Source organism: Kryptolebias marmoratus, linkage group LG1 (genome assembly GCF_001649575.2).
Source record: "Kryptolebias marmoratus isolate JLee-2015 linkage group LG1, ASM164957v2, whole genome shotgun sequence".
Classification (NCBI taxonomy): Eukaryota; Metazoa; Chordata; class Actinopteri; order Cyprinodontiformes; family Rivulidae; genus Kryptolebias; species Kryptolebias marmoratus.
In genome coordinates this window covers 13,960,796-14,072,981 of record NC_051430.1, presented here as the reverse complement: position 1 = coordinate 14,072,981, position 112,186 = coordinate 13,960,796, and the positions used below count along the sequence as shown (strand labels likewise).

At 41.4% G+C, this 112,186-nt stretch overlaps 6 protein-coding genes and 1 long non-coding RNA gene across 10 annotated transcripts in view; 2 read left to right on the top strand and 5 right to left on the bottom strand.

Annotated features, from left to right (window-relative positions):
• arid5a (AT rich interactive domain 5A (MRF1-like)) overlaps nucleotides 1–918 on the bottom strand; it is an 8,809-nt gene extending 7,891 nt beyond the window's left edge. For both annotated transcript variants that reach the window (XM_037976243.1, XM_017417163.3), the window contains exon 1: nucleotides 794–918. Coding sequence is in view for 1 of the 2 variants with exons in the window: in XM_017417163.3 (XP_017272652.2) it covers nucleotides 794–914 (121 nt within the window). In the remaining variant the exon portion in view is untranslated. The remainder of the gene's footprint in view (nucleotides 1–793) is intronic.
• A 3,565-nt stretch (nucleotides 919–4,483) lies between these two features.
• dbnlb (drebrin-like b) lies at nucleotides 4,484–14,127 on the bottom strand. Of its 2 annotated transcripts, XM_017417362.3 has the most exons (15): nucleotides 13,935–14,127; nucleotides 12,319–12,374; nucleotides 11,979–12,091; nucleotides 11,810–11,884; nucleotides 10,956–11,105; nucleotides 10,434–10,511; nucleotides 9,373–9,524; nucleotides 9,244–9,298; nucleotides 8,935–9,006; nucleotides 8,579–8,702; nucleotides 8,230–8,358; nucleotides 6,953–7,027; nucleotides 6,709–6,767; nucleotides 6,548–6,635; nucleotides 4,484–5,652 (listed from the first exon to the last, which is right to left on the bottom strand). In XM_017417362.3, the coding sequence occupies exons 1-15, from the start codon at nucleotides 14,015–14,017 to the stop codon at nucleotides 5,516–5,518; spliced, it is 1,446 nt and encodes a 481-aa protein (XP_017272851.1). In that variant the 5' UTR covers nucleotides 14,018–14,127; the 3' UTR covers nucleotides 4,484–5,515. The 2 variants fall into 2 exon arrangements, with proteins under 2 accessions (XP_017272851.1, XP_017272853.1); XM_017417364.3 differs by lacking the exon at nucleotides 8,230–8,358 and having other exon boundaries at nucleotides 13,935–14,120.
• Nucleotides 14,128–14,831: 704 nt separating this feature from the next.
• Nucleotides 14,832–23,385, bottom strand: ube2d4 (ubiquitin-conjugating enzyme E2D 4 (putative)). Its single transcript, XM_017417328.2, has 7 exons — nucleotides 23,090–23,385; nucleotides 20,950–21,013; nucleotides 20,721–20,752; nucleotides 20,560–20,637; nucleotides 20,313–20,418; nucleotides 17,419–17,512; nucleotides 14,832–17,247 (listed from the first exon to the last, which is right to left on the bottom strand). The coding sequence occupies exons 1-7, from the start codon at nucleotides 23,111–23,113 to the stop codon at nucleotides 17,202–17,204; spliced, it is 444 nt and encodes a 147-aa protein (XP_017272817.1). The 5' UTR covers nucleotides 23,114–23,385; the 3' UTR covers nucleotides 14,832–17,201.
• Nucleotides 23,386–42,236: 18,851 nt separating this feature from the next.
• tcf7l1b (transcription factor 7 like 1b) lies at nucleotides 42,237–79,429 on the top strand. Of its 2 annotated transcripts, none has more exons than XM_017417225.3 (12): nucleotides 42,237–43,198; nucleotides 43,321–43,393; nucleotides 43,523–43,650; nucleotides 64,872–64,955; nucleotides 71,818–71,953; nucleotides 73,774–73,876; nucleotides 74,316–74,399; nucleotides 77,065–77,208; nucleotides 77,329–77,491; nucleotides 77,570–77,677; nucleotides 77,866–77,917; nucleotides 78,497–79,429. In XM_017417225.3, the coding sequence occupies exons 1-12, from the start codon at nucleotides 43,013–43,015 to the stop codon at nucleotides 78,979–78,981; spliced, it is 1,746 nt and encodes a 581-aa protein (XP_017272714.1). In that variant the 5' UTR covers nucleotides 42,237–43,012; the 3' UTR covers nucleotides 78,982–79,429. The 2 variants fall into 2 exon arrangements, with proteins under 2 accessions (XP_017272714.1, XP_017272715.1); XM_017417226.3 differs by having other exon boundaries at nucleotides 42,239–43,198; nucleotides 77,332–77,491.
• Nucleotides 72,610–83,400, bottom strand: LOC119617036. Its single transcript, XR_005233190.1, has 2 exons — nucleotides 82,619–83,400; nucleotides 72,610–72,957 (listed from the first exon to the last, which is right to left on the bottom strand). It is a non-coding gene; the product is annotated as an uncharacterized LOC119617036 (long non-coding RNA).
• Nucleotides 83,401–83,491: 91 nt separating this feature from the next.
• tgoln2 (trans-golgi network protein 2) lies at nucleotides 83,492–87,543 on the top strand. Its single transcript, XM_017417189.3, has 4 exons — nucleotides 83,492–83,661; nucleotides 85,630–86,171; nucleotides 86,482–86,565; nucleotides 86,654–87,543. Exons 1-4 carry the CDS (start codon nucleotides 83,607–83,609, stop codon nucleotides 86,657–86,659), a joined length of 687 nt encoding a protein of 228 aa, XP_017272678.1. The 5' UTR covers nucleotides 83,492–83,606; the 3' UTR covers nucleotides 86,660–87,543.
• A 783-nt stretch (nucleotides 87,544–88,326) lies between these two features.
• Nucleotides 88,327–89,427, bottom strand: zgc:153044 (uncharacterized protein LOC751678 homolog). Its single transcript, XM_037975773.1, has one exon. It carries the CDS (start codon nucleotides 89,291–89,293, stop codon nucleotides 88,745–88,747), a length of 549 nt encoding a protein of 182 aa, XP_037831701.1. The 5' UTR covers nucleotides 89,294–89,427; the 3' UTR covers nucleotides 88,327–88,744.
• Between the last annotated feature and the right edge of the window lie 22,759 nt (nucleotides 89,428–112,186).

Sequence of the window (112,186 nt, the reverse complement as noted above, 5' to 3'; positions counted from 1 at the left end):
GTTCCTGTCACCCCCACCCCAAAAAAAAATAAAAATTTACACTCGGACGCAGCTCAGCCCTGGTCTGGAGGACTCGTCTCCTGGCCTCTCTCTCTCTCTCTCTCTCTCAGCTCAATATTGAGGAGCATTTGCATTTTAGGGGAAACCGAAACCCCGAAGGTCGAAAATCACAAGCCTGGGAATGAGATGTAATTCTGAGAATGACATGTCACCCTTCAACTGTCAGCTCAAACACCCTACAGCCAGCCCTCCTCCACACACACTCATACATATTTCTTGTGTCTGTCTCTGTGTGTGTGTGTGTGTGCAAAACCAATATGCTTCTCTTTTGAGATCACTTATTTCCTGTGCTGTGGCTTCAAACCTTTAATTCTGCTTTCAGTAGCCTCTGACTTCTCCTTTTCTGAGTGATGAAGAAATATTTGTGATAACTCCATTTCACAACCCTACAATCAAAAGATGAATTTGCAACGGGCTCACAGGCAGACTTGTAAGACGCGTTCAAACGGTAACTTAATCAGCCGATTTGTGGAGCAAAGTTCACTTAGTTAATAAAAATAATAACCTCTGCTGCGATACAGGCTTGCTTGATTTAATAAGCTCTATAAAATTAAACTCCTAAACCCACACACACACATATATAAGCATATATAATCACAAAAAGGTATTTCATAAGTGCCAAATGTTGATAAGTTCCTTTTCACTGAATACAGAACTACTTGTTCGGTGTTTACCATGAAAGAAGCTGTACAATTCTCTGAGCCGGTAAGTGATGATAAAAAGGTTTTCTCACCCATTGCCAGGAGTTGTCCTCTTGTCTTTGGCTTCAGTGTGTTCTGTGACAACAATTCATGCAACACCCTCTTCAGCTTCACACCACGAAATAGGAAGATGTCTTCGCAGGACAGTTTCATTGGTTGACTGATGGCACGACTGCAAATGAGGCTGGGAAACTCAACGCTTTGGGTTTTTTTTTTCTCTAAACTCCATTCTGACAATATTTGTTCTCACTGTTTCATCTGTTGATACTCAGACAAAAGGCAGCAGCTGGGATGAGTTTTTCCATCTGGAAACTTTTTTTTGTTTTGTTTGGTTTTGTTTTTCGAGCTGTGGTATTTTTAAAGGGAAATTTGAATCGCTGTCTTCTGTTTACATTGTAATCATCACATGGAACTGTAAAGTTGTTGCAGATTTTTGTGTAACACGCCAATAGTCGTGTGAATACGGACGCTATTGTTTTCCTGCTTGTTTGATTTTTCCGCTCACTTTTTGCGATTTACCAATCAAATTACAAATTATTCAACTTGTGTGTGTGTGAATTCATTCGTATAAACTATCCAAACATTCAGCTCATTCAGCAGATGACCTTTGGTTCTTGAAACTTTTATACTTTTCAAAACATTTGCATTTATTTACAAATGTTTTCCCCGTTGAAATATATAAAAAAGCATTATTCTCTGAAATCTGCTTCAGGAAACTTGCTCTATTTTTGTATTTTTATGTTACTTTTTGCTTTTATCTATAGCTTATTACAAGTTATTGCTAGCTTTTTGCTACTCCTAGCTCACCTTTTACTATTTTTAGCTAGTATTTTAGTACTTTTAGGTAACTTTTTACTACTTTTAGCTAGCATTTTGCTAGTCTATTACTATGTTTAATGAATATTTTTGCTACTTTTGCCTTCTAACTAGCATTTAGCTGTTTTTGGCTTTTACCTAACATACTTTTTTGGCTTTTATCAGGCCTTTTAGTTCTTTTAGCCAGTTTTCTGCTCGTTTTAGCTTTTAGCTCGTGCTCCGCTTTGTTCAGCTCGAGTCAGTTTCAGATTTTCAGATCTGCAGCAGATCTCAGCAGTCCCTCAGCGCCCAGACTGGATTTTTTCACGTGAAAGGAAGTTTTCCTCGTTGAACGTATCGTCCAGTTCCATTTATAAACACAGGAGCGAAAGAAGAAGAATAGTTGCACTAATTAACAGAGACAAATTATAGCCTCATCATTTGTTTGTAAAACGCGGACTGTTCCTTTTTTCACCTACAACATGCAGGCTGGCCTCAAATTCAGCAAAATTGGCGATTTGGAGGAAGTGAAAGCAGCACTCAACCAATGTCCAAATAAAATGTCAGCGTAACATTTCCTGGATGTCTGCGAAACCATTTCTTTTTTTTTTTTTTTAATATATATATAAATACACGTGTATTCTTAAATTAAGGAAGCAAGACTGCAGCAGTTTCTGTCTCTGTGTGACTGAGTAAATATAACAAGGGGGAAAAAAAACCTCCCCCCTAAATAAAAAGAAGACATTGCAATGAAAACAAAAACAAATTTCTTCTATAAGTCTGATTCTAGATGAGTAACTGAGTGAACCGAAAAGTGCTGTGAGAGAATTCTTATCTTTGGAGTGATATAAAGGGTTTCAGCTTTTGAGTAAAATATGACCAATTTAAAAACAGTGTGAAGGAGCTGCAGAGAGGACAGAGCCGGTGGGTTTCGATCCAGCCCCGGGGTCAGCTGAGTGACCTCAGCAGGTAGCTGCGAGCCGTTCCAACATCTCAGGTTTTCAGGAAGGAGGAAGGCGCCACTTCTTTAAAAACTGCTCTCAGCTCGCGTCTGCCATGGAGATATTGGTTAAAAATAAAAAAAACTAAAAGCGTCAGTCGCCCTTCAGATGATTCAGGTTAAACTCGGTCACGGCCCGGGCTTTACTGAAAACCCTGAGTCAGAGGGAGTAGTCTGTTGAGCCTGAGCTCAGTTTTGAAGGCCTCAGACTAAAAGCTTGTTTTTTTTTTTGATAGTTTTTTGTTTCTCTCGGCTGAGAAGCCGCCTGTTATTTCCCTCCGTTTTCCTCCTCAGTCGCTGAGCAGCAACAGCTGACGCTGTCTGATCTCTCTGAAAGAGGGGATGCCCTGCTGCTCCATCTGCTGCGGAGAGACTCTGACATTTCAGAACGATTACCTTCTGAAATGTCAAAATAACCTAATATCTACAAACACCCCAATTTTTTTTAAAAAAAGGGATTTTTTTGATTTTTTTTTTTAAAGCAGACCAGAAACAACTTTTTTGGGGGTTATTTTGAAGAACATTTTGATTTAAGAGATATAACTAAGAGATAAGAGATAAAAAGTTTTTTTTTTTGCCTGTCTGTCTTTTAGCAAAATATCTCACGAAGCACTGGAGGGATTTGAGCGAAACAGTCAGAGTGCAATCGCTGGGTGAGCATCTACAACTGATTCACGTTTGGAGTCAGCTCACACTCAAGGTGGCTGCCACAGCCAACGGATTTCACAGATGTGGAGCCGAGGTTGTACGCAGTAGTAGCCGGGGGTCGTCCTCAATGCACACTTTGAGCGCCATCGCATCACGACGTGACGTCACTTCTCGATAAAAGATGAAAAACCTGGCATTAAAGTCGTTTATAGGCCTGTTTTTAGTTTAGCAAAGAAACACGGTGTTTTATTGACGCGTTCTCGTTCAGCGTAATTTACGAATCAGGAGCTAAAAAACAAGATAAACAGTAACTTGAAAATCCAACATCTCCGAGAACCCCCTTTACCTCTCCGTCTTAATTTCTTGTAATTGTGTCAAAATGTTTTTTTTTCTTCTTTTCTTTTTTCTGCAAAGCCCTTGTGAGAATTTCTCTCTCCTCTGCAGCCAATTTGGAGCGGATGAGTAAAAACAGGGCTTGTATGGGTGAGAAAATCCCCCACCATTCATCTGAGACTTTCACTGACACACACACACACACGCACACGCCAGGTTAGGGCTGAAACGCAGAACTGTCGAAATGAGAACGCGTGGAGAGAGAGAATATTGTGATTCCAACACAGAACGGTTTCTTTTTTTGAAATCTGAAGTGAGTCACCTTCTTGCTTCTTGAGAAAACTCTGCAGATGTGAAGCAGCACAAGATTCCAGTTGTGGCTGAGTTTGTCTGGCAGCAGCCTGCCGTTGTGCAGACATAAACCCAGCTACAAGAATTTAAAGAAGTGGGAGTTGATATTTTGTCTTTATAGTTTCTAGGCTGTGTGGGCGAGAGTCTGCAGCGCGATTAATTTCGTGCCAAGTTAATATTAATCAGTAGAAACCTGAGCGCTTAGACTGAAAGCAGGGCTGAACATTGAACAGAAAAGGCATTAAAGAAAGGTTTGGATTGGAGGTTTTGTTTTTCATTTTTTGTGCTGCCTTGCACTATTTCAAACATCCTGTGGTGCACATTCCTTCACCCCGACCAATTTAACTGAAAGGTGTAAAGCAGAGGGGTGAAATCTGATTTTTCTTTTTTTTTTTTGGTGAAAATGAAACCTATGCATTATGAGGTGAATTCCCCGACCGTTACCTCATTCCAGGAAACGGGCCGAAGAGCAAACTCTGACACGGTGTATACATCTGAGTTCCTGTTAACCTCTGAAAATCCCTCCAGCATTTTTTTCTGTCGCGAGCTCTCTCTCGCTGTTCTCGGCTTGAAAGAAAAGTCCGCAGGCGACGGCTGGCTGCTGATTTCTTTTATTTCGAAGACCTTCTGCGTTACAACAGGCTGCGGAAAGACAACGATGGATAATGCCGGTTTGAAAACATCAACGCCCTCTTCTCTCTGACCTCGAGGCGCTTGAAGACGAGAAGCTAGAAAAGGTCGTTCTCGATCGGAACGCCAGCGATCATCAGCAGGAGCGTCGTTCCGTTCCCGACCCGTCGTTATGGCACAGCAGCATCAGAGCGGCGGCCGCAGTCGAAAAGAGCCGAATTGAATCGGAACGGGAACGAATGCTGACTGTGTGCGTTCTTCTTTCTCAGCCTGTCCCTGAAAAGTTACATATGCTGAAATTTTGTGGTTCGAATGAGGAAGAAGTTGAAACGAAAACCTTCTATTTACTCACAGTTGTTCAAAAAAAAAAAAAAAGGGAACTTAACCATTTTGTGCACCGCTCTGCTGAATTTGACAAGCAAAGAACAAAAGCAGATGTCGTGTGCTGGTTTAAATATTCACGTCAAAACCACTGTCACATCAGCACACGGGAGACGAGCTCAGTCACAGAAAACAAACAAACAAAAACAAAAAAAACCAGGATAATTCAGTCTGCCGGTAAAAAAAAAGGCAAAAGATTAGGTTGGAGCTGGTACCATAATCTTTTTTTTTTTCTTCCTGAAATGAACAGGAGCAAATGCTACAAGGAACAACTAAAATATACCTGAAACAGAATCGAAGCCACTTTGTAAGGAATGTGAACTAGAAGTGCTGTTACTGCTCACAACTTCAATCAGAACTCATGTTGGACTGCATCACATTTACAGACGAGTGGGAGGGGGCGGGGAAGAATCGACATTTGAATGGGACTGGTCCCTCGAAATGAACAAGGGGATGAAGAGTTTCTGGCCCGCGGTTAAAACGCTTGTTGGTCCGTGATGAGGAGGCTCATTGGCTCCTTTTGTTTTTTCCAGCATGTGAAGACTGACAGAGGTCCTTTGGGTTCCACGCACCGTCATGATCTGGAGGGGGGAGGAGGGTGTAGGGGGGGAATGAGTTATATAAGCTCTACGTAATTGGCTGGGAACATCCCAAAATGGCCGTTCGGACCAAATCCTCGCCACCAGCCGTCGTCTATCATTTCGATTCCGGTGATGAGGTCATCGGGATCGAACGAGATCTCCGTGTCGTCGGCTGAAAGGGAAGAGAAAGCGTGAGAGGAGTTGGGTCTGACCATTAAACGCTGCACAATATGTGCAGGTTCTGGAGCAAAACGTGCTGCCATCCAGATTGCATTTTGATTTTTTTTTTAAATAAGCAAGACAAAAACAAAAGCGATTCTGCACACCACAGCAGCTCAGCTTGGTGTGCAGAGGAGTCTGGGTACTGTAAAACATTCTGCTCTCAAATCAACAAATATTAACATGTAATCTAAAGAGGAACTAATATACATATTCTCTTCTACTTTTTAAGAACCTAACTTCTTGAAAACAAGTCAGTGTCATCAAAAATCATTTTTCTAAATTCAGTATCCAAACCGATTTTGTAGTTTACACCAAGCACCATTAACGGTACCGGTGCTTTTACAGTGGCGTTAATTAGAGCTACGGTGTTTTATTTATATACGTTGCAGTCATCTGGATACCCCCACCCACCCGACCCTTTCTGTGCCTCTGCTACAGTAACAGTTAGACAAGGCAGACAATGTAAGGAAATGGGTGGAGCGCACCCACAGATAAATAAATCGGGACAGCTCACGTCACATTACCACAGCGCTCTGGCCAGTGACCTGCTCTGCATTTCACAGCATTTTGAGCCCATATTTCCTGCCACCTTCTGGCAAACAAGAATTATTGTTTCCTACAGCGAGACGCCTCAGACAGATAGTTATCACGAGTGAATTTGAAATAAAAGGAAGATACGCTGGGCTTTACAGACAGAGCTGAGGGGCTTTGAATGGACCCTTTTGTTTCGTTTAATGGGAGGCGTGTTGCTTTTAATACTTGACAGTTATTTGATGACTACTATAGTAGTTTTAAACCCCATAAATCTTAAAAGGCCACCCCACACGGTCACGGAGAAAACTCACCAGCCTCATAGTCATATAGTGCTCTGGCACAGATGCCTTTGTCTGAGCTTTCGTCCACGGTCGTTTCGTAAGAGTTAGTCTCCTCCACCTGTGAGAGAAATGTTGTTAACTTAACTTTCAGATTTGGTCATGTGCTCCGCAAAAAGAAGTAGAAAACCCACCACAGCGGGCTCTTCGTGAGCCGTCTCTTCAACGTACAAGTTGGCAGCTGGAGCCTCCTCTGTGAAATAAATAAAATAAGAAACACATGAGCACGAATGTGTGGTCGAAGCTGCCAGCAGGTGGCAGCAAAAGCAGCTTGAGGGGACAGAAGAATTCAAGGACAGACTCAAAACAGGATTTTTTTTTTTTTATATTAAACCGGATGGAATGAAGACTTAAGCTGATGTGTGAAATGAGCCCCACCTTTCCACGTCTCCTGGGGAGGCGCCTCCTGCTCCTCATACTCACACCTGGACTGCCCGTCACCCACATCAGGCTCTTATTACCCAAAACACAAGCACAGACACGCATGTAGACTGTGGAGCAGACACACAAGTCCACACAGGACCAACACCACCACCAGTCGGAGGCAAAAACCATGTTCTCCGTGTGTTAAAGATGAACAAAGAAGAAAGTTTTAAAAAAAGGAAACTTGATGGATGCGTGACTATTGTGGAAATGAAGCGTTATAGAATGACACAGATGCGCGACACTGACAAATGAAACACTGAGCTTTTTGTTAAATGTGAGTCTGACACCCAGAGCGCTGCGGAAACACCAGAACGAACAAACACTGAAGACTGTGTGTCAAAAACAGACGCCCCCGTTTTCTTCTCCAACCACTGACGAGCTAATGGCTAGTCCGAGCAAAACACCTTCAATCTAAAACATGTCATAGCAGTCCACATGAACGCTATCTCCCAAACCTTTACGCTGATGTCAGTTTCACATTTTCTGGTTATTTACGTCCAATTCTGTGGACATTTACAACCACAAAGAGCAGGAGCAGTCAGCTGTAGCACTTCTGGTGCAGCTTGGGACACCTTGGGTATGAATACCATAACATTTCTTTCAGAATAACCATGTAATGCAAAACTGCCAGCAGAGTAAAGGTTGCATGAACCGCTATCAAACTTTTGAGCCACTTTAACCTCAGCCCAGCTCAGACTAGCTGCTAGCTCTGGGTGTAACCTCTTTTTTTATCCAAACTGAGGTCATTCAAAGAGCTATCTACAACAGGTAAGCTATTAACAGCTTAACATTTCCACAGAACCCCACTATCCCTTTATCGTTATCAATATAAAGACATTTCTAACAATGTTTTCCCGAGTGTCAGCCTCATATACAGATATATAAACATGTACATGATGCTTCTATTACAACTAGTATAAAGGAAACACTCATTTCAGTCCTTTTTTGCATTTAAAAACATGCTTTGGAAACTATAAACCATATAGTTATGCGGTTTTTTAAATATATCAGTGATATATTTAAGTAATTAGTACAAAGTAGCGAGCTAGGATTAAAAAACCTTAGGTTTGAGTTGACACACAATCCTAATCTGTGAGGTCTGGTGTTTCATTGCAGCACCGCTCCTTCCTACTCCAGGGACCACTTTACAGTGTGAGTGTGTTCTTGGCTCAAGCTTTGGACACGTGTACGTGTGAGTGAGTGTGTGTGTGTGTGTGTTAAGCTCACACCTGTGGCGCGGGCAGGAGAGGCAGAGCCTGCCGACACAGGAGGAGGAGGAGAAGAAGCTTGTCGGCGAGGGGAGCTGGCTCGCTCAGATTCGTACGCTTGCTTAGACAGAAACGGGCTTTGAAGACGCCCTGAGCGGACAAACACATCGACCCCCCCGAAGCATGCGCGTGGATGAGAGAGAGACAACAGAGAGCGGACGGGGCGAGCAGAGGGACACAGGGTTACGACGACAGATTTAGATATGATTGTGAAAAGAACTAGACAGTCTGAAGGCCCTGAGAAAGGCTTGCAGCGATGCCAGACACAAACTGATCCAGGAAGAAGTCACTGTTTGTGCTGGGACGATACCTGGCTGAGGGCTGGCGGGGGCAGCGGAGGACACGCCCAAGTCGGCGGGTGTTACTCCCTGCTCCCTCTGTTTGAACATCTCCCTGGGGTTCACGGCACGCTGGGAAATGAGAGAGGCGGCCTCCTAAAAAGACAAAAACCACAGATACAAACACCTCTAAAGATCACGGCAACGATTAAAACCAGCACGGTGTGTCACTGAAAGAAAAGAAAATAATTAGTGTCATGAAAGACAGATTGGAAAATAAGTGATCCACTGAGTTTTGAGTAAAGAAATATTCACCCGAAGAGTCCTGGAGAAGAGAAAAGAAGCTGAATCAGGTGGAAGAGTTAAGTTTTAAGAAAGGTGAACTCACATTGACTTTTTCCACAGATTCCCCTCTCCTGCCTGCTTTCCTCTGGGCTGCCTGGTTCTCCTGCTCCGCCTCCTGATGGTGTTCATATTAAAAGGTTGGCACTGCTGACATTTGCTCATTTCCTGACTAAAATGCTTACAAGATGTTTGCACTATAGACAAACATTTTTTTCAAAACTCAACATCATTTGACAGAAGCAAACGCCACATCAGTCAGCATCTGTTCTTTGCGTCTCCGTCAGCTGGCTTCACAGCTGGAAGTCTTTCACTCAAAGCGCTATTGAGTAATGTTACAGAGACGTTCGCTCACCCAGCGCTGTTTTTCCTGGTCTTTACTTTCAGCTTCTAGCTTCTGCTGGTACTTCCTAAGAAACGCAGCAGAGGCCACATGAGTCTTTAAAAACAACAGTCTGTGCTTTCACCTTCAGCTGAAACCTACTTCTGCTGGTCGATTTGAGAAGCCCTCTCCTTGTCTCTTTTCTCTCTCAGTGCCGCCTCTTTGGCTTCTCGGTCTTTCCTCTCCCTCTCCAGATGCTGGCGCTCCTCATTGGCTTTGCGTCGCTCCTCCTGCCGCCGTTTCTCCTCTTCTTTCTGAAGGCCGAGCGGGACGGGAAGGTCAGAACGCTGCTTTGGTTTTACGCATCATTAACCCTCCCTAAGGCCTTCGACTCAAATGGCTTTAGCAGGGTTAAAAAGGTTGATGTCACATTTTATGAGGGGGAAAAATATATATATATATATATATCTGGGACCGATGTGAAAACGAGCTTATGATGTTCCAATCAAGAGCATTGTGTGCCCAGTCCAGATGCGAGTCATTTGAATGGATTAAATGTGTGCAGATACCCAGTCTCGCTCCAATGTGCACATTTTCTTTCAGCCATCAGTTGGAAATTACAACCCATGAGCACAATGAAGTTAATAAAACCTCAACAGGCCTGCAGTGCAGTGAGGAAAATGTTTGTTAGATTGTTTTTTTGAACGTCATTGTGCTAAAACTGCCACGTAACCATTTCAGTACTTTTAAATAGTGTCTCGTGTTTTTAAAAGATGAAGAAAATGTTACCGTCTAGAGCAAGTCAAACCTCGAATAATAAAAGTCCTAACACCACTGAAGCGCATTCAGTTTGCTAACTTTGAATCATAAAATATGCTTTAGTGGTGACAACACAAAAAAAATGAACAACTATTTATTGCTTTAAAAAAAAACAACCTTTGAGGAGCTGTATTTTGGTGCAGCGTGTGTAAAAGTGTCTGCAGTTGAGGTTCACTCAGCGGCAACGTTTCTAATTCATCAACACACGCTCTGATTTAAACTCCGGTTTATTCGTGTGTGTCAAAACTTTACGAAACTACCAGCTTGTGACATACTTCAGCAAGCTACAGCAGGTGTATTGGTTCAGTGGCGGATGAAATCTCACACTAATACACGATTTCAGACGGACGTTCTCAGGAATGTCTAACTGCACCCTGTGGGTGTCTGGAGTTCTGTCAGCGCACCTCTGCCTGTGCCCAGAAGTTGTCCTTATTGGTCTTCCTGATTTCTGACATAGCGTTGGTCTTCTGGTACACCGAGCCCTGCGAGAAGAGAAGACTACTGACTATGAGTGTGTCAGCATGAAGGCACAGAAAAACACAGTGGTATAGCCTAAGCTGAGCTACTTGAATCCTGCAATACTTTTATTATGAAAACCCTCTGATGGGTGGGTTCCCTCGCTTTTCATTACAAGTAATGGTGCAGTGTCTGAAGACTGATAAAGCTCAACTATGTCTTGTTTCATAAAACAAAGCTTCAGATTAAATAATGAGCAGAAAATTTACCAAATTCAGCTCATTATAAGGGCAGCCTTTTCACACATGTAAAAAAAAAAACCAACTTTTTGTTGGCTTTTTGCACACTCCAACTTTCTAAAAACAGAAAAAACATTTCCGCTGCATTTTCAGGAGATCTTTGAGGAGCCTAATTAGAAACACTCCCCACAGCTCTCATGTTGTCAAAGATAAGCAGAAGGCTGTGCATACCACGGGCCCCTGAGGACCACTGTCCTGGAAGCGGCTGGCGGTTTCCTTGTGGAAGCTGTAGTTCGCTCCCGACGCTTTGGCCACCTTCTCCATGATCGCGTCGGGCTCCACGTCTTCGTCTGCTCTGGCATTCACTGTGACGTGAGCCCCCTAAAACACAGAAAATAACACACACACAAAAAAAAAAGCCTTATACAGACAAACGCTAATTGCTGAAGACTTGACCCTACACTCATGTACAGAATCAACTGGTTATCCGGCTCTTAGTTAAGGTTTGAGTTAATGCAATTAAAAAGCTGAATGTGACCTTTCTGTGTTGTAAAGCACTTTGAATCGCCTTGTTGCTGAAAAGTGCTGTATAAATAAATTTCACTTCACTTCACTCGCCACAAATGAAACGAGAAATTATTCCCGGTCATGTAACTGGCTGCGTAACTCCAAACTCCATTCATCAGCTGCGTTTTACGTGAGCTGAAGTTGGAAATGTAAAGGCACCACCGTTTGCCAGCTGCCATACAAATCAGGATGGCGCAACCGCTTTTATTGGTTTGATTTTGGCGTGAGGGGATTAAGCGAACACAAACAAATGCAAGAGGAAATGTCTGACACAAACTTGGCAAATAAATAAATGCAGCCTCCATTTGATTCACAGTACTTGGTGATGGTTTTTACTGTATTCTCTGCAAAAAGTGCAGGTCCTAACAGAGTGTGTTCACTGAAGCCTTACAGGTAGCCAAGCTGCTTGCTTAGTTAAAATACCTTCATGCTGAATAACACAGAAAACCAAAATAAAAACATTTTTTCCCTCTAAGACTGTAAAGACTCATGGTTCTTTAAGCCCAGCTCATTGTTACCTTCAGGAAATTGGCTATGGAGCTGACGTGATTCGCACATATTCCCTTCCTGGCGTCTTTGACCCCTTCTCCCGTCTAAAACAGAAAAACAAAAAACAAAGACAGTCTGAAGCGCATGCCGCCGCAGAGGAGTTAATCAAACGGAGGATGGACGAGCGCAGCAGCTAACCCAGTTAATGAGGACATATTTGGGCAGCCCAGAGTTGGGATCCTGGACCCGGCAGAAAGCGTACATCACTTTTCCGCTGTTGAGCTCCTCGACCAGCTCCTCCAGTCCTCCATCTGAGACACAAACAGTGTGGAAAAGTTAAACGGCCGCTGTGGTTTGTTGTGCAACCGCGGGCATGCTTTCCAAGCGACGGGCTAAAAAAGCCGAGGCAAGCATTTCTTTTGTGCTGGTTTTTTGGCACTGCGCCTGCGTGCTGACGGTGTCCGATTCGCGCACACGTCTGATGAGATCGCGTCAGCGCCTTTGACTTAACGACAATAATATCCACTCGTGTATTCACCTCCTTTTTCAGCCAGGCGGATGTCATTGCTGTTCCCCTCGTAGGTGAACAAGGCCCTGAAAGAAAGAAAAAACAAAACACCAGATTAGAGTGGTTACAGGACAACACTAAAGACGCAACACTTCTCGCTCAACTAGTGATGTTTTGTAAACTTATTTCAAGTGTGTGTGACACTTCAGCCCTGATCACGGTGAATTTTAAAGGGGAAGTAAAATAGTGTAAATATTGCTGCAGTTTTAATCTGTAATCATCACGGGCTGCTTTGCTCTCGGTCTGATCAAATATTAAATGAACTTCGATTGCTTTTTAATGATTTTTTTATTTATTCAGCACCCAATTTTTAATGACTAGTAAGAGCCTATCTGAATCCAACTCGTCTTGTCTGCAGAATGACTTTTTACGTGACGTGGTATAAATGAAAGTCAGCTGATTCGAGCTCCAAGTCTGTGCTCGACTTCAAAATAAAGATGGACAAATAGGGAAGCTGTAGGATTTAGCGTCACATCAGATTTCGATAAACCTGCTCCGGCTCGGATCCAACAGAAAGCGTCCAGCTACGGTCAAATCTCACCCTGAGCTGTAAATCGTTTTTGTTTTTGTCTTTTTGCCTGAAAACGAAGATCAGCCCCGGGAGCAACAATCCTCACAGTCGTGACTGCAGGACAGGATGCGTGCAGCTTTGACAGCACACTTACTTCCTATTCGTACGCCGAGGACTAAGAACTAAGAGCTCGCTCACCCCGAGATTACCAGGGCAAGATCACTCCTTTACTGCCCTCCTTACTGTCCCCCTGTCAGCACACTTTGGATACAAACTACATCAAAAACAAGAAGATGTTTCTGAGCTAGTAAAAGCGGTCTGAAATGCCTGAAACTGGGTGAAGAGACATTTCCACAGACAGTGAAGACCGACCCAGGAGGACTGCCTAAGTATGGCTCCTTTGGTTTAATTAATTCAGGTCACAATTAAACACTGAAGCTTTCACTTACAGGGTTTGCACAGAATCTCTCTCTCTCTCTCTCTATATATATATATATATATATATATATATATATATATATATATATATATATATATATATATATATATATATATATAAACTCATGGTGACACTTCTGTAACAATGGCTAACCTAAAGAGGAAGTGTGTGAATTACACTGCAACATATTTAGTCATGTTTAACCTCTGCTCTCTTACCAGGAAGTGGTGTAGCTTTTTTTCTCATTCCGTTATATCTCTCAACAAAAGCTATAAATACACGTGAAGCACTTTTAGTTACTAACTTATCCCATTAAGAAGCTAATTAACAATCACGTTACCACCTACATTATTATGATTATGTTAGCATGTCCTCCATCGTTGCATGTTAAGGGAATGTTTTAGAAAAATAAAAATAAAAATAGACTCCCGTGACAACAAAAAGCTGTCTTAACCTGACGCTACTGCTCCCTCGAGAAGAAACCCTTCCGAAAATCCTTAATTTGGGGGCTACGGTTCAAGTTTAGACAACATGTAAGGTTAACTTGCAAAGCTGACTCAAAGCTAGCAAACACTAGCTTGACCAGCCCTCTCCCATAAAGCTAACGCTTGCTTCAAAAAAATGTCCGCCACTCACCAATTTGTGTTGGATTTTTCGTCTACTACTTCTTTATAGGCGGCTGTTAACGCAGGGCCGTTTTTACTGAGGTTCACAGCCATCGTTTCGTTGCACACACCTAACCAGCTAGCTCTCCGGACTGCGCCCTTCCTGCAGGAGGAGAGCCGCTGACGCTTTACTTTCAGCTGCGGGACGCTTGTGGCTACGTCTCAGCCGAGGCGTCCTGCATTTCGTTCGGCGTGACACTCCGGAAGCGCGGGTCTTGTGTACACACTTTAATAACTGGCGACTTTAATGTAAATCACACACTCTTATGTGCTAATAATTACTTAAAAAACGCCAGTTTGTCGCTTGAGAAAGCAGGCTGTGCTTTATATATTCGTACGCACCGAATATTCTAGTTGGCACCGCACAAACGTCTTGTACAAGTGTGTTTATCAAACGCACCCTGGAGTTAACAGGTATTCAGAGGCGCTCCAAAAAAACGGGCCCGCGGGCACAAACTTTTTAAAGAACCCCCTAGTTGTTAAAAGCAGCTACAACTCAGGTGTTCAGTTTATAGTTTTTGTAATTGCTGTAAATTTTATATCTGGGCCAGGTTATTAACTCCAGCTTGAATTTTAAAGCCTTTTAAATAGAGCGCTCCACAGATTCATTCAGCAATTATCACCCACTGACTAAAGGCCAAGATGTTGCTGTTTTTGCCCATATCTGTTAGCAAAATATCTCACAAACCACTGAATTTTAACAACACTCATAGAGCAATTGCTGCATTAACACCTACAGCTAACAGGCTTTTCATTATGTAGTACTTTTAGCGTATTCAGCAGATTAATGATTCGTTATTTCTAATTCAAAAGCAGCTGCTCTTAGTCCGGCTCGATTCTCCAGCCAGAAAATAAGGACAGACAGCAATAAACCAAGATGAGCTTTATTCTCATGTTATAACAAGGTCATTAGTTGTCTTGTTTAGGTTCACGGTGGCAGATGAAGCACGTTTACTCCACATGTTTTTAGGATGCATGAAGGCTGGTTCCTCCTTCCATCGAAGCCAAACGTGCCGATGCTGTTCAAGCAGGTTTCAGATGTTAACGAAGCGAGCGGCCCCATTTGGGGTCGCCGTCATGACAGCAAAGTTACACACTTTTATTACACATCCGCTATACAAAAAAAAAAAAGATGAGGGTTAAGGCTAGAAAATTTTTTTAGTCTGAGGTGTTAGGCGGATGAATTGCGATGAGATCCCTGATATCTGGAAAATGGCTGCGAGAAGGTTCCCCGGAGTGCAAGGCGTGCCAAGCTGCCGAAAAACAAAAACTCTACTGAGCGCACCGAACGAGGGACGGGGCTGGAAGGTGTGCAAAGATGTCCGATGAAGAAACGGCGACGGACGCAGGGTCCGGACTAGCTGTCTATCAACGCTAACGCTCAGCTGAGCACGGTTTCAGATGAATCAATTCAATAATGCCCCACTGTTAGAATTTTGTTCCCCTTGTAATATCCGATTCTTCCCTTTAAATTGGCAGCATCAGCACAGCGAGACAACTTCACAAAGCACAACTTCTCCTATCTACCTTTTCCTGTAGTCACAATGAAATATTAGTTATGACATTATGAAATATTACAATCATATTCATTTTGTTACACAAATAAGGGAGAGGGCGGGGGGAGCCTAAAACTAAAGTTTTCAACAAAATACAAGGTCACAAACGTATCACTCGGACAAGAGAAGGTTTTACTGTCAGTGTTAATGAATTCAAAATAAAATTAAAGTTTGCAGACCAACTAAGGAATATGAACATAAAAAAACAGTTTTAAACCACTTCTTTAAAGCAAATTCAACTGTCATGGCAAATCTTGTTCATGTTAAGCAACCACGTGCTCGCCACTTTTTTTTTTTTTTTTAAAAAGGATGGGGGGGGGGTTCTCGCAAAAACTCAAACTTTCTGGTTTCAGTGCGAGAGACACCTGAAGACAGAGAAGCCGTTTCACAACGAGGAAATGACAGCGCGGAGATGGTCGCCATGCCTTCTAAAAACGTCCTAAAATCCTGGAGCTCGGTGAGAAACGGTCACGAAGACGCTTGGGGGGAGGGGAGAGAAAACAAAACGCAACAGTACTTTTACACAGCATGTAAATGTTCTCAACGCAACTAATTGTTTTGTTTTGTTTTGTAGGTGGTTTCCCGATGAACAGAAATGCAAAACTATATTCGAAGAGCTGATGATGAATGGCCAGGTGGTTTCACAAACTGGTTGGGTTCCTGAGAAACTGCGCTGAGATGGCACACGGCTACGCTTTACTGCCAAAGAGCAGCTGTGTTTATAGCTACACAACACTAATAACTGACAGTAGGATTTTGTGCACTCTAAAAAACAACAACAACAAAAAAAACACGAGTGATTGATGGATATTAATAAGGTTTGGAAGGCGAACGACAGCGTTGTGTGAGGAAAGGGAAACGAACATTCAGCGAATGGAGTCTGAGCGTGAACAGCAGCTCTCCAGTGTCTTCCAAACTGTCATAATACTGCTTCGATTTCACTCACAGCGGACAACAGAGACCTATCTTCTTCTTCTTCTTTTTTTTTTCTTTCCTTTGAAGCATTTCACATTGTTTCGGGGTAGAGACAGTTAGTGCCAACAGATAACCCGCTGGTGATGGCGTTGTTGTTTTCAACAGGGAACATTCTGCCTCAATTGCACACGTACTAAAAAAAAAAAAATGTAACACAGAAAGGCCACTAAATACATGGAAGTACAGTAATAACAAAAACATCCAGTGGGCACAGCTCGTACCTCGGAAATGAAGGGAGAGCGAGTCTCCTAAACCGAACAGTTAGCATCTTTGTAACGCAAATATATCCTGACTCAATGAGAAGATGGGGAAAAAAATAAAATAAAGTGGATGAGTAGCAACGATGACAGTGGTAGCAGTAGCAGGGATGGTGGTTTACAGTCTCGGCGTGGCATCGGGGACTGTAAAGAAATTCCAGTATTCCGTATGGGAGTGCTTTAAGAAGTCCGTCGGGTTCTGCTCTGCAGATCCATAGACGTCATGAAGGGCAGCACATGGTAGCAGCTCAGCACACGGAAAGCCAAGTGGCACTGTACCTCAACGTATCACTTCCTTTTCAAAAACGTGGGTTGTTTTTATTTATTTTTTTATTATTTTTTTAAATATTTTTTTTGTTTGCTTTCTCCTCAGTCGCTCGTTTGCCTCAAGTTACAAATCCGTCGCGGCTCTTTTTGTTCTCGTTCGCATTTTTATCTCCCTGGGTGTTCTCACATTGCATACTTCTGAGTCCATTCTCTTGCTAACTTGTTGTACCTGAAAAAAAAAAAAAAAATACACGCAAAGTTCAGAAACGTTGCAAGCGGACCACTGCAAACTTAAAAAAAAAACACAAGAACATTTTCTCAGTCTGACGGCAACGTTAGCGCGGCAGCGAGCTCTGCTGAGCGACGTGGGAAATGCTCCTTATTTATGGTCTGCACTCACTTTTCTCTGTCAGCTTTGTACATGTGGGCGATCTCTGGGACCAGAGGGTCGTCGGGGTTTGGATCACAGAGAAGAGAGCAGATAGACAATAATACTGTGAAGAAATAAATCAGAAAGTTAAAGTTAGCAGGTGCGTAACAACAAATAAGAGACCATTTAAAACTTAAAATCTTACATACATATATATAAACAGTGAGATACCTAGAATAAAGTCTCTGAGTTTTAGACCAAGTTAAACTTTCGTATTCTATATTATGTGAACTAGCTCAGAAGGTTATTTTGTGTGTTAATCATTGTGATTAAATTGCAACAACTTTCTTCGATTTGACCCCTTTTATTCACATTATTTGAGTCTCTGTTTCCTAGCTGAAACAATCTTTTGAAAAACCTTAACAAGCTCATTAAATGAGTTTCTATTAACTGGTTTGAAGAGAACAAACTGGGCTGCAGTGTCACTAAAGCGTGGGGCTGGTTTGCGACTGTAATCTAACAGGAAACAAACCTTCAGGAAAAGGACGTGAGAACATTTTTAACCATTGCATATTAAAAATTAGGGAACATGAACTGAAACCTCACCAGCGACTAGTCAGGAATAGTAAAGTGCAGTGCAACAATGTATTAAAAACAGAAATTTTATTGTTGTCTCTTAAAATTAGCAGACATAAATTTGAATACAAATATATGATGATAAAAACAATATGATAGATAAAAACATTTCTTTCTGGTTAGCAGTAAATTTTCTCAGCTCACCTGGCTTTGGTAGTAAACTAAAATAATTTAAAACTCCAAAAATCTACATTAAACTATTTAAAAATGAACAGGTAATTGATTAGCTCTATTATAACTGATAAAAATGTGTCATATTTTATCCAGTTAACTACATATGAGACTTCAGACTGCATCTATCAGACATTTTAGTGATCAAATATTCCATTAATTAATCTATGGAGTAACTAGGTAATTAAATATACATGTATGTAAACGTTTAAGGGTTTTTAATGAACATGCATACACTGCCTACTGCAGTCAAATAAAATGTAGTTTTAATTTAGTCTTTGCATATTGCCACAGCGTGTTCTTCATGTCAAACTCCACCAACAATCCCACTACTTTATACTGACTGGGGTGTAAATTAAACTTAGATTATTATAAACACAATGTGTTGTAAAGCAGTGTTAGAAATCTATTTTTATATATTTAGATAAGATAAATTAAGCTACAGCCCCCCCATAAAGGTAGTGAGCATTTACTCAGTTCTCAGGCTAAAAACAGGGGACAAGCCGTGGTGGTACTCGGATGGTAGGAAACATCATGACTGTACCCCATGATCTGTCCCTAACCCATCGTTGCTGCACGCTTTTAATGGAAAAACTCGGCAGAACAATTTACAACATTTATATAGCTGCAGTTTTCCATTAACACAGAAGCCAAAGTATCGTTTAGTGGGGCCTGAAACACAATTTTAAAATTTGAGACCAAATTACTTTTCATATAGACTAAATTGTAACTTCTAAAAATGCAGATCTGCATCAAATAAACCGCAGAATTAGTCCTGTGAGGTTCAGCTGTTAGTATGAGCTTCTATTTGGACACCTAATTCAACTTCTCCTCCTGAATGACAGCCAGATATTAAGCCATCTTTCTTTAGACAGTATAAACGCACAGAAGAGCTGCTATAGCCAAGCGGAAAGTGAGGAGTTATAAAATGCTGTAGTTTTTTCAGCCCCTCTTAGGAGCAGTGAAGCTTGGAAATAAAACAGTGTCAAGCTGCGTTCCTGGGCAGACAGCTGCCACCAGTTTGAGGAGGTCACAACAGAAAATATTAAAGGAATCAGTTTGGATGCACATCAATATAAATAATCTGGAACAGAAAACATGTTACATGTAAAATGTGGTGCAGCATGCTGTGCAACAGCTGTAACTGTCCTTGTGAGAAATGGTGCCACTGATCAGGACGCAGTCAGGTGGGGAAAAAAGTAAATAAAACAAAATCAAAACATTTTGCATCAAGGTCTGCTTGTAATGAAGATATTGAGTTATTTAGGTGTCACATTTAACATTCACATAGATGCAAAACATGTATAATGTATTTGCTTCTCACATTTGACTTGTAAAAACAGGCTGTCCACAGCTACTGACACTTGTCTGGTTGTAATTTGTGCATACGGCTTTTTAGTGCAGATTTTTATGGTTATGCCATAAACATTAGCAAAAACACATCCACTTTGTTGGCTTTACAACATCAGGCTCCTCCCCAGGTCTGTTGAAACTTGGTAAAAAAAGACCTGAGAATATTATGACATACAGAACACGTGCAGTGATTTAACGCTTGAGAAATAACCTGACACACTGCAGAAAACGAAGGTACAGGAGATCGTAAAGGCCACGTTCAGATTTGAAACAATTTGTTTTTTTGTTGTTAAATTACAAATAAACTATGTTTTAGTCATTTATTTTATGTTTTATTCAACTACCGTATTTTCCACACTATAGGGCGCACTGGATTATAAAACGCACTGTCAATGAGTGGTCCATTTTCAAACTTTTGTCATATATAAAGGCACACCGGACTAAAAGGTGCATTAAATGAAACAAAACAGCCCCGTCTTTTTGGAGAATACTGCACCGATGTAAGCATCAAGTATAAACGCCTCCATTGTGCCGTGTGAGGAACCGTTTTCTATTTTACCAAAGTCGTACTAAAACATTATGACTTCTTACATATATAAGGTGATCCAGATTATAAGGCGCACTCTCGTTTTTTGAGAAAATTTAAGACTTTTAAGTGCACCTTACAGTCTAGAAAAAACAGTACACACAGCGGTGACAATCAGAATGAAAGTGTGATTACCATTAATCACTTTTAAAATAAAGATTTTCACTGGAAATCTTACCTTTTGACACTGTAAGTGCAGGCGACCACTGGGACCTCAGTATGTCCAGACAAATACTTCCATTGCTGTTGATATTTGGGTGGTAAATTTTTGTTGTGAATGCAACCTGTGTCAAAATGTACAATAAAGAAAATTACAAACAGCCCAGGATAACCAGTTAGAATCACTACAAAAAAAAAGTAACTAAGGCGTATGAACATGACAATTATACGTAAAAATAAGAGATGTGGAACAGACTCTTACTCACTTTTGGTGGTTTGAAAGGGTAATCTGTTGGGAAATGAATGGTGAGGAAAAACACTCCGCTCTGATATGGGCTGTCACTCTGTTGAAATAAGGACTAGTTACAGCAGATTCAAACTACCATGATGCAAACTTAAATCACAGTCAGGACAGCGTGTTACTTACCGGACCCATTATTGTTGCCTGCCAATGAAACACTGAAAGTTTACAAAAATTACCAAAAAAAAAAAAAAAAAGTGAAGAGAAAAAGAGAGATTAAAAGAGCTCTGATTTCAGGTGTAAATTTCAATTATAAAAGTATCAAGTTCAATTAATCTGATGCTGAAAGTATATTATAAGCAGGGGAAAGTAATTTTTAGTTTCTGGATACAGCAATTTATTTTAAACAACTTACAATCATCTCCGACTGGTCCAGCAGAGCACTGAGCAGGAGGGTCCCTCTGCAGGTCTGACAGCTCCTAAAGGCCAGACAGATGCACCGGTAATCACAAACACAGCTCTGCAAACCGGAATGACCAGTTTAATGGTCCTCTGTTCACTTTATGACAGGGTTACTTTTAGGCTAGTATCAATAGTGACATCTTTATACAGCAAAATGTAATATCAGGGATGTTGCGATCTCATTTAATGTTTTTTTTCTTTTTTTAAACGAGTAGAGTCGACTCCTGATCTCCTTGTTATATTCCACTGGTGTAACATGTGGTGTGATTTGCAGCAGGAAAGTGCAAACATGTCAGCTGCCTGAAAATGCGTGTAAAAGCCAGGAAACTTGTGATGTTTGCAATTCCACCATTTTGTGAGGCGGCTGTTAGAAAGCTGCCTTCAGTATCAGTACTACTACCAAATGATTAAACGCTGAAAGTTTAGACACTTGGCAGAAAACACGAGGGATTTAAAGACACAAAGTGGAAGTGCTGTATTCACGGTAATCTTTTCTGTCACGCTACATATCTGACTACTACACCCAAAACGGCACAAAAACAGTTTTACAATAAAGCTGGATTCACTGCAGACATTTGGAGCTCTGCTGTTTTCCCAGTGGCACAGCTTAGCTGCACACCGACTTGACTTATCGTTTAATTAAAAGCATAGCAGTTACATTGATATTACACAATAAAACATGTAAAGTGAGCAACCGAAGGGATGCTAAATCAAATCAACAAACGTGCATTTAAATCATTATGTGGATAACAGATGAATCAGAGTGTTTCTGTGGGGCTCCTCCAGAGTCACAAACAGGGAGGGAAACTTTATTACTTTGTGGTATTTATAGAGGGTACTTTGAACCTGCGCACTTTAGGGAATAGTAAGTATTGGGTTGAGACTTGGCATCAACTGGACTATTAACAAAACAACTTTGACTTGGACGTGCCTACTGCTAGGTTCTTTAAAGAATTTGCCTTTAAAACATGCGCTGAAAGCTTAGCGTTTGACTTTACATCCAATCCGAGGAACAAGAAGTGGGAAACAACTAGAAATCGGTGCAAGGAATACGATCATTTCATAAATTTTCTGCTTCAGAGTAAGACGCGCTACCTTAGACTGGTGTTAGAGGCGCTTTCAGAAGGGCTCGGCCTCAAATCTGAGCCACTATTTCTACAAACCTTTTTGATAGGGTACCTGGAGTCAGACGTGTGTTACAGTCATAACACCTGACTGTCATCAACAACAACAACAAAAAAATAGATGATAAAAGATTTAAGCTCAATAGCCCCTTTGTCAATGGCTCAGTTTAGCCTAAACGTAACCAGAAGGGGACAAAAACACATACAGAGAAATCAAAATTAAAGAAAAGTGGTTAAAGTTGTTATAAATTCAAATGTCCCAAGCTACGCGGAAACCACACATACACACAACAATGAGCACAAGCAGCAAAACAGTAGCTGCCTAAATAGAAATTAAGCCTGTTATTTAACATCTCATGTAAGGAAGCCCATTATATAAATACACACCACGGCCTGTTCCAGTGCCCCATTTGCCATTCCTTATATGGACACACCGACTCAAGGGTTCAATTTTGGCCACCATGAAGCAGCTGTCATTCAGCGACTAAACACACCACCAGCCGCAGGGTCGGAGATAAAATGAATTAAAAAAACAAGCAAGTGACAGGAAGGTAATTTCATCAAAACAACCCCGGTCACCCCCAACCAGTCAACCCAAGGACCGTTAGCAATAAAAGCTAGCCTAACCTCCGACAAAAAGTACTTTTACCTCGGTAAAAATAAAAAAACAGGACACTTTCAAAAGAAGTATCAACCACTTCAGGCAAAGAAAAGGGCGATATTCAACAACACAGGATTAGCTGACCGATTCCACTGCTGTAGGAAAGCACCAACAGGGCCACCGGTGGTCAGCTCGCCTTTGTTTGTCTTTGAATTATTTTAAAAGGGGAGCTAAAAAATAAGCACGAAGGGAAAGCTAATTCCACTTTAGGAAATGATACGCGTAGCATTACCTTTAAACAGTGTGCCACAGCGAGAAGCAAACACCGACTACTAAGTTTGTGTAACACTTAATAAAATCAGACTCACCTTCTGAATTCTTTTCAACGCCATTGCTTCAGTGGCTATGCTAGCTAGCCTGTCAGCTAACAGTTAGCACCTTAGACATACAATTTGGGTTCTGTGGCCGCGTACTTTTTAAATGTCACTCCGCGTACAGTTGCGAAATCACGTCCGACATAAAGCAGGTTTGGGCGTGTGGGCTCTCAGACAACAAATCCAATCGTGAGCTACAAGCTGATCTTTTCTTTTTTAGGCTGCTACAAAACAACCAAGCTATTTTGCTTTCTGTCTCTCTCTTCTCTCATTGCCTCGAACGAGCGAACAGGTAATCTCGCGAGATTTCACTCACGAGTCACGATGCGACAAATTCGACTTCCTGAAGTTGCATATCCATGGAAGTTCAGTGATTTGTTTCTGATTTTAAATGCTTATTTTACCCTTATAAAGAAATACAACGCATATCATTCTTTGTGGTAGTGAAAATAAATCATGCGGCTAATTTTCACTTGCAGTCCTTAATAAATCTATAGATTAAAAGTAAATAAAATAAGATGAAGCAGATACTTAGCGAGGACAGTTTTGATGTTCCTTCAAAAATAATGTAAAATGAGCCTTAAAGATTAAATATGTGTAACTAATCAGTGATAAACTAGTCCAACATTTACAGCCTTTGGCTGACAGCTCTAAATATTGTATATAGAAGCTTTTTTTCTTTCTTTTTGTATACACTTTCACAGCTTTCTTAAAAGTGTTTCTAATGTTTTGAGTTTGCAACACACTAATCAGTGTAATCACTGAATTCAAATACATCTTTTAGCACAACTGACTGTCAAAAATATTCTTATTTAACGTTTTTTAAATAGATTATCGCAGCGGTAACCACCTTTTCTACATAATTATTAAGGGTAATCTAGAGTTTTGACTAAATCTGGTCATTAACAACAAAATAACATGACGAGACTGCACAACATTTGATTTGATTTGATTAAAATTTATTGAATGCAGAGTTACAAATAAAGCTACAGCAATACAAGATCAACAAAAACATTACCTCATACCCTTTATTAAACTAACTGTAAATTATCCTACTTGTAACTTATGGTAAATTTTCCCAGGATAAAGTGTAACAGAGTAAAGCTTTGTACAAATAAACACATATGGTGTGTTTGTGCCATTTAAAATATACATAAAAACGAGAGGTAGAATGATTAAATGTTAAATAAGAGATTTTAATCAACTTCTTCTAAGGGTTGTTAAGTAAGCATTTATTTAGGTTAAGCAACTTTTGTTAAACGAACAATACATGATTAAAGTTTTTTAAACATGTTACAACCATATACATATATAAAAGCCATATTTTGATGTACATCTTGCATGTTTATTCCACTCAGTAACTATTAATTTTTATTTTCTTTCAACTTTCTACCTCATAATAGCAGAAATAATGATTGCCATTCTAATATCATAACTATCAACCCAAAGATAATCCTAATTATCCATTTTGCAAGTGGAGACAGTTTAGTACTTAAAAATCTCTATCAATTGACTTCAACACATTAGTGACGCCAGGCATCCACAAGATGTCGCTGTTGGAAAAGAGCAAAAGTCCACAAAAATTACATAAATTGATTGTTAGATTGTTAAGCAAAGCTCTAACTACAAAATATACTTTTTTAAAACTTTACCGCATGCATTTTTAAACCAAATATTGCATACTTAGACCCAGTTTGTTTAAGTAAAGTTGTCTTTAAATGTTTTTTTTTTGTTTCTTTTGTTTTCCAAGCACAGACACGCATGACAATAGATCAGTATACAATGAGTCAAACGCGTGTATTATTTACATGCACATAAAGAATAGAGGGGGGGAATAAAAGTCTTTGGAATTGTTCATTCAACACCCAATCACTGTAAAGGCATATTCATCTGAGTCAGCTGCATGCTCCGGTTTCTGCACGGCCTTGTCTCGCAAAGCCGCATGAGCTTCCCTTTATATGTCTTAAACAAGGGTGAAAAAAGACCTCTCATTATTTTAGTGAGTATCCATGAATGGCTCGTAGTGTTCATTCTTCTTAAATGGCTGATTCAGTGTCAGGTTGACAATCCTATCGTCAATGTGACACTGAGAGGGACCATTTTCCTTTGGAAAACTGAAGATTCCTTCAGATAATATCTTATTGTTTGCTCATCTCCGTGCTCTCAATGACCTGCCTGTCCTCAGGGCTTGCCAGTAATCAGATTCTGCTGGAGCGGCAGAGGTAGCAGTTTGCGTCTTGTGCAGCAGGGGCCTTGTTTTCTGAGTTTGTCGACTTGGAGAGGCCATTTATCAGCATGTGGTTTTCGGACACAGTCAAGCCCACGCTTTGTTGTCTTTAAGTCTCGGTTCACAGAGCCTCTCGCCGGGTCGTCCCACTGTAGTTCTCTCTTTAATCTCGGGCCACGTCTCTTTGCTTTCCACTGTGTAAATCCTACAGCTAAAGGAGGGATTTCACAGCTGATGATGTCCTGTAAAAGCAAATTTGTTTGTTTCTATACGGCAGATGATCACTGAGTATGGGGAATTTCCCATCCATACCCAGAAGAGGAGTTTTTAGTTACATGACTGGGTCTAAAGTTCTGGATGACTCAAGGTGTGAACATGACAGAAGTGGGACAATAATACGAGCGAGGGTGGGAGCTTAGCTGACCTGTACCCTGAAGTATTTAGCCGGTGGTGCTATTATTTCAAACTACAGACTCAGCAGACTCGTGTGATCTGCCTTTTTGGCCACAAGGAAGTTAAACTGCAAGCAGGGAACGCGCTGCGCTCGCTGTGGCAGTCCTGCCGAAGCGAGAGCCCTCCTTTTCCGCCACTTCTTCCCATGGTTGCCATGACAAAGCACATATGCTTACTGTCATTTTCAAAATGAACCTAAATGAGTCTCGTTACTGTCTAAATTATCCAATAAAAGCACAGCCAATTAATGCCGAGCACAGGCTGGGCTCCCAGTCCCCAGAGGTGTCCTACCTTCGGTCAGTCTGTTTAGTTTTCTGAGGGCTCTCTTGTGGAACAAAGATCCATTGTCCTGGCGTACTAAGAGATATTTGTTCACTTCTTGTGTCAGTGGTCTTGATTTGATTATACACACAGGCAATATGTGCAAGCAGTGCTCATGTTTGCAGTGAAGTCAGCACTCCGCTCAATCAAATAATTCTTGAGCCGAGCAACTGGAAAAAGGGTCATTATGTATGGAGCAATCAGATGTTCATGGCTCATTTCCTTAGCTGTGATTTGATTTTGCTTGTCAGTGTTAAGGTGGCCTTTGACCTGGAAAAGTCGCTGAATTCTTCTTAAGTCTTAATCTTTGCTTTTTTTTTAGGTATCTTTACAGAAAGAATCAATAATCAAAAGGGAATCTTAGAGGTTTTCAAGGCTGGTACTCGACTAGATGGGTTTTTTTTTTTTTTTTTGTTTTTGGTTGTTTGCTTGTTATATGGCTTGCAGGGTTCATATGACGCAGTCACGTAAACATTTATAGATTCGAGGATGTGCTTATTAAGTAACATTAACAAGCGTGTAGGTTTTATTTTACGGGATTTCTCATTAACAAGGAGGGGTCCTTACACATAAAAACACTCCTTCCATTTAGTTAATACCGCATTAGGTAGCGTCACCGCTCACTAAGTAATGTTTTCGTGCAACTTGAACGTGTTTAACAAGCAGCAAAAGTTGGGGTTAATATTTTGCATCATAATGAAGAAAGAAAATCTTTAAAAAAAGCATGTAATAAACAATGCAAAACATATTTATTCATAAGCAGAGAAGAGACCAGAATAACAGAAGTAGCAGACGTGTTTCTTGTTCTTTACGCAAAATTTCAGCAAATATATTTAGGGATTGATTATTACCCGCTGCTGAAAGGTGAAGGCGGATGATAATGTTTTTGCATGTGTTTGGACATGACAGCATTTGTGTGTTGCCAAAATATCTCCTGACCCACTGGACAAATTCTAAAGAAACTCTCAGAAAGTAAAGAATGGATGTTCGTCTACAACTAATTAACCTTTAGAGTTAACTTGATTCAAGATGGCTGCCACAGCAAACTGACCTTTTAAAAAAAAAATAGCTACATTTCGGTCAGTTTTAGAGATATCGACCTGAAGTTTGGTATGGTAGTAGCTGGGACCGATTCCCAACACATATTCTGAGCAGTGTTTAAAATTTTGTCACTGAATATTTCTGCCTGTTAGCAAAATATATCCTGAGCCACTGGATGGTTTAATGAAACTATCAGGAAGTAATCGCTGCAACTGGCTAACTTTTGGAGTTAGGGCTAGGGCTCTAATTCGTCAAGATGATTTAGGGATTCTTGTCTCTTTGTTCCTAAGTGGTTCTCATTATTTAAAGTCTCTTTGGTGAGCGTAAAAGAGATGAGCTCAGATCCTGTCCCTGCGCCCGTCCCGTCTGATCCGCCCTCGTCAGATGCGCATCATATGGAGCACAGACAAAACCACACATACAGTCATAAAGAGCCCATAATCCTTTGGGGCTGAGCACTTACAGAGCGATCCCCCCGGAGCCCTCTGTGTCTCTGTGTTGCACCATACTTCTGTCAGAGTGATTGACAGCTCTGGAAACACTTTTGCTGTGCTGCTTTTGCAATCTCCAGCGCATAGGTAATAACTAATGTGAAGTGTTGACTAATGCGTTTAGTGGCGACTCCCCCTAATCAAATGTTTTCCAGCTGTTTGAGCTCGGATGATAAATTCAGGTTATCCCAGTTTGCTGAGCTTCCTTGAGAGACAAAGGAGGGATTTCCTCTGAAACAGACAGGCAGTGGCAGCACCAACAAAATGGCCTTTTGAAACAGAAAGTTTGATAAAATATAAACTTTTTAAAAAAAAAATCTGCAGCTTGAACCGTCACAGAAAAGCAGGAGAACAGCTGGAACAACACAAGCATGTTTCAACAGGCAGTGTGCTGGGACAGAAAGAGTAGAGATTGTTGATGGAGTATCTTTAGTCATGATGTAGGTGAAAGGCATAAATCGTTTATGTAACTTCAATTTTGACAAAGTTGGGAAGTTGTGTAAAATGTAAATGTGATGATTTGCAAGTCTCCTAAACTCGTATTTTATTCACAATTGAAACCTGGTAAACATATCCATATTTAAACATAGAAATTGTACCATTAGGTAGGAAAAAATAAGGTAATTTTGAATTTTATGGCAGCAACAGGTCTCAAAGACGATGTGTCAGGTCCATGTTGACCACCGTGAAGCCTTGCCTCTTCTTTTACCATCAGTCTGTAAACATCTAGGACCTGAGGAGAGCGGCTGCTGGAGGTTTTGGAGGAATATTGTCCCATTCTTGTCTGATGGAGGATTTTTTTTGTATTTTTGGTTTAATGATGTGCCAAATGCTCTCTGCTGGAAAGAGGTCAGGACTGCCCAACTCTTTTGAGATGTGTCAGCGCCATTACCTTATTTTCTTCCTAATAATGTTCCAGTTTCCTAATTTAACCATTCCACATGCCCACTGTGTTCCATTGCGAATGAAGCGTGGGTTTGTGAGATTTTGTAAAATGTTGCATTGTGTTTTAATTTAGCTTTTACACAACGTCCCAGCTTTGTTGGAATTGCGGCCACACAGACACAGCAGTGCACACAGAAACTGCGAGACATTTGAGCGGATCTGCTGCGATGTGCTTCGGCCTTTTAAATCTGCCACCTGTCGCCCGGCGGGATTTTTCTTTTTTTTTTTTTGACCGTGCAGCGGAGGTGTGCAGTTCGCCTCTGTGACTGTGAGAAAGTAAGTGTCTGGGGCATGTGAGGTGGGGGTGGGTGGAGGGGTGGGCTGTCCATCCTGCTGCACAATAAACAGTTTGTTTCCCAGGAGCACCCCTCGTGTTCCTGTTGTTGGCTCCATCGCCGCTCACTGGGAAACGTCCTGGCCTCTATTGTCCGTGAGGTCAGAGGTCACAGGATGCTCCTAAAAGCCCAAAAAGGGGAGGTAAGGGGTTGGATAGCGAGGCTTGATAAAGAGTTATCCCCACACACACACACACACACACACACATGCATACTCCCATTAAAAACAAAGCTAAACAGAATAACCTCTTGTCACAGCGCCTTTCATATGAAATCTAAGTCATTATCAAGGGTTTTTGGGAAGTTAAATCAGAACAAAACTCCAGCTGATGATTCCCCCCTGAATATCCTGACTGCCTCTGGTTCTTATTCGTGTTTTCTGATGCTGTTAAATTCAACCTAAGCAGCAAAATTGTGAAAAAAGAAAAAAAAACTGTCAGGAAAAGGGCTGTTCTCTTTATTATGTTGTTTTTTTTAATCACATATGGAGCCAAAAAGCAGAAGGGACATGCAGAAGATTCCTTTTTTTTTTTTTTACTGTGATCTTTTCACATAACACCACAAAAAAATCCTGATAAATCATAAACAGCTTATGTTTGTTAACCAAACACACCCTGTTCCCTTTACTAGTAAAGCCAAGCTGTGTTTTGTGTTTCAGGCTTTCTGTGTGGGTCGAGCGGTGCTCGGCTCGCATTTCGTGTGCGACGTGTTCGCCAAAGGTTTTGAGGCGTAATTCGATTAGAAACTAAACTTGAGCGTTTTGAGGCCTGCAGTCCGCGCCTCAGTGTGCTGGGTAAAAAAAAGGGATGACTCTATTGAACTATCAAATGTAATGTCAACTGTGCAGGAGGCAGAAGTGAAACTCAGCTTCGCCATGTCGAGAAATGTCCCCGGCAGCAATTTATGATTCTGCTTCATGATATGAATCTATGACCTGAGTTTGCAAAGAGGAAATAAACCTAACAAGTTTTGTGTGTTTGTGTCAGCTCGCGAGCTTACATTTCCACATTATAAAACCGGCTTTTAAGAGCGTTTAAATGTCGTTTAAATTTTATTCACGTCGTGACGAAAACATCAAAATTGGGACAAGATTCCCGTTCAGTTCAATCCTGGTGTGGCTCTGCACAAGCCGAAAAGAGAGATGCAATTTAGCTGTTAAATGTGTTTAGAAATTAGATTTTCTATTTTGTTTTCAGTTCTGCCCAGTAAGCATTGTTGCCTAAAAGTAACACGAGTCGAAAAATATCAACCAGGTCTGAGAAAAATGGCCTCCAGCCGGACTTGGAACCCGGGAGAAGCTCATTTCTGACTTCAAATAGCTGAAATTACTCTCTGCCTGCTTGTCAGTCGAGCTGTCACGAAATCTCCTCACCTGACTCCTTAAATTCTTTCAGGTAAAGACACCTTTAGGGTAACATCCTTGAACAGGAGACGGATGTGCAGCTCTGTATTTTTCTCACGTCGTCCTGACTACCAAGAAAAATAAATATTATCCTATCACATTTGTATTTTTTTAAATCCCCCAATCTTTGTAAGGTAATTAGCCCCACCACTTTACATTTGGTCTCATTGAGAAGCCCTAAATGTCCTCTGTAGATCGCAAAAGGACCTCATTCTGTAGTGTGCAGTGGGTGGGAGATATTCAGGTTTACCCTCCTCCACAGAGGGTAAATTTGAGCTCCTGGTAGTCAGGAGGACATGAAAACCAAGGAACCAATTCCTGTTACGTATTGTACATCAACAAGTGATCAAAATGGCTGCCACAGGTAGTCAATGTTAGCCAACAGGAAGTTGACATGAAGACCTGTGGGCGACACGTATTCCTTCAAGGAACGTCGCAGCAAAAAGCGAGCAGCAGAGATACACCTAAGCGCTGGACTACTAATTGCAGCCTCCTTTGACGCGTTTGTGGCGTTTTTAAAATCTCCTCTGCCCAGCTATTGTTTGACTAAAGACTTCTGGAGTCTAATGTAAGACGAGAAAGCGATAAAGGTAACACGAGAAGCGCAGGGCCGCAGCACGTCTTTGTTTCCGACCACGGGCAATTCAGAAACTAATTCTCCGAGTTTAAGTTACATGTTATGAATCCTCCTGGAGGCCCGACCCTCACCTCGCCGTGCCCCGGCAGATCAGGTTAGGAGTTGGACCGTCGGGGCTGGGGGGAGAGGGAGGGATGTGACAGCTGGAAACAGTTTGAGGATCTTTCCACGGCACACGCTGCGGGGCTGCGCGGAAAGGCGTCCGCCGACTCGCCAGGCCGTAACGCCGGAGAGTCTCGCTGTGAGTTCTGCCACAGATAAAGGTGCATTTTGCCCCCTTTTTTTTTTTTTTTTTCCCTGACGTGCGACAGTCTATTTGGAAGTGCGCAGGTATCTCCCTCAAACGCGGGGCTCTCCCGGTTAATTGGCCTCCTCTGTGTTTCAAGCACTTTGACCTTCCAGGGATTCATTTCCTGACCTGTTGTGTTTCTAAGTATGCAACAGGGGCTCTGGCATAATTTGCACTCTCACTTCCCAATCCTTTTCAGATGGTTGGTGGGGGTGGGCTTTTTCCTTTTCTTTATGACCAAATAAATCTGACTGGTGCCAAAAAAAAAGGAGGGGGGGGATTAAAATTCCCCATTTGCTGTCTTGAGGAGCCCAGCTGCACTGCACTGTTTGTTTTCCACCGTGCAGCTGCACAGTCGAGCTCTGCAGCGAGGTGGGCCAAAGCATAACAGTAATGACTTATTTTTGTTGGCACACACCTTCCCGTTCACTCCATAACGACTGGCTTGAGAAACAAAAGGACAAGTTTTTGCGATTGAACCTGCTCTCTCTGTTTAGCTCTTGCAAGTGGTGGCTCCGTGACTGTACAGTAGCCGTTTTTAATCTGGACTCATTACTCCGGAATGGGCTTTTTTTTATCATCCAGTCCCAATCAGATTATTTCACACAAAGCAGATATTTTGAAAAAACAGCCACCGGTGAGCGGAGGCCCGTCCTCGCCGCAGAAACAGAGGTGTCGATGTGCTTTGAGATAACGGGGAAGAAATGTGGCGCAGCAGGTCAGACACGTCGGTGAGCAATATTATCTGGGCTGCTCGGGTGATTCTCGGTACACGCTGTCTTAACGTGAAGGAGCGTGACCACCCGAGGCAGCGTCCTCAGAGGTCACGCTTCCACACCTGCCGTCACCTTGCATCGATCCTAGACGAGGAAGGCAAGAGGCTGTCTTCAATTTCTCATAATTCCACACTTTGCTTCAGCGCAACGAGTGCAATATAAGTGATACTTACAGGACAGCTTGAATCCAGATCAGCACGAAAAAATGATCAGCCTTTTGGGTTTGTTTTCTTCAAGCAAGTGCGACCTTGTCTCCGTTTGCAGCTCCCGCACTCACAGGCCCCTGCTTTTCCAGCTGTAGATATTCAAGCATGACTCAATCACCGGAGGAGGCTTGCGCAGAGAAACTACGGGGCATACAAATGATGCTTTCCAGCCTCTGGCAGCATTTCCATCACGTTTTGTATTGCGCATGCTCAATCTGGGAGATAAAAAATAGATTAATCTAAACTAAAAAAAAGTGTAACGTTCGATATCAAGCTCAGAGGAAGTGCTGTAAATGACTCTCAGCAACGACCTCATCAAATTTTAGCGCAATATCTAAAACTGGCTGATTTATAGCCATTTCTTTGTCTGCCAAAGTGAATTGACTGTGGCCGCCATCTTGAATTGGGTTGACTCCAAACATTAATCAGTTGTGGAAGTACATCTAGTGATTATTATCTGAAAGTTTCGTTTAAATCCATCTGGTGGTTCTTGAGATATTTTGCAAACAGACAGACAATGTTGAGTCGTAGGAGTTAATGCCAAAATGTTAAACAAAGGTCCTGCACAGTCAGTTAGCATTCAGAACGTGTTGGGGATCAGTCCCAGCTACTACTACACCAAATTGTTTGGTCAGTATTTGTAAAATCGACCGAGTTATACTTAGAGGTGTGCCTTTTAAGGCCAATCGGCTTCTGGCACCTGTCTTGAACGGGCAAAGACATGATCGTCCTCCTCTGGGTTTCGTCGGCGGGCGATAATAATAGGCAGCCCATGAGAAACTCCAAAACCCCGGTGGAGTGGGAATCAGTTTGCCTCCTCCTGTGGATACTCAGAGACAAAACCCAGCAAGAACACTAAAAATATGCAAAGGACTTGTGGTGCAGTTTCCCAAGGCCAGAGAGAGGAAATAGACTGACAGTTTCTCCCTGACCCCTTCACTACCCCCGTGTAACCTCCTAACAACCCCTCAGGGGATCCTGTCTTTATGTGTAAAACAGACAGTCAGAAAGCATCCTGGAAGCTCCAGCGCCACAGCGAATAAGGGTGGGGGGATGGGAGGAAGTTTGATGACGGCTCAGTCGGCGGGTTAAGCTCAAGGCCGCGCAGACCGTGGCCGGGGCCCGTAGAGCCGAGGAAGACCAGATCGTTGTTCGGAAACTACAAGCAGCAGCAGCGAAGCCGTCGGCGTGAAAGCCACCTCTCTTCCTGAGTGTCTGCTGCAGACCGTGATGTTGATATACAGCGCAGGTGCAGCTGCCCCCACCCCTTCAACCAGCACACACACACATGCACACAAAGCTTGGATGTCACAAGACAGGGTTATTTGGACAAAGACAAATCTACCATTTTCTTTAATATCTCTGCAACAATCAGCGCGGGGCTGCTGAGCTAACACAGGGCCCACAGAGACGGAAACAAAGGCTGGATTCTTCTGGCCCGAAGATGGCGATGGGAAATGGCAGGGATGCCAGGGCTGATAAGTGACCGAAGGGGGCTCGAGTTACTTCCAGCTGTCCGCTGCCTTCGCATGCCTCTGCAGAAATGTATGGTTCACGCATAATGGAAACCATTTCATTTGCGTAATGCTCGTAAAAAATCTGGAGGACATATTAAATAAAGTCAACAGCCCCTGACACCCGGGAAGGGGTTTATATCACAAGAACTAATCTCCGGTCCTCCGAGGAGCCGTGCGACTCATCGTCAGCTGAGAAAACACACACACACACAGTTAAAAACTTGCAAAACGTTAACTGGATCGATAAAAGGACGAGTATTTCTTGGAGGGGAGTGCATATCACCTGGCGCCTTTCTTGACAGAGTTTTAAACTAAGATCATATAATGTTGAGAAATGGTGGAGTTATGGTGACTTTTTTCAGTCAAATCTTGAAAAAAAGGTTAAGATCAATTTCACACAACATTGTAAAATCTTGTGCAATCTGTTAGTGCTCAGATTATGTGTTGTGGATGATTCTGAGCTACTACCACGCCAAATTTAAGCTTAATATCTGTAAATTGCATCGAGTTTGAGTCATTTTTGTGTTGGTTGAAGTCACAGAGCTGTGGGGTACATCTTAACTTAGGTTGATGCTAAAAGTTAATCAGTTGTAGCTGTAGATCCAGTGAAGACTGTGGGAGAGTGTCATTAAAATCGGTCCAGTGTGTCATGAGATATTTCGCTAACAGACAGGCAGAGTTCCCAGTAACTAGTTAACGGAGAAGTTTTAAAAGCAGATATTGTGCAATATGCAGCGCTCAGACTACACATTAGGGATGAATCTCAGCTACTACCACACCAAATTTTAGTTTAATATCTCTAAATTTAATTGAGTTAGAGTCATTTTTGTGCTGGCTAAGGTCACTTAGCTGTGGCGACCATCTTACACGGGGTTGGCTCGAAAAGTTCATTTAGTAGACGTTGTTTCCTGAACGTTTCATCCAAGTCTGTCTGCCAGTTTTAGACAGTTGCCAAGCAAACAGCCACGAGCAAAAACATCGTTGCCCCTTTGCCTCTCAGCGGATCTCAGGGTACCTGGATGCAGCATCTGGAAAACGTCTGACTCAGGTCTTTGAGACAATTATGGTAGTTAGACTGTAACGGTGAACACAGTAAAACGCGTCCGCGAGGACTTGTTGGCATTGTTGGCTCTGATTGTTTTAGCCTTTTTTTTCCCCCCTCTCAATAATAAAACCCAGATTTCCATAAGAACACAGCATAATAAAAAATCTGTTTGTCTTCTAGTGTGTAAAATAATGAAGAATTAAAGTGAACATAAAACCAAGCTTGTAAAAGACTATTACTGTTTTTTTTTTTTTTTTTTTTTTTTAATACAGGCTGTATTTCTGTGCTATAAACTGAGTTACTCTTAAAAACAAAATAGAAAAAGAAAGAAAAAAAAAACAGCTAGCGCCACTCTGCATTAGCATCACCTCAATACCAGTGAGGGCCTCTTCCTGTCCATTTGGAAAATATAAGTACATTTTGAAGCTGCAGCACACTCCAAAAGGAGAGTGCTTTTGGCAGGCTTTGAAGTTCTCGGAAATAATGCTGCTTAAAAGCATCCTCCGCAACACAGAAAAACACGAACATGTATTTCAGAGAGGTGTGAGCGAGCACTTCTTAGCAGCCATGTAAATCCTCGCTGAAAGACTTGGTTTGATGTTGTTTTTTTTGTTTGTTCTGATCTTTTCTGACACTCTTTGTGTAAAAAAAAAAAAAAAATTGATTTGTCTTTATTAGGGCTCGTTATCATCACTCACTCATTCATTCATTTCTTAAAGGAGGCTCGTGTTGATTCGGGTTTGCCGCCAGTTTATTGCAATCATATAGAAAATTTCCACTCCCTTTCTACATCTTTATGGTGCACACACACTTCTTTTTTTGTTTTTTTTTGCCTGTAAAACAATAATATGCTTGAAAAAGATATGACAAATGCAACAAAAGGGCAAGGCAGGAATAAAACTTTGCATCAGAGTCTTTTATTTTCCTTTCCCTTGCACAGTTTAGTGTTTCAGCTACACCCTTTAGGCAGTAAAAACTGTCATCTAATCATATCCTCGCGCAGTCTTAAATGCCACATACGCCCATGCCAGCCTGGAAAGGGGACCTTTCTGCGGATTAAAACGGATATGAGGTTATTTTTGTGAGATCCATGATTGCGCGAGACACTCCCATCCAGACTTAGCGCGATGACTGAGGAGGTGAGCTAATATGTTGTGGTGTTGATCCAGGAGGCTTGTGTAAGTTCGGGCCTTTTTGGCTGAATCAACACAAAAATCCAACGTTTAGGTTCTATAAAGCTGCTGATTGTTCTGCAGCGGCTGGAAGGCAGTCGGCACACGTGAAGTGACTCTGTGTCGTGGGCAGTCGGGAAGAAAAACACACTTATGATGAGCCGAGGTGCATTTCTGACTCGGCTTCTGTCTGGTGCATGAGGATGATTTCAGCTGGAGAGTTCAGAGTGGCTGCTGAGTGATTGGATGGCTGAGGAAGCCAAAGCTGAAGGTGTTCAAGCTAAGAGAAGCAGCCAAAAGCTAAAAGGAGCAATGGACTAGCTACAAATGAAGAGCAGCAAAAATGATTGCTAGGAGATAGAAGTAGCGAAAGGCTAGCTAAAAGGAGCAGAAAGGTAGCTCACAGCTAAATGTTGCAGAACAATAGCTGAAAGCTAATGGAGCAAAGCTAAAAATAGCAAAGGCCTGGCTAAAAGGAGCAGAAAGGTAGCTCAAAGCTAAACAAAGCAGAACAATAGCTAAAAGCTAACAGAGCAAAGCTAAAAGTAGCAAAAGGCTGGCTAAAAGGAGCAGAAAGGTAGCTCTAAAGCTAAACATTGCAGAACAATAGCTAAAAGCTAATGGAGCAAAGCTAAAAGCAGCAAAAGAGTGGCTAAAATGATGCATATAGGTAGCTAAAATTTAAAGTAGCAGAAAAGCTAAAAATGGCCAAATTCTAGCTAAATGTAATAAAACAGCTAAACAGCTAAAGATGAAAGCATGAGAAGCAGCAGAAGAAGACAAAATTAGGCCAAGTATGGTGAAGCAGATTTCAAAGAGAAACAATGTTTTTAATGGAATTGAAGATATACGTTGAAAAGCAGAAAAGTTAAAAAAAAACGAAGCCCTGACAGCGCCCGTCTCCTGAATGAGCTGAACCTTTTCATAGGCGAACAGCTGAAACAGCCCGAATTAAGCAGAAGTAAAAATAGACAGAAAAATCACAAACGGAGAAACGATGGTGTGAAAAACAAATGTATGAAAGTAGGGATGTTTGTTTATTAAAAGGCAGCAGAACGGAAACATATGTAAATAGTTGTGTTCAGAGGCAGCAGAGCAGAAAGACGACTGAGATGACGGCGTGAGTCACTGACGGGTGAAGGGAGCAAAGAATTCGAAGACTTGATCTTCAACAGATTTATACATGAGATTCCACAGGAATGTGTGCTGGAAACCAGGAAAACACTCGAGCACAGCTTAGTGCTGCATCCGTAAATTAACGTTAAAACTTTTATTTGAAACTAAATAAATAAATAAACAGAAAATAGATGCTGAATTTGGTTGTTTCGATTATGTCTCCTGGTTGTTTTGTTGTCACGTTCGACATCTATTTTCATTTTCTCTCTCACATAGAAAGAGTTTCTTTTCTCTTATAACTTCCGTAAACATGGTCAGCTGTTTGCCACCGAGACCTGAGGCAGACATCTTCTTTTCCTGCCCAAAAAATACGAGTACAAACTGACCATGGCTGCAAAGGTGTGACCTGACGAAGGGACGAAGGGAGGAGTGGACCTTGAACCGGGCCGGGACCCAAGTGGATAGCGACTGTCCTAAAACAGCCTCAAGCTGAAAAATGTCAGTGTGGTTCGTGTGAGTGCTGTTTCACAAACCTTTAAAGTGCCTTTAATTTCAAATCCGGTGTTTAATCCGACAGAAATATTATGAAGTGGCCCATGGTGCGCCAGAAGTGCTACAGCTAGCTGCTGCTGCTGCTGTTTGTGTTTGCCAACACCCATAGAATTGTATGTAAATACCTGCCAAAGTATTTTAATGCCACATTAAAACAAACAAAACAAGTGCGGGGGGGGGACGGGGACGTACAAAACCCCTTTCTGATCAGGTTGATGATTAAACCTAAACTAAATTAAGGATAAGTTAAACCAAGATAAGCACTAAATCCCAGTTTAATCTCATCTCTCTTGGGCTTGTGACGCAGTCTCGTAGATCGGGCTTCCTGCTGCGTTTGGTTTCCTGTATCACGGAGTCAGACTTTTTCCATGTGTGGGACATTTATTTTTAGGTCTTATATTGTAGGAAATTATTGTTTTGACTTTTTTCATCCTCCACTTGCCTTTGGGTCGGGGATTTAAACGATGCGACCTTCAACGGTGTCGACCACCTCCTCTGAGCTCTAGCAGATAGACAAAACAAAAGAAATGAAAATAAATAAATAAAAATAAAAACGACTCTCTTCTGATTTGATCATTTCAAATCATTTTGTGTTTTTTAATCTGTGCTCCAAGCCTTTCCTGGGCTACGAAAAAAAAAAAATCCAACTTGTTGCTCGAAAGCCAGCAAATTGGGGTTTATGTGTATTCCTTTGTCTGTTAGCAAAATATCTCATGACATACTCCGACTGCAAACAGATCAGCTTCACAGAAAGGTTTGACGTGTCGCGCGGCAGGTGACACTCGCATACTTTCAAAGAACCCCCATAATTTAATAAAGTATAGCATAGCTTCCAAATTGCTTTGATCTTTTCTCCCCATCAGTGAATTCGAACCACTTCACCTTTTAGGGAGCGGCGGTTTCATTGTAATCCAGGTCTGAAGTGAGCAATTTATACACTCGACCCTTAGAATTCAAGAAAAGAAATTAAGAAGAAGAAGAAGAAAAAAAAATCAAATGAAGACGTTTTGAAGAGCCCTCTGCTCCAATGAAGGAACACGAGTTTGGTGCGCCTCGGAGACGATCGAGTGAAATCTAAATCTCCCGAGTCGAGCTGGAAGCCCCACATTAGCACACTGTGTGATCTGACATGTTCTCCACACGCTTCCTCTGGTATTATTAGAGAACTTGACAGGGTGGATTTGGCCTGGCAACACATGTTGGACACACTGCAGCAGATCATAGGGAAGACAGGGAGGGGGGGAGACTGCTTTAACAGTGAGGGGGGAGGGGGGGGGAACGATGGGAATTAGTGCTGAATTAGGCACCACTTTGATTGGAAGCTGATTGACCGATGGTTGGCAAAACATGAAAGGATGACCTTGAATTCTCCAATGCGCACATGGGTTGGCACACAGCCTCTTTCTCTCCCCATCTCTCCTGGACTCTGTCTTCTACTCTCTCCATCAAACACACACACACATGCGCCGAGCACCGCACAAACATACACTAGCAGGGACACATTTCGCATATACATGTGTGCTGGCACGCGCCACGTCTCCGTCTCTGCTTTTTCACACTTTCTTTAGTGAGAAAAAAAGAAGAAGAAGAAAAAAAAATCACTACTCAGTCACGTACGACATGCCAGAGTTGTGAGAGCAACTTCAAAGTGAGGCAGATGCAGGGACAGCACCCTCTGAATAAATTTTCTGGCCACCAGTCGATCTGCCCCCGGGCTAAGATTGTGGCTGTTCGCATCTCTCCTGACCCCTCATCAGCTCCCTGCTACAACCCATCTCGCTCCAACGGGGCAGCCGACGGGGGAGCAAACGATGCAAATGGAGATAAAGAACGTAGGGGAAATAAGTTTTGTCAAACTGTAGATTATCAGATCATGCAAAAAAAAATTAAAAAAGGTCAAAGTGCAGCCACTTAGAGGGGCTTTGGACTGAGAGTTTTACTTACAACCAGGCGTTTTTTTTTTTTTTTTTTTCTGTAGTTTCCTCCCAAACCAACAAGTGCTTGTAATGATAGGCAGCCTTGAAACTGTTGCTTTCTCACTTGAATAAAACATGACAGATAAACTGGATTATTTCTCACTGTACTGTTACAGAACAACAGTCTACTTACTGCATGCCAGTGGTGCTTTGTAACACACTGCTCCAACGTGTGTGTGTGAGGTGTCCTTATTCAGGAGATATTCCTGTCTAGCGGCTGCCTCTGCATGTCGTTCTTCTTATTTTTTATTTTTTTTCTGCGTTGACTTGTTTAAATATTTGATTTCTTTATTAATCTTTTATAAGGCCATGGCAGATGAGCACTGAATATTTGTAATCCCACCTGCCGGGACAAGAGGAGAGTAGATCAACTCTGACGTGTGATACATTTAAAAAAATACAATAAAATAAAATAAAAGTATCTGTTTTGCATTTATTTTCGGCGCAAAAAAAGACAGTATTGTGAATTAGTGTTGAGCCAAGCAGGTTGAATCATGAAGCTGGATGAGCAAATGTATTTGGTACATTCTCTGCATTCTGTGCCCCCCCTCTTTTAAACACACACACACACACACACACAAACAATGATGTGCTGCCCTGGGGCCAAATCTTCACCAGTGTGTGTACATGCAAGTGCAGCAATGTGTATTTCAGTGCATGAGATCCCCTCTATTACTGAAATTCATAGAAGATTCAGTATGCGGCTGCACTATATGTTGCTTTAAACTGAATACAAATACATACACACACACACAGACACACACACACGCACACACACAGAAACACCCAGAAGGAATCTGGGGATCTAATGAGGCCCATGGAGACACCGCTGAATTGTCAGTCAACCTTCAGCTCGCTGACACACAGTCAACAACATCAATGACTTCTTTTCTTAAACAAGAGCAGCCTGTCGGATGGCATCAGCGAAAAAGAAAAGTGTGAGGTCCACTGGCATTGGACTGACACAGTAGGTGAAGCTGGAATGAGGAAATGTTCTTAAAAAAAAAAACAATAAAACTGCTAACTTGCTTGTGTTGGAAAACTTTTCAGCTCTCCACGAGCCCACGAAATTTCATTTCTACAGTATGTCTTTTTTTTTTCTTTTCCCCTACTGGCATGATAAAGATTTATAAGCAAAGTTGCTCCACAAGAACAAAAGAAAAGAAAAACATAAAGATGTTGTAACTACTACCCCCCTCCTCCTCCTCCTCCTCCCCTGTCCTTCCAAGCAAGACCGCTTGCAAAACCAGGTCAACAATCCTGTTCCTCAAACCAACAATGGAGCAACGTGCTTTGGGCCTGCAGAGGGAGAGGGATAAGAGCAGCGTAAGGCGGGCATGTCCTGTCACAGAAAGGGCCTGGCTGCTCCCGTTGCCTCACCGCCGAGCCTTCGGTTGGGCCATAATGGGCCCTGCTTATCCCAGGTGTTAGCGTGCATTGTCCTCCCTCTCCCTCTCCAGACGTGCAATTTGAACAGCAGCAGCGTGTAATTTGGGAGTTTGTCACTAAAAACCTGTGTGGCGTGTCATCTTTACTGAGACGGAGGCCGTGTGGTCTGTGGCAGAAATATCAGCTGCTCACAGCTAGTGCTTAAGATTTATTCAAGCAAATGCGGACAGCAAATGATAATACATAACAATAACAATCAGAAAAGTGGAATACCGAGTGCTGATTGGCTGCTGAAATTTGCTGACGAAGCTGAAACTATATTGTTAAAGGCAGAACACTAGCTAAAAGGAACAAAACTCTAGCTAAAAGATGCAAATGCTAAAACCTAAAAGTAGCAAAAGATTAGCTAGAAGCTAAAAGTGACAAAATCATAGCTTAAGGCTAAAAGTAGCAGAATGGCAGCTTAATGCTAAAAGTATCAAAAGGCTAGCTAATTGCTAAAAGTGGCAGAATGGCAGCTTAATACCAAAAGTAGCAAAAGGCTAGCTTAAAGCTAAAGCAGCAGACTGGTAGCTAAATGCTACAAGTAACAAAAGACTAGCTAAAATTTAAAAACAGCAAAAGGCTGAAGTGGTGGAATCATAGCTAAAAGCAAAAGTATGAGACTGGTAGCTAAATGTTAAAAGTATAAGTAGCAAAAGGGTAGCTACATTCTAAAAGTAGCAAAAGTCTGACCTAAAGCAAGAAGTAGCAAAAGGCTAGCAAGAAGCTAAAAATGGCAGAATCATAGCTGCAAGCTAAAAGTGGCATTTAAGAAGACAAAAACTAAAAAAAAATTAGCAAAAAGCTGAAGCAGATTTCAAAAGAGAACAGTGTTTCTGAAGGAGTTGAGGAGATCTCATTGTTTTTTTTCTGTCGGTGTGTGTGTAAATATTTCACAATAAAGTTAAAAACCAGACAAATTCAAAACAGGAAAACAAATTATTAGCGTGCGCGCCAAATTAGCAAGAACACCGTAATAATTTGCAGCCATTGTTTGTTATTTTTGTATATTGTCTTGCTTGCCCCCCCTCCTGGCCCTGTCGGTGTGATTGTGCGGTCGGTGTGGGGGCTGCGCCTCGGTGGTTGGAGGGTTAAGAATAGCTGATCTGCATGGGGCTGAATGGAGTGTCGGTTTTCAGCGCAAACTCCTCCTCTGAGCCGCGGACAGCCTGCGCTTTTCCTTCCACTTCAACAACCAAGTAGTTTTTTTTTTCTTTCTTCTTCTTCTTTTTCCGGAGCGCACTCTCTCCAGCAGCAATGTGGAGGGAAGGAAGGAGCGGCTGAAAGATTTGTCGCATTTCTCTCTCGCTGTGCTTTTTTTTATTATTATAATTTTATTTTTATTAAACAGAACTTTGTGGATGAACACCAGAAACAGTTTGTTCTTACGGCAAGGAAAGTGAGTCAGAAGTAAAGAAACCTCCCCCTCGTTTTCTTTCTTTTTTTTTTGGCACTTAATCCATTTTGTCCTTTTTATGCATGGATATACGGAGATGAAACTGGAACTGTTGCTTTCTCTCGACTGGGCTGTATAAGTTTATGTTGTCTCCAGGTTCCATAGGAGGAGAGAAAGTCCCCCCCCCCACCTCTCCCACACACACACACACACACATACACACCGCCACCCCCCCCCAATCCACCCCTCCATTCCTCAGGAGCACAAGAGACATACAAGGAGGACCGCAAGTTGTCCACAAGCTGCAAAAGGAGACGAAACTTTGCCAAGTTGCTGCGCGTTCGGCCGCAGACGCCGAAGCGTCCGTTCGCTCCTCTCCACGCGGCGCCAGAGTTGAACTTCTAAACTGTGGATTATGGACACGGATGGAGCACGGAGCCGACTTCACAGGATGAACGGGGACTTGTGAAACTATTACTGCGATCAGAGCGGCGCGTTTTGGGCAAACACCGACGCAGAAAAGTAAACTCTTCGTGTTTTTGTTTGTTGTTGTTTTTTCCCCCCCTTCCACGTCCAACGGTGCGCAAAAATGCCGCAGCTGAACGGAGGCGGCGGGGACGATCTGGGGGCCAACGATGAGATGATTCCCTTCAAAGACGAAGGGGAGCAGGAGGAAAAGATCTCCGAAAACGTCTCCGCGGAGAGGGACCTGGACGACGTCAAGTCCTCCCTGGTGAACGAGTCGGAGAACAACAGCAGCTCGTCGGACTCGGAGGTAAAAAAAAAAAAAAAGTTCACGAATTGAGCCACTGTGTGACCAGCAGTGTTGAGAGTTATAATAGTTTCTTCTCCCCCCCCCCCTCCTGTTTGTGTCTGTGTGCATGTCCTCCCTTGCAGCAGGCAGAGAGGCGCCCCCAAACCAGACCCGACTCAGAAAGTTACGAAAAAACACGAGACTACTTCAGCGAAGGTGAACGTTTGTATAAATAAATAACATCCGCAGTATTTTTTTAAACACAAAGAGCTACTACGTGTGGGCTGTGTGCTTTGAGAAGTCCTGACCCCCCCCCCCAATCTGTCCCTCCCCCCTCTTCTGCAGCACTGAGAAGACAGCAAGATGGTGGCCTTTTTAAGAGTCCGCACTATCCAGGCTACCCGTTTCTGATGATCCCGGACCTCACCAACCCGTACATATCCAACGGCTCTCTGTCTCCCAGCGCAAGAACAGTGAGTGTTCCGGTGGATTCCGCTTTCCTTCCTGCTCTCCTTCTCTGCACACACACACACACACACACAGACTCACACACACACACAAGAAAACTTTTGGCCGTGCGTAAAAGTTCCTTGTGCACAGCCAGACCGCCATATTCCCTCCAAGTGGCCTCTCAAGGAGTCGTACTAACTACTTCTTTGTTCTTTTAGGAGGGGAGATAAATTTCTCCCTGCCACCCAGCCATGCACAAACTTTTGCATCTGACTTATCATTTCAGCTCAAATTTATTTATTTATTTGTTAAATATGTCATTACATAAAAACACCCAAACTGGACCTTTTATTTTATTATTTAGTGACCTCACCTTTTAACAGTGATATTATCACCATCATTCTTATATTTCAGCTCCGACAGGGTATTGTTCTTCAAGTATTTACTCGTAGTATATATATATATATATATATATATATATATATATATATATATATATATATATGTTTATATATATATATATATATGTTTATATGTTTATATGCAGCTAGATGAGTTTCCTTTTTGCGCCCGTTTTAGTCATTTTTGTTTTGGTGGGGCTTTCCTTCATTGTGCAGGCCGGTAACCACCATCTTACTGTGCTTTAGGCTCAAATGCAAGCTTTCTGCACGCCAGCACGAGAGGAGGAAAAAGGTTGTCTCCTGAGTTATATCCTGCAGTAACAACAATGCAAGTATCTTGCGTCAACACACATGCAAAGGCAGCTCGCTGCAGCTGCCTGTGACAAGACGCTGTCCAGAGGCTTTAAATGTCGAGATAAGGACCTGGCAGTCGAGTGTTGCTGATGTGCCGTTCGCGGCAGGTTTCTGCGTGCTGCTGCCGCACCAACCGTTATGGGAAAGTTTAAACTGCTTAAGGTATTTGCTGCACTTGTTAATATCGCAAGTTTCCCAGTATTAGCGCCGCTGTAAACATCACGTGTGTGACATGTAGTTGGGTAAACCCCCGAGAGCTCGTTGTACGTCAGTCAGAAAATCACACACACGTCTAACAATAGCTCTCGGTGACTACTGGCTCCGGACAGGGGTTGCAGGACTTTTGGGGACAAAATAAACTAGAACCGGTTTGAAATTTGGACTAAGCAAACTTCCTTGAAATAATCCCCCCACCCTGCATCACCCTCAAACCCTGTCACCTCCCCAAAAAACAACAAGGACTTTCCTTTAGGCCTGGCAGGCGTCTTGACTGAGGAGACACCCACCCCCCACCTTTCTGTCTCCTTTTTCACCGTTCCAGGCCCGCTCACATCGCCTCCCCATATCTTCCATTCAATTAGAAAGGCGTTAGTTGACCATTGTTATTCTGAGCAGCCCCGATGGCTTCATTGGAGGTCTCCTTTGGGGCTCATTAACTAAATGGCTGCGCTCCTTGTACTATGGTATGCTTGTAGTTTGTCTTGTGCTGTTGGTTTTGGAGTTTCGCGGTAGTAAATGTTTTTGTTGCACCTGCTTTATGGTATTTAAAGTTTTTTAGAACCGATGGAAGAAAAGAAATGTGACACATGTTCGAAGTCTTGCTTTGTTTTCTTATGAAAGCTTCTTACTTCCTTATGTTTTAGTGGAGTAAAAATAATTCAAAATTAATTGTTTTTCTTGCTTGAGGCAAATTAATGAATAATTAGAGGGGATTTCTTTTAGCTGAGGAGTCTAATCTTCCATATTTGAGAGGTGGGGGGTGAAAGGAATGAGGTCAATGGGACAGGGTGAGCTGACCGTGTCAATCATCACTGTGGCAGAAAACAAGCAGGCAGACAATAGCTGGCATACTTAGCAGCCGTCTTAAGGTCTCCATATTGCCCTGCCCTCATGGCTCAGTGTGAAAGCTGTGAGTGTGATTGATGAGAGGCTCAAGTTAGTACCTTTTTAGCCTCGCATTCTCGCCGTTGGGGCTGTTTGGACCTGTGGATCGTCGCCGATCTGGGGAATGATATTTACCAGCGGCCTGCGCGAGCACGCCTGGCTGGCAGCTCGCTTGAACCGATGAGCTCCACAGTTAAATTTATCCCGCGTCATCAATCTGCGAAACGTGCAGATTAGCTAGCGAGATAGGCGCAAGCAGCCCCGGCGCTTGGCAAACACCTCGCGATATTGCAGGGCTCAGAAAACCCTGCTGAGGCTGAGAGATTTGTTTTATGGGCTTCAAGTGGTATGTGGTTGTACTTGTGCCGCATGAGGCACGTTAAAAGTTACCTCTGTCGAGCACATCATGTGATTAATTCCAGAAAATTACACTTTTTTTTAAAATTTTAAGGTGGAGAGCTGCAGTTTTATAGCTTTGGGTAAACATTTTTGCAATTGCAGATGTGTGCCTGCTGTATTTTCCCCCCACATTTCCTGGATATGTGTGTTTAAATCTCACTTTTTATGGCGTTACCTGTAAAGACTTTAGTGCAGTTTCACAAGAGTGCGCTTTATAACAAACGCTAGATGTTGTTCTCGAGTCAAGGCGCAGTATTTCAGTCAACAATGTGCGACAAGATAAAGGGTTTAAGCCCTGAACTTTTTGAAAGAAAAAAAAAAAGGAAAACAAAAACGAATGTGGCAATCCCATCATGAGCAATGAGAGACAGGCCTACATGGGATCAGCGCAGTTCCCCCGAGGGCCAAGCATAACTGATTTAAAGCCTGCTCAGAGCTGACATTCCGCTGTAATCCACTGAGAGCTGAGGAGGAGGTTTTATGTTTGCAGAGATGTTCCACCAGACTTCTGCTTGTGTGAGGTTAAGGTTCCTGGGTGTTTTTTTTTTTTCTCTCCCCCCCCCGACTTACAAACTCGACTTAACAAATCCAGCTCATTGTTTGTCACTTTGCAGCTCTGCATTGTTCCCTCAGAGACAGCCTAGTGCCAGTTTTAACTGGTGAACGCACACACTCCGCTTGACGCCATCTCTTGTCACCTTCCTCAGTACTTTCAGATAACTATGCTTGTACATCATCCTCATCGTCACTAAAGAGTGAAATGCCTCTTGTGTGTGAGAGGTGGCAAGTAGGCGAGAGCGAGGCCCGCCGCTCAAACATATCTTCATCAAATAACGCGGTGGGACACTCCAAACTCCCGAGCATGATTGTTGAATAGCAGATTGTTTGAGATCAAGATAGAAAAGCTTGTATAGGTCTGAACTTGTCGGCGGCGATGTCTGCATGCCTCTCCGACTGTGTTTTTTTTCTCATTCTTTCTGCCGCTTTCGGTGCTTAAAAATGTGCAGACAAAGAAAAGTCAACATAGACATTGTCCGCTGGAATAAAAGGGCCTCTCCCTGCGAAAAGCAGAGCCTGTTTGTGTGGAGGTGTCTTTTCATCAGGTGGCTCACTTGGCATTTCACTCACCTTGCTGTGCACGTGCGTCTGTGTGTGTGTGTGTGCAAATGAGCAAACATGCAGCCATGCGTGCAGTGTACGTTTGTCTGTGCTAAGTCTGTAGGTGCCAGAGGTTGAGGAAAGGAGGAGGAGGGGGGGTGCGTTCAGGTGAGGCTATGTTGATATTTTGCAACAGAGGGAACAGTGTACGGCACTCACCTTCTGACAACCGTCAGTGTTGTATTCCTGAATCTTAGCGCGCAAATATTTTCTCAGCCAAGCGCTGTGTCAACAGAGCTTACATTTTTGACTAGGTTTCTAGTTTTTAAAGGAGTTTTTCTTCAAAGGCAAACACATCCACATCAGTCTGGTGGCACTGTTCAATTAGAAACAGATCCCCAGCAGCCGCAGAAGTGCTGAGAGCTCCTCGGGTTTGGGGTGATTACCCTCAACAATAATCTTTTGAACCTATGGAGAGCGTTGAACAGAAAAAGAAAGAGGTGATTACGGTATAAATAGTTCCATATTTTGACCACCGTTTGTCTTTCATGAGCGCAAGGGTAATCAAGATCAGATGTAATTAGTGCGACACAAACCGAAGCAGTTTTTAGCAGCACTTACAGCCTTTCATTTTGGCTTTTGCGCCAACACGCGTCTTTCCATTTGCATTTCCTTTTCATGCTCACTTCCTAACATTGCTGTGTGAAATGGTGTCAGTCCTGGTCTGCATCCTTCCCTCCTCGGTCTCTGTGGAAAGCCCGAGCTGGCGTCAATTCCTTCTGCTACGCCATAGCCTGCTAGTTCGCTACCTAAACCCACCCATTCGCCCGCTTGGCATTAGGAATTCTGTTTATAGCGCTCTCTGGCTTCTCGAGCTCAGGGCCCATCAGGAGCATCTCTGCCCCCTCGGAGGAAAGGATAACCAACATCTCCCCTCTCCAGCCGCAGACTCCCCATGTTCAGTGGCATCAATGAATCCCTTTGATGTGCCAAGATGAATATATCTGTGCAAATGTTTTTTTTTTTTTTCCCCTTCTTTAAATCAATTTATGTGTTTTTCTCATTTGCTATGTTTGGCCGTGGCTATACTGTGCAGCTTGGTGCATTGCTTTTCCTTGCGAACGCTGGAGCAAAACTTGTGTTTTGGGTTCAAAGGGTTGTTGGTTGAAGGTGAACATCTCTAACACGCCTGAATTCACTCCGAAGTTTCAAGCTTTGATACAGTTTGTGTTATTGACCTCATATCAGCAAGCCTAAGAACTAAAAAAAAACCTCTGTTGCAGAGGTAAATTTTTTAGGTTTTGCAGTAAGGTTAAAATCCGTAGCTGTTCAGAGAGGAAACTCTTGGTCATGTCTACACGTTTACTGACTGCTGTACAACAACTGCAGTATATATTGGATGGTAATCACTGCAGAGTTAGTCTACTCTGTTAGACTCAAAGATAGCTGAGGCTGAAATTTTAGAGTCCAAGGCTTTCGCTCTACAGCGGCGAATTGTCTGAAAAATAAAAGTTTTAGCTGGGAATTAAAGCGGTGGGAGATGGAGGGGAGAGGGTGAGGGGGGACGTGAGTCATGTATCTTGCATTTTGTGAATACCAGCTTAGTTGTGTCTGTTTTGTGGTATTAATCCGGGGTCCTGGTGCAAATGGGGAGGAAAGGGCCCCTGGGTTTGTAAGAAGCGCATTGTCGCACTCGCTCTGAAATGACCGCAAAACAATTTGTCCCGAAAGAACTTTCGCCAGGATTCAGTGAGTGACACGTTTAAAAGTGTAGATTCAGATCTGCTTTGGTTGTTGTGTCACAGCCGGGCTAAATAGTTCTTTAGATGTTCAGGTTTCACATTCGTAAAATGATGGGAAGTGGAAAAAACAGCCCAACAACTGTCAAAACTTCAACATATCTGAGTTAATTTAAAAGGAAACCAATTGACTCTCTCAATAAGACATGGTGATTTATCAATCTGCTGCTCAGTTTACATCTAAAAGACTGAACTTCAGTGCCACTTTCAAACACTGAGCTATCCTAACCTGGTGGAATATTTGTATATAACTTTTATGAAGGGGTGGGGCGACTGCAGACTGTGTTATTGGACTGTCCTGTGGACGTCTATGAGGCCCATTCATACCCATAACCCGTGCTGTTTAGCTCAACTGAAGACATGTTTTCCTTCTGTAATTGTACCCTTAAACTTTTAGCTTAGTTCTAATAAAATGTGATTGTGCAGCAGGAAGAAAACACACACACACACACACATCTTAACAGGGTTTCATCAGTCTGGTATTCCAGCCAGCTGTTTTCAGTTTAAGCACTGCAGGCAGCAGGAGAGGAAGAGAAAAGCACGCAGGAGGAGAGATTGTTGATGAGATGTGTTGGTGGGAGCATAAACTGGGGCAGATACGGGTGCTGCTATTCCTTTGCCTGTTATCCCAAGGTGGGCCCGCTTCCAGACCTTGAGGCACTCACTTATCAGAGGGATTTTGTCTCCCACAGAGCAACAGCTTCTCCTCCGTACAGACCACAATGCCTCGCCGCTCTCCCCCAGTAACAGGTCAATCAAGAAAAGTCAGGAGGATATCAGATCGTGCTCACGTAGCATCAGCTCTGCTAAGATTTACATCAGGCTCCTCTTCAGGTCACGCACAGGGCAAATGGTTCGTTAAAGGCCGCGTTGTACAGTCTGTGTGTAGTATCAGTGCGCTTGTAGTGGTCATACTAAATTAAGAAGTAGATGGATATCTTTCCTGGATGGGGTTAGCTGACAGTAAGCAGAGCAGCTGTTCTTCATGTTCAAGTTGTAAATCAGCTCTGTTGGTTTTCTCTGAGTTGGTTCAGCTTCTTTTGGAGTTTTTTTTTTATTTTTAAATAGTGCCACAAATTTGGACCATTCTAGACTGGGTTTGTGTCTTTTCTTCACCCGATTGAAATTTAAGTGGGCTAGTTTTAACTTAAAGGAATGGTTTGGGTCTTTTGGAAAAGGGGAAAGGTTATAAACAGTTATTGTTTTACTTGTTGTAAACTGCTCTGTGAGATTGGTTCTGACTCGCTGCCATCTTAAAGCAACTTTTTCGCAGCAAGCACATTTTTTAAAATAAACCTTTACATTTACTTAGACGTTCGTGGTTATTAGAAAGTGCAAAAAGTGTCACCAGCAGCAGCTAGTTTAGTGCTCTGACAGTGAATCTTATGCGACTGACAGTGATGTAAAAGTTTATAAAATACCATTCACACAAACTGCCATAAAGTATTTGAGACCGGAGCCGTTTAAGATGGTAGCTATCCACTTTTGGTCTTGGCCTTGCTGTTGTCAATCCAGTCAGAATCAAACTCCTTTTTTCCAAACTCAGGTCTCAAAAAGTTATCTCCTACGTTTCAGAAACTTTTCACAGAACCCCACTTCAAAAGATCTGAACTTTTTCTTTAAGCAGGTTTTTAGTTTCCAGAGAATGCCAATTTAAATCCTGCTCCCCTATAATGTTTGATGTTGCATTATTAGCATTTTTATGAATAATATATATATAGAGAGATATATTTTTACAATGTAAAACTACAAAACCCTATATGGCTACAGATGATGATGCAGCTGATGACACCCACCCGCCATCTGCAATATCTATTCTGTAGCTCTAGAAAAAACAAGCAGTGTGTGTGTAATAGCGCTTATGTTTGAGCGCATAAATCTTGAAGGCAGCCATGGGGAATTTTTTCATGTTTAAAACATTTAAATAAGTAGGACGCATGTTACTCTTTGGTTATTTTGATGTGGAAGATGGAAAAGTGTGAGCTGGAGAAGGATAATTTTAACATGCCTTGTCGTAAATGAATTGGATGATTTTAAAGTATCTTCTTGGCTTTTTTCATCCTGTTATACAAACATTTAGATTCCTTTATATTCTACAAATTAAGCAGTTTATTTGTGACCTCTCATGAAAAGAAATATAATTACTTCAGTTTAGTTTAATTTTTTTGTCAGACAGTTTATGTCCTTCTTGCTTTGATTTAATCGTTTGTTTAAAATCACCCATATTCATTCTTCCCAGGAGCTCTGGCAGCTTGTCTCAATGGTGATAAAAACTTCACCTTTCTGTGCCCCTTTGCTCTCCCCCTGCTGCTCTCATAAACCAATTGTACTTGTTTAAAAGTCACAATGTTCTGCAGAGCATCAAATCTGATTAAAGCCGTGCAAAGGCACAAGTCATCTAAAATGTGAAGACTCCTTATTTTGAGACAGACTTGTGGATCTTGTTAGAAAAAGTAGCAGCGGCAGCAGAAACCGACGACGGCTGAGCTCTTCACTTCGGTCGCGGGATGTTGCTCCCCATCCTGACCCTATCAGCTCAATTTGAAATTATGAGGTAATGGTCTTGATTAGTCATGAGTAATGGCTGTGATGGAGGGCCTTGTGCTCAGCAGACATAAGACAGTCTTCAGTGATACAGGGATTCCCCCCTGAGCCTGCCCTGAGATAATCAGCATGATTAGTTTTTTTTTTTGTTGTTGTACTGAGGTTTTATCATGTGATGTACTCAGGTTTGGCTTTCAGTGACACTTTTTGGGGGGAAATGTATATTAGCAGTAAGCCAGTCTTGTGTAGGATGTAGGAGCTCAACGCCTGCATGAGTTTAACTCTACATCCCTTTATATCTCGATACTTAAATTCAGTCGCATTACTTTCTTCACATGTAGAGCAGCTACATTAGAAAAGAAGATCTAATCAACCCTGTATGACGTGGAGTAGGCCAGGGAGGCCTTTTTGTTTGATTTGCGCATGGGTTGGAGGGACTGGCTATTGGAAATCCCTGAAGCAGGCTTTAGGGGCAGGTCTGATTCTTGTGTGAAATGGGAAGGCTCTATAGCTCTCGGCTGACTTGACTGGGGCTGTATGGGTGTGTTGGCAGGGGGAGCGCCGGTCATGAATAGGGTCTTTGACTACCTCAGACTTGCCCTGAAAGGCAGGACAAAGACCCTAGGGCAACGGCTTAGAGCCTCACAGCTGAGCTACAGAATGCTTGGCCCAGTCTTCCTCCCTCTTTGCCTGATTTAAATACTACAGTGGCTTTCAGCATTCTGGTGACGAAGGCTCGCATTCAACGCAGCACATTTTCCATCAACCACCAATTCTCTGTTTTTGTTTACAGTGTACTAATCCCAGAGTCCTTTATGTAATCCATTGTATTTAATCCATCGGAGGTGCTGGTGAATATGCACCAGCGACTCCCTTAAAGCCGTCCGAAAGGCAGACTCATGTTGCTCACATTAAGTGGAATTTATTTTGTTTCAGATGAGCTGTTGGCACATGTGTGCACCACTGCTAATCACAGCTCCGCTCAGAGTTGTTAATTATGGAGAACCTTTGCCTATCTTCGCGCAAGACTGAAATATTGGCAAGCGGCGAAGACGAAACTTGGTGCAAACCTCTAATTGCTTGATTATTTTTGACAGAGCTGTGTGACTCTTCAGCTTTCGAAATTTTTGCAGGGGGAAAATAAATAGCCATAAATCTTTTCCGCGGAGTTAATGGGGTTACTTGAGTCCTGTCCAGACACTCTCTCCCTGCAGAGTGTCTAGTTTCAGATGTCACTCAGAGCTTTGTTTGTATCCCCACCTCCTCCCGGGTGAAGGGTCGGAGGTCATGGTTCAGGGCCAGTTGGCTGAGTGGCCACAAAAGCCCAGGCTTCCCCTCAGCACATCCGATCCCTTCTTCCACACCAGCCTGCAGCCACAATGACGGGATCGCTTTGCAACATTTGTCTTTTCTTATTATAACCTCGAACTACCTCAGGTTTATGTCACGGGTGTAATTATGAGGGCAAAGTTTGTATTTTCACACTAATCTCATAAAACTGGTTTGCAAGTTTAATGAATTCCAAGTCAAGTAATTATTCCGTTCGACTGAAAACTACCTTTCATCCGTACTGTTTACACAATCTGACACCTCGACTTGCTGAAGTTACAGTTAAACCGTCTGAAATTGATGCTCTAAAATCACTTCTGAGCAAAATCATGTGCATTGCCTTCTCTATACCAGAAGAACTTAAAACTTCACCCCCCTCCAAATCCAAAATCTCAACTTTTCTCCATGCCCCACCACCTCCACCCAAACATGTCCTCCAGCCAGGTTTATTATGCCGTTTCACGCAGACCAAAATTGCAGCTGCATGGAGAACAATCTGGAGCACATTAGCTCAGGCGCTGTGATTTATAAATTGTTTCTCAGGCCATAAATCCCTGCTGTAATTGTGCACAAGCACCCCTCTCTTTCTCCAGTCGTGCCCCCCCTTCCCCCTCCTCCCTCCATGCTCTTTTTCTTTTTCTCTCTGAGCAGCATACAATCCTTGGGTTAACACTTAATTGTTTGCAGAAGTGTGCAGTTTGGATTGAGCAGAGGTTTGTTGCATTGTGGAGCAGAACCCGAGCATGCAAGAAAAACCCAACTTTCTTATTCAAGATAAACTCTCCTACTTTGTGAATGCGGTTTGATATTTTTTTTTTTCTCTCTCTCTCTCTTTCTGTTGCATGGTTGGAGCTAAATATTAAAACGGGAAGAGAGAGTAATATCTTTAGCTCCATGTTCCTGTGGTTCATGCTCTGCATTCCTGAATACTGTGTAATTTGAAGGGGCCTCTCCTAAACTCTGTCCCTGGGAATCTGATATTTACAGCAGCCCCCGATCGTAATCACCTCGCCACTCTCATTAGATTGTATTGAGAATGAAAGATAGCAGCAGCTGTATACATTCTTATGTTCACCATTCAGGTCTCAGTGGCCTGGTGAATGTCATTCAGAGATTTTACTTTTTTACTGCAACAGACTGCATGACTTAATGTTAGTTCTGTAAAAGCATACTTCATCTTTCAAAATGTGTAACAAAAACCTAATAGCCAATATAGCGAAACAAATGGTTTTTCTGAATTATTCTTAAATTTTTTTCAGCGGCCTGACTTGTGATTTCTCCTTCTGCTTTCCCTCCCAGTCTGAAGACCTGTGTTTTGACTGAAAGATTTATTCTTTAACAGCATTTCAGACACGTGAAAACAGGGGGAGCCCTACATAAAAATGTAAATTGAATTTATGGCCAAGCGCATCTCTGGGTCATGATTTAAGCACTCATCGCTGAGTGCAAGTGAGATGACAGCGAAGCCTCAGAACTACATGGAAGTGACTTTTTTTTGGAGGTTTCAGGTAGAAAAATGTGCTGGCAACCTTCCAGACCTCCCTGCAGTCTGCTGACAATACGCATAACTAATCCTGGGGAATGTCATGGTAATTTTATGCTGTGTCACACGTTGTGGAAGTCTAGAAGCGCCTTTAAAAATTATTCGCTAATTGGATTCACATGAGCATTTTATTTTGTTTATATTTCACAAAACATATTCCATTTTGTTTGGTTACCGTTTTCACATTTAGTCCAGTAATGAGTTTATTTTATCACCTGCCATGTGGGCGAATGTGTAATTGCCTGGGTTTATATGTGCATTTGTTTGTTTGTATGTCTGTTAGCTAAACCAGTGGACCAGTGGATGGATTTTATCGATAGTCTCAGGAAGTAATAACTGGATGTACATCTACAACTGATTAACTTTGGAGTCTACCTCATAGAAGATGGCTGCCGCAGCTAATAAAGCTTAGCAAACACAAAAATGGCTATAACTCAAGTCAGTTTTACAGATATTAAGCTAAAATTTGATGTGGTGGTAGCTGAGTGTGATCTGCAATGCATACTCCAAATGCAAACAGATAACACAAGATCTTTACCTAAACCTTTGGTACACAATGCAGCAGGTGATATGCATTCCTTCAAAGAATTCTAGTTTCATTTAACTAAAGTGTTTTCTTCCTAGCTGTTTTTTTCCCAAATGTTTCTGTTGGCAAAATATATTTGTTAGGCCTCATCTGTTTGACAGGGCCATTCGCTGAGCCTATCATACCTGTGGCATTTGGGTGTGTGTGTTTGTGTGTGTGTGTCAGAGCTGCAGGAGACAGAGAGTGGAGTGAGTGAGGTTAGCAGTGGGGTGATAGCGATGTCAGGTAGTAAAAACTGAGATGAGGCAGGGCCCAGAAGTCTGCGAGGCCTGGAGATTTGCGCCTTTGCACTCAGAGAGCAAACACAGGAGGCATCTGCAGGCAGCTGTATGTGTGTGTGTGTGTATGTGTGTGTGTGGTGGGGGGCTGCTGCTCAGGACAGGAGGGGGTTTGGGGTAGTAGAGCTGGGTGGTGGTGAAGAGAGAGACAGGGTGGAGGAGGAGGGGGTGGTTGGACTTGCAGAGTGAACACAATCAGCCCTCTGTTTTCATAAGACTTGTGGTATGTGAGAGCAGAAACAAATGTGTTTAATTTAGGCTCGTTTTTTTTTCTCCCTCTCTTGCCTTCTCCACTACACCCACTTATGCCCACCTCAGTTTTTCTGAAGTGACTTTTTCTCTTCAAGTTGCTTCATTACCTCTCCTGCCTCCAACATCCATGCTTAGAAAAGTTTTTTTTTTAAAAAAGTACCAAAAAAAGCTAAAAAAAGCAGAAAGAAACAGTCTCTTATTGTGCCCCATCAGAGAAAACACACCTTTTTAGCACTTAAATCTACACTTTGAGGGTGGAAGTAAATATTTATCTGAAAATTCTGGGTAAAAAAGAAGAAACAGTTGTTATTTTTATACTTTTCACTGTGCATTTGGAGTGATTACTGGTCCTTGCTGTGGTATTTGCCCCATTCGGCATCCTGGGGTTATTACTGCCTCCTAAATGCCTTGGCAGGAAAACGCTGCATTATCCCGGTAACTCCTGCTGCCTCCAGTCCGTTTGGTCACAAATGAAAAATTTGCGTCTCACTTGTGTGCCACTGGCGTAGACTTTGACACGCACATTTGATTTCTAAGTTGAGCTTTACGGTAAACATCCAGCCGAGCGCTGGTTCTGGAGTTAATTATATAAACGTTTACGGACGTGAGTTTCAATGAAACAAGGCTACTCCTCCAAAAAAAAAAAAAAAACTCCTGTTCCTGTTCCTGTCGGACTGGCTAAACAATGCAACAGGATGTGGAATAGGACGATATCTTTGACATTTTGAGGTCTAGCTCATCCTGACACCAGATCATGATGACTGGAGTAGTTTGTCACTATTAAAAGCAGATCTTCCCCCACCCCAGGTACAGAAACCACATTACTGACTTCATGTAATTGACTTGAATAGCTTCACACCCTCTTCTTTCTGTCTTTATGAGATGGCCTTACCAGATGCATAATTATTTTCTCCTGTGTCTAATTACACAGTGAGGTTTTATGTGACCTGCTGTTGTGCTCTGTTACGGATTTACTCACTTATTCCTAACTGTAACCCCGGCCTCCTTTAACCGCTTGATTGAAATTACCTGAGTGTCGACGAGACAGACTGAGAATAAACTGCGGCTTCATTTGAGCGCCGATGTTAACAAGCCAGATGCAATATCAATATCTCCGTGACCCCAAAGAAGGCAGGGAAACTCTTAACACAAATAACTGCTTGAGTTGCAAAAAAATGCAAACTCCTGCTGAAGTCGCAGCTCCCTCAGTGGGATAGAAAGTTAAAAAAGGGGGTGTTTGTCTTGGCCCTGTATTCTGTTGGTGCTGTTTTATTACTGAAACAGCAGTAAATTTTGTCCATGGACTTTTCATATAAACCCGGGCCGGTCGTTTGTTTTGCCTTGTGCAGAATACACATGAGATATAGTCACAGGACTCACTTAATTCAAGGCCGAGCTCGCCTTGAAGGAATGCATGTTGCCCGCCGCCTTTCATGCCAGAAATTTAAACTAATATGGTCATACGTTGAGAAATAATGGGGTTATAGCCATTTTGGTTAAACCATGACAACAACGTTGTGTGCAATCTTGTGAGATATTGCAATATCTTGCGTGACATCACATGATTTGTTAGCTCTTCAAGTGCGTGTTATGGATGACTGTCAGCTATTACAACATCAGATTTTAGCTCATTATCTGTAGAATTCACAAAGTTATGGTCATTTTTAGTTAGGCTTGATTAGCTGTGGTGGCCATCTTGAATTGCACTGATTCCAAAAGCTATTGAGTTGTAGGTGTATGTCCGATGATGAATTTCTGAAAGTTTCATTAAACTCTGTTCTGTGGTTCAGGAAATATTTTGATTACAGACAGACAGGGTTGACTCCAATAGTTAACGGCAAAGTTTTAATTACTGGTGCGATCTAGAGCTCAGAATATAGGTTAGAGATCAGTCTGAGCTGCTACCACACCATTTTTTTTTTGCTCAATATCTGTAAAACTGACATAATCTTAGCTTTTACTGTTTTTGCTACAATTACTTTGCTGTGCCAGCCATCTTGAATTGGACTGGCTCCAAAAGTTAATCAGTTGTACATGTTCATTCAGTGATACTTTTTATGAGTTTGATTAAAGTCTGTTCAGTGATTTATGAGATATTTTGACAAACGGTAAACAAGTTTTTTATAGCTCTGCCTTCAATTTTGGCCCCAGATGATAAAGATAGAATCAAGTAAGATGGATCTAAAACATTGCTGTTCAGTTCATGCTACCGTGCTGGATTATTGTCCACCAACATGTATGCGAACCGAGGCAGCACGTCCAATCATCTTGGAAACCTTGGAGGAACCTTGACGCCGTCTTGTTTGGACCTCCCCTGTGCTGCCTCCCCTCTTCAATGCCCTCTTTCCCTCTTTGGACTAATAGTTCTTTTGTGTACAAGAGCATGTTAAGAGGCCAATGAGCCTGGCCTTAAGAGGCCACGTCGCCATAGAAACCACAGCACTCTGGATGTCTGACCTTTGACCCACTTTTTCTGCTGCTTGTGAATACAAGTGCAGGGCGACCGGCCGGGTCACAATGGAGGCCCGGCAAACTGAGGGAGTGCCCCTGTCATAGTCACTTAACTTCATTCCTCTATGGGCTAATGGACACTTCAAATGTGGTTTGCCATTAGCAGTGTGCTAATTTCCTCTGCAGCATCACGGGCTCTGCGAGGTTAATATGATGTAAAACCAAGAGAAGAGGCTTAAAATGAAATTCAAGTGATAAGCTCACACAGGGGGACAAGTAATAGTGTTTCTCATGGGTGATTGATTATACCACAGATAAATGCTGTCAGATGAAACTCATCTGAGCTAATTTCATTGAAAAGAATAACCCTTGGACTCTGCTTATATGAAGACGGCAACTGTGCTGCACACTCAGCTAACTGTTTCTTCCTCTTTTCACCTTTCTTTGAAGGAATTGTTCATAACTTTTGAAGTGGTGTTCTGTGGAAGGTTTATGAACAGTTAATATGTTACCAGTTTTAGATAGCTCTTTGAACAACTTCAGTTTGGAGAAAAGGGGTTTCATTTTGACCCGATTGACAAGCTAAAGGCCAGTTTGAGCAGGGCAAAGACCAAAGCGGTATCCTAAACCAACTCCAATCTCAAATATTTCATAGTGGCTCATGTGAATGCTCCATTATAAACCTTTGTTCTGTTGTTTGTAAGCACAAATAGCAGCACCAAAAGCAGCTTGCTACGGCGCATGAATATGAATATAGGAGTATGAATATTTCTGATGGAATAACCATCTAAACTGAAATTGACAGTGATGGTAAGAATAATTGAATGGGCTGCTATGAAGGTTTTGAGGTTGGAGTTGATATAAGAAAACAGTAATCCACATTGGTGGTGGCCCCACTCAGATTAGCACTTTATTCTGGTCAAAAATAAGTAGTAAATGAATTTAATTTTTATGACCTCTTTTACATTGCAAGTCACATTCACTCACACACAAATTCACAGATTTGGGGGTTTCATGGGGTTTAGCGTCTTATCGGCCAGCATAGAGGAAACTGGGATTAAACTGTCAGTCATACGATTAGCTGATGAACACTATTCTTCCTGAGCCACAGCTAGACTTCTCCAAACTTGAGAGCAATCAAAGAGCTTCAACAGGTACATAATTGCATCTAACTTTTCCAAAGGACCCAGCTTCAAAAGATCTGAGCTATCCCTTTAAGATGCTTTTAATTATTATCTTCCTTCCTGGCTGATACAGCTGATTGTGAACCATGTAATAGATTCCAATCCCCACTCACGGGAGTTTGTAGAGTTGTAGAGTGCAAGTCTGACCAGCTGAGCTTCTTGTCATTTCCCCATCGATTACACACTAATTAGCACAAAGACCGCCCAGGTTTGCTTAAGAATTGTCACTGTAATTGCCTCTAATGTTGGCAAACAATGAGGCCTAATGCAAACTCTGAGACAAGGCGGGGGCTACTTATCACATTGCCTTTGTCCTGTAATCTTTTAATTGTGTTTCATGCATAGAGCTGATGGGGCTATTGTCTGAAGTCGCTGTTCATATGGACTGGGGACGGTAATTAACACCTCAGCCAAACAGCAAGCTGTGTGGCCCATTTGTTTTCTATTGGGGGCTAAAAGAAAACAATGGGGAGGGGTTCTCCACACAGTAGGTGATTGACATTATCTGCTGGAGCGATCCATGGAGGCATTCCTGCAGCTCTGCTATTTACAAGTCAGGCAAAGCCATTTCACAAGTGTGAGGCCTCGTTTCAGCTGCCACTTTAACCTTATTTAGTCCTTTATTTGTTGTTGCTCTTAACTGCTTTTAGTTAATCATGTAAAAACATACAGCCAGCTTGAGATAGCAATTTGACATATTTATATTATCTAAATTTTTTGCATTTTGTCCTAATTATTATCAGATTACCAGCTCTTGGTGCAGCCGTTAAGTTGACAAATAGTTCTGAGCAAAGTTTGGAATTTTTTTGTGTCCCTTTGGCAAAGAGTCTGACTTAGTTTGACAGCAAATGTCCAGACATCTGTCTCCTCTCTCTGCTCTGATGTTGGCCCTGCAGTATGGCACCACACACTTCAGAGATGACAAAGACTCTTGGCCGTGTTTTCCCCTGCTCTGTGAGAGCGATGTAACAATTAGAACCCAGCTCTGGCAGGCCACATGCCCCAGAGCATATGTTGCATTCTCTCTGTTCAAACAACCAAAGGGCTCCAGTGTGGCCTTTTTGGAAAATTTCGGTGGCATCACTGCCACCTTTGTCGCATGTGGGTCCTGTTTAAAGTAGCACATTCTACTGATGTCTATTCTGAGTGTTGGAGGCAGCGGGGGGAAGCTGGAAGACAATTAGAGAGTGATGAAAATGGATCAGCTAAACTTCACTTTAGATTCTGGTTTCTTTCAGTTCTCCGTCCGAGTGCATTTACCAGAGTTTCCAGGTCCCAGGCTGAAACAGGCATTTCTGTGAGCCCTCACCATATGTCTGTATTTATTTCTAATAAAATAAGGCCATGTGTAAAGCATTACCAAAAGCCCCGCGGTTGAGTTGTTATTGGTTTATCTCGCTTTTAATTTTTTGCAAACATCTAAAATCACTTAAACCTTGGCATAACTATTTAAATATATATATATATATATATATATATATATATATATATATACTATAAAATGCACTTCAGTCAGAGGAGTAAGATTATGGAATGGTCTGGATTATGATTATAAAAATGCTGGTTCAATTAATTCATTTAAGAGAATGATAAAAGTTCATTTGTTAAAAAACTATGAATTTGTATAATTTGTATTGTAGGAGTTACTGTTTGAGGAGTTGAATTTTTGTTTTTGTTTTATTTGATGTTATTTGATTATTACCATTTTTGAAATTGATATTATTATTATTATTATTATCATTACTATTATTATTATTATTATTATTTTTAAATAGGGGCAGATATTATAAGATTTTTTCTTCTTCTGCTACCTTTCATTTTTTTTTGTTTGATTTGCATTTTTTTTGTATGTGAATGTTTTGTTTTTAAAATGAAAATGAATAAACTGAATAAATAAAAAATAAATAAATAAATAAAAATAATCTAGTTTTTATTGCCCTAACTTTTTTCCTGACACTTTTTTATTTTAACACTAAGAAAGTTCTTTTTTTTTAGCTCACAATTCCTCGTCTTTTGTTTCCCGAAACAGCACCTAGGCACCCTCCCTCTCTCCTTCTCATGTCCCAGTGAGTGGTGCGTTGCTCGAGTCTGGACGGGAGCTAATGTGACAGTGTGCGGTTGGTGTTACCTCGCGGGATGTTTCGGGGAGTGTGTGAACAGTTGCTACATGGGGCACACTGGCAATTAAAAGAAAAGTAGGTGCTCAGGAAAAAAAAAGCGCCTGGGGGCATGTTCCTCAGTCCTGGCAGAAGCTGTCAAAAACAGGGATGGATCCGGGTGGGAGAGCTGGGGTGGGCACGGACGGACCCGACCAAACGCTCACAGCAGCGCTTGTTTCATTTGTGGAAGGACTCATGATTGACATAGATTAGACGGAGAAAACTGCATTGTTTTGGATTTTCCCTCCAGAGAGTAGCATTCATTAGGCGCCCTGCACAGAGCAGAGGAAAGTTTCAATAGGGAGCTAGCAGCCTTTAAAAGCAACTGCCTCCTGACAGTTGTATGGACTTGGGCCCATTAGTTGAAACCTACGATTCAGCCTTGAGCAGTATAGTGAAAATGAAGAGGGCTGATGTCAACTCTGAGAATTCCCCCCTTTTCGAAGGGAAAAAGGGACCCCCTTCCCCCTGCCTCGGTGCTCTGTTGGACCCCAGCTGTCAGGAAACAATACCCTGTGCCTGCTCCAACAAACTCATTCCTGAAAATGTTTTTTTTTCTCCCCTCCTCTCCCTTTTTCCCCTCCTGCTATAATGTCTTTTCCATTTTAACCCACAGTCACCCAACCTTCCTTCCTTACAAACCCGGAATAACAAATGGAGTTTTAAAACTCAAAAGCTGAATGCATGACTCCTCCAGCTTGCTTGTTTGTCATCATTTATCCTTCAGACTTCTGAAGAGAGAACAATAGTTTGAATATATTCTTTAGCTAGATTTGTCTGTCATTTTTTTCCGGACGTCCATCCATCCATCCATTATCTGCCACTTGTTCCAGAGGTGGGTGATGGGGGCACCAGCTTGAGCAGGGAAGCCCAGACATCTCTGTCCATAGCCAGCTCTTCCAGGAGGATTCCAAGGCGTTCCCAGGCCAGCCAAGAGACATAGTCTCTCCAGCGTGTCCTGTGTTTTCTCTGGGTTCTCCTCCCAGTTGGACATGCTCGAAAACCTCCCTAGGGAGGCACTCAGGGGACATCCTTACCAAAGCTGAACCACCTCAACTGGCTCCTCTCAATTCACTCCCAACTTGGATAGAGCAGTCCCCCCTTTTCCAACTGAGGACCATGGCCTCAGATTTAGAGGTGCTGATTTTGATCCCAGCCGCTTCACACATGGCTGCAAACTGCTCCACTGAGAGCTGGAGATCATGGCACGATAACACCAACAGGACCACATCATTTTTCAAATATCTGAGACAGAATCCTGAGGCCACCAAACGAAACATCTTCCGCCCCTGTCTGCCCAGAGAAATTCTGTCCATAAAAGTCATGAACCGAATCGGTGACAATGGGCAGCACTGGCAAAGTCCAACTCTCACGCTGATGAGGTTCAACTTCCTGCTGGCAATGCAAACCAGACTTTTGCATCGTTTTTATAGGGACTGAATGGCCCTTAACATTGGACCCCCAATCTCATGCTCACACAGCACCTTCCACATGGTACCTCGGGGAACACTATTGAATCCATTCTCAAAGTCCACAAAACACATGTAGACAGGTTGGGCAAACTCCCATACCCCCTCGAGGATCCTAGTGAGGGTAAAGAGCTGGTCCAGTGTTCCACGGCCAGAACAGAACCCACATTGTTCCTCCTGAATCTGAAGTTTGACTATCAACTGAATACTCCTCTCCAGCATCCCTGAATAAACCTTACTGTGGAGGCTAAGGCTAAGTGTGATTTCATTGTAATTAGAACACACCCTCAAGGGAACCACCACCCCAGTCTGCCAATCCAGTAGCACTGCTCCCAGTGTCCATGTGATGTTGCAAAGGCATGTCAACCAAGACACCCCAGCAACATCCAGAGCCTTCAGGAAGTCAGGGCGGATCTCATTCACCTCCAAAGCCCACCCCAGAGTCCCCAGTTTCAGGTTCCTCCATGGAAGATGTGTTGGCGTAATTGAGAAAGTCCTCAAAGTATTCCTTCTACTGCCTGATGACATCACTGGTTTAGGTCAGCAGCACCAGTATACAGTGTTGGTAAAGTTCTGCTTCCCCCACCTCAGCCACCTGACGAATTGCCAGAATCTTCTCAGAGCCAACTGAGAGTCTCTATCCAAGACCTCACTGAACTCCTCCCACACCCGAGCCTTTGCCTCAGCAACAGCCACAACTGCAGCCCACTTGGCCCGCTGGTACCCCTCTGCTGCCTCTGGGGTCTTACCAGCTAACAAGGCCTAATAGGACACCTTCTTCAACTTGACGGCCTTCCTCACCTCGGCCTTCTTGGTTTTTTTTTTCATTCATCAAATGCTTACAAGAGATGGATGTGAAACTGTTTGTGCAGAAGAATTCAAATGTGGAATGACAAAATTCAGCGTGCAATGCAACCAGAATTAATTACCTTTGTAAGCACAAAAGGCAAGTGTGACAATAAACTGTGACACCTTAATGCATATGCTTGACATGGACCTGGATGAGCCAAACAGTGTCAATAGTAAAACACCTTTTTAATTAATTTGAATATGTACCAGAGAGAAAATGCACATGCACGACAAGCTGCTGTTTCCGGTATTAACACTGATTCATAAACCAGATGGTTGCTGTGCTTTTGGAGCTCTGGACTCATGCTATCATCATTGCTGGAGGACAAATACCAAAAGAAAAAAAAGAAAAAAGTTCAGCTTGTGTCAAGCAGTAAATCAAAAATAAAAAAAGACTTCCTCTTGAGTATGCTGCTCTCATTTGATGGTACAACCTCTAAGACAGAGCAATAACTGGACAGACAGTTGTAAATTCTTTTGTGACCAGTGACAAAATAGAGGAAAAGCAGCAGACACAGAGCTCTAAATGATAACTTTCACACATGTGTGAATTATAGTGATTGGGGAAAGAGGAGGTGCTGTTTTTTGGGTCAAAAGGCCAAACGTTTTGATGGGGATAGTAGGGAGTGAACTTGGAGATTGTAGATCTGTACACGGGGCTTTCTTCCAGCTGTCTCTTCCCACCCTCGCAGCGATCGGCGCCCACAGCTGGCCTCTTGTTTTTCCTTGACAAACTGCAATTTCACAGTTCCCCACCAGTCCGTTGTGTTCACATCGCTCTTCCTGCTCTCCCCTGTGCCAGGACTCACTGTCTGACTCCAGCAGCAGAAATGTGGCTCTTGTACAGGTGTTTGCTGGAGTTTTCTGTGGGTTTGACACTATTCATATCATTTCTCAAGGAGACGATAAACCGCCAGCTCTCATATGAGTGATTTCTCAACTCATTAGACTCTTAAAGTAATATCTCGCTGTGCTGTGACTATCGAGGACAAATTGAAGGCACAGAATTGCAAGAAAATATTCAAATTATTACTTGGACTCACACTAAATGAAATGTTTGGATGAAACTACGGACAAATTTTGTGAGAAAAAAATAACTTTAGCACTTTGGATTTACAAAGCTGAACTGAGAAGAGTTTGAGAAACCCGCAACAGCTCTGTGACTATTTTGAGAGGAAATTTGTTGAGCAGATTTTCTTAACATGTTGAAAATTCCTGCGATTCCTTCCGATTCACTCAATAAAAATCCTGAAAACGTTTTAAGGCACTTTGGGAACTCCCTCATGAATGCTGCTCACAACTTCGCAAATACTAGCTTTAAATTAAACCTTCATGTCCTGTCTTTGTTGCAGTATATTTTGTCCATTTCTGGACTTTCTTACTTATATGTATTTCAGTGCATGTGTGTCTGGTTTTAAATTATTTTCTTCTTCTCTAACCAACAGTACCTGCAGATGAAATGGCCACTCTTGGATGTTCCCACCTCTGCAGGGATAAAAGACTCTCGGTCTCCAACACCAGGGCATTTGGTAAGTACACTTTCAATGCAAAACAAACAAGGTTATGAACAAGTAAAATTTTACCTGTTGTAGATAGTTCTTTGACCAACCTTAGTTTGAATGAATAAAATTTTACTCTGACTGGACTGAGGAGCTAATCAGCTAAACAGCTAATCTTAGTGAAACAAAAACCAAAGTCCGAAAACAACTCTCATCTTAAACATTTTAAAGCAATTAATGCAACAATATGTTTTAAACCTTCACACTGACATCAATTTGCATTTTGCAGTTATTCACATAAAAATCTATGGTTATTTAAAAGCAGCAGCTAGTTGTAGCACGTCCAGTGAGGAGACACTTTTGGCAGAAATATTGTAATATTTCTGCTTATTTAATTATGTATTTGGTCCTCGCATTAGCTAATTAAATCTGTCAATATTAAACTCTTATTTCTTTAAAATAAGTTTTTTTTTTAAATCCATGTCTACAACAGGTAAGATATTATTTAGTCTTAACCTTTCCACAGAATCTGATTTCAAAAGATCTGAACTAACCCTTTAAACCTGGAGTCAGGAGTCTTTGTGATTTGGAAACCATTCATGAAAATTTCTACACTGACCTCTGACCTTCACTGTGGGTTTGATTCAGTGTGGTGCAAAGCAACAAAATAAATAAGCTGTTTGACAAAAGCTTTGTTGAAGGCTGAAAAAGAAAATCCCCACATTGAAAGTTGACACGCCATTTAACCTCCTCGCCATCTAACTCTTATTTATGACACTTAAAAAACATTTCCTCTAGTCAACATTGCACAGAACATTAATCTAATTATCAAACAAATCATGTAAACCTACTGGGGAAGTCCATTTACTGTGGAGGATACAAAACGCTTTAATCAAACTATAACCGTAATGTGGTTATGTCCAATAATGAAGTTAAAGTGTGCTTGTAGACCTGCTGGTTCTCATCGATTCATGTGCAGCTCCTCTGTGCAGCCCTGACAGCACCCGCAGGCCAGCTGCCAGGCAGTCTGTCTGTCTTTACCACAATAACTCAGCCTCCACCATAAATCTCTCAAGTTTGAACCCCGTTGCCATTCCTGAACTTTCCCACACAGGTGTGAACTAGTCATCACGGTGTCTTGCTCCAGTTAGACAATGCGGGGGCCTCAGCAGACCTGTTTGGTTTGCGAGGGATGTGTTTTTTTGGATTGAAAACGTGTGATAACACGGAGCCTAGAACATCTATCTGGCATCTCACCTTTGTGATCGTATCAGGGTGTTTTTTTTGTTTTCTGATTCAGGAAGAAATTTCAATACAGAGCAAAAAGCCACTATCTGTGCCCTTTATTAAAAAGAGTCATTGTGACTCAACCCCTCGGCCTCTCTCGACCTAGCTACATGTGCTTGCTGAGTTTGCGGTTGATTCACTGAATCCTACGATCTCAGCGAAGCTATGACAAAGTCCTTATTGAGAGCAGTCAATGGGAAACTGTGAGGGGGGGACGGAGATTGCTCATGGGAATCTAATGCTGATTTATGTCTCAGTGCAAACCCATTACACTATTTTATTTGAATAAATACTGACCTGTGTGTGACCTTTGTGTCTTTCATTCCTGTGTTAAGTTTTATTGTTTTGCACTAAGAGAAAAATTGGTCACTTAGCCAACGTGACCTTATGAAATGCATTTATCTACACTGTGGAGACCAAAAAAATGTGCAGAAAGGTCAAAATTATGAATACAGCAGTAACTGAATTCAGAAAATAAATAGTTTAAAGGAATAAAAACACACTGAGGTTTCTATTCTGTTCCCTTTATTGTTTTTCTTTTTATGCAGTTTTTGTGTTGTTTGGTCTTCTTAAAATCAGAAATTTAAATCTAAAAGGAAACAGTGTAGAAGGGTGAGGATGACAAGGATCAAGTTAGAATGGTTTTAAAACACTTTCTGAAACGCTCTGAATGTTGGCATCATTTGCACTTTTCCAAACAATTAAATACCTTTATGTATGTAGCTAGGAACTTGTAATTTCTTAAATACCGGTAGTGTAATGTTGTTTGTGTTGCTGATGCGTTGCCTTTTACACAAAAGCTGGAGCAAAAGTGTCAAATATGTGAGCATAAGATAATGTCGTTATCTCAGAGCTCATGTGACCCTTTGGTTTTACTGGAGGGTCAAAAAAAGAGAAGTTCTCTGGAAGTGTAACAGCTTTTATTCCGTGGATTTAAAAAAAAGGAGGTTGCTGTTCTTTATCTGCTGACTCGTGTGACCGTGAGGGTCATTTCATGCGGGACGGAAAGCTCTAATTCTGGGTACAGTCTGTGAACACTGGGCACATAGGATAGGGAGCGAAACACCCCCCTGTGTCCCTTATCCCTACCACCCCACCACCCCTCACCCCGACTCTGGGCCAGGTGCCCACATGCCCCTCTGGTGTGCTGCTACTGACAGGGAGCCAGGATGATTATGTGCTCATTACTCCAGCCGAGGAGAGAGAAGGGGAGTGGGAGGAGAGCAGCCGGCTGGCTCCCCAGGCCTGCAGACTCCCCAGGCCCCAGCACTGCACTAATGAGAGCAGGGGGAGCGGATGGGCACACACAGGGGGCCAGGTATTACTGCCCAGGGCCAAGGGGAGCCAGGGAGAGAGACCCGAGGAGGAGTTAGCAGCAGGGACTCCTGAAGATGACCCGTTTTGCTGCAGTCGAGCATGTGTAAAATGTTGTATTGTTGCGTTTGTGTGAAGATGGGACTGACGGGGTTTGGATTAGACCGGCTTTACAAAATAGTTGTTTACTATTGAGGGTTTAGCGTTAAAGCTCCGCAGACTAATAATTCTTTAGATATCACGTTGACGTGTTCATTTTAGTCTCACATACCAACAAGGCTACCAGACAGAAATCATTGTTGGTAAGCCAATAAACATTTGAACTAATTCTGAGGAGGCTAAGCAGGGAAAGATGGAGTAAAATAGAAATCGGCGCGCTTGTTGAATACCAAAAGTCCAGGAAAACACCATCTTGTCGCTGTGCAGATTGGGTCCATAAGGCCTGTATGCTAATCTGAGCCGGCTCTGGCCTGAGATGCTCAATTATTCAACAGACAGGTTTGTTTAGCATTCAGTTGGTATTGCTTTTGGTGGTGGTGGTGGTAATGGGAGGACTGGGGAAGATGGGAACAAGCTTTTTTTTTCTTCTATTTTTCTTTTTCTTATGAACACGTCTCATCCTGACGTGCATACACGAGCTTGTGCGTCTACATATGCACACCCAAATGCAGAAAAAGAAGATCCTGCGTATCAGCTCCTGCATTCAGTGGGCTGCCTCTTCATGAATAAATACATCAAAAGGCGCCTCAGGGGCAGGTGAAGCAGACTGGGGAACTTGTCAGCCCATCAGTAGTGACCACGCTGGACTGAAGAGGAGAGGAGAGGAGCGGGGGGGGGAAGAGATGCAGTCTAATCCTTATCGCCTAGTGTACAAAGTCGCAGCCATTAATGCTCAGCAGATAATGATGTCCTGGCTGCTTACATCCTCTCTCTGAGGTTGTTCAGTCACCCACAGTAATTTGTCCATCAGTTCTTTTCTGCGTCTCATTACGGAGTACACCGACTTGTTCTGTTATTCTGGATTAGAGAGATAGCGAGGGGAGCTGTGACTCTCTAATGAGATCGAAGTGACCAGAGTGTCTGACTCGGAGCACTCAGCGCTCAAATTTGGGCTGATCTACACTTGACAGGGTGCACAAGAATCACCCGCTTTGTTTCAATATTTTATGAGAGTAATTAAGGCACCTGGTCCTGTCAGAGTGTCATAAGTCACTCAGTCGCAGAATTGTTTAAATTATCTGGAGTGGCGAGGATTCCAGAAATGCCTTTTGTCTCCCCTGCATGTGTCCGCTGCAATCCTGAGCTCTCAGATTGTGCGACACTTTAAAATAGCGATAGTAAATGAAGTGCTGCTTTTTAAAAATATACTCATTTTTGACCCATTTTCTGTTAACAGACCTTTGACTGGGAGTCCAGGGAGATTTTCTCGTTTTGCATTAGCCAGTGAACACCCGGGATTCATCATGAAATCAAAGGCTTCGGGAGAGCTGAACTGAATACTGATCTGAGGTCTGCAGTCCTGCTGGGCCACTGCAGAGACAAGATCCTCTTCAAAAATGCGTTCAGGAACCGGTGCTTTGATTCCAGTCAAACACCGCGGAAGAACAGACTCAGACATGGCGCTGCAAGTTGAGTTCGAGGGGTAGAAAACAATCTGAATGTGCGTCAGTCTTTTTGCAAACTTTGTAGGCAATTTGCACTGCAGAAACCTGATGCCCCTCAGCGCTGTATTATTCTAACCTGGAATTATAATGCCTTTGACCTTTTTCAGAGGCGATGACCAGACGTAAAGCTCGTGTTGACCGTGATGAATAGCGCGGTTCTGGAGCGGTTGATTTTTTTAAAGACACATGACACGGTCGGTCTCCCCTCACGTCCGCTTCCTGTTGGCGTTGACAAACAAGGCTTGGATTTCTCAGCATGCCAGGCATTCTTGTTCACCCCGTCTTTCCTGGAGTTTTGAAAGGCCTCCGAGCCTCCCACCCAGAATGGCCGAGCCGAAAGACACACAAAGCTGCCGGGTTATTCAGTTTGCTCTAAGCTCTCTTCCCTGTCGGCTGTTTGCCTAGTAATTCAATTCAGATGTTCAGGATCCAAAAACATGTTTGCTTGAATGAAATCCACCTCTCCACCCACATTGACCAAGGACTGTGCTTTTCTTAGCTCCAGTCCAAGTTGGACAGCCAGGGAAGGTGCTGCCACCACGGCCTTTTGAGCTTTAAACTCTCAGAAGACACAGACGTCTTTCCTTGTATTTCCTCGGCAGCTATTTACTGTGTTTTTCCCCTTCTTAAGACTAAGTCAAATGACTCTTAAAACCAGGTCTATTTTGTGCCATGCAGGCACATCTATGTAAAGAGCATGATTTCTATCTGTAGTATAGATACCATCTAGTATCCGCTCTGTCATGTAGATGTTTATATTTAAAACATGGCTCACGTTCCTTGTGGTTTTCTGATTATATTATGTTTATGGATTGTGAAACCAGACACATAAAGCTGTAATGGGCATACGGAATATGACTTTACACACAAACTAAGTCAAAGAAGGCATTGATGCATTGGTGTTTAGAGCCATTAGTCTTGTTTTTTTTTAAAAAGAAAAAAAAACAACAACTAAAAACACTTCATGCTCTCTGGTTTCTGGAGAGCCTAATTAATTAGAATTAGTATCAAATTTCTGCAGGCTGATTGATTTGATTGACTGAAGTGCCCTGCCCTTAAAGAAAAGGAGTTTGCTTGATGAAGTATTCGTCTTTACTCCTAACTGAGTTCCTCTTGCAGGTAGGGCACAATCTGGAATAGTTTTACACGTCTGGAACCCGTTTTCTCCTCTTTCCCTGGAACTGTGCGCCGAAAAAAGTAGTTGAAAGTAGTGCCTTCAAAACTTATGTTTAGAGTGCACGATTTATGTATTCCAGGATATGAATAATTAATGGGCATCATTTCAAATTCTCACTGAACTGCTTCCCAAAATGTGTTGGCACCCAGGTCTGGAGGTCTCGAACAACTCTCACAACATCGGGAAATTTCAGGCGTATTGTACACGAAGTAGAACAACAAAGCAAAGCTCAAATATACATGACATGTGGGAGCTGGGAGTTTAACCCAGGGAGTTAACTTTTTTTCTGCAGCGGACTTTTGTGTGTGTGTGTGTGTGTGTGTTGCCTCAAAGGCTCGAAGTCTGCACAAATCAAAAATGTCCTGAGCAAAGCGATCTTAATATAGACATGTTTAACGCGAGTAAATATTACCTTTTCTCGTTTGCTAAAGTTTTTAAAGGTAGATAAAAGTTTACTTTGAAAATAAAAGTTGCAAAGAAGAAAAAAAATACAATTAGGAACAATTCTGAGCAGCACGAAGCGAAAGCGAGTACAGAAGTCTCAATGCAAACCTTGTTCCCCAGCAGACCACGTTGGAGAGAGACAGAGGTTGAGAAAAGGGGGGTGGGGAAGGATATTGAAGAAAGGTTAGCCTGGAGGAACAAGACTCCTTTCTCCCCTCCCACCCCTTGACCCTCCCATGTGACAAGTTGAGCCAACAAGTGGTCTATTCAGCTAGGCAGCCAGGGGAAATGGCTGCTCGGCTGAGCGCTGCCTAATGAAAGTAGAGACGCTTGTTATTATTATTGTCCTCATCGTTCCCGTCCCAGCCGTAATGCCGGTCAGATCGTGGCACGGACCTGGGTTCTTTAAGAAAAAACAAAAACAAAAACAAAAAAAACTGAGGGTAAAAAAAAAAAAGTTTCATCTCTTACAGCTCAACACTTATCTTAAGTTCTTTACAGAATTTTAAGTGCTTTTTCCAACACTAGTAACATTTATAACCCTCTCATGGTGGCGATTACACTCAAACACAGTGGACGACGGTGCCCGCTCGTGTTTATGGCGTTATCCAGTTTACCCCGTCCTGATTGTGCTTGTTTGTGGCTCGCTGGTGCAACTTTTGGACTTGGTGGCACCGTTGTTTTTCTTGTTGGACTGAACAAACAGTTCTCTCCTCGACTAAACGATCGTAATGATCTTGGCATGCGTCTGCGAGGCTTTTAAATGCTCCCCGGCGCTGGTTCAGATTGCATCACAGGGCCAGTCACACGCATAAACTGGGATGTTTACTATGAAGGGTATTTAAAAATGACGGCTCTTTCGCTCCACACGACTACTGCAGCAACCAGTTTAGTATCATTTCTAAGGATAAAACAGAAATGCCAAGTGCACTCAGTTTCCTTCACAGCATCCTATGTAAAACACTTGTTGCTCACTTTCAGCTTTATGTCTTTTTTTTTTTTTTAGTCCAATAAAGTCCCTGTGGTACAGCACGCCCACCATGTCCACCCACTGACGCCCCTCATCACCTACAGCAATGAACACTTCTCCCCCGGCACGCCGCCATCACACCTCTCGCCAGAGATCCTCGACCCAAAGACAGGTAAGACCACTCCTTAAAATGTCGAACTAACGGTATAAATAAACTCTGTCTGTAACAGTAAAAGGCTTTTATAGTGTTCAAAATCCAGAAGCCAGACACTTTACTGAAATTGACAAGTTGTGTTTCAAACAGGATTCCAACACAGACAAGAAAAGAATAGAAAAGCACGAAATTTGTTTTTAGTATGTTCCTGGTCTGAATAAGTTGGGGAAAAAAATAAACTAGAGAATGGCAACGTTTTCCGTTTGTTCCTCATTCCATTTTCTATAAGATAAAAATGTGAATTTCCTAAAATAAATGGCTCAGAGAGTTTTTCATCTTTATTATAAAAAAATACAGTCATGGTTAACATTCTGAAACATTTTGTGAAACTAACTAAGTTAAACTATGGGCTGCATAAATACATTCCGTTTGCCATGTGTTGCGGAAAACTTCACATTCACAAGTTCAGCCCTGAAGCGTACTCAGCTTTTTCCGTTTTACTGAATTGAAACAGTTTGACAAAATAAACCTTATGTTGTTTTGAAGACGACTTGAACTGTTTGATCGGGACCATAAATTTGTCACAAAAACAGCCCACAATTTATTTATTTCTTCCCGTGTACAATGTGTCGTGTAATTTAAAGCAAATGTTTGTGCTTTTTCATCAAAAGCGGCCTAAGAATGGACAGAAACGTGTCAATTCGAGCCTGGAAAAGCCTGGAATTTTGAAAGGGGAAATGTGTAAAACCCTGTTTGAGAAACAGGAAGCAGTTGTTACATTTGCATGTATATTAACCTGATTTAGACCTTACTCTTAATAAAATAGTCGTGGTATCAGTGTGACGTGCAGATCCTGTGTGTGTTGTGCAGCTTCATTGCACCATTATGTCCTTCTCAAGTTTTCACAACATCTGGTGGCACACAGAGAGCGTATCTTGGTCCTATTAATGTTGGGAACTTAGGGCTTCTTTAGAGCTTGCCTTCAAAGATTGGACAAGAAGGAATCTGTGCAGAACAGGCGGCTGTGGGTAAATAAAAAAGACACATTTGGGATGAATAAGAAACCAGAGCACAACACGAGTTTGACTTATTACTCAGTTTATGCCTCCAACATGTAAACAGGAATGAGAACAGAACATCCTACATGCAGCTCGTGCAAACAGCAAAATTAGAAGATTGTCTTGTTTAGAATTGGATCAGTAATGCATTGCTGTGCATCAGAGCAGCACATTGTATGGAAAACTTATTGATATTGAATTCAGATGGACTCCCACCGCAGTAAATGCAGATTTAGATGGCAGTGGCAGAAATGCGACAACACAAGGACTTTATTGGGAGCATTATAGTGATAAAAAATGGGATTTTATTACAGCTGATACTGTCATTCTCAATATTCAATAACACTGTCACAATTACACATTTACCTAAAACCATGCAGCCCTCCTGTGCAGGAAAACCCAGTTACTCTCTGAGTCTTTTATAGATCATCTGCTTGTTTGGAATATATTGCACAATTTTTCATACCCTTTGTGTTATTTTATACGTTTTAAAACATCTTGAAAAGTACTGAAATCAGCATACTGAATACACCACAACTCATTAAAGACATAAACAATCAGTTATATGGCTTCTTTGTAGGGAATTTACCAACACGTTGATAATCACTTTAAATATTAGGAGAAATATTAAACATTGTTCTTTAAGGTTCTGTATAATTACCAATAAATTATACAATAAATAAATAAATAAATACCAGTTCAGCAGGTGTGTGCTATATTTTTTTTAAGTTTCTTCTTCTTTGTCCTGTTATTATTATTATTTTTTTGTATTACCATCAGGTATTCCTCGAACGCCTCATCCATCAGAGCTCTCTCCGTACTACCCTCTGTCTCCCGGTGCTGTCGGTTCGATCGCACATCCTCTCAGCTGGTTCATGCAGCAGTAAGTGTTACGTCTCGTAAACTGTCGGCGCAAAAGTCTTTGTGTTTAATTTTATTGCTTCTGATAATCCATAGGAGGATTACGCCGACATGTTTTTGCTTTAAAATGTCTACAAGAGTATTGTCTTGAACAATATTTGCATCATGGGTGTGCGTTCCTGCCTTGAAGTTGCGTTGCTGAATATAATGCGGCGGTGTGTGAGTTCAGGTGCACCGTATCGCTCTGATAATAAATGAAAACATCTGAGTTTACCAGGTGGAATTTCTAAACATTTATGGGTTTTTCTACGGGTCCGCTAATCGATTGCAACGGTTCTGCTCCGCAAGCAGGGGATTTGAGTTGATGAGTGGAGGATTAGTGCTGGTGGGTTAGCCGTCAGCTGTGTTTGATCCACCTCACACTGGAGCTTTCACTCACCCTGTCTGCCTCTGTCTCCCAGGCAGGGCCAGCCCATGTACTCCATCCCTCCGGGGGGATTCCGTCACCCCTATCCTGCGCTGGCGATGAATGCCTCCATGTCCAGGTGAGTGTCTCATGTTCAGCAACACGACCACCCTCCCAAAGGCAGACATCTGATACGTGCCGCTTCTATGACACGCTGTAATCACATTTTGCTTGCCTTTTTTTTGTGCCAAACAGTAACAAAATAAATGGCCGGACTACAGGCTTAAACCTTTATTGTTGGAGTATATGCCTTCTGAATGAGGTGTTCACCTGCATAAATTGGGTCTGAAGCAAAAACTAAATAACATTCTTCACCTTGAACAAAACATCGTCAGATCAGGAGCAGGGATCGGTGTCGGGACTACAAAAGAGATGTGAGTTCAGAGTGTGGGAGAGACAGGCGCAGCTTCTTAAAAAGAGTGAACACATTATTGGCATTCAGTACTCCTCTCCTGTCTTCTCTCAAAGCTAAACTTCTGTGGTCAGGCTGGTGTTCTGAGCCACTACACACACACATACACACACAAGTAAAGCAGAGATGAAAGGGCTGCGAATCGATTAGGACAAATCAAAGCTTATCTGAACCCACATGTCCCATCAGACCGAACTCTCTGGCCCTCTGTCAAAATTGGAAAGATTTGTAACGAGGCTTCCGGTGTTAGTGTGAGATGAAATATTCAGAAGGCTCTCGGTGATCAATAGCCTGTGCTGCTCCATCCTGATGTGAACTCACAACAATATCAAAACGCATCTCGTGGAAGATTTTTTGACACTGCTAGATGAATTTGATTTACTTCTATTTAAGTGTCGCACTGTTCCAAGTATTTTCAGCATTTTAAATAAATTTGATTACCGTGTAATGATTCACGGGGGTGTTTTTAGCTCCATAAAAAAGTAAAAACACATGTGAGCAAATGTCACGAGAGCAGGTCGACCAATGAGGATTGACAAAGGCTGATGCTGATTTTGGTTGATTTATTAGACCGATTTGTTTGTTTCTGTTTGGCCCATCCATATAATGATTTATTTTCTTTGCCTAATTATATCCTGCTCAGCGAGAAGGTCGCGGGTTCGCCTCCCGGTCTGGGGCCTTTCTGGGTGGAGTTTCCATGTTCTGCCCGTGCACCTGTTTACTCCAGTTCCCTCCCACACACCAAAAACATGCATGTTAGGTAAATCGGTAGCTCTAAATTGTCCTTAGGTGTGAGTGAGAGTTTGTCTCGTTCGTCTCTGTGTGTCCCTGTGATGGACCTGTAACCTGTCCAGGGTGTCCCCCCGCCTCTCGCACAGCCACTGCTGGAGATAGGCACCAGCTTCCCCGCGACCTACAGAAAAGAAGCGGGTGAATAAAATGGATGGTTAATAATTACGCTTTCGTTTTAAAAGCTCTACTAGAATTCTGGTCAACGTTCTTTGAGTCTGCCATTGTTGTGCTAAAGAAAAAGCACCTCTGCTGTGAGGGCAAAGAGTTATGTGTAACAACACCAGGTCAATCAGGTCTGTTTACTTTTTTGTGCCCTGAGAGGACTTATAAGTACATAAGTAAACCGAATTAAACTGGCTTTTAATCAGCTTAGTAAGCTCAGATGTGGTTGGTGTTGATCATATAAAAACTAGCAAAAAAAAAAAAAACCACCCTGAAACAATTAATCAGTCAAGCCTTAAGACATTTTGTTTTTTTGGACGTCCTACAGAACCAGTTGTGTCACAATGTGGGAGAATTTAAAAATAAAAACAACGTCTTTTGGGAGTTACCGAGAATAACGAGAATACATCTATATGTTTGAGTGCCATCACTTGGAGCAGCACTGCAGGCAATCAGTGGGGGAAAAGTATGGTGTTTATTTAAAAAAAAAAAGAAGAAAAAGTTTATTTTCAGGGGAATTATATGACACCAACTTGTTTATACAGTTTGAATTATTAAGTAGCCTGTATGAAAAAGAAAACACGAGTTAAAAGTGAATTTTAAGTAGGAATTTCTTTAAGTCGGTATTTACAAACATTTTTCTTTGTGTTAGATTTTTTAAGCTACATAATTAAAAAAAACTAACTTTTAGGCTGATTTTTCACATCTGCGTGCTGATTTCTAACCTTGTTGTGGAGTTTGTTGGGTTGAAGCAATCCGAAATGCCTCTGTGTATTAATTAGTTATGGTTTGGTCCTTTATTAGTGGGTAGAACGTGTTTTATTTCGCGTGTTGCCTCTCATGACAGCCTTGCATGTTGAAACACTTCAAATAATCACATTTCTTCTGGTCAACGTTAACGTGAGCATGTGATATGGTGGCGAGGAGATTAATGTCCCCCTTTGTCCGACACAATGGTGCTTTGCTTTAACAATCAGAAATTGTGAGACGCTTTGTAAAGGTGTTTTATGTGGAAGGCTGTCAGCGCGCTCGCCGTGGTCTGGAAGGTGGTAAAGAGAAAGGTTTCGGGTGTCACGGCCATGCAGTCACCATGGTAACACCACACTTCACTTTCCTTCAGCCGTTGGTGAATAAAGGGCCTTTTGAAAAAGTCTTTATTTGAACAAAAAAAAAAGAAAGAAAAAAAAAGCAAGCACGGTACACATTGTGTGTATGAATTCAGTCTAGACGGAGGCAGTAGGCACAGTGAATTTACCCAGAGGGCAAGGCGGCGGAATAATTTGCCAAATGGGTCAAATCTCTTCTTGTCAGGTCCGACAGAGGTTCACTGTTTCCAACTCTGACTGGTAAAATATTGCTTCCTTTTCGCCTTTCCCAGCTTGGTGTCCAGCCGTTTCTCCCCTCACATGGTGACCCCTCCTCCGCACAGCCTCCACCAGACTGGCATTCCCCATCCCGCCATCGTCTCGCCCGCCATCAAGCAAGAACCCAGCGGTGACAACATCAGTCCCTCCATGCACGCGTAAGGACAATGAAAGGCTGTCGAAAGCCGACTCTGCTCCCGCGCATAATCCCCCCCCCTCTTATTCTCCGCCACCGTTCACACATTTATTGACAGAATCTTCTTATTGCTTCGTATTAGCAGGAAGTCTCCCGTTCCTGCCAAGAAAGACGAGGACAAGAAGCCTCACATCAAGAAGCCTCTCAATGCTTTCATGCTGTATATGAAGGAGATGAGAGCCAAGGTGGTTGCAGAGTGCACTCTGAAAGAGAGCGCCGCAATTAACCAGATCCTTGGAAGACGGGTAAGAAACACTGAGCCAGACATGCATGTGAGTTTATATATGTGTGTGTGCCGGGGTTTAACAGCCCTTTGTCCACAGTGGCACTCACTATCAAGAGAGGAGCAAGCCAAATACTATGAGCTGGCCAGAAAAGAGAGGCAACTGCACTCCCAGCTCTATCCTGGATGGTCAGCACGAGATAATTATGTGAGTAACACATCGTTTGCTCTTTTATCAGCAAGTAAAACTACGTTGTTCCTGTTAGCTTTGCTCAGATATGACTTCACAAATTAAATATAGTCAGTGCACTTTTGATCTTGTGAACTGGAGTCGTTGAGGTGGTTCTACTTCCGCTCGGAGCAACAGTTTTTAACAGCATTGTTATATCTGTGCAGGGAAAGCGGAAAAAGAGGAAGAGAGAGAATAAACCAGACTCAAAACCAGAGGGTAAGAGGCCTGTGTTTTTGTTTTTTTTCTTCTTCCGGGCTGCCTCCATTTATGTTTTTTTTAAGCTCAACAACTGAAAAGCAAGAAAATCTAACAGCCTTGACCTTTATTTGTCTTCTGAAGCTCATGTGTAACCCAAAACTGCACATTTACTTTTGTAATTTTTTTGTTTACCTTCAGTGCTTTGCCGTAGCGCTTACTAACCTTTTGCCCTGCTTTTATACTTTGACAAGCAGCTTATGAGGTTCAGTGCTCATAGTTGCAGGTATGTTCGTAGTTTTGCAACCGTAAATGGCCAGAACAGAAAAACACTCCTCAGTGCGCATATTGATGTACATTTTGTGTCATGTTCCTTTTTTGAGTCATACATGCATACCATGTGAATCTGCTGTAACATCCTGTTTTACTCTCTCCATTGTGATGTGTTGACCAGTTGATCTGAGAAATGTCACGTTTGAGAACTTTCACATCTCACTCATCCACCTCTGTCAGCTGCAGCATTGTGGGATTTGAACGTGAAGTCAGTTTAAGGTCAGATTAAGAACTATAGCTTCACTTTTGGTTTCGTTTCTCCCCCAGACTTCTCCATCAGGACTAAGAAGCAGTGCGTGCAGTACCTGCCCTCAGAAAAGATGTGCGACAGCCCCGCGTCGTCTCACGGAAGCATGCTGGACTCGCCGGCCACCCCCTCCGCCGCCTTGGCCTCCCCCGCCGCTCCCGCCGCCACCCACTCCGAACAGGCCCAGCCGCTGTCGCTCACCACCAAACCGGAGGGACGCATGCAGCACCACTTCTCCTTACCTGGGAAGGCCTCTGGATCCACATCCTCTTCTTCCTCTTCCTCCTCCTCCTCCTCCTCTTCCTCCCAGCCCACCATCTCCATCCCCATTGGTACTTCGAGTAGCCAGTCGAACACACCCATCCTCACCCGGCCGATCCCCTTCACCTCCCTGCACCCCTCCATGCTCTCCCCGCCGTCCCCCTTCCATCAGGCCGCCCTGCACTCCCATCATTCCCTGTTCCAGTCGCAGCCCCTCTCCTTGGTTACAAAACCAACTGAATAAATCGACAAAAGGCGATCTCTTCCCCCCCTCATTTATTGTGCTGTATATTGCTTTTCTCTGAAATAGGTATTAGAACAACTTTTTTTCTAAATAATGAAAAGGAAGAGATGTTATTGGTCAATATTTGACTGCCTCCTTTTCTACAGCTCTCAATGAAAATGTATTTTTTTGTAAAGTTTACTGCAGAACTGGGTTCTTTTTGATGCATTTATCCAATGAACCTCTTGTATAAAAGAACCAATGTACATAAAGTTTCTTTATAAAAGCAAAACAAACAAAAACACATTTTCTTTTTAGCCAAAACCTAATTAATGTTAGTATGAAGTTTAAGTCCTAGTCTTTGCCAATAATTGCCACCCCCCTCTCTCTTTTTTTTTTTAAAATTCACGAGTGTGTGCCCCTTCTTTGACATGTCAAATAAACATTTGAAATGGTTTCTTAAAGAAAACGTCTTGGTCTGTTTTTCTACATTTTGTTTACCCATTTTATTTTACTTTTCTGCAGTTTAATGTGATTTGGATTGATATTTTCATCTTAGTGAATAATAAATTGATAACAGCCTTCGGTAATGAGTTGTATAATTTTATTCCAACCACACTCGAACTGAAAATTCCTACCTGATTACCTGATTTAATTTTATTTTTACTGTGTGCTGTAATCCTTAACAGGGAACATCCTCATAAAGACCTTGCTGTTGGTGGCACAGACTTTTAAAGTTTAATAAAGCAGAATTAGGCTAACCACACTGGAAAATGAGCGCTACAGCCGGGGAAAAAAAATTCCAAGCCCAGAAATAAATTCAAATAAAAAAATTATAGGCATCTGCTCCATCTTGGAAGCTAAGATCCCATAACAATGACACAAAAGCAGGTCAGCACCATCCCATCACAGCAAACCCTGCTCCGGTTCTCCATCCCCTTTCCTGCACTTTTACTGCATCTTTATTCACCGTTTGGCACATTGCGCGGGCTTTAATTAACTCGGAGGTAATGGGATGGAACTCCTGGGACCTCATTAGGCATTTCAATTAGTGAAAAATACACAAGGTAGGTTACAGTTTTTGGTGGCTTTGGAGATGACGAGAGGTGCCAGGGATGGACCAATTATGTCTCAGCAGAGGTGTGTGTATGTGTGTGTGTGTGTGTGTGTGTGTGTGTGTGTGTGTGTGTGTGTGTGTGTGTGTGTGTGTGTGTGTGTGTGTAAGGGTGAGTGGGGGGGACTGGCCTGGACGAGCCTACTGACATCACCCACCTACTGATTTGGAGATTTAACCACCTCACACCTACAGGAAAATGTGCAAAGTCATAAGTGATCCATGATGGACAAACCCTATTAATTTTAATATTTTCATGGCAGTAATCAAACCTGCATGTTGTTTTATTTATTATTCCTTTATCTGTAAGGGTTTGAGACCTCAACAAGAAACACTTCTTAAATTACCTTCTCATGTAGGCGAATAAACTTGCAGACAGGTAGATGGAGGATGTGTTTCTGTTTTTGGCTCCTGATATCGGCACCAAACTGTCAATTCTATCCTGTTCTAACTTAAACAATCATTAGCCGTAATAGGTCTTTGCTTTTTTCCCCCCCATTCTGCTTTACATTATTTCAGACACATGCCACACAATCTGTGGCGCCACGACTGCCTGAGCCTCCTCACCCATCCGTCAGTGAAATTACTGGTAATGAGTTGTCAAAACAGTCAGCAAATCTGTCTCGTCGAGGTAATACATCCAGCAAAATGTTCGATTCTCCTAACTCTGCCCTCGTAATGAAATTCAGCCCCCCCCAAAATTGCTCCTGCATTTATATATTTGAAATCTCATGAGAGGTTTACTGTTAAAGAGAATCTTATAAAAGCTAAAACACTGGTTATCACAACCGAAAGTGTTTGTTTGTGCAAAACAGAAACTGAATGCAAGTTATGTTGTGTTTAAGTTCCTAGGCTCCCCTCAAATTATTTATCTTATCTGTTTGGATGCTGCTGCACTCAACATCTGCCATGTAAGCACGAGGTCAGATTTAATGCATGTTAATTTTTGCTCATTAAATTCTTCCAATCTCTTGCCAAGTTTGTTTTTTTTTAGGCCCGCTGCTTTGATCTTCATTTTTTTTTTCCAGGTTAACTATTTCATTTCACATATTGTTCACAGAAGCATACACACACACACATTTACACACAGACACACACATTGAAATTGCTCACATCACACACATAAGTATGAATACAGATGAGTTTATGTCATTCTGTTCAGATCCACACACTGCACGAGCATAATCAGAAAGGGCTGATTCCTATATCAGCTATTGACTGCATGACCTTATAGCCCCACTAATAACAGGATGCTGTGCGCGCTTCACACGTGGCTTCCTAAAGAGATATTAATTGATTGTTTCTGTAACATTCAGTGAGCTTAGCACGGCTCAGCTGGTGCCTTTGTGAAGACAGGTATGGCTAGCTGTGAGCTTAAGAACCTCCTTAATGTATTATTCATACCCATTTGACCTTAAAGATGGAAATGCAAATGGGTGTCAAGAATCGAGAGGGATCGTTGGACTTTTCAAATGTCAAATAGCCTGCCACAATTAAAACATATTCATTACAACAAGCCGCAGGTCCCCCGCACCCAGCTGAGATGTAAAACACCTCCAATTAACATTTAGATCATTATCTCGTCTCTGAAGCTACTGCACACCTTCAGTTATAATGGCTAGGATATTTGTTAGGGTAAGTGTGAGAAGAGACTTAAGGGTTTAATAACTAATAAGTGGTATTTTACTCCCTAGATTTTATTTATTTAACATTTTGTTGGTGGTTCTTAAAGGAGAATCACACCAGGAAACCATTAGTTATACACAGATCTCTATTATTTATTATTATAATCTAATCTATTGCTTAGATTATTATTATTATTATTATTATTATTATTATTATTATTATTATTATTATTATTATTATTATTATTATTATTATTATTATTATTATTATGTGTATCAATACTGCCATCTGCTGGTAAAGTCAAATAGTGACAACCACCTAATGTGAGTTACATCCACATCAGGTCACTTTTTACCCTGGAGGTGTCAGTAGTAACACCAACAGCACCTCGTTCACTTCTCTGTTGAATCATTTAGGGGGAAGGTACATCAGTAAAGAGTAAATTATTTCTGCATTTGTTGCATTTTATTAACTAGAGGTGATGTGCAGCCTAGTGGTCTGTAAGTACAAAATGTAGGAGCTTCAGAATTTTGTTTAGAAAGTTTAGTTTCAGAGATAATGTCACACAGTACAATGAAATTGTTATTCTCTGCGTCTTGTTATGTAACTTGTATCATGAAATAAAGACAAAAGTCAACTGGCGGAATAAAGTAAACAATAATTAAGACTGAACAACAAGATTAAAAATAGAATAAAAACTATAAAATGGTACTGGACCCCTTTGCAAGCTAACAACAGGAGAGGAGTTATAAAAAAGGACTTAGATAATCTAAACAAGAAAATTGGAGAAAACAGTCCAATGAAAAATACAAGCAACAGAGAAAATAAAGTTTGATGAATGATGTGAAAATAGAAAACATTCACAGTATACAACAACGTGTCTTCTATGATATGTAAATGAAGTGTTGACTACCTTACCTTAGTCAAAGAACTTTTGTCCAAGTGTCTCCTTCATGAAACTCAGGATTATTTGCTGGAACATATTTTATAAGACAGGTTCACGCCTAAAGCCACTGAAGAGTTGTGTAAACATGCTCAGAGAAGTCTCCATGATCTACGAGGCAGAAGGAGTGGCATTAAGTGAACTCCTGAGAACACAGTGTAATCAAGCAAATGGAAGGCATTTTATTTACAGCTTTATTTTACATTACGATATTGTACTCTATTTAGTGCTATGCTTTGGCGTTTGGCAACTAAAATTACCGGCATATTCTCACTCACAAGGCTATTTTTTGCCTCCTTCCTTTCTGTCAGCAGAGCAACATTCTTTAAAACAGTATGCAAGACTCCTGTCTTAGTTCACATGACTTGTTGCTCTTGAAGGGCTTGCACTTAGCGAAAGAACACATTCAAGTATTTTTCCACTCCCTCTCTCTCTTGCAATCAGCTCCAAAGCCCTGCTGAACTTGGGGGATTTAATCTGACTGAGTAAACACAGTAAATACTTTAAAATACACAAACATCTGGATGTACATGCTTTGACTGATGATCTCTGTTACTGCTCCTTACTGTGTGTACTGACTGACTCTTTATAGTTTTATGTTGTTTATCGCTGTAGTTAACTAAATAATTAAGTAAGTCAGTGAGTGAATGAATGAATGAATGAATAAATAAATAAATAAATAAATAAATAAATAAATAAATAAATAAATAAATAGGAACACTTAGCTCAAGTTGCGTCGTCTCCCCGCGGTGTAGTGTGGGCGCTTCGCCGTTAGGGGGCAGCAGACTCGGTCCTCCGTGTTTTTCCCGCAGCAGAGTAAGAAGCGGGCCCAGCGGGCCTTTCTCGTACGCGGAAGCGGAACAGGATTTGCCTGTCGAGCTGCATTTGTCAACGCGGATTGCGGACTGAGCTGAGAGCGGTGACAGATTAGATTAGATTTGTCGGGTTTGTTTTGTGGACACCATGAGGGCGACTTTTCTACTCCTGACCGTATTTCTGTGCTGCTGTTCGGTCCAAAGTGAGAGCACTTTATTGTCGTTTTTGGCTTTATTATTATTATTATTATTATTATTATTATTATTATTATTATTATTATTATTATTATTATTATTATTATTATTATTATTATCATTAGAGGAGTATTATCTCTCCCCATAATAATTCATGTTACAGGTTGCCTACGGCTGTGTATCACTTTTCATTTAGCCGCCAGTGGTTGATTTTACATGTATTTCAAACCCAAATTATTTCGTGTAATCGTTGAAAACTAAAATGTTTCGCTGTATAATAAAGCTCTAGGTTTTTATATCACTGTTAACAACAATTAAAGGTGTCTTCACCTCTACAGTGTCATGAGAAACTTAGGTTTTTATGAATGGCTGCTTTATCAGCTTATCCAGCTTCGATAAGGAATATCTTTTATCACAGTTATAATGTGTGGAGCTCATAAACACGCTGTCTATGATTACTGCGCCACAACTTTCCTAAGGGAGGTGTAATGCTGGACTCCGGCTGGCTTTTCCCCAAAGAAACTCGGTAGAAGTAGATTTATTGCGCAAACTATAAACCATAAACTCTCCCTCTGCTTATCTCTTGTGTCATGCTGGAATTTTATCTCTTTTCTAAACTTGCACGACTTTGCGAAATGAGGTCAGTGATTCAGAAATCAAAAGTCCCTTTGTTGTCCGTTTTTATATAAGTTGTTTTTCCCACATCGCTTGATTTCTGTGCTCACTTTATCTTCTTAAGACCCCCGATGGTCAGAAAGTAAAAGATCCAGAGAGCATTTATTTAAAATCTTTGTCCTCTAGCCAAATGATGGCGTTTTCTTAGTCCTCAGGCTTTATGTTTATCTGTCCAGTGTTTTTTTTTTTAAAGGGTCACATAATGCCAAAATATTGGTCTGTTGTCAAGGGAGTGCCAATAAAATAACTACATGGCATTTAAAAAAAAGACAAAAAACAAGTAAGCCGTTGATAAAATACAACCTTTTTTTATTGGATTTTTGGAAATGAGGAAACAAGTAGGGCATGTTCTACTTGTGCACACAAATTAGGTTTCATAAATTAGTTGTTTACTGGTGGAGGCTGTTTCCTGGTCTTTATGTGCCCTTTTAACTACAGTGTATAAAATAATAAAAAACTAGTAGCTCAGTTAATCACTAATCTTTGCAAACATAACAGACAAGTTAAGATTTCAATTAACTTTATAGCACCTTTCACAAAAAAAGAAACAGCACCCCCATACATATTTATGACAATACTGCTACTAAAAAAGGCAAAGACGCATCGAAGGGGAGGCGCGATTGTTGAGTATTTGCATTTAAAAGTTTGCATACAGGAAGAAGGACAGGAATGAGGCCCAGCAACGTGTCCTCTGACAGAACCTGTTACACAGTTCAGGTGCAGTGTCATCTTTTATTTTTAGCTTTGGCAAACGTAATATAACAAAACAGCTGCGCTTCAGAGAGTTTAGAATAGTTTCCTCACAGACACAATATATTAATCAGTGGCGTTTATCATCGCTTGCAACAATATTTTTGTGTGTAGCATTAGCAGAATGTCTCGTGAACCACTGGATGGATTTTCGTGAAACTTTCAGGAAGTAATCACTGCATTCATATCTGTAGCTGATTAACCTTTGGAGTCGGTCCAATCGAAGATGGCCGACACAGCTAATTGGTTTTAACTATGACTCAGTCAGCTTGACAAATATTGAGCTATGAATTTGGCGGGGTGGTAGCTGAGAGTCATCCTCAACACATGCTCTAGTAACGGACTGTGGGACATCTCACTATGTCAGATGAGATTGTGCATACAAGGCTGGACCAAAATGACTATAACTGTTATTTCTTTGTAAAAGATGAAATGGCTTCAGAAGTGGAGGGTGATATGCATTCCTTCAATGAATGAAAATGAAAGATTGCTAAACGAATTTATGCTTTGTTGCGTTGATCCTTCTTTAATGTTGCTTTTCGTATTCACAGGGGCTTCAGCAGTAAAACAGGCTTCGGGTGCAGAAGCTCAGACTGGTGTTGACCCCCCTCTTGATAAGAAATCACTTCCTTCAAATGATTTAACTGCTCAACCAGCCCAGGTCACTACCAGGAATCTCACAGAGAACGAGCAGAAGAACACATCTGTTGAAACAACAGACGGTCAGGCAAAAGATATTCCAGCACCAGGTGGCGTTAAGACATCTCCTGAAGCCAAAAGTCAGGAAGGAACAAAGGAGAAGCAGAATCAGCAACACGAAGTAACTCAGGTTGCTATTAAAACCAGCACCGACAAGGAAACATCAAAGCCAGAAACTGAAGAAAGTCAGAAGACAGAACAAAAGACTGATGAGAACACGGAAGGCGGTGAGAACGAAAACAGTCCAGAGTCCAGAAAGGAAGAAACGGAAAAGAAAACTCTGTATAACGACCTCGTACCGAAGGAGGAGGAGAACAGTCATTTCTTCGCCTACCTGGTTTTCGGAGCTCTGTTGGTGGCAGTAATTTACATCGCATTCCACAACAAGCGCAAGGTGCTTTTCTGTCATTCATTACACTCTCGTGCTTTAAGTTTTTTGCTTGTCACTGAGCAGCTTCGTAATTTATTCAGAATGTCATTAAGAATAAAAAAAAAAAAGATATCTGAAGAAAACAGATTCCTTCCAAAATAATCTTTATTGATTGTTGAGTGGATGTTTATTTTAAAGTACTGATATGAAAGCTGTGGAAATTTTGCTGACGTTAAAAAAATTCCCCTTGAATTAAATCCATACATTGTTCGTAAAACAGGCAAAAACTTGATGAAAACTTAATTTCTCTGTCTTTCTCCCCCCCACCATCCAGATCATTGCCTTTGTTTTAGAAGGGAAGAGAGGCCGAGCAGCGCGTCGACCTAACACTGCAGAATACCAGAAGCTGCAGCAACATGTGAGCTATACATGTAAAAAATGAAGCATGTCACATCGCTTTACGAACTGTTTAATGACTTTTATTTGTTTTTTTTTTGCTTTTCCAGTCGTGATCCAAAGTGGTGGCAAAACCTGAAGACGCTTGAGAGGGAGGACGAGTCATGGGTGCATACCAGATTAAATTAAACTTGCGTTGTATGGACATTCTTCTATTTTGTACCTTTTTTAGATGTTTATTGCATGACTATGCAGAGAACACAATAGCCTTACTGGGGGAATTGGTGTAATGATGTAAAAGGTAAAGTAAGCATGGATTTTTTTTTTTTTTTGCACTAATGTTGTTGTTGTTCCACTCTTTGAGGCAGTCTGGTAATTTGGCCGAAGCTCTAAACTCAGGATATTTCAGTAGCAGATTAGTTGGTTGAATTCAGTCTTATTTTATTGGTACAGCAATGTAACTTGTACCTAAAGAAGCCAAGCTTCTTAGTTCATCCAGCTGTTTCCTGTAGAACAGTCTTGTTTGGAAACTGTTGTTGAAATCTTGTCAGTGTGGTTCCTGTGCAGCCGGTCCGCAGCTCTGTGGGCGGTTAGGGCTGTTTTGGTTTCAAACTTGCACCACTTTATGATTTGAACGATGATCTGAAATGTCGTTCCCTAAACCATTTATAGGAGGAGGTGATGAGCGGTTAAAAGTGCACTATTAAGAAAATGGATGTCTGTTGGGATGACCACTGATGCGTAAGATTGAATGAGTTTTTTTTTGTTTTTTTAATATTCAGAAAAATGTATGAAGGGTGCCAAATAGTGAAGGAAAAGACACTTCATGTGTGACTCTTGTATCGTTCCTTTCTGTCATTGGTGGTAGGAAGAAAAAAGCTGCTTTCTGTTAAACTCAACCTTGTTCCTTCTTGGCGGGAGAGAGTCCAAATGATGGTCTGAAATATACTTTTATAAAAAAATAGAATGAAATAAATCTGCATTAAAAATCTTTGTCACAGAACTGTATTTATTTGAATTTGCTGAAAAAATTCAGTATTAGAGTTAGAGAACATTAAGGATTGCAAAAAAAAAGGTGTTTATTTTGGTTTGTTGGGAACAACTTTATAAATGTTCCGCTAATCTTCTATTTTATTTTTGGACACAATATTTCAGGCCAAGCAGTTTAGGGCTTAATTGTCTCCTTGAATATTATTAAAAAAAAACCCAATCAAAACAAGAAAAAGCTACTGTAGTTTTATTTACTTGATCAATATTAAGTTAGTTTCCCTCAGTTCATTGTCATGACATTCCAGTGTTTACTTTGCGTCCGAGTCCGAGTGTCTGCCATATTCAACTATCATGTCATCTGCAAGGACTTGATCTGCTCATGTTTGTCTGATGTCAAGAGGACTGTAAAAAAAAATCAGATATCGATACTTTGGAAGATAGAGATTCAGATTGGGAGACTGTCTGAATTATGTAAAACTATTATAAGTGTCCAAATCTCTCAGCAGTCAATCAGTCCATTTAGTTATGAAGTAAAAGAAAGAAAACAACAACAGTGTGTTATGCTGGGCTATATTTAGGTCAATGCAACAATTAAAGTAAGGTAAAGGATGGAAAAGGACTGCAAAACAACAAAATTTCTGCATTAAAAAAAGAACTTATATGCAAGAAAATAAGTTAAACAGGGGGGAAACAAATTTATGAAGATTTAGTTTAATCCACGCTCAAAATAATAATCTTTTTTTTTGTAAAGGGTAAAAAAGACAAACAGTATAATAAACAAGACTGAAAAATATTTTGGTTTTAGGCAGTTGTTTAGTCTTTAATTTAAAACCAATGCAGTCAATGCAACCAGTGATTAATTTTATAGCAAAAAGTACAAGAGAGCAGTAGAAAGTCCCCCATAAAGAGTTTGTGGAACATGTTTCTTTGTTTACCACAAATAATGTGATTTTGTAAACATCCTGCTGCATTTGCTTTCTTAAATGAGCGACATGTTCAATGACCACTGGCAAGAGTAAGATTTTTGAAAAAAAGAGTTAAGAATCTGAAAATTAGATATTTATTTACACCTAAAACCTGTTAAAACCCCCTCAATGCCTACTAATACGAAAAGCCTCAAGCCTGTCGTTCTTCAGCAAAAACAAAGAGTTCATGTTTAACATATCGCTGGACGTCAGCACCAGTTTGTTCCACGGAACCTGAACGCCTCTTCACAGAAGCACCATGTTCCTGGCCTCCTCCGTGTAAACGTCAGGTATCTCCCCGATGGAGGAGGGCGCCATCCGGACAGAGTTGCAGCCCCGCAGCTCCGCCTCATACTGGATGAGCTGCTTCCAGAAGCCGGGGTTCGGCCTCACGATGGGCCGACAGCTCCTGACCCACCCGTGGGCCTCCATCAGCGTCACGCCGCGGTGCTTCATCAGGTACGCCATGCACAGGGCGGCGGAGCGGCTCACACCGGCGTTGCAGTGGACCAACACACGGCCGCCGCCCTCTGCCGTGCTCCGTATTTTATCTGCCACCTCGCTGAAGTGGTCCCTGAGAGGAGACAGGGGGGTGTCTGACACCGGGATGTGGACGTACTCCACCCCTGGAGGAGGAGGAGGAGAGCTGCTCTTGGTCTCAGTGACATTAATGATGCAGGTTATCCTTTTTCCAGTCACCTGCGAGGAGTCATTAGCCGCTTTGCTATTGCCAATATAAAGATGGTCAGTGATTCGGCACAGGCCTGAAAGACCTCCATTACCCGACTGATGCATGAATACCGAGAAACTTACTAATACTACACAGTTAACAATTCAAATATTGCAAAACTGCGCCAATGCCATCTTGAAGCGTTTTCCTGTAGCAGTACGGCAACCGAGGAAGGTCAAATCCATATGAGCGCTTGAATATGCCGCCCCCTGCTGGATAGTGTTTTTATTACCAGGTTCACGTCGCATCATAAGCAGCTGCTTTTTTCTGATTTTCATCTTCAGTGTCCAAAACTAAAATGTTTATTTAGACCTACGTGTTCAAAATGTTCACCCAGATTAGGCACGAAGACAGTTGTTGGACTGTCTTTTTTTCCTTCTAATCTGAGGAGATTGTCTTGATTGAATAGTCTAACAGCAACCTATCATTTTACACATTATTTACTGAAACAGAAAATGTAGAGAAAAGAGACGGATGCTCTTTATTTAATTTATTCATAATAGAAAACACCCACTTTCTGCGCTTAATGGATAAAACACTAGCTCCTTGAACACTGTTGTTATCGCCTGCCGCTGAAAACGGTAATGTTTTTTGCCCATAACTGTGTGTGTTTGTTCCCTTGTCTGTCGCGTTAGCAAAATATTTAATGAACCAGTGGATGGATTTCAAAAAGTGGTCACTGGATTCCCATCTACAGCTCATTAACTTTTAGAGTCAGTCCCAGACAAGATGTCCGCCACAGTTAAGCAATCTTAGCAAACACAAATTGGCTATAACTATAAAAAACTAATTTTTTATAGATATTGAGCTAAAGTTTGTGTTAGTAGCTGAGACTCATCCCCAACACATCTGTTGAGCACTACTGAATTGTGTGAGATGTATATTTAAAAGTTTGCCATTAACTACTACAGTCAGCGCTGCTTGTCTGTTAGCAAAATATCTCATGAACCATTGGACAAATTTTATTGTCCAACAACTAACAGATCTCGCAAGATCTCCCAATATTGCATGAGATCACAGAAAAGATTTTTGGGAAAAAATAGCTGTAACTGTCCCTTTTCTTCATAAGATGACCTTAGTTTGAACGGCGGTGGGCGACATGTAGTCCTTCAAGAAATGTTAGGCCTTTAATTTAAACAAAACATTAAAAAGCAACAACACATGTAGCCTTCTGCATAGAATCTGTAATGTGCAGACAAAGACAGCTTTTTGTGTGTAAATACTGTGCCTAAAATAGAATAATTTGACCAAGAGGGTTCTAGATCATCTGTGGATTTCACAATAATCTTCACTGTGAATTCTTTTGCCCAAGATTTGAGATTGTTTTACATCCTCATTAAAATGGCTATAAAAGCCAGAACAACAACAAATAAAACTAATTATGATTTTATTTGTAAAAATCCACTCTTGGTAAAAAAATAAAATAATAACGGCGTCAGTTACAAGTTAGCCTACTGTGAGATTACAGCACATCATTGTCTTGATTTGAGCTGGTTGCGGTGTATTATAGCTGCTGGTGCCTGCAGGCAGTCCTCGGTTGCCCTGGAAACACAGATGGTGGATGAAAAGGGGGGGACGCATACAAAAGACCATAAAACCTGTGGCAGCAGCTGGAGACCGAGACCGCCGATTAATTCAGGACTCTGCAGCCCCACATATTCAAAAAAAAAAAAAAAAGAGAGAGAGAGAGAGAGAAAAGGAAAAAAAAAGCCACTGTTCTCATTACTAGCATCGGTTCTGTGTCCCGGGTTTCTGTTTCCACTTTACCTTGCCTTCCCCGGACTCTTCCCCCCGTCAGTGCGCAGCTGCTGTTGGCACTCCCACATCTGCTTTTCTTAGCTCGGCAGCCATGAAGAGGATGCTCAGCCGCGGCTCCTTTTTAGATAAGATGTATCCGAGCAGAGAGCAGCTTTATGTGCAGCAGCCAGAATCGCTGCACTCAGGTAAACGCATTTTGAGCAGTTTGGCATCAGCATGGAAGGACAAGAAGAAGAAGATGAAGACAAAAAAAGTGAGGATCTTTTTAAATCGTATGTGATGCTGCGGGACAAGTGGAACATGAGCATTTGAGGTATGAGGGGGAGGAAAACCCCGTTAATTTAAAATTTTTCTCTTTTCTGTCCTTTCCAATGATTTGTGTTTCTGCAAAAATTGTACTATTTCAACTGAATCAGTACTTTCAGCTGCTAGATTGCACGTTACGACTTCTTTGATGGAAGTGACGGCCTGTAGGTCTGGAGAGAATATCTTTACTCAAACCAAAAAACGCGTAAGGGTTTATTTCCTTCAGGAAACATCATGTCTTATGTTGCTGTGGTGCATAAACAGCATTTGATGGAAATCAGCCTACATTGTTTTTCATCTGCAGATGTAGGCCACAGCACAAGCTGTAGTTCCTGTATTTCACATTCATTTGCAAACAGCTATAAATCTTGGTGTTCGCAAATGAGTAGATGGATGCATTATATGGCGTTGCAAAAAAAAAGTCAAGTTAAAAAGATATTCTCTAAATGAATGTACAATATAGTTGTTTAACATTTGGTTATTATTATTATTATTTTTTAGGATACCTTGGGGTCAGTGTCGCGTGAACTGGATTCATCCTCATGACACCAATCAGGACGCAAGAGGGATCCCAAGACCAGGACAGGTTATGTGTTCTTTTCATTAAATTTGCCAGAGAGGCCAGCATGTATGTGATCAGTCAGTAGAGTTTAACCAGGCAGTTACACATTTATAAAACCTTTTGTCAGACCACTTTGCTTCAGCAGTCCTTACTGATTTAAAAAGCCTCAGAGAAAAACGCTAAAATGCAATACGAGGTAGCCCGTTCCCTTTGGGGCATCTTAGTAGGACAGCTGGGTTGTGTCCCACTTTTCTGCTGCTTTGTGTTTCTGTGTTCTTCTCCAGTTACGGTGGGGAGGAAAAAAAAAAAAAAGCCGACCAGGCCTGATAGGACCTCATTGTTCCTCTGCTGGCATCACTCTGTCTCCCTCTGCTGTGCTGCCTCACAAGCTGACACAGGAGCCATCAGGTTCACTGTACTAACACTTTTTACTTTCATCATATTATTTTTCCACACTTCACTATGACTTGTTACATTAATTCTAGATGAATATTAACCACAGACCCAGTGTCACATGCAGAGAATATGAGTTTAGTGTTGCACTGGCTGAAAGATATATCACAGATTAGTAATGTGTTGTTTTACCCAATATATATGCTTTTGTTCTCTTTGTGGTTACAGTTAACAAGAGAGATAACCAACACAAAGTGTAACTTTATGTTAAATTTATGCAGCATTATGTAGGATCGTTCCCCCAAATAAAAGTGTGCATGTTTATTAGAACTTGTTATGCAAAGAGGGCATGAAGTCTGCAACCCGAGCTTTCTCCTATTTTATCTGAATTGTTTCTCTTGCAGCGATTCGAGCGTGGGGCCATTTCTCCTGCTCTGCACCCACAGAGGGAAAATATCTGTGCTCCGATCTTTCCTCGCCGAGAGTCGACGTTCGCAGCTTCCGTTGCATCAGTGAAAAAAGATGATAATGGAGCCATTGCTTCGTGGCCATTGTCTGTTTTAATCAGATTTAGTATGATAGTGTTTCACGGCTCATGTATCATTCACTGCCGTGTTCCTTAGTTTTTGTTCACCCGTCGAGCACTTGCTTTCCCCAGAAGACGCCTTTACTCTGTTTTTCGAGTAACTTTTTCTTACAATTTGGCCCCTTCGCTCTGTACGAGATAAGCTTCACGAGAAAAGGTGTTTTTTGCAGTATTTTCTTGGGAGCCGTTTTTCTGAAAGCTGGCACGTAATGGGACCTGCTAAGCTCACATATTTTAGGCCCGCGAGGACGAAAATATTATGTGCTAGTGTGTGAGAATGACTGATTTTCTCACCTTCTAATAATGTGTAATTCACACGTTTTTTGTTTGTTGTGAAACCTCTAAAGTTTGATGTGATACCAACTATTTTTACTACGCTTTTCGCAACACGCACTGCGGCGCGTATGCGGGATTGTGGGCGGGTGTCTGTACGAGTGCATGTGTTTCTTTGCATGTGCTCTATTTGTGGATGTGTTTAGACGCAAGTGTGTGTGTGCATGTGTGTCACATCGGCCTAATAAGATGGATCTGTAATGGGCCTGAAGCCGAAGCTACAAGTCTTTTAGTGACTGGATGTACCAGATAAGGGATAAAACATTATTTACTAATGATTCTTAGCATTTGTTACGGCCTCATTAAAGCAGTAGTTGCACTTTAAATCACAAGGATATCATTTGGAATTAGTGGGGAGCAGTTTTCTGGATGCCTGCTGGCTTAAACTGAACCGTTCTGTTGCCAGCCGCTCCATCGTTTAACGCTTAAGCAAATTCCAGCAAATGCTAATAATTACGTGTAAATAGCCTTTTATCCAGGTCTGGACTGCACTAACAGTACCTAACTAATATCTAACAGTACTAATGACTGCTAACAGTTGGAGGATTACTAACCTGTGTTAATGAGAATGCTGATGACTCGTATTTCTAACCCACTTACTAACCCTCTGCTCTATGCCACCAGTCCGAGGCACGCACTGCTCTCACATGATCCTGCAATCCTTCATTTAGAAGCGTCCCATTCAGAATAATCCTTCAAGAAATTCTCCACACAAAAAAAATGTTAAAGAGAGCACGCGAAGAAGGGTTTCAGGACCTGGGGGAGGGAAACTTTAACAACCAGAGGACAGAAAGAGGAGCAGAAACAGCTGCTGATGTCAATCTTGGTTGACCACACACTTGAGCAGAACCCTTAAAAACAAAACAAACAAACAGATTCTAATCTGATTTCATGTGGTTTGATTTTACAGGCTAAATGCTCATCTTGTAGGAAGCATTTTTCTTTATCTGAGCGTGTTTTGTGTGATCAGCCTCTGCCGGTGAGTGCCTGGCTTTTTGTCACCGCAGGTACGACAGAAGCTAAACCTCAGCTCTAATACTAACCCTTACAGTTTTCATGCTAACAATAACTATTCCATAATGGTCCTCCTGTTGCTCTTACTAACATCTTGCTTTTCTTTTATTTAAGTAGATCTTAAGCATGCCTTGTAGTCTCAGTGATGCATATTACATTGCATCACATGGAGGCTCCCCCGCCCCCAGAACTGTCACAAATGTGAGTTTATTTGCTTGGGTAGGCCCACAAAAACAAAGACCGTGTCTCTGAAAACTCTGTGAATTGTTACTAACATGCAAACTAACAAACTAACCTACTAATAAACTAATCTTCTAACAACAACTAACCTGAACCAGGGAAGCATCCCTAAGCTGAGAAGCTGTTTTTAAGAAATAATGGAGTGCCTACATGTGTGTTTGAGATGGAAGTGTGTGTATCTGTTCAAGCAGAAAGTGCATTCAAGACTAAAATCATCATTTAGAGCAGAGTCGCCAGAACTTGTACAAAACATCACAGTCAGCCATTAACCTATCATTAAACCAGAAGAATCATGAATAGTAGAGATGTAAATAGACCCAGTTATTTTTGTATGCCATTGTTATCAGTTGTCTTAATTCTGTCTTTGAAGCTTTTTTCATCATGAAATAAACAGTTTTTGTTGTATTTTTATTTTCTTAAATGGAAGACAAAATCACTTTGAAGCAGAATTGTGTACAGGGCATGTTTTTTTTTTCTTTTTTGCATCTATCTGGAAAATAAGCTGTTTTATGATTTATGAAGTAAATCACAGTTTGTCCTCTTATTTCTTTATAATAAGCACTAAAACCATCACAGTATCAGTTGACAGCCTGCTTAAAAAAGCTCAACACATATATATGTCAATTACTGAGACTTTCCACTGATTTGTATTCATTGTACACTGCCTAGCCCAAATCTTACACCAAGTTTAAGTTTAGCCAATTATTTTCTCAGTTAGTATTTATTCTTAGCCATAATTTGTGGCTTGCATCTAAATAGGACCACAATAGTTTTCCTTATCAGGACTAGGCTTTGGTCCAATCAAGGTGTGTGTTTTGAACTTCAAATACCTTAAAAAACAAATGTAAGCACACATGCGCACACACAAGTTCCAAAGATTTAAAATGGATGCACTTTTTTCCCCAAGTCCATACATTTTATAATTATCTATGAAACTAAATATTTCATCTAAATAGATTTATGTGTTTAGATGTTAAGTTCATTGCTTTAAAACAACGATGTTCTGTATTTTTCCAAGTTAGGTCGAAGCTTTTAGAGTTTTGCATAGAGGCAGAATTACAGCAGAGGGCAGCAGATCATCAGGTTGGAGGAGTTTTTTTTTTAATTCTTTGTGAGCGCGGCTGCTTGGTTGTTGTATTTTGAGATGACGATAACATGAGATGAGACCAGGTTAGCTGTGGTGTTATATTTTGTGGTAATTTCTGACTATCTGGTTGACAGTGATTTATACAAGTAAAAAAAAACAACAAAAAAGCACTTGTGATTTCTTCTTAAATCCCATTTTAAGCAATAACTGGTTCTGGTAAGAAATCCCAGAAAGCACTTTAGAAAATAAAGATGAGACTTTGGGATGTAACACCAGTGAAAAAAATTGACCAACAACATCTGCATGAACGTAAATCTGATAAACGTCTCTTACCATAGCCATCCCCAAGAAATGATTTAGGTGGGGGTCATTAGAATCAAAGAACAAAGTGATTAAAATACAAATACACAAGAACAATACAGAAAACTTAGACATCTTTTCTGCATATTGAAATGTTTCTTAGAAATGAGACAATGCTTTAATAATCCTAAAAGTTAATGAAATTGTTGAAGTGTGCTGTTAAACAACAACAATTTATCATAATAAAAATAAAAACAAAGGCAGGAGTGTTGTACTGGTAAAGGAAGTCATTCTGTGAGGTTATTTCTACAAGCCTTCAGGAACAGACCTTAGTCTAATGGTGCTAAGGAATTTTTGACTAAATGCACTTATTTGGTTCATTTTTTGCAGAGGGTTCCTGGTGTTATTCATCACATTTAGTTTCTTGTGCTGCTTTCTTCTGTCTATTAGTTCTATGCACACAAAACTGCCTGCAGTGCATATTTTTTCCCCTTTGCTTGAGTCAGTGGCTGTGATGCTGCTGACCCATCAGGTGGTTGGAAAGTACAGCCTTCACTTCAGCTTTATACAAGTTATCCAAAATCTTTTTTAGGTAGATAGGTACTACAGCTCTTTCAAAAAGTAAAGTCTGACCTGACCTTTCTCAGGAAAAAAAGTTGCTTTTTCAATCCAGTCTTTTGACTAAACTAACACCCACATATTTCAGTAGCTCCTGAAGTTTTGGAAGATGCTTGTGAGGCTGGGTTAAGGTTCATGATTGAGGTACAAGATGAGACTAAAAATATGACAGGGAGACCAAGGGTCCAAGTAGGATGTGATGTCTCTGTGACTTGGAAGTATAATCCAGAGTACCATCTTTAGCTCAACTTGTTAAATGTGTTAAGCTTATTGGCTTTTGGGAATCTATTCCCTCCTCATGAATGCTTGTGATTTTTTTTTTTTTCATTCCTGGCACACATAAGTTTTTCTGCTGAAGCTGCTCTTTAGCGATTTTATTTTCTTGCTCCTTGACATCTATATTTCTTTGCACAACTCCCTAAAGGTTTAATTTTTTTCATGTAGCAACTTTTTCATGTGATACTAGGTCTGTTATTAATAAAAGCACACCTCTGGCCTAGTGGTAGTAGTAGACACTGATGCCAACACCATGTGGCTCACACAAATGCATCCCATTTTGGCATTAGATCATATCTGCAGTTTCTGGGCCCTGTTGTGACCACCCCCACAATGGTTTTTGTGGTCACAGGTTGCTGCCAAACAATGGATATGCAGTTATGGGTGAGAAGCAGCAGATTATGGTCTGAATTACCGAACAGAGGAAGGGCTGAAACTATGGATATTCAGAATCAGTTTACTGGATTTATTCTGTTTGCATACAATAAGTACAAAGTTTTATTGTCTCAGTCAGAAAATGGTGGAATACCTTCTTTGGGTTGGGAGTGAGGTGCTGCCTCAAATGGAGGAGTTTAAATATCTCAGGGTTTTGTTCATGAGTGAGGGAAGACAGATCTGTGGGGCTTCCGCAGTATTGTGTACTTTGTACTGGTTCGTTGTGATGAAGAGAGAGCAGAGCTGCAAGGTGAAGCTCTCTACCCTCACATGTGGTCAAAATTAGTTTGCTCTGCAGGGTAGCTGGGCTGTTCCTTAGAGATAGGGTGAGAAGTTCAGTTATCTGGGAAAGTTCAGTTATCCGCTGCTCCTCCACATCGAGAGGAGTCAGTTGAGACGGTTCAGACACCTGGTAAGGATGCCCCCTGGATACCTCCCTAAGGAGGTGTTCTAGGCTTGTCCAACTTGGAAAAGACCCCGGGGAAGACCCAGAAGACCCTGGAGAGACCATGTCTCTTGGCCTGGGAATCCTCCCAGTAGCTGGAAGAAGTGGCTGTGGAGATAGATGTCTAAGCTCCCGTGCTCAAGCTGCTGCCCCTGCAAGCCGACTCTGGAACAAGTGGCAGATAATGAATGGATGGATGGCTTAAATTGTCTTTCGTGAACAACAACTGCTTGAAGTAAATCAAAGAGAGAAAAGTTTGGTAAATAGCTATGAATGCATATTGGCCTTTTATAAGGTGTACATCTTCGAAAATTCTAAGCTTTTCAAGTACCATCTCTTGTAAAAGACAACAAAAGAAAAACAAGAAACAATAGTACAAGCTTACAATCTTATTTTAATATCTGACACAAACAAGCAAACTGGCTAAACCCTTTAACCCTTCTCTTTTTGTCCATCCATCGCTGAGAACAACATCACATACACTGTGATCTTAACTCTGCCCCACAACAACTAAATACAAATTTGAGCAACATAAATCGAATTTCTGATTTTAATTCCCAAATAAAAGATGAGTAAATAAGGTAGACAGTTTTGTGCGACAGACATAGGGAAATACACTGTGTGTACCTTCATTCAGACATCTTCCTCCTCTGTTTGTGTCAGATAAATGGCGCCCTGCTCTGGCCCCCCGGTTGAGCCCAATGTGATCCAGATGACAGGGTTTTCCAGAGGTAAGAGTAGCGGGGCCCAGGTCTTCACGGGTCAGCTGTAATTCACCACAGAGCCCAGAGAACAGGGTCCTAACACACATAAAACCCTGAACTGAACAGTGAGGCTCAATTATAGTCTTAAATATCACACAAAGTCCAGTTCAAAGGTAGGGATGTTGGGATAAAAAACTTCAATCTGCCTAATGATGTCCTCCAAAGGGTGGTTGGTTTTGAAAGCGTACTTGTGTTGAAGTTTTACAGGACATGGATACAGCGTGTCTTAGAAGGATATAAAAGAAAGAAAAACCCTTTGAGTTGACAAACAAATTTTCCAATTATCTAGTTTTAGTATTTCTGAGATTAAAATATCAGTGGAAGAACATCGGTATGTTTTCTTAGTAAAAAAAATAAAAAGGTTTGTGCCAGCATAGTGCTCATGTCTTTATGTGTGATTCGGCAGCAACTCTCTGTAACCAGATCCTCCATCTTCAGGAGCATGTCTGCAGAAACAACAGCTCTCTGCCTACGTTGTAAAATTTCTTTTTTTTTTTGGAAAGCTGTAAAAGATGGAAAGAAAAAAGAAAACGTGAGTTCAAGAAGTGTTTTTCTCTGAGGTGCTGTAATCATTAGCGCTTTGCTCTGCGCAGTTTAAAATAGTAAATCTGCTCAAAGACAGTTCAAGGGCTAGGTAGAGTTGTTCCTTTTCTTTCTTTTTTTTTGTTAAAGCTCATGTTTGTGTGTGTTTGAAAGTGTTTCTTTCTGCTTGTATAGTTTAAATAAAAAATATGTGAATCAAAGTATTATTTTGGTGAGGAATTCTTTTTTTAGGCTACACTTCTCAGTCATACCCGTTACCATCAAAAAGTATTCCTCAAGACTAAATCTGTATGTCTTCAGCAGTTTATATGTAAAAATATGTATAAAATCAGATGTCAGCTGGAATTCAGTTATAAAAAATAATGAGACAAATATTCGGCAAATTACCAAGACTTGCTTGTACTTCCCCATGTTCTAGGCTGCACATTTCTTTACAAATCCTGGTTAGTGTTTTTACATACAGACAGAGGTCAGAGTTCATATCCAGCTGTATTATTTTGGGCCCCAATTCAAGTATTGGAGAGGAGAAATGGAATATGAGGAAGTTTGGGTCAGGGGGTTGCAGGTCTTTAAATGCACAATAGAGGCTTTAACACAGGAGCAGGAGGAGTTCAGGAAAAATGTTGGCAAACCTTTAACACATCATTTTTTCCCCCCTATATCTATAAGCAGAGTGATAACTGTTTATTACCTGCAGCACGAAAGGCAGGCATTCGTGTAATTGCCTATGTCTGTCTGTCTCTTGGCAAAATATCTCATGAACCAGTGGACAGATTGTAAAGAAACTTTCACAGTTACCAATGGATGTACATCTGCAACTGATTACTTGTTGGATTCCAGATGGCCGCCACAGCTAATCAACCTTAGAAAACACAAAAATGGCTACAACTCAGTCAAACTTATAAATGCTGAGCCAGAATTTGGTGTGGTAGTAGCTGAAAGTCCTTCTTAACACATACCTTTGAGCACTCATAGTTTGCGCGAGGTCTTTGTTCAAAACATTAGCGTGTAAAGCGGCAAGTGACATGCATTCCTTCAAAGATTCCTCCTTTCGTTTAGTTAGATTTTAAGATTTTCCGAATGCTAACAGATCCAAACACTAACACAATTTAATGCCTGTACAGATTTTTTCTCATGGTATAGATGTTTCTGCATTGTGTACAGTTTATTTTTTTCTGCACTGACTCAAGCTCGAAAGTCCCTCCTTTTTTCTCTTTTAATGTTTAAGGAATCTTCCATTAAATTATTCAGCACATAATCTACTTCCTTTAAACTGTCTGACACATAATCTGCGTTGTCAATTCATCCCCCCCACGTCTTTCTTTCAAACACTTAGTCCAGTTAATAGTGTAAAAATGGTGATATTAAGTAAGAGAACTGGTTCTCCCTAAATGTCTCCTTTTTTCTCTACCAACATTCAGAGTCTAGATAAGCGGGCAGTCGAAGAGGGCCATTTTGTCCTGCTGGCTGCTGAGTGATGGACAGTAATTAAAAGTTAGCTAATAACCTCTTCACACCTGACATTTCAACAGGGAGGTCCTGGACACCATTATCTACATATAGATTAAACAGCGTAATTGGTAGAGAGATAGGGTTAGGAGGATCGAGAAGGAAAAAAAAAAGGGAAGGGGGGAGGAAGGCCAGGCCATCGCCAAAACCATTAAGTAGAATATCTGAGTGACACTCTGATTTTGCTCCTATTGCTAATGCGACAGGAATTGAGCTGAACTAAAATGTTAAATGAATGAATCCTATCTTGGTGTGGTTATTAACAGGGCAACACCTGGCCATGGAAAATAGCTTTAATTTCATAATAATTGCTAGGTGGACGTGACTCGTTAGAGACACAATGTGATGGTGAAAAGAGGAAGAAAAGGAGAGGAGGTGGTGGGGGTGGGGTGGGCACTTCAAACTCTTCTCGGATGAACGTGGGTAGCTGGTCTTCACTCATTCTCTTACATATCTGCCATTTATGCAAAGTAAAACTCAGGACAGAGGAGGTAAAAACTGAGTATTTTTTATTTAAAAACTAAAACATTCCTGTAAATGAGTCACTTCCCTGGTCTGTGGAAACTAATTTGCTTTTTCTCCAATTGTAATATTTAATACTTTGATTTCATTTTTGAAGCAACTTTTTTTACATATATTTAGCATTTTGTCATTCTAAATATTGCTGTTTTAAAAAAATATGTGAGTTAAAAGACAAGATGTATGCTGTTTTTCATCAGATGGAAAAGTCTTGTTGAGTGGCTCGGTTAGCGTGCCTGACAAATATGTGTGCAAATTTGTCTGAAGCATTTTTGTTTATTTTAGATTTTCAAGGGCTTTTTTTTTATCATTGGGCAGAAACCACGGGGCAGTTGGAGAGCTCTTCAAGCAACATTTAACTTTGTGCCTCAGTGGCATTCTTCCATCCATCACACGGCAGCTGCGATTGGTCCAGTCTAATACGGTTGTCCTCACACCTCGCTGTCCATCATTATGCAGTCTGTGGCCAGCATAAAATCCTCCTAAATGCTTCGACTCTGTGGGCTACGCTAAAGAAACAAGAGTGAAGGATGTTCTGGTCAACAGATACTGTGAGGTTAGAACACATTCCACATTCATGCTAAGTTAATCATCTCATATTGTCCCTTGTTTTTTTTTTTTTTTTTTTTTTTTTTTTTTTTGCAAATGTCAGATCAGTATCTATCTCATTTAGCTATTATTAAAAAGGCTAAGGATTAATTACCATTCTGTTATAGATTTTTTTTTAGCACACCCAAATTACAACTTCTAAACAAACATATATTATATATTTAATTCTGGTGGCCAAAACTTTCATTGCATCTGTTATTAGATCCATTTTGATCGTGCAACGCAGGGGCCAGCAAGATCATTGACTCAAATCAGCTCCTTTTCCAGAATTTACATAATTGATCCATGTACACAAAAGCTTTTCAGATCTTCCACCCCCTTAAATTATCTTTTCAGTTGCTGTCATTTGGCAAAAGACTCAAGGTCTCATTAGCAGAAAAAACTGAGATAGAAAAAAACATTTATTCCTTCTGCTGTCACCATTTTCATCAAGGAAACATTAAACTAATGTCTTCATCAAACACACTGAGACCTTGGCCTTACAGTGTTGGGTCTATTTATAATTAAATTTGTGAGCAGACTAAATGTGTTTTGGGATATGTATGGGTATGCACGAGTACATGTACTTGTATTCATTTACACTTGGTGTCATTTTAGGAATTTTATGATGTTGTATGATGTTTTTTTTTTCCTGCTGGACGCCAAGAATTTTATTAGACATCAGGTTACCTTGTACTTGTAATACAGAAACCATTCAAAGCAAGAGTGGAACTCAACAAAATGTAAAATACAGCTTGCACAACACAGTGTGAGGCAGCCAAATACTCTGGATGTATGTTAGGAATGTGGTGTAGTGTGGAACAAAACACACCAAAACAACAACAACAGCAACCCCCTACACACAAACAAATAAACGAAAAGCTAAAAAACAAACCAAAATTTAAAACAATAACTTTCTACAAAAAACACGGACCTTCTCCTTCCAGCATGAATCAGACTAAATCCAATAATGACAAAAGGATGTGGGTAGCTGTCTGTACAAGACTTATCTTAAACCTGCCAGGTCACTTCTGTTTGTTTATTTATCTGTCAGAATTAATTAGTGATAAATACTCTTATCAAGTGATGAAGGATTTATTTAGTCAAACTGTAGATAATTTTTACTGTCTGAAGTAAAACTCAGCCAAATGCTTGATGCTGTGTTTTTTATCTAACAGTTTTCACTTTCTTCAAGTTACTTCTTAATAATAATAATAACAACAACAACAACAACAACAATAATAATAATAATAATAATAATAATAATAATAATAATAATAATAATAATAATAATAATAGTTTGATGGAAAGACAAGGGCCATCCTGTATTTGAACATAAAAACATTGAAACTTGGTAAATTGGGGAAAAGAGCAGAACATGCTTTAATCGATCAAGTTTTATTTCTTATAAATAGATTGTATAATCAATCAAAATCATCATTATTTGTTTGTATATTTCATCAGCAGCTTGTGTTAATATGTGTCAGTCCTCTTGTGCAGAACTTTTTTCTTATTTTCCGCAGGGTTCTTGCTACTGCAGAACTGGGAAAAAATAAAATCAAAATAAAAACCCATCCACAGTACAACACGACAGATAGCTATGAAACAGCTGATGAAGAAAGTCAGGTTGAAGATTTTCTTTTTAAAAGAAACTGCACCTTCTCACATCAGCCTTAGAAACGAGGCAAAGTGTTTCTTTTTTTTAAATTTAGAAAAAAACCTTGAGTTATTTTTGAATAACTAAACTTAACATGAACATTTATGTCAGGCTAAGTTGCTGTTAGGCTTTCGTGAAGTATTCTTGCTTTTTATTGCAGCCTAAAATATTTCCCAGAGATGTTTTTGGATAACATGTCCACTAGTTCCAGGTGGAGGACTGAAGCAGAGTTACTTCCTGCTCCACTAGATGTCCCTGTTGCTTTAGTGGAGACGCTGCAGTGTTGTGATTGGAGTGTGTATCTGAGTCATCTGTCCATGACTTGTCTCTCCAGACCTGCGGTTCATCCATCATGTCCAGAGGTGCTTGTCTCTTTAAAATCAAACAAGAAAACATTTCTTTATTCCTCCTGCTTCATCTGTTCTTTCCCTCTTCCCATTCTCCATCTCCACACTCTCGTTTTGTCTCCTCTCTGTCTGTCTCTTTCTGTCCTTCTGTCGTTGATAAAAGGATCGTTTTATTGTTTATACAAGAGAAATGGTGTTGTTAACAGGTGTAGGGTAATGGGATACCTGCACTGGCGGGCTCACGCAGAGAGGGTCTCGCGCCCCTCCTCCTCCCGACACCCCACCCTCACCAGCCATACTCCTCTGATGGATTGCGCCCACCATTCATCTAAATTATGTCACTGGCAATGAGCTATCAGTTCAATCTGGCCCAAACGAAGCACTGGGCTTGTTTCTGTTGACACTTCCTCAGCACTCACTTCTCCTCCTGATTACTGTCAGGCTCTGTAGGAGTGGCGCAGCTCAGCCAGGCCGGGTTGAACTCTGCCGCACCGTGTCGAAGTGTGGGGCCCCGGTTTCACTGCCACTTTACAGCTGTTCAGAAGCTTTTATCGGCCAGAGAGTTTTGCATTCGTCAACCCCACACGGCTGCGACACGAACCCTGACACGCTGTAAATTAAGCACCTATTTGCTGAAACTTTCCTGGAGGTGCAAATGACTTCAGCGTAATCATAAAAAGAGGCTTAAGTGTAAAGGTCAGCATAAAAGTCTGGTTAAGGCCGAAGCAAAGTTAATCACGGCAGAAATAAACTCACTCACGTACGACATAAAAGTTCAAACACAGGCTGTTATGACCGTGTAAACAGAAAGGTGTTCTTTAACTCCTCCATTTTAATCCAGTCCAGCCATGTTGGAGCTCATGTTTGTCTTCTCTCCCAGACTTCTCTGAGCGCCTCCTCCCCCTCTCCCCCTCCACCTCCTTGTGTTTAATTCCGTTTTCTCCTGGCGTCCCTTAGAAATACTCCCATCTGCAAAACAGATGTTAAATACATTTTCTTTCTTTCCTTCTTTCTTTAAGAAAATGTCACAACCTTTAATATTTTGTTTGACCCCCTTCAGCTTTGATTACCAAACATTTCCTGCGGCATCATTTTCATCAGCTCATGTCTTGTCCGAACATTTATTTTGTTATTTTTTTTCCCAGAGTTGCACAAATTTTTCCAACAAGAACTGGTATTGAAGATGGGAGAGTTGGACTACTTTTTCAGAGTGATTTTTTTTTCAGTACATACCAACGATCCACTGTGATTTAGACTCTCCAGTGGCCTCTTTGGTAAAAAAAAAGGTTTCAACTTCCTGAACCACTTGGTCACTTTACTTCCATCTAATTTAGGCATTGCCATCTTGGAATATGCTTGTACCATCAGTTAACAGGGGAAACATTAATCAGTGCTGTACATCTCAAATTGGAAACTGCTACCCACCCTACCCTGCTTAGTTAAATCCAGCGCCATCTGTAACCAACAACATTGTTTTGGCCTAGGACAAACCTTGGAGCTACCTAATCATGTTGTAGTGTTGTCATCTCTCCATGATGCCGGCAAAAGTGTAGGAAAGGACGTGATATCAGAGGCATTTGCATCATTCTGCAACAATTCACTTGTACAAGTATAGACTACAAATTGCTTTTTAAATAATAATTCTTAAAGTTTAACAGCCTTGTGGTTTGAGAGTCACTTTTGCCCAGCTAAACAGCTAAATGCATTTGACAGTGTCCAGGGCAAACAGGTTAATGTTTTACACCTGAATGGACAATTATGAACTTCTTGTTGTGTTTTATTATATGGTGATTAGTTTTTTTATCCTTCTTCAAACTGACTGTGATCATGGATTAGGTGTCAAAACACTAAGTTGACAAGACCACGACCTCTTGAATGCATTAACAAATAAAAACTACAAGGCTGTTATCCTTACCATCATTTTAAAAGGTACATTATTTTAAAATACTTACCCAACTTAGCTGTACAAGTGAAACGCTGCAGAATGGTACTGTTGGTGTAGTTGAGATATAATGTCACTGCAAAGTGATTAGATAGTTAGTGTTGGTCTTGGCCAAAAATTGTCAGTGGTCAAGGCATGAAATAAATGATTTATGCTTTATAATTAAGACATTTCTTCAGGCCTTTGCTTGTTGTTTTGTTTTACTTTCCATCAGATTTGCATTATATTTTGAGGAATTCCATCCTACTTGGTTTGAGGCTGTGAAGTGAAAGAGCAAACAAGCACAAACTGCAACAGGTTTGTTTCCTTCTTCTCATTACATAAAATAACACAGACTTAGATTTATGAAAAAATAAAATAACACAAATTTAGTGTTTGACTGTGTGCTCATGTGGGTCAATTAATTTAAATTTGAATATGAAATAACATCTTCTTGCTGGACCAATTTCTGAATTTAAAAAAGAGCTAAAAACAAATTAGCAAACATTGAGATTTGAGAAAATGCTGCAGTTACATCAGCATTATGTTGTTATGTGATTTGCTGCTTAAGCCTATTTACAAAGTTGTTGCCTTGTTTTTAAATGTCATATTAGTGACCCCTTTTTGTTTATCAGATCGCATTATTGAAGTGATAAATGTGTTAAAAAAAATCACATGATTGTGCTTCCTCTGTAATCATTGTTTTTCACTGAACTCTTCAGCCACACAAAGAGCTTAATCTGTGCTTAAAAAATGTGCAATACTTTGTGTTTGTAGCTACACTACCAAAAATTTTAAAAAGCCCATTTTACCCACGCATGACAGCGAGTTCACACGCCTCGCAAAAGAAAGCCCTTTCACAACATTTGCGTCATTCCTTTGATGTCAAGACATTATATGTCTTTCTAAAAACCCAACATCTGACGGGCTACTGTGTCATCTCCTAAGAGAGAGGTACTTGACTGAAGTCGCTGCGTAGACAGTACAAAGGCTCCAGATCGGTCCATATTCATGAAGGTGCAGCTATTACTGACATTTTTTCTTATGGGAACAAATCACTAGTTGGGTGTGAAGATGCTGTAGTGTGGTTCCCAAGTCTCTGGAGGTTTGTCATGTTCAGCTGGTCTGAGTCCAGCGTAGGGGACATTCTCATTGACAGGGCAGCTTCTGGACACCTTTGTTTTTTTTTAAAATCAGAGTACAGTGCAGGAAAGAGAGTTGAGTCAAGGGGTGCCGGCTGATAAGAAGAACGGTTTGGGATGGAAAAGGTAGAAAAAAAAGATTAAAAAAGAAAAGAAATGAAAGAGACCAAATGAGAGCATTTCTTTTATGCCCGGGCTGTTTAGCTGTTTGGGTTTTGTTTCATAATGAGGCTTATAATTCTCTTCTAAAAAGATTGAAAATGACCATTTTTAGTATGTCAAAATTTTGCTTTATAATAGTTCAACAAAGAGTTTTTACTCTTGTTCGTGCAGCTGTGAAAAATGCCATTGGTCCCAGTCATGTGACAAATATATTACATCAGAAAGGAGCCACACATTCCAGGAGAGCTATCTTAGATGTTTAGAAATACTCCTGCGCTTCAGAACAAATGTGTATTTACTTCATTCTAAAAATTTAAATATTTTGTCACACATTCAACAACTTTAGCAATAAAAACGAATCCTCTGAGTTGACCACAACCTTAATTAATGAACACTTTTATACACACATTTGTCTCCAAATGAGTATCTGTTCCGAATAATCCAAATATCTCTGCATAGACCTTTAGCAGTTACTTGAATCTGTTCCACTGATTGTCTACTCTTCTGCTAATGTTCTTCCACCTGCAGGATGACATTGAACAAGCAGTGAGTCGTGCACATTGGGGATTGAGGGTTAGCAACAAGTCAATAATCAAAACACAGCAGAGCAGTGAAGGTTATAAAGGTGTTGTATGCATGCAGACTGTGAAATGTGTGTCTACCTGTGTGCATTAGTGTGCTTGCAAAGGAAAGTCTTCTGTAGTCTGTTACAAGCTGAGGTATTCCTCCTCTGCCTCATTAGTGCTGATTTACACCACAACTAGGTAAAAGAAGGCAGGATGGACCTCCCAGTTCCCCCCGCCTCTCAGTCCCCCTCCACTTGCCATTTACACATGCACACACTGCCCAGCAATCCTCCTTTTCTCTCTCTTCTCCCCTTCTTTTCTTATCTCTCTCCTTCTCATTCTCCTGCCACGCACAGACAATGGGGCCCTGGAGAATACCGGGTTGTGCTGAATTATTCAAATCAGCAGTGGCAGCACGCCGGAGAGCAAAGGAGAGAGGCAAGAAGGTAGAGGAGAGAGAAGGAGAGCTGGAAAAAGTGAGAGAATGCAGGATAACGGGGGGAGGCTTTGGAGGGAAAGAAGCAGACAGAGACAGAGGATTGTAGCAGAGGTGAAACTCGTTGTCTCTGCATGCAAATAGCCCCTTGCTCTTCTTTCTCCCCCATCTCTGTGAGTCACCCCCTGCCCTTCACTGCTTCATTAATACACATCTGTACCCCGACCCTCCCATCCACCACCTTCCTCCACTCACTCTGAGAGAGTGAGGAAGAGGAGAGAAACAGACGAGTTGGGGGGAGGAGAGAGGTGATGGAGGTGGGGAGGTGAGCCTGAGCTCGACAGCAGCAGCACGCTGTTGGCAGGGGGAGAATGCGCCGGTAATTAGCCAGCACCAGTACAAACGGAAAAAAAAAAAAAACTCAGGAAGGAGAGAGGAGAGGAGTAAGGGAGGAAGAAAAGAGCAAAGCTCTGAAAACAAGCCTCCTGCCAGGCTGAACTCCCCAGAGGCAAGACCTGGACATGACGGTGTGCAGTCTGGGAACAAAGGAAAAAGAGGAGAGCCGGGGAAAAGATGGGAGGCTGAAGAGTGGGCCCATGACAGCACCTGCAGAGATGGAGGATCTGATTGTGTGTGTGTGTGTGTGTGTGCAGACATGTAGGTATTATTTTCTTGTGATTGTGTATGCCACTCAGTGAAGGATGCCTTTAGTTGAACAGACACATTTCTTTCACCCTAAAATGTCTATTTCAGACTCAAGACATTCATTTTGATTTTTCCTTAGAAATTTAGCATATTCATTTCCAAAAATACTAGAATATTTGTTTTTTGCTGACAGAGAATCCCTCTAATGCTGTGTGGTTGTCTAAATACACTTTCAAAATATGCTTCACTGTGGCTGCACAGCGTGAAAAGCCAGTAGACACCATGGGTTTCAGGGAAGTTGTAAAAAAAGAAGAAAAAAAAAAAGAAAACAACAACAGCAGGTAATAAAAAATGAAAATTATTGTAATATTTAAAATTATCTGGAGTTCCTGAATTAACTTTGAATATAAATCATTCTTTCTTTTCCTATTATATTTGTAATACCATTTTGTTTTGGATCATAATGAAACAGCAGATGGAATCTCCTGAAGTCATAAAGATGCAACTTCCCTCAATAACAAGAGGCTCATCTTCATCTGGCTACATCAACAGTTAACAGACTGAAGTGTGATAAAGAGACTCCGATCTGTCCTTTAAAATTAAGAAAGAGGTTAAAATTTTCAAAATGTTTTTATTAGTTTTATTCGTTTTTATTGGGTGCTTAAAGGCACATTTAAGTGAAGATTGAGTGTGTGTGTGTGTAGAGACAAAAGGCTTGACCCGAGAGTCCTTTGCCAGCCTCATTAGTGGGAGGACCTGCTTCATTAAATGACATGAGTGAGTGGTGTGGGCCAAGCAGAGATCACACACTGAGAGGCTGTCTGTATATTTCCTTTTTTCTTTTCTTGTTTTTAAATTAGATGTGGTTAAGCAATGGCACAGTGTGCATGCTCTTCTATGCTGGGTCAGTCTCTGTTGTGGTGTTTCCGTTCACATTTTTCATGCACATTTTGAAAGTTCACACATGAAAATATTAATGATAAAAGCAAACTCTTCAGAAAACAGTTCACCTATGCAGAGGGATGGAAACTTCTTTGGAAACAAGTTCTGACATGGTAAACATTTTACTCACTGGGCATCTGCTGGTTTTGGTTTTTTAGAAAAAACAGCTTTTGTTTGCTTACATGAATCAGTCACAATTAAAGCAGAATCCTAAAGAGCTCAGACCGTTATCATGAAATATTTACATACATGTCAGTTCAGGTACAAAAAAGTGTCATAGCATCAGAATCGTTCTGTGTGGATAAATAAGCCCCCTATTTGTATGTATGTATGTATGTATGTATGAGTGCATGCATGTGTGTGTGTGCTTGCGTGTGTGGGTGTGGCCATGTATTTGATACATTGTGGGGACAATTTTCCTAATATATACTACCTTGTGAGGACCAACTGCTCCTTGTGGGGACCAAAGCCTGGTCCCCACGAGGAGAAATTATGTTTTTGGGTTAGGGGTTAGGTTTAGGACTAAGGTGTGAATTGAGTTTAGGTTTGGTTTAGGGTTAGGTATGTACTGGTAAGGGTCAGGGTTAGGCTGTAGTTAGGGTGTAGAAATGAATGGAAGTCAATGGAAAGTCCCTGCAAAGATAAATAGACATAACATGTGTGTGTGTGTGTGTGTGTGTGTGTGTGTATGTTTGCCATGCAGTTAAAAGGAAAGAACGAGTTTAAGTTTTTAAAAATTCTGTCATAATGACCTTTTCCTTTTAAAGTCTGTTTATGCTCCTTTTTTATATCTTTATATCTGTCTTGTGCCTGTTTTTTGTGACCCAGCATATTGTAAGACTGTTACATTAACCTTTCTTGTTAAAGCAGAGGGTGTCAAACTTTCATCCTGACCCTGATGGTGGTACTCATCTTTTTGTTTCCAAGTCTTTCTTATTTGACTCCATGAGCCCTTTTTGTGAACACATAAAATGTCTCACTTGCCCATTAGTTAAAATTGTGCTCAGGATTTGCTGTTGCTTTGTTGTCACATTTATTGAGTTGAGGTTCAGTTTAATGAGTAGAAAAGTGCTCGTTTACATCCATGCCAAAAAATGGGAGTTGTCATCAGGCTTGTGTGAAATTTATCAAAAATTGAGATTTATTAATAAACACAGGGCTTAGAATATCTGGCAAAAAGAAAGGATGCATGTTTTTTTCTTTGTGCATGCACTCAAATTTAGTCATTAAACTATGCAGTATTTTTTTTCAGATGGCTTCAAGTCTTAACATCAGCCTAAAAAAAAGATCCAAACAAAGTAAAAAGGCAAATAGTCTATTTAGAGTTTTGTTTTGTTTCTTAGGGCTGCATAGAGTAATTGATATTTTTCTTTCCTGTTCCTGAACATTAAAGATATGAGCAGGCATATCAATTACCTTCTATTATAATCTGATCCCAGACCCCCTTGTGTGACTTAATCTTAGTTAATCAGTGTTTGCCAAAGAACAACTGGTGGTAATTTTTAGCTAAGCAATGGACTTGGATAGAAATATATCTTTAAAAAGGGAAACCATTCAGTATGCTTTTTTCTTCCTACAGTTGCAGAAAAATGCTAACAGCTGTAAGAATGGTACATAAAGCATGAAAATGTAAGTTATGTATAAAAAGTTTAGATGCACTGAGCACAATGAGCTAAACTCTCCTTGCTATTGTTGATGTGAGGAAGCCTCCCACCGTGGATCGATGCATCCCTGCGAGTCTCCGAGCGTGAGGCCCGTCCAGCCATGCGGAACCCCAGGAGAGCTTGGCTCAGGTTTGATATGCTCCATGCTTCCTTCCAGCACAGCAGCAGCCAGCCTGCCCCATCTCCTCACACACCATTTGGAGTGTTAGCCCAGTGTGCTCTGCTGGGAACTGAGTTTGGCAGTGTTGGTTACAGGTCTCACATGAACCACTGATAGGGCCTTCTGCTCAGCATCCCCATGTGAGCAGGTAGAAAGGGTGAGGGAGACAGGTGTGCTTATGTTCCACTTGTTGCACTCACAACCTTCCAGGACAGATGCCCTTTGATTTTCCAAGACAGGAGGAGAGGATAAGACACAGAAAAAGAGGGACATGGGTTCAGAAAAGAAAAGGGGATTGTATATAAAAAAAAAAGAAACTAGCTCAACAAAATTTAGGAGAGTCCTAAAGAAGCAGTGACAAAGATTTGCCATCAGCTACGGGCCTGTTTGTATGGTTTCCTCTGAACACATTCTCAGCCTAAGGCAAAAAACACCTTTCCAGGAAATCAGTTTTCCTCCTCGAATCTCCCTGGACAAGTTTAAGTAGTCCCTTCGCAATCATCAGAGCTTTTATGACAATTATACCAATATTACATAGTGCTCTTGGAGCAAATATTGTGCAGGGTTTCTATGTTGACAACTGAAGCGGAGTCAGGTTGTTTGCCTCAGCAGGTTGTAAGGCTTTGAGTAATCAGGGTTTGGGGATTCTAATTAGGACAATTAGGTCCTAATTACAATGTAAACACATACTGCTGCCAGAACCACAGACCCCCAGAGTGAGGCCTTTGTACCATGAACTCCCATTCTGCTCTACTTTGTGAAACGCCCACACATTGTACAGTCCCTCCTAAGATAGACTATTACAGCTATTAGGTGCCAGGAGAAAACTTCATATGAAGATAAAATTGAACAATTCCTTAATTGTGTGAATGCTTTTAAGCATTCACACCATTGTTTTCCTGTTTCTCTTTATTATCTATTATTGTGTGAATGCTTTTAAGCATTCACACCATTGTTTTCCTGTTTCTCTTTATTATCTATTATCTATTATCTATTCTTCTTCTTTCACTATTCCGTACGTTTTTCGGCACCTATCTCCT

Bases quoted from the DNA above. Each gene is read 5' to 3' on its own strand.
- dbnlb (XM_017417362.3), bottom strand. From the start codon at position 14,017: ATGGCTGTGAACCTCAGTAAAAACGGCCCTGCGTTAACAGCCGCCTAT. The intron at 11,106-11,809 runs GTAACAATGAGC...TCTGTGTTTTAG, and splicing joins CCATAGCCAATTTCCTGAAG to GGGGCTCACGTCACAGTGAA. The intron at 6,768-6,952 runs GTGGGGCTCATT...TTTATTTCACAG, and splicing joins TCCCCAGGAGACGTGGAAAG to AGGAGGCTCCAGCTGCCAAC.
- ube2d4 (XM_017417328.2), bottom strand. From the start codon at position 23,113: ATGGCGTTGAAAAGAATTCAGAAG. The intron at 21,014-23,089 runs GTGAGTCTGATT...TCTGGCCTTTAG, and splicing joins CGTTGAAAAGAATTCAGAAG to GAGCTGTCAGACCTGCAGAG. The intron at 20,638-20,720 runs GTAAGTAACACG...TTATTTCAACAG, and splicing joins AGGCAACAATAATGGGTCCG to AGTGACAGCCCATATCAGAG.
- tcf7l1b (XM_017417225.3), top strand. From the start codon at position 43,013: ATGCCGCAGCTGAACGGAGGCGGCGGGGACGATCTGGGGGCCAACGAT. The intron at 43,394-43,522 runs GTGAACGTTTGT...CCTCTTCTGCAG, and splicing joins ACGAGACTACTTCAGCGAAG to CACTGAGAAGACAGCAAGAT. The intron at 77,492-77,569 runs GTAAGAAACACT...CTTTGTCCACAG, and splicing joins ACCAGATCCTTGGAAGACGG to TGGCACTCACTATCAAGAGA.
- tgoln2 (XM_017417189.3), top strand. From the start codon at position 83,607: ATGAGGGCGACTTTTCTACTCCTGACCGTATTTCTGTGCTGCTGTTCG. The intron at 83,662-85,629 runs GTGAGAGCACTT...TCGTATTCACAG, and splicing joins GTGCTGCTGTTCGGTCCAAA to GGGCTTCAGCAGTAAAACAG. The intron at 86,172-86,481 runs GTGCTTTTCTGT...CCCACCATCCAG, and splicing joins CATTCCACAACAAGCGCAAG to ATCATTGCCTTTGTTTTAGA.
- zgc:153044 (XM_037975773.1), bottom strand. From the start codon at position 89,293: ATGCATCAGTCGGGTAATGGAGGTCTTTCAGGCCTGTGCCGAATCACT.